The sequence below is a fragment of the Salmo salar genome, chromosome 01 (genome assembly GCF_965601325.2).
Source record: "Salmo salar chromosome 01, fSalSal1, whole genome shotgun sequence".
NCBI classification, from domain to species: Eukaryota; Metazoa; Chordata; class Actinopteri; order Salmoniformes; family Salmonidae; genus Salmo; species Salmo salar.
Genome location: NC_138291.1, coordinates 156035955 through 156157850, shown reverse-complemented (window position 1 = coordinate 156157850; position 121896 = coordinate 156035955). Strand labels below are relative to the sequence as shown.

The 121896-nt window shown below is 42.7% G+C and overlaps 5 protein-coding genes and 1 long non-coding RNA gene across 8 annotated transcripts in view; 5 read left to right on the top strand and 1 right to left on the bottom strand.

Annotated features, from left to right (window-relative positions):
- Nucleotides 1–445: 445 nt before the first annotated feature.
- On the bottom strand, nucleotides 446–67706 carry LOC106566303 (sarcoplasmic/endoplasmic reticulum calcium ATPase 2a). Of its 2 annotated transcripts, none has more exons than XR_014378567.1 (22): nucleotides 66859–67706; nucleotides 66442–66459; nucleotides 66271–66353; nucleotides 64126–64230; nucleotides 49871–50009; nucleotides 25292–25372; nucleotides 21492–21577; nucleotides 20874–21171; nucleotides 20585–20751; nucleotides 9105–9193; nucleotides 8862–8964; nucleotides 8544–8675; nucleotides 8141–8260; nucleotides 6574–6792; nucleotides 6031–6366; nucleotides 5613–5833; nucleotides 5198–5400; nucleotides 4971–5056; nucleotides 4744–4877; nucleotides 4434–4551; nucleotides 2334–4284; nucleotides 446–1500 (listed from the first exon to the last, which is right to left on the bottom strand). XR_014378567.1 is itself a non-coding variant. In XM_082955406.1 (22 exons), exons 1-22 carry the CDS (start codon nucleotides 66974–66976, stop codon nucleotides 1490–1492), a joined length of 2994 nt encoding a protein of 997 aa, XP_082811532.1. In that variant the 5' UTR covers nucleotides 66977–67706; the 3' UTR covers nucleotides 446–1489. The 2 variants fall into 2 exon arrangements, 1 of the variants encoding a protein (XP_082811532.1); XM_082955406.1 differs by having other exon boundaries at nucleotides 4158–4284.
- Nucleotides 67707–99268: 31562 nt separating this feature from the next.
- pus1 (pseudouridine synthase 1) lies at nucleotides 99269–102896 on the top strand. Its single transcript, NM_001140749.1, is given in 6 exon segments — nucleotides 99269–99336; nucleotides 99981–100213; nucleotides 101074–101211; nucleotides 101404–101506; nucleotides 101815–102512; nucleotides 102716–102896. Coding segments are annotated over 5 exon segments (1179 nt in total). The 5' UTR covers nucleotides 99269–99336; nucleotides 99981–100012; the 3' UTR covers nucleotides 102755–102896.
- Nucleotides 102897–103176: 280 nt separating this feature from the next.
- On the top strand, nucleotides 103177–109952 carry noc4l (nucleolar complex associated 4 homolog). Its single transcript, XM_014134223.3, has 15 exons — nucleotides 103177–103376; nucleotides 103548–103668; nucleotides 104692–104798; nucleotides 105713–105820; nucleotides 106136–106285; nucleotides 106514–106616; nucleotides 107646–107680; nucleotides 107786–107836; nucleotides 107924–108035; nucleotides 108283–108343; nucleotides 108598–108708; nucleotides 108835–108998; nucleotides 109171–109253; nucleotides 109356–109469; nucleotides 109687–109952. Exons 1-15 carry the CDS (start codon nucleotides 103224–103226, stop codon nucleotides 109804–109806), a joined length of 1593 nt encoding a protein of 530 aa, XP_013989698.1. The 5' UTR covers nucleotides 103177–103223; the 3' UTR covers nucleotides 109807–109952.
- Nucleotides 109953–110304: 352 nt separating this feature from the next.
- On the top strand, nucleotides 110305–113035 carry vps29 (VPS29 retromer complex component). 2 transcript variants are annotated; one of them, NM_001140672.1, is made up of 4 exons: nucleotides 110305–110348; nucleotides 111923–112114; nucleotides 112239–112474; nucleotides 112627–113007. In NM_001140672.1, exons 1-4 carry the CDS (start codon nucleotides 110346–110348, stop codon nucleotides 112742–112744), a joined length of 549 nt encoding a protein of 182 aa, NP_001134144.1. In that variant the 5' UTR covers nucleotides 110305–110345; the 3' UTR covers nucleotides 112745–113007. The 2 variants fall into 2 exon arrangements, with proteins under 2 accessions (NP_001134144.1, XP_045579230.1); XM_045723274.2 differs by having other exon boundaries at nucleotides 110331–110363; nucleotides 112627–113035.
- Nucleotides 110618–111851, top strand: LOC145857651 (uncharacterized). The gene is made up of 3 exons (XR_014378556.1): nucleotides 110618–110700; nucleotides 111139–111150; nucleotides 111783–111851. It is a non-coding gene; the product is annotated as an uncharacterized LOC145857651 (long non-coding RNA).
- A 6747-nt stretch (nucleotides 113036–119782) lies between the features above and the next one.
- LOC106566318 (GPN-loop GTPase 3) overlaps nucleotides 119783–121896 on the top strand; it is a 2453-nt gene continuing 339 nt past the window's right edge. Inside the window, exons 1-7 of the mRNA XM_014134232.3 lie at nucleotides 119783–120015; nucleotides 120442–120550; nucleotides 120635–120802; nucleotides 120973–121097; nucleotides 121216–121331; nucleotides 121493–121589; nucleotides 121710–121838. Coding sequence (XP_013989707.1) covers nucleotides 119968–120015; nucleotides 120442–120550; nucleotides 120635–120802; nucleotides 120973–121097; nucleotides 121216–121331; nucleotides 121493–121589; nucleotides 121710–121838 — 792 coding nt within the window. The 5' untranslated portion in view covers nucleotides 119783–119967. The remainder of the gene's footprint in view (nucleotides 120016–120441; nucleotides 120551–120634; nucleotides 120803–120972; nucleotides 121098–121215; nucleotides 121332–121492; nucleotides 121590–121709; nucleotides 121839–121896) is intronic.

The window sequence follows — 121896 nt, the reverse complement described above, 5'->3', positions numbered from 1 at the left end:
TGGACTGCATACTCACCAGACATGTCACCCATTGAGCACTTTTGTGATCCTCTGGATCAACAGCGTGTTCCAGTTCCCACCAATATCCAGAAACTTCACACAGCCATTGAAGAGGAGTAGGACAACATTCTACAGGCCACAATCAACTCTATGCAAAGATGTGCTGCATGCATCACACCTACACCCCTATTATTATTATTTTTTTAAGGTATGTGACCACAGATGCATATCTGTGTGAAATCCATAGATTAGGGCCTAATGGATTTTTTTCAATTGACATTTCCTTATATGAACTGTAAATCAGTAAAATCTTTGAAATTGTTGCATTTATATTTTTGTTTAGTGTATTTGCACACTTGCCAAGCCTAACACTTATGGCAAACAATGAGTTGGTATGAGCACAAAGACTGGCACTCTGACTACAAGACAATGATACAGACCCAAATAAAGTTTCAATAGTTTATTAAACTGAAACCAATCTCAGTGATGCATGTTACAATCATTGAGCACAGGTAATGATCAATCAAATGTACAGATGTTCCCGTTAACGCCCCACCATGTTAACACATCAGTTTAACTGCAGCTTCAATAAGTTACATGATATTGCATGATAAGACATGGGACAATTTTATTCAACAGGTATAGAACACAGCTATATTGCAAGTCACTAATAAATCAAAGCCAGTCTTCTGTCCTAGTTTCTCACAACTAATAGTAGTTTAGTGGTAATATTGTTAAAGTTCAGACTCCGTCTTCTGGCCCAGTACTGTGCAAATTCCCAAACAATAGGAAATATTTCTGATCAGTGATAAACACTTAATAGTATTAGTGATACTGTAGTATTTATCTGTAAAATCTATTGTGTCAAGCAGTTTTGTACAATATTTTACTATAGAAATATAGATAAATTGCATGGCTACTCACAGCTGGAGGGCATGCACTACTGTGTATTGTACATGGATATAAAACTATAGTCAACCTGGTATGAAATACTGAAGGTAGGAAGACGCAGGGAGGAATGTCAGGGACATGGAAGGCTTCCCCTGCATATAAGAATCCAAAACGGCACCATCTCTCCCAAGTCTAACCACGATATAAGAAGTCAGTTAAACCCCCACCCACCAATCCCACACTATCTCATGCCACTTACTATTTGGTCATTTTTTCCCATAACATTTGAATATACTGTAAATGCATTGTACCCATGTCTGCAAAGGTCACATATACAGAGGAGGCTGGTGGGAAGAGCTATAGGAGGACGGGCCCATTGTAATGGCTGGAATGGAATTCATGGAACAGTCAAACGTGTAGTTTCCATGTTTGATACCATTCCATTTCAGCCATTACAATGGGCCCGTCCTCCTATAGCCTCCACTAATATACAGTACGGGTCAAGACATCCGAGGTGTAATGCTGCCCAGAACACACATGCTGAACAGGACAGTTAGCTGTAGAGACTATCATATCAGACTACATGGAATGGCAGGTTTTAGTCATCACCTGTAGAGAAAGGGAAAATATGATGAGTACAAAATATCAGAACAGAAAAACATGTCTAAAATATATTTTTACTGCATTGCCAACAGACTACATCCAGTATATTTACATGCAAGCAAAACACTAGATTTGACACCCACACTGATATCTGAGATTGTGTGGGAGCTTAAGCTGCAAGTGTAGGTGTGTGAGAAAATAGACACTCAGATAAAGTGCATTAGAAGAATGGTGACAAAGAAAAACAGGAATATAACGTAGACATGGCTTGAAATATCAATCCAATATCAACCACAACATAGCCAACTAACTCGGACTTCTATGGCTGCGTTCAGACAGGCAGCCCCATTCTGATATTTTTTCGCTCTGAAAAAGATCTGATGTGAAAAGATCTGATATGATTGGTCAAAAGACCAATAAGTGGAAAAGAGATCAGAATTGGCTGCCTGTCAAAACATTTTACAGAGTCCTTGTTTTAGTGTGCACTGAATACATTTAAAAAAAAGCCTCTCATCAGTCAAAAGCCTATCCTGAATCGATATAGCCTGTCAGAGACAAGTGAATTAAATCTTTTGCACAGCAGCCATGGCCGTCATCAAGTTGCAGCAACAGCAGAAAGCTGCCTGAGCACCAGATGGACAACTAGCCCAAACTGACAAGAACAGCAGAAATGTATTGATCTAATGGTCTCAGCTGGTCAAAGGCAATCATGTAATGCAAAAATATGCTGATGTCTGTAGTTGATCAAAATGTTATAGCTATGGGTCATCTCTCCATTATACATTTTTGATGTGAAGTGATGTGTGTTAAGGAGTGTGGTGGTGAAAGGGAATACTCACTAGTGAAAAGGGAAGCCAGTGGAAGGCATTGAAGGAGAAAGCACACAGTTGTTAAAGAACACAGACACAGTGAAATCAAACCAAGGCATCTACCAAAAGACATGCTTCACAGAGGTATGTTTCCATGTTGGATTGCTGAAAAACAGACCTATTAAGTAGACAATAATACTAGTGTGATGGTATGGACTCCTTGGGACTACTATTCTAAAAAGGTATACAGCACCTTTCACAGACACTAGATCAGAGTTCTGTATAAACACACCCTGCCAGACACGTTGCACCCAATTAGGATGAAGCATTCAAAGACACTCTACATTATCTATATTCAAGTATGTGCCCATACAAAAACCACACTGTATAGAAATGATCTGGACACCATGTTCGCTCAATCCTGGTAAAGAAAGACAAAAACACTTTGATTCAAAGGGTTCATGAGTGTATTTTTCTTGAAATATAAAAAATAAAACCTTGGGGGACTTTTGTGTCGCAAGTTCATGGTTGGAGTAGTCAATTGGAAAACCTGTATTTTTTAAGTAAAAAATGATGTAGCCTTTTCTCTCCTTTGAATCAAAATCATGACCCACAAAGACGGCAACATTTACATCCTAAACCCAATCCTGCCAACAAAACAACAATAAATGTAATAAAAGTCAAGTAAAAAAAAAAAAAAATACAAAGACAAAATACCCTTAAAAAAATGACCGAGGGAAGGCCAATTAGATTTTTGTTTTCTGCACAAGGAAATAGGGGCACACATCAAGTGTCATAACTATATGGACTAAATGTTAAATAAAGACTAAAGCCATGTAGGGGAAAGAATCTAGAAATGAGCAAAATGGATTGTATTGAGGTAGCTGTGCTCTGCCTACAGCAGAAAAACTGGCTTTTCAAATCAAAAAGTTTTTTTTTTTTAAATCCATAAATGTCATTTTTACATTGATGTGGGGAAATGACTAAATCATAAATGAAAAACCCAGTACAGTTCATGCTAGGTTAAAGAACATGCAGCTTCCATTTTCAGAATACTTCTGTTTCGTTTTCAGCTATGCATACACAATCCCTCCACAAACCCTTATCTTACCCACCTCCTGCCATCTAGTGCTTGTCCATTGGCTCTGAAAGAGTTCTAAGTTTATACTGAAGACAACAGTAAACATTAAAAAGGTAACCCTACCCGTTCTCTTAGCCACTCCTCCTGCAATCCGTTCCAACAATTTACAAAGTGATGAACAAAGAAAAGTTGCATAAAATAGTGTTACAATCTCTGTACAGGTCAATGGACTGCTTTTAAATATCTAATTTGTATACTAATATGAAAAGGGCAGCGCAAAAATATGATTTGTACTGTAGTGAAAGAGAAGGTGATAATCCCAAATCATTAAAAAAAATTCAAATTTAAAAAGGAAATAGACAACAAAAACATACATTATTTTCTGTTTGAACCAGCAAAAAGTCCACAGCTACAGGAGTGACGGTCAAACTGACACTCACACAAAAGCCTCACCCACTCACAATTTCAAAAAGACTTTTCAATATTATTTTTTAAGTTTGTGTTAAACTAGGTCCTTCTCATGCACGCTCGGCAGGCACACTCCAAGTCTACACAAACACACACACTAACTATGCACACACAGGAGGAGAGAGATGGGGGGGGGGGGGGTTGTGCTCAAGTCAGTCAGGACCAGAACATGTCTGCCATGTTAGTGTCGGTGCTGTAAATCCACAGCACCAGGGGGAGGGTGAGGGCCACAAAGGGCCAGGAGATGCCTTCCATGCATGCAGACAGAGAGCAGCCTTTGCTGCTGGGCTTCTCCAGCTCTTTACCAGGGTAGTTCTCCATGTAGTTCCTGGCTGCTAACTTTAGGACCTCGTCCAGCAGGAGGACGGGCAGGGAGAGCTTCAGCACCATCAGCCACTGGGTCAGGTTCAGAGGGGTGATCTGGAAGATGATCTGTAGAGAAAGTAGCAACATGGGTGAGGAGGATAACCTCTCCTGCTTTTTCAGTTTCTCCACCTATCCCACCCGTTACACTAGCATGTAATTGTTCTAGAAATCATTTCTGGTAGCCTCAGGTTTATTATTATTGCAGGTAGTCTCACCGGCAGGGGCTCCACGTAGAGGATAAGGAAATGCAGGGACATGGAGAGGCAGATGGCTCCCAGCAGCCACACGTTCTCCCAGGGGGGCATACGCAGCAGGGACTGGTTCTCTGACACACTGAGGGAAACAGAGAGAACAACTGGGCTAAGTCACTGATTAAAAACCCATTTGGGAGCCATTTGCCCATCATTTGACCATGTGTACCAGATTAATCTCACAACATTATGCTACTAGTGTCAAGCCTAAAGCAACAGTGGAGAAGTTCAAAAAGAGAGAGGCAACGTGAAAGATGTAGTGGCATAGTCTGACCTGTTGAGGGCGTTGCACATCTCAATGGTGACAAGCACAGACAGGGCCATGGTCATGGGGTAGGGGGATTCAAACAGCTCACACTCCAAACCCTCAAACTCTGGGTTGTCAGGACCACACTGCAGGAAGTGGCTCTGTGGGCAGAGGAGAAAAGCCGCTCAGTAAGTCTATGCGTGAGTGCGCCTGCGTTTGAGTGCGTGTGCGTTGTATTGGCATTGTTCTCCTACCAGTTGGTAAAAGGTGATCCTGGGTCCGTCCTCAGCAGCGACGAACCACCAGGTAGCAGCACCGACTGTAGCCGCACCTACATAGCCTGAAGAGGCAGAGCACAGGAGTCACACATGGCTATCTGGATACACACAACAGCCTAAACACTTGTTCAACTAAGCCATAGTTTTAAGCCATATTTCACTTTTGTGAAGTTTTTTTCTCCACAGAAGGCAAGTGAACTCACATCCGATGGCGAGGTATCTGAAGAAGAGCCATCCAGAGATGAGGGGCTCGCGGGCGTTGCGGGGGACCTTGTTCATGATGTCCAGGTCAGGGGGGTTGAAGCCCAGTGCAGTGGCAGGGAGGCCGTCAGTCACCAGGTTAACCCACAGCAGCTGGACAGGGATCAGAGCCTCAGGGAAGCCTAGAGCAGCCGTCAGGAAGATGCTGTAGGAATGGTAGAATAACATTATTTACGTGAGGATGAAGGCTTGTTAACCCTGGCACTGACAACCTTTTGATTTTCTTACTGAGCGATGTGGGGTTGTGATAAATGACGCCCAGTCCCTATATAGTGCACAACTATTGACCAACGCCCTATCGGGTCAAAAGTAGTGAACTTTAACTGGAGCCATTTGGGACAAAGCCGTGATCCTTACCAGACGACCTCTCCCACGTTGGAGGAGATGAGATAACGGATGAACTGCTTCATGTTGTTGTAGATGGCCCTGCCCTCCTCCACAGCCGCCACGATGGTAGAGAAGTTGTCATCAGCCAGGACCATCTCAGAGGCCGACTTAGCTACAGCCGTGCCTGAACCCATGGCGATGCCAATCTCTGCCTTCTTCAGAGCAGGGGCGTCGTTCACGCCATCACCAGTCTGGTCATGGGGAAAGGACAGGGCGTGGTTAGCCATCTACTTTTCTACAGGATAGCTTTAGACTAATCACATATGGATTAGAGGTTACATGACATGCTGAGGGCTCATCATGAAAACCAAACCACAAAGTGTAGTTTCAGTTCAACGCTGCACAGAAACTGATGAGGCAGGTCTCAGGAGGACCTCGTCTCACTCACCATGGCCGTGATCTCGTCCATGGACTGCAGAAACTCCACAATCTTGGACTTGTGGGATGGCTCCACGCGGGCAAAGCAGCGTGCATTGACCACCGCGTCTCGCTGGGCAGCCGGCGACAAGTCGTCAAACTCGCGGCCGGTGAAGGCCATGGAGGAGACATCGTCTTTGTCACTGAAGATGCCGATGCGGCGGCAGATGGCAATGGCTGTGCCTTTGTTGTCGCCGGTGATCATGATGACGCGGATGCCGGCCAGGCGGCACAGCTTGATGGAGGCGGCCACCTCCGCCCTGGGAGGGTCCAGCATGCCCACGCAGCCCACGAACGTCAGGTCCGTCTGGGGAGAGAGACAGTCAGACCAGAGTCCTGGATTTGGCTCACTCACAAGGCCTCATCCGTATGATCGAAATCTTTTGTTTTTGCAATATACATTTATTTTTGCAGCCTCATGTTACTTCTATACAGTAAGCCCAAGTAAGTTCTCTGAATAAATGCTCTGCTATTTCTGTCACTGTCACTGCATTATGACCCCCCACTTCCTCACCTCGTATTCAATGAAGCGGTTTGAGTCTTCCAACACCATGTCCTCTTTGGCAATGGGGTTGTCCTTTGTGGCCAGGGCCAGGCAGCGCAGTGTGTCACGCCCCGTCCCGTACTCCCTGATCACTGACAATACCTTGTCCTTGATACCCGGGGTCAGGGGCACCTTGTTCCCGCCCACACGGATGTGAGTGCACCTGTCCAGCACTCCTTCTGGGGCTCCCTGGAGAGTGAGGGACAGAGACAGGAACTCAAACCAGAGGAAATAAAGCATTATCCTCTGCTCATTTCCTACACACTCTACATTACAACTACAAAATGACACCGGTTCTTAATCTCACTATGGCAGGGGGCACTATTTTCACCTCCGGATGAAAAGCGTGCCCAAAGTAAACTGCCTGCTACTCAGGCCCAGAAGCTAGGATATGCATATAATTAGTAGATTTGGATAGAAAACACTCCAAAGTTTCTAAAACTGTTAAAATAATGTCTGTGTGTATAACAGAACTGAAATGACAGGTGAAAAGCTGAGGAAAATCCATCCAGGGAGTGCCATTACTTTGAAATGGCTGTTTTTCCAATGAAAGCCTATCCACCATTTAAAGGGATAGGACCTAGATTCCATTCCCTATGGCTTCCACTAGTTGTGAACAGTCTTTAGACATTGTTTCAGGCTTTTATTCTGAAAAATGAGGGAGAATGACAACTGAGTGAGTGGATAGTGGGATGTCCCCAGAGCTGTTTGCTGTGAGCGACCGAGAGCGCGCCTTTCTCTTTTTTTTATTTTTATATTGACGACGCTATTGTTCGGTTGAAATATTATCGATTATTTAGGCTAAAAACAACCTGAGGATTGATTAAACATCGTTTGACATGTTTCTATAAACTTTTCCGGTACTATTTGGAATTTGTCTGCCTGTTGTGACCGCATTTGAGCCATTGGATTACTGAACAAAACACACCAACAAAATTGAGGTTTTTGGATATAAAGAGGGACTTTATCAAACAAAACGAACAATTGTGTAACTGGGAGCCTTGTGAGTGCAACCATACGAAGATCAAAGGTAAGTAATTCATTTTATTGCTATTTCTGACTTTCGTGACTAATCTACTTGGCTGGTAGTAATGTAATGTTTTGTGTGCTGAGCGCTGTCCTCAGATAATCACATGGTTTGCTTTCGCCGTAAAGCCTTTTTGAAATCTGACACGGCGGCTGCATTAACAACAAGTTAAGCTTTATTTTGATCTATTACACTTGTGATTTCATGAAAGTTAAATATTTATAGTAAATGAATTTGGCGCTCTGCAATTTCACTGGATGTTGGCCAGGTGGGATGGTAGCGTCCCACATACCCTAGAGCGGTTAAAGTACACAAACACATGTATCAAAATCCTATCATTTATCATAGTTACTATGAAGCGGCATCTAGAACTGTGTCCAAAATGACACCCTATTCCTTATATAGTGACCTACTGGGCCCTAGTCAAAAGTAGGCACTATATAAGGAATTTCTCCTGTGTCCATATGGTCTACAATCCGAGAAATACTGTAGATGGATGCTAATAATTACCTTAACAAACATCTTGCCAATGGAGGAGTGGGCCTTGTTGGGTGTGCAGTACACAGACATCGACTTCCTGTCTCTGGAGAACTCCAGGGTGAACTCCTTCTTCATCAGCTGCTTGATGACCTGTACCACACAGTGAAGAAACACACACCAACACATCTTTAACAAGGAGTGGAACAACAACCTGGGGATGTCTGATGGAATTGGACCACACTCAGGCATAAGTCCTAAATGGCACCTTATTCCCTTTATAGTGCATTACTTTGACCACCAGGGCCCATAGAGCTCAGGTCAAAAGTAGTGCACTATAAAGGTAATAGGTTGACATTTGGGACCAACACACAGTTTTATAATACTTTCACAGGAGAATCATGTTGGGATTAAGAGAGAGCTGACGGTGGCTTACAGAGTTGCAGGCATTGGCTCTCTCGATCTTGGACAGGCCCTTGACGTCGGTGTCAAACACATTCATCTTCTCCACCAGGCAAGTGAGGGCAGTCTCTGTAGCCTCGCCAACCTTCTCATACACACCTTTGATCTGAGGAGAAAACACACACCAGATAGTAGCAATGAACAACTAAAAAACAGTTAACTTGTATATCCACAACATAATGGAGAAGACTTCTGATATTCAAAACCATAAATGAACCACGGATAAAGGCTTATGTGACAGGCCTTTTCAACCAGCAGGAACATAACAGTGAAGGTTATAAAGGACATAAACCTCATTGTAATCCAGGGAGGAGTCGTTACATAAGGCACAGATGGAGGCCATCTCAACTAAGCCATCATACTGGGAGGACTTCACTGGTTTACCATCATGGTACCTGGAATAAAAGACAACAGCCATGAAAAAGAGTGAACAGTGAGCTCAGGTATGTTGTGGTGTATTGATAACAAGACTACACGTGTGTGTGTTTCATTGTGTGCGCACGCGTGTGTTCGTTCTGTATGTGTCACTACTCACACTTGTCCCTCAGGGGCGTATGTGGAGCCAGTGATCGTGAACTCCTTCAGGGAGCAGCTATCGCCCGCCACCTGGTCAATAACGAACATCTACAACACAAACGGGTAGAAAATGTGTCAGGTCACACACACACAAATCTGTTTCCTTATGGATGCAAGGCACTCGCATACTAGGTTCATTCAGTCGTCTGTGCCTCACACACTTCCCTAAAACGCCTTCGCTTAAAAAAAAAAAAGAGGAAAAAGCTGCAATATTACTGTTGTCCCTCTTAAAACACCATAGAAACATATCCAGGATACTGTACACTTCCTCAAAATAATTCAAATTCATCTAAGATACATTAAGAAATCAAATTCATGTTTTTTCTGAGGAGGTCCAAGTTAAGCAATTTTACATTAACTAAGATGTTTGGTGCAGTATTTCTCAAGTGAAAAAAATTGCATGAATACTAGTCATCTCTCATTGTATTACATTTCATTAAAGAATCCCGTCCAGTAGCCACTTGTGATAGAAAAATGACATACTTACCTGATTTATTTTATATTAATAGTGAACGATTATATATTTAACTAAAAGTAAGACTGGTCTGCTAACGCTGAGTTTTTATGGTGTCCAGTCTAGCTTCCTGCAGCTAGTCTGGGCGTCGAGGAAATGGGTTTTACTAGAGGGTGACAACTTTACAGCCACATACCATTCTATGATCAGTGGTGCACTGAGGGAGATGTATTCCATGGACAGGTTGTGGGGTGGTTGTAACTGGGATAGAGATGGACTGGACAAAGGGTTCCTAGACATCCTGGCATCAGGGAAATTAAGCCAGGGTTGGGGGGTTATAACACCATGTGTTGTTAACGACATGATGAACCCAAAGTGGCTTATGATGCTCTTTGAGCTGCCTGAGAGAGTTGGAACTAAGCATTCTTAGTGTCCGATATAAGATGTCTGTTTCTCGTTGTTTGGGAGGCTCTCAGCCTAACAGTCAAGGCTGTTGAGGTGAAGGTTTCATTATTGCAATAATGAATCGATATTAAATGAAGATGATTGTTTGAAGAAATGACCAAGTCTCTCTCAGTGCTGAATTTCCACAACACACTGCTATCAGGAGTTGACCAACCACAGCCCCAAAAAAATCTGCCGAACACCAAAATGGACAAAAACATCACAATTTGCACAAATTGTTTCGACTGGGAAGCATGCGACAGGCTTTACACAACCACCAGTTCTCTAGATCCCCTAAATCACCCTAACACTGTATGCCGCTGATTCGGAAAGCGGACATTTTACAGGCTCCAGACCAATTGTATTTTTGGCAGCCAATCGTAACTTTCTTTTGTAAATAATGTTTCCACCATCATTTCCTATGATTGACAAGAGCTTTTGGACATCAGAACAGCAATCACCAACCTTGAATTGGACGAGGACTTTACTTCAATGAGTTGGAGGCGAAAGACATTGATTATCCCGTACCCGACCCAAATTCCAGACACTCATAGAAGGTTAAGACCGTGATATAGAGGCACCTTCATTAGACAACGGCGGTGAGAATAAAATCGTCTCTACCCTTTATTGGTGAATATACAGTCGCTGGAGAAAAAAACTGGACGAGCTCTGATCAAGACTATCCTATCAATGGGACATTCAGAACTGGGTGAGACTCAACAGCTGGTGCGCGATCTCTAATATTAAGGAAGTCTCAAGGTCCTGCTCACTTCAGTTAGAATAGCTCATAATAGAGGTCGGCCGATTAATCGGAACGGCCGATTAATTAGGACCGATTTCAAGTTTTATAACAAATCAACAATGTTTTTTTTTAATACACCTTTATTTAACTAGGCAAGTCAGATTAAAAACACATTCTTATTTTCAATGACAGCCTAGGAACGGGGGTTAACTGCCTTGTTCGGGGGTAGAACAACAGATTTTTACCTTGTCACCTCGGGGATTCGTTTTTGCAACCTTCCGGTTACTAGTCCAACGCTCTAACCACCTGCCTTACATTGCACTCCACGAGGAGCCTGCGTGGCAGGCTGACTGACTACCTGTTATGCGAGGGCAGCAAGAAGCCAAGGTAAGTTACTAGCTAGCATTAAACTTATCTTATAAAAACTATCAATCTTAACATGATCACTAGTTAAACTAGTAATATCATCAATCATGTGTAGTTATCTAACGTGTCCTGCGTTGCATATAATCGATGCGGTGCCTGTTAATTTCTCATCGAATCACAGCCTACTTCGACAAACGGGTATGATTTAACAAGCGCATTTGTGAAAAAAGCACTGTCGTTGCACCAATGTACCTAACCATAAACATCAATGCCTTTCTTTAAAATTAATACACAAGTATATATTTTTAAACCTGCATATTTAGTTAATATTGCCTGCTAACATGAATTTCTTATAACTAGGGAAGTGACGTGTCACTTCTCTTGCGTTCCGTGCAAGCAGTCACGGTATATACAGCAGTTTGGGCCGCCTGGCTCATTGCGAACTGTGTGATGTCCATTTATTCCTAACAAAGGCCGTAATTAATTTGCCAGAATTGTACATAATTATGACATACCATTGAAGGTTGTGCAATGTAACAGGAATATTTAGACTTAGGGATGCCACCCGTTAGATAAAATATGGAACGGTTCCGTATTTCACTGAAATAATAAACGTTTAGTTTTCAAAATGATCGTTTCCGGATTCGACCATATTAATGACCAAAGGCTCGTATTTCTGTGTGTTATGTTATAATTAAGTCTGATTTGATAGAGCAGTCTGACTGAGCGATGGTAGGCAGCAGCAGGCTCGTAAACATTCATTCAAACAGCACCTTCGTGCGTTTGCCAGCAGCTCTTAGCGATTCTTCAAGCATTGCGCTGTTTATGACTTCAACCCCCGAGATTAGGCTAGTGTAACCGATATGAAATGGCTAGCTAGTTAGCGGGGTGCGCCCTAATAGCGTTTCAAACGTCACTCGCTGTGAGACTCGGAAGTGGTTATTCCCCTTGCTCTACATGGGTAAGGCTGCTTCGAGGGTGGCTGTTGTTGATGTGTTCCTGGTTCGAGCCCAGGTAGGGGCGAGGAGAGGGACGGAAGCTATACTGTTACACTGGCAATACTAAAGTGCCTATAAGAACATCCAATAGTCAAAGGTATATGAAATACAAATGGTAGAGAGAGAAATAGTCCTATAATAACTACAACCTAAAACTTCTTACCTGGGAATATTGAAGACTCATGTTAAAAGGAACCACCAGTTTTCATATGTTCTCATGTTCTGAGCAAGGAACTTAAACGTTAGCTTTTTTACAGGGCACATATTGCACTTTTACTTTCTTCTCCAACACTGTTTTTGCATTATTTAAACCAAATTGAACATGTTTCATTATTTATTTGAGGCTAAATTGATTTTATTGATGTATTATATTAAGTTAAAATAAGTGTTCATTCAGTATTGTTGTAATTGTCATTATTACAAATATTAAATAATAAAAAAATAATTTGGCCGATTAATCGGTATCGGCTTTTTTGGTCATCCAATAAATCGGTATCGGTGTTGAAAAATCATAATCGGTCGACCTCATAAGCTGTAAAACATACCATACAAACCAATACAACATTTTTGTATTTTTCACAACTGTCCATTTACCACCACAAACTGAAAACTGATGCTGGCTCTAAGACCGCACTCAACGAGCTGTATAGGAGCCATAAGCAAACAAGAAAATGCTTATCCAGAGGCTGCGCTCCTAGTGGCCAGTGATTTTAATGTAGGAAAACTGAAATCTGTTTAACCTAATTTCTACCAGCATGTCACCTAGAGACGTATACAAAGCTCACCCTCCATTTGGCAAATTAAACCATAACTCTAGCCTTCCAATTCCTGCTTACAAAAATAAAAAAAAACAGGAAGTAGGAATGACCCGTGGTCCCTTGTGGCTCAGTTGGTAAAGCATGGTGTTTGCAACGCCAGGGTTGTGGGTTCGATTCCCACGGGGGACCAGTACGGAGAAAAAAAATTATGAAATGTATGCATTCACTACTGTAAGTCGCTCTGGATAAGAGCGTCTGCTAAATGACTAAAATGTAAATGTAATGACGTGTTCGATACGGAAGTGGTCAGATAAAGCAGATGCTACGCTACAGGACTGTTTTGCACAAACTGGAATATGTTCCAGGATTCAACCGATGGCATTGAGGAGTTTACCACATCAGTCACCGGCTTCATTTATAAGTGCATCGACGACATCGTCCCACAGTAACCGTACGTACATATCCCAAATTGAAGCCATGGATTACAGGCAGCATCCACATTGAACTAAAAGCTAGAGCTGCCGCTTGAGACAGCCTACAGGGAGGTCTGAGACCTGGCAGTGTGATGCCAGGACAACAACTTCTCCCTCAAAGTGAGCAAGAGGGACACTAATTCAGACGCATATAAGAAATCATCAAACAGGCAAAGTGTCAACACATGACTAAAACCGAATCCTACTACACCGGCTCTGATGCTCATCGGATGTGGCAAGGCTCGCAAACTATCACAGATTAAAAAAGGGAAACCCGGCCATGAGCTGCCCAGTGACGAGAGCCTAGCAAATGTTTTTAATGCCTTTAACATTGAACCATGCGTGAGTGCACCAGCTGTTCTGGACGACTGTATGATCACGCTCTCCGTGGCCGACGTGAGTATGACCTTTAACCTGTTTAGGATAGGGGGCAGTATTTTCACGGCCGGATAAAAAAAACGTACCCGATTTAATCTGGTTATTACTCCTGCCCAGAAACTAGAATATGCATATAATTATTTTATTTGGATAGAAAACACCCTAAAGTTTCTAAAACTGTTTGAATGGTGTCTGTGTATAACAGAACTCATATGGCAGGCCAAAACCTGAGAAGATTCCATACAGGAAGTGCCCTCTGACCATTTCTTGTCCTTCTATAGCCTCTTTATGGAAAATAGAGGATCTCTGCTGTAAAGTGACATTTTCTAAGGCTCCCATAGGCTCTCAGAAGGCGCCAGAATGGGGAATGATGACTCTGCAGTCCCTGGGCGAAAAACAGTAGGGGTTTTGGAAAGTGGTCGTTCTGAGAACAATGACACGGGCGTGCGCGTGCATGTGAAGACTGCATTTTCTATTTTCAGTGTTTGAACGAAAACAAGGTCTCCCGGTCGGAATATTCTCGCTATTTTACGAGAAAAATCGCATAAAAATGTATTTTAAACAGCGTTTGACATGCTTCGAAGTACGGTAATGGAATATTTTGAAAAAAATTTGTCACGATACGCGCCGGCGCGTCACCCTTCGGATAGTGTCTTGAACGCAAGAACAAAATGCAGCTATTTGGATATAACTATGGATTATTTGGAACCAAAAGAACATTGGGTGTTGAAGTAGAAGTCCTGGGAGTGCATTCTGACGAATAACAGCAAAGGTAATCCAATTTTTCTTATAGTAAATCTGAGTTTGGTGAGGGCCAAACTTGGTGGGTGTCAAAATAGCTAGCCATGATGGCCGAGCTATCTACTCAGAATATTGCAAAATGTGCTTTCACCAAAAAGCTATTTTAAAAATCGGACACCGCGATTGCATAAAGGAGTTCTGTATCTATAATTCTTAAAATAATTGTGTTTTTTTTGTGAACGTTTATCGTGAGTAATTTAGTAAATTCACCGGAAGTGTTCGGTGGGTATGCTAGTTCTGAACGTCACATGCTAATGTAAAAAGCTGTTTTTTGATATAAATATGAACTTAATTGAACAAAACATGCATGTATTGTATAACATAATGTCCTAGGAGTGTCAGCTGATGAAGATCAAAGGTTAGTGCTGCATTTAGCTGTGGTTTTGGTTTTTGTGACATTATATGCTAGCTTGAAAAATGGGTGTGTGATTATTTCTGGCTGGGTACTCTCCTGACATAATCTAATGTTTTGCGTTCGTTGTAAAGCCTTTTTGAAATCGGACAATGTGGTTAGATAAAGGAGAGTCTGGTCTTTAAAATGGTGTAAAATAGTCATGTTTGAAAAATTGAAGTATTGGGATTTCTGAGGTGTTTGTAATTCGCGCCACGCTCTATCATTGGATATTGGCGAGGCGTTCCGCTAGCGGCACATCTAGATGTAAGAGGTTAAACAGGCTAACATTCACAAGGCCAGACGGATTACCAGGACAGGTACTCAGAGCATGTGCTGATCAGCTGACCAGTGTCTTCATTGACATTTTTCAACCTCTTCCTGACCTATTCTGTAATACCTACAAGTTTCAAGCAAACCACCATAGTACCTGTACCCAAGAACACCAAGTGAACCTGTATAAATTACTACCGCCGCGCTGTAGTCACATCTGTAGCCATGAAATGCTTTGAAAGGCTGCTCATGTCTCAAACACCATCATCCCTGAAACCCTGGACCAACTCCAATTCACATACCGCTTTAACAGATCGACAGATGACGCAATCTCTATTGCCCACTACACTGTCATTTCCCACCTACACAACAGGAACATCTACAGGCCTGATCACCGTCGACAATGAGACAGCCTATAGGGAAGAGGTCAGAGACCTGGCAGTGTGATGCCAGGACAACCGCTCCCTCAACGTGGGCAAGACAAAGGAGCTTATCGTAGGAATGGGGGCCGAACACACCCCCCCCCCATTCACATCGACAAGGCTGTAGTGGAGCAAGAGCTTCAAGTTCCTCGGTGTCCACGTCACTAAGGACCTATCATGGTCCAAACATATCACAGTCGTGAAGAGGGTAGGAAAACGCCTCTTCTCCCTCAGGAGGCTGAAAAGATTTGGCATGGGCCCGCAGATCCTCAAAAGGTTCTACAACTGCACCATTGAGAGCATTTTGACTAGCTGCATGATAGCTTGGTATGGCAACTCAAGTGATACTGGAGCACCAAGTCTGGGACCAAAAGGCTCCTGAACAACTTCTACCCCCATGCCATAATGATGCTGAACAGTTAGTAAAGTAGCTACCCCGGACTATTTACACTGACCTCCTTTATTATTTATTTATCGTAATGCACTGGCTCTATGCACATTCACTTAACTAACCACACTCACAAAATACACTTCACATAACCAGAGTAGCAGCAGGGTATTATACATCCTGAATGCCTAGTTACTTTTACCCCTAACTACACGCACAGTACCAGTCAAAAAGACACTTACTCCTTCAAGGTTTTTCAATATATGTACTATTTTCTACATTGTAGAATAGTGAAGACATCAAAACTATGAATTAACACATGAAATCAATTGGTAACCAAAAAATTGATAATCAAATGTATTTATAAAGCCCTTTTTACATTAGCCGATGTCACAAAGTGCAACACAGAAACCCAGCCTAAAACCCCAAACAATACAGATGTAGAAGCACGGTGGCTAGGACAAACTCCCTAGAATATATTTGATATGAGATTCTTCAAAGTAACCACCCTTTGCCTTGACAGCTTTGCACACTCTTGGCATTCTCTCAATCAGCCTAATGATGTAGTCAAAAAGAGGTTGAGGTTGTTAAAAAGTTCATTTGTGGAATTTCTTTCCTTCTTAATGCATTTGAACCAATCAGTTGTGACAAGGTAGGGGTGGTATACAGAAAATAGCCCTATTTGGTAAAAGACCAGGTCCATATTATGGCAAGAACAGCTCAAATAAACAAAGAGAAATGGCAGTCCATCATTACTTGAAGGTCAGTCAATACAGAACATTTCAAGAACTTTGAGTTTCTTCAAGTGCAATCGCAAAAACCATCAAGCGCTATGATGAAACTGGCTCTCACGAGGACCGCCACAGGAAAGGAAGACCCAGAGTTACCTCTGCTGCAGAGGATAAGTTAATTAGAGTTAACTGCACCTCAGATTGCAGTCTAAATAAATGCTTCAGAGTTCAAATAACAGACATCTCAACATCAACTGTTCAGAGGAGACTGTGTGAATTAAGCCTTCATGGTTGAATTTCTGCACAGAAACCACTACTAAAGGACACCAATAAGAGGACTTGCTTGGGCCAAGAAACACGAGCAATTGACATTAGACCGGTGGAAATATGTTTTTTGATCTGATGAGTCCAAATTTGAAATGTTTGGTTCCAACCGCCGTGTCTTTGTGAGACGCAGAGTAGGTGAACGGATGATGTCCGCACGTGTGGTTCCCACTGTGAAGCATGGAGGAGGTGTGATGGTGCTTTGCTGGTGATACTGTCTGCAATTTATTTAGAATTCAAGGCACACTTAACCAGCAGGGCTACCACAGCATTCTGCAGCGATACGCCAACCCATCTGGATTGCACTTAGTGGGACCATCATTTGTTTTTCCAAAAGGACAATGACCCAACACACCTCCAGGCTGTGTAAGGACTATTTGACCAAGGAGCGTGATGGTGCAGCGTCAGATGACCTGGCCTCAACAATCACCAGACCTCAACCCAATTGAAATGGTTTGGGATGAGTTGGACTGCAGAGTGAAGGAAAAGCAGCCAACAAGTGCTCAGCATATCTGGGAACTCCTTAAAGACTGTTGGAAAAGCAATCCAGGTGAAGCTGGTTGAGAGAATGCCAAGAGTGCACAAAGCTGTCATCAAGTATATCTAAAATATATTTTGATTTGTTTAGCACTTTTTTGGTTACTACATGATTCCTCGTGTTATTTCATAGTTGATGTCTTCACCATTGTTCTATCATGTAGAAAATAGTAAATATAAAGAAAAACCCTTTTGATTGGTACTGTACAACCTCAATTAACACTACTGTGTACTCCTGCACATCGACTCAGTACTGGTACTAAGTAAGTCAGTTAAGAACTAATTCTTATTTACAATGACAGCCTAGAACTGCCTTGTTCAGGGGCAAAATTACAGATTTTTTACCTTGTCAGCTCGAGGATTCGATCTAGCAACCTTTCGGTTACTGGCCCAACGCTCTAACTACTAGGCTACCTGCCGCCCAAAATGTATGGTTTTTAATTGTGTTCTCCTTTTCTATTTAGCAAATCTTTCTTAGTTATTTACTGCATTTTTGTGAACGGGCTCATAAGCAAGCATTTCACTGTAAAGTCTATACCGGTTGTATTTGTCACATGTGACCAATAACATTTGATTGGAGCCCACTGATCTACATGCAGTAGAAGCACAGCCTACCAAGTAGGGTGCAGCACATCAGACAACTACAATACCAATAGAGCACTGATAAACCATAGCAGCTTTACTTAGGCAAATTAATGAAATAATTGCTACTGTACCTGGGAACAAAAACACTAAGGATTAAGCACACTTTACTACTGGTGGCTGTGGGTCTCCTGGAGATGTATTCTAGACAAAGGTACTAATGCATATCCATGCTGGGATGAATGTGTGGATGTAATCTGTCTAAATTAATGGGAGTCAACACAATGTGACGGAAGAGCGGGAGAATATTAGTTCTCCATAATGAACAAAACACACAAACCAGCAAGGCGGCAGGACAGGGGAGGGAAAGAGGAGACAGGAGAAAAAAGGCAGACAGGGACAGGGTTAGAGGAGACAGGAGAGAAAAAGCAGACAGGGATAGGGTTAGAGGAGAGAAAGAGAAAAAAACTAAAAAACAAAGGGAGATGGAGAGCGTGAGATAAAGTGGGAGCATGTGAGAGAAACAGAGAGCGTGAATAAGAGGGCAAGCATGCCTCCTCCACAGACACACAGTGAGACTAATCTCCTGGAGCCGGCTCTGCAGAGAAGCAAGGCAAGATGGAGAGAAATATTAAAATAAAAGTATGAACCGGTGTCATCTTTCCCTTCTCCCCTCCTGCGGCACAGTAGACTTCAAAGAGCTGTGACGTCAGGGATGCTTTACCAAAAACAATGAATTAAGAAAAACATTCCTCTACTCAAGCAGGCTGGAGAGCTACGCTTCTTACACAGCAGCCGAATTTCAGATTCTGACATTGCAGTATTGGTACAGGAATAGTTCAGAAGTATATACGCCAGCAAGTTTTGCAATGGAAAACTATTTCTTTGATATCTTTAAACAAGATACTGCTTCCAATCTCTCCGCTCTATTGCAAGAACTGAACCATGCTGCCATGTTATGCTGTGCTGTTTTGATTATGCTGGGCAGTGTTGCGTGGAGATGCATTGTGTAATGCTGTGCATGCTGTGCCTTGTGCTGTGTTTGCGTGCAGAGACACTCTCAGCAGAGGCCACTCAAAAAAACACGAGAGAAAGAGAGTTGAGAGGGAGAGGTAGAAGAATGAAGAGAATGAGGGAATGAAATGTGAGAATAGTAGGAGAAGGCAGGAAGAAAGGAAGATAGAAATGATACTGGAGTGATACAGTGGAAGAGAATAGCAGCAGAGGAGACCATGGGGGAAAGAGGCTTGGGAGTGGTAATGCATAATGGTCCATATTCAGGGGGTCAGTAACAGGCAGACCCCCTGTTGCCCATTCCCCTAAATATGGATGACCGTGTGTGTCACTCATCACAAATCTGAGGGCAGTGAAGAGGGGGAGGGGAGATTAAAATCACCAGGAACTCCTCTAAACATTTGTTCAGTTTTGGAAGTCTGTTTCAACGAGAAAAAAAATAAGTGATCATGTCTCAATGAAATAAAGGTATGAAATTGTTATTTTCAAATTTGCAGTGCACAAATGATTAGAATTACGTTCCTGTCTCCGACCATCCGCTCCGACAAACATTGGCCCACGGCTTAATCTAATCTCCTACCCCTGGCATAAAGTGTTCGGCGGATGCATATAATCAATCTAATATGATGCAATTCAATAAATATAGGAACAACAATTTCATATCCTCCACTTTCTAATCTAATTTAAACCATGATAGAAAATAAATGAATCATTCCTTATGCTGCTTTGCCTTTCAACCTCTACAATACCCTGTGGATAATCCACACTGTCAGTAGACGCTGTCAAGACTGCTTTATTGCCAGGTGGGTTCAGATGCCAAATCAGTGGCAAAGTACTCACTGGAATGGATTGTTCATGGTTGGCAAGAACATAGCCTTCTCCTTAAGCAGGTATACAGCTACATAAACTAGCAGAGGCTAATAAAGTTGAGCTCAGATAGCCCTAAAACTCCACCTGGTTAAATATGCTAATGTGGAACAGGCTGCTGTAGGCTCTGTTTGGCTCAGCTGGACCCCGCCCTGCCAGTGCAGAGTGCTGAAAGCTCGTCCTAGGAGGCAAGGTGTGAGGTGTTTTTTGCTTGGCTTTTGCATTGAGCAGCTGGAGATTTGCTTTTGAGATGCTCAGTGGCTGGGTCTCATATCTTGACTTGCCTCTTTCCCAGGATCCTCCATGGTAAGTGTTTCCAAGCAGTAGCACACAAAGCTAGAATCATTGATTTAGGTAAGAATATTTTTCACTGCGAAGGTCATGTTAGTTTTAATACCCTGAGCGTTGGACGTAGCCATAATACTAAACATCAGCCATTCCTAAACATCAGCCATTCCTACTAAATCCCCATGGTGCTCTGGGGATGGGGACTCACCCTGCAGACAGACATCTGGTTGGTGGTGAGGGTGCCAGTCTTGTCTGAGCAGATGACGGAGGTGCAGCCCAGGGTCTCCACAGAGGGCAGGCTGCGGACGATGGCGTTCTTCTTGGCCATGCGACGGGTTCCTAGAGCCAGACAGGTGGTGATGACAGCAGGCAGACCTAGTAAAGAGAGATGGAGATAAGAGAGGGTTAGACATACTAACTATGCTGGAGCCCAATGTATTGCTTTCTGTATATTATAGACTGCTTCCCCTCACTCCCACTCTCCTAGTGACTCTTACCCTCTGGGATGGCGGCCACGGCCAGGGCCACAGCAATCTTGAAGTAGTACACGGCGCCGCGGATCCAGGAGCCTCCGTGGACGGGGTCACTGAAGTGGCCAATGTTGATGAGCCACACAGCAATGCAGATCAGGGAGATGACCTTGGACAGCTGCTCCCCGAACTCATCCAGCTTCTGCTGCAGAGGCGTACGCTCCTGCTCCGTGGACGCCATCTCGTCCCGGATCTTGCCAATCTCCGTGTTGACGCCTGTGGCCACCACAACACCCACCGCCTTACCCGCTGCTATGTTGGTGCCCTGTGGAGGAGAGAGGAGAGGTGGTGAGACACTAGGTGTACACTGCTGAGGGCTGTAATAACACTGGGGAAACCTGAAACACACTGGGCACCTGAACAAGTGGGGGAGGAACAGCTAAAAAACTGGAGAAGAGGATGAGGGGTTAAGGAGAAGTCTGACATCAAAATCCCAGAGAGGAACATGTAACGGAGATAAGTGGAGAAAAGGAGATTATAATTCTTGGGTTGGCTAAACAGGGAAGAGTATGATGTACTGAAGAGACAATAGAAGATGAACGGGGAAGGGGGAGAGAGGTATTTAATGGTTTTCTAGTTACTCACACAGAAGAGCATGTTCTTCTTGTCCTGGTTGACAGCCCGGGGGTCAGGCACCGGGTCAGTGTGCTTGATCACAGAGACAGACTCCCCTGCAGGAGGAGAGAAAGAGACGGATGAGGATGATCAAACAACGCAGCCCTTACACAGAGCAATGTGGTGATGGGTTGACATTTTGGGGAAGATGGGTGTGGATCGACTTCACAGCTGACTGAGCAGGGCTGCCAATTACAAAATGCGGCATCCAAGGGGACTTTCACAGTCATGAGTCTGCACTGCAGGGGGAAGCAAGGCCTAGTGGGTAATCAGCTGAGCAAGCTCTGCACTGTTCTGATAGGCTGAGAGACTGTTTTTGACAGATTAGAGCCATGAATGGCAGGAGGGAAAAGCAGCTGAAATACCAAACTCTGCTACCAATTAAGGCAGTGGAGCAAGACAGGGGTTTCGGGACTAGCTTCTTCTCGTAACGCTCTCCGCTCTCATCCATATCGCTCTCTCCCTGTCAGTCTCTGCCTCCCTCTTTCAGTCTATCGTTGTTCTCCCTCTATACTGTGTTGATTAAGAACTGCTGACTTCTTCTTGAATAAAGGTTCACGGAGTCATTCAGAAATTCTTGTTCTCACACTGACTGTTTCAGGGTCATTCCCAAGTGGTGACTAAACCCATTCATCAGCCCATATAACCCAACTCAAACACTGGCGACTACATACAAATTATACACAAAGATAAAGCATAGCTAAATAAGATTCATATTGTAAATTCCTGTAACATTGTGTTCTTGCGGTGCTTTTACGGATGCAGGAGCAATGACAAGTAGCATTTAAAACTACACTATACATACTTTTTGTATGTGGAACCCCCTTCAAATGAGTGGATTCAGGTATTTCAGCCACACCATTGTTGACAGGTGTATAAAATTGAGCACAGAGCAATCTCCATAGACAAACATTGGCAGTAGAATGGCCTTACTGAAGAGTTGTGACATTCAATGTCGTACCGTCACAACAAAGTGCTGTTATTGTGAAGTGAAAATGCCTAGGAGCAACAACGGCTCAGCCGCGAAGTGGTATGCATAGTGCCAACTAAAGTTTGGTGGAGGAAGAATAATGGTCTGGGGCTGTTTTTCATGGTTTGGGCTAGGCACTTAGTTCCAGTGAAGGGAAATCTTAACGCTACAGCATACAATGACATTCTAGACAATTCTGTGTTTCCAACTTTGTGGCAACAGTTTGGGAAGACCTTTCCTGTTTCAGAATGACAATGCCCCCGTGCACAAAGCGAGGTCCATAAAGAACTGGTTTGTTGAAATCAGTATGGAAGAACTTGATTGGCCTGCACAGAGCCCTGACCACAACCCCATCGCACACCTTTGGGATGAATTGGAACGCCAACTGCGGGCCTAAACGCCCAATATCAGTGCCCGACTTCACTAACACTCTTGCAGCTGAATGATTTTTTTTAAATTTCACCTTTATTTAACCAGGTAGGCAAGTTGGGAACAAGTTCTCATTTACAATTGTGACTTGGCCAAGATAAAGCAAGCAGTTTGACACATACAACATATGGAGTAAAACAAACATACAGTCAATAATATAGTAGAAAAATAAGTCTATATACAAAGTGAGCAAATGAGGTGAGATAAGGGAGGTAAAGGCAAAAAAGGCCATGGTGGCAAAGTAAGTACAATATAGCAAGTAAAACATTGGAATGGTAGATTTGTAGTGGAAGAAAGTGCAAAGTAGAAATATAAATAATGGGGTGCAAAGGAGAAAAATAAATAAATACAGTAGTGAAGAGGTAGTTGTTTGGGCTAAATTATAGATGGGCTATGTACAGGTGCAGTAATCTGTGAGCTGCTCTGACCGCTGGTGCTTAAAGCTAGTGAGGAAGATAAGTGTTTCCAGTTTTAGAGATTTTTGTAGTTTGTTCCAATCATTGGCAGCAGAGAACTGGAAGGAGAGGTGGCCGAAGGAGGAATTGGCTTTGAGGGTGACCAGAGAGATATACCTGCTGGAGCGTGTGCTACAGGTAGGTGCTGCTATGGTGACCAGCGAGCTGAGATAAGAGGGAACTTTACCTAGCAGGGTCTTGTAGATGACCTGGAGCCAGTGGGTTTGGCGACGAGTACTACCCACCACTGCGTACAGGTCGCAGTGGTGGGTAGTATATGGAGCTTTGGTGACAGAACGGATGGCACTGTGATAGACTGCATCCAGTTTATTGAGTAGGGTATTGGAGGCTATTTTGTAAATGACATCGCCGAAGTCGAGGATCGGTAGGATGGTCAGTTTTACGAGGGTATGGTTGGCAGCATGAGTGAAAGATGCTTTGTTGCGAAATAGGAAGCCAATTCTAGATTTAACTTTGGATTGGAGATGTTTGATGTGAGTCTGGAAGGAAAGTTTACAGTCTAACTACACACCTGGGTATTTGTAGTTGTCCACATATTCTAAGTCAGAACCGTCCAGAGCAGTGATGCTGGACGGGCGGGCAGGTGCAGGCAGCGATCGGTTGAAGAGCATGCATTTAGTTTTACTTGTATTTAAGAGCAGTTGGAGAGTTGTATGGCATTGAAGCTCATCTGGAGCGTAGTTAACACAGTGTCCAAAGAAGGGCCAGAATTATACAGAATTGTGTCGTCTGCGAAGAGGTGGATCAAAGACTCACCAGCAGCAAGAGCGACATCATTGATGCATACAGAGAAAAGAGTCGGCCCAAGAATTGAACCCTGTGGCACCCCCATAGAGACTGCCAGAGACCCGGACAACAGGCCCTCCGATTTGACACACTGAACTCTATCGGAAAAGTAGTTGGTGAACCAGGCGAGGCAATCATTTGAGAAACCAAGGCTATTGAGTCTGCCGATGAGGATGTGGTGATTGACAGAGTCGAAAGCCTTGGCCAGGTCAATAAATACGGCAGCACAGTATTGTTTCTTATCGATGGCGGTTACGATATCGTTTAGGACCTTGAGCGTGGCTGAGGTGCACCCATGACCAGCTCTGAAACCAGATTGCATAGCGGAGAAGGTGCGGTGGGATTCGAAATGGTCGGTAATCTGTTTGTTGACTTGGCTTTCGAAGACTTTAGAAAGGCAGGGTAGGATAGATATAAGTCTGTAGCAGTTTGGGTCCAAAGTGTCCCCCCTTTGAAGAGGGGGATGACCACAGCTGCTTTCCAATCTTTTGGAATCTCAGATGACACAAAAGAGAGGTTGAACAGGCTAGTAATAGGGGTTGCAACAATTTCGGCAGATAATTTTAGAAAGAAAGGGTCCAGATTGTCTAGCCCGTCTAATTTGTAGGGGTCCAGATTTTGCAGCCCTTTCAGAACATCAGCTGACTGGATTTGGGAGAAGAAGAAATGGGGAAGGCTTGAGCGAGTTGCTGTGGGGGGTGCAGTGCTGTTGACCGGAATAGGGGTAGCCAGGTGGAAAGCATGGCCAGCCGTAGAAAAATGCTTATTGAAATTCTCAATTATAGTGGATTTATCGGTGGTGACAGAGTTTCCTATCCTCAGTGCAGTGGGCAGCTGGGAGGAGGTGCTCTTATTCTCCAAGGACTTTACAGTGTCCCAGAACTGTAAGCAAGTAACTGCAGCAATGTTCAAGCATCTAGTGGAAAGCATTCCCAGAAGAGTGGAGGCTGTTATAGCAGCAAAAGGAGACCAACTCCATATTAATTCCCATCATTCTGGAATGAGATGTTCGACAAACAGGTGTCCACATACTGTCATGTAGTGTATCATGCATAACATAAGAAATACATAAAGACTGATAAGAAACAAGGCCAAAGCCTAGATCTCACCTGTCAGAATGGACTGGTCCACCCTCAGGGTTGTGGATTTGATGGAGGTGAGTCGAATATCTGCAGGAACTTTGTCGCCAACTGTGGAGAAAAACAAACAAAATGGAGGGAGACCATTAAAGGAAAAATCCACCAAAAAAACACACATTTCTATTGTTAAATAACACTAATATGTGAAAACGATAACTTCTGTGAACAAATGTTTCATTTTAGCGTTATAATAAAGTTGGTAGCAACATGGAAAATGGTTGTGACATCTGTTGCAACTACAAAATACACAAAGCAATGCTCTCTCTATGGGCTAGCAAGCAAACGAAGCAACACACAATAATATCAAAGACAATATCAGAAAAGTAAAGTAAATAGATATAAAATCACCAAACAAACGGCACTATCAATTTAGGAGTCTACAATCTCACCATGTTCAACCTGCAGATCGATGTGCCTCAAAGAGTGGAGTCTGACATTCGCAACAGCAGATATAGTTGAGGAGATGGGAAACGTTGCCCATGCTAGTCAAAAAAATGGGCCGTACAGTGCATTTTGAGCGTCAACAAGTAGTACAACATTGCAACTCTTTTTCAAGGTGTAAGAAAATGTACTTGCCATCTGGATTATCGTATAGCTTTGGAATCCTGACATTACGCACTTTCTAGGAAAACAGGCACGTTTCTCGACATTTACACTGACTTTGAGAAGGGATTGCGTGACGATAGCTTAGCAACCGCATGACGCAGAATGACAACGTTAACACGATTGGTCGACAGTCTGCTGGGTGGGGAGTTGTACGTTTCTTCATTTATTGGATTCTTATCTCCTTTCTATAATATCTCTGGCAACTGCAATGCATTCAGGACCAACGAGGCAGACAAATAGGAAAAATGTGCTTGACCCTCCGAGAAATTTGTAATTTAACTTAACGAGGTTAGGAATATCGCAAAAATATGATCAATGGCTCATTCGAGAGAAGACACCTTTCCAAGTTATGACATCCTGCCTATATTGAAATCTGAGATGTATGACAGACGTTTTTGCCATGTAAAAGTCGTATTCCTATTAAACTTTGTGTAGTGACAGCGACTTTCACGGTGCTACGTCATACTGGCCGGATTTCTTCCTGCTTGAACGCCAATAACTCAAGATACACATTAAACCATGAAATGACCCAGGGAATTGCTAGATCACACAGACGCACAAAAACAATACAACATTCAAAATGGGTTAACATTTCCTTTAAGTACAACTAGAGCAGGTCTGAGTTGAGTGGATTATACTGAAGGAGGATAACTTCAGTAAATGGATTACATTCTAACCTGTAGTTCACAGATTAAGCACAAAACATCTAAACACATTAGGCATACGGTACATGAGGATGGGGCAATTTGACATTTTGAAGGCATAATTGGGTCATGAGATGTTCAAAATGTTGGTGAAATATGCTGTCCAAACCTCTGAAGACAGAACGGCTTTATCAAACTCAATTAGTTCCTTCATGAGCAAGAGGGTCAAAACTAATGATGTTCACAGGGCATGTCCATCTCTCCAGACACACACACATGAAACCACTGGCTCACTCAAATGTGCAGAATGTAGGCTAGTGAGAAATAAAACATTTGCTGGATAACAGTGGAGAGAAAACGATATGTAAAACAATAATGTTCCACTGAACTACTGCATGGGACAAAAATAAAAGGTAGGTCATTCTTTCCATTCACAGGGCTTTAGTAATTGCCAGTAAAACAAAAGTAAAACTTAAATTCCAAAATACTCTTCACGCCACTGAATGGGACAGTCACAAAGAGCTCATTAAAGGCTCTTCACATTTATTAGCTATGGCTGAGAGGAGGGTATCAGCGTATCCTACTGTCGGCCTGAAAGAACAACGCACAGGAATTCCAAATTATATTGATAATTGCTTCAGGCAGGGTGGTTGATTAAGAAAGCAGAATTTAAAAAGGGCTTGTTCTTTTGATGTAATTTTACAGTATATAAACTAATTTATATAGACAGACAACAAAAAAAGAAAGCCTACTGTACGAACAAGAGCCCCTGATTAATTCCTTCTCCAGAGGACAGAGTTTTGACAGACATGTAAACAGACCCTTGGCCCTCCTCAGTGCTAGGAGGAGGGTGGGGGGAGGAGAGACAGGCGAATTGCATGAGACCTGCAAAAGGCATATCCAAAAATGGGAAAACTATTTTGATCAGTTCTACAGTGCAGTAGTGGGGGTTTAGATGTGAACACTGCTGGGCAAGAGTCTCTGCTATGGCCCTCATGGAACAGGGGAGACCACCTAGCCAGCACTGTCTCTATACAAGAAACTCACTATGCTCTGCAATAATCATCCTAGCGCCACCATAGGGACAAGAGGCTAGGGACTACATAAAACACTGGAAGAGCAGCTACCTATTTCTAGTTTTATCCCTATGAACATTCTGCAAAAACCCCAGCCTTAAATGTGCCAACTTCAGCTGTAAAGTTTTGAATGGAGCGCTATCATCTTCATCCTAGGTGGCTGTCAAAACTTCATTACCACCCGCCAGGCTTCAAACTATACTGAACAAAAATAATGCACAACATGCAGCAACTTCAAAGATTTTACTAAGTTACGGTTCTTAAGGAAATCAGTCAATTGAAAAAGTCATTAGGCCCTAATCTAGATTTGACATGACTGGGAATACAGATATGCATCTGTTGATCAAAGATCCCTTAAAAGAAGGTATGGGTGTGGATCAGACAACCAGTCAGTATCTGGTGTGACCACCATTTGCCTCATGCAGTGCGATATCACCTTCACGGAGTTGACCAGGCTGTTGATTGTAGCCTGTGGAATACCCTTATTTGAAACAGCTGTGTAGTGCTAGCACAAAAAACAAAACGTGCACTCCTTGGGGTCCCCAGGAGCAAGTTTGGGAAACGCTGCTCTAAAACAACATTGGAGGTCACTAATTGGTAGCGAAATTAACATTAAATCCTCTAGCAACAGCTCTGGTGGACATTCCTGCAGTCAGCATGCCAATTGCACAAGCAACTTGAGACATCTGTGGCATTGTGTTGTGTGACAACTGCACAATTTAGTGGCCTTTTGTCCCCAGCACAAAGTGCACCTGTGTAATGATCATGCATTTAATCAGCTTCTTGATATGCCACACCTGTCAGGTGGATGAATTGTCTTGGCAAGGGGGAAATGCTGACTAACAGGGATATAAACAAATATGTGCACAAAATTTGAGAGAAATAACTTGTGCGTACGGAACATTTCTGGGACCTTTTATTTCAGCTCATGAAACATCAACACTTTACATGTTGCATTTATATTTTTGTTCAGTGCAAATAAAACTCGACGGGAGATTGAAGGGTGAATTGGTAGGAGAGAAAGGAGGGAGCGAGATGAGGGTAGATCAAAAGAAGAAATACAATGACAAAAGATTTCCCAAGCCCCCTGTGGACTAATTTATGAAAAGTCAGTCAAAGTGCCCCTAAACCAAACTAGCTAATAGTGAACCACGTTCCCAATACACAAGAGGGTCATGGAGTAGGGTAACCTACCGTAATTTCCAGACTATTAAGCGCACCTGAATATAAGCCGCACCCACTGAATTAAAAAATAGATATATATTTTGAACATAAATAAGCCGCACATGTCTATAAGCCGCAGGTGCCTACCGGTACATTGAAACAAATGAACTTTACACAGGCTTCAACGAAACACGGCTTGTAACAAAATATTAACAGTAAACAGTAGACTACCAACAAAGTCATTGGTCACCATCTTCCTCCTGTGCACTGAAACCATCTCCTTCGGTGTCGGAGTTGAATAGCGGCAGAATTGCTTCATCCGATATTGGATCGTTTTCATTGTCGCTCTCGTCACTGTCATCCGGAGGCAAATCCCCCGCTGAGCCCTCTTCAACACGCAGCAGTCCAGCCTTTCGAAACCCGTTGATGATAGTGGATTTTTTGACAATGCTCCACGCTGTCAGGACCCACTGGCAGACTTGACCATAAGTTGCTCTTCGCATGTGGCCCGTTTTAGTGACGGATTTCTCCCACTTGTCATCCAAGCCTTCCGCTGAACACGGAGCGCCACCTTAAATGCACGATTTACACTGATTTCGAGTGGCTGCAAATACTTAGTTTTGCCCCCAGGAATCAGGGTGACAAAATGACTACCGTAATCAGAATGATGGGAAGTTTGAGAGCACTCGATTTATTCTAAACAGTTAACAAAAAAGTTGTTTGGCTGTAACCCGTTCGGAAATTTCATTGGTCTAATGAAAGCTTCATGCCGGCAAAAAACTGAGCATGTCACAGAATGTGTTTTTTTGGAGGAAAAAAAATTGAAAGCGGGAAAAATTCATATTAGCCGCGTCATTGTTTAAGCCGCGAGGTTCAAAGCATGGGAAAAAAGTTGCGGCTTAAAGTCCGGAAATTACGGTACTTTTGAAGACAATGAGAGCAGAGCACTTGTAAGAATAGGTCTTCATTCGACAAGTTGATCATCAAGTAGCCTAACAGCATGTCTTTGACAGGATCGTTGCAATCAATGGTGAATCCAAAAACCAAAGCTTAATGAAAGAAATTAAGGGCATTTATGAATAACTCCATAGATAAACAGTTCTTGAGGAAAGACAGCCCTACTCGTGCCACTAGTCTAGGGCTGACCCCAATTAGTCATTGTTTGGTTGTTGGTCGACAGATTGTTTTAGTCGAGCAGTAACAGTCAAAAGCTGGGACACCAACTCATTCAATGGTTTTTTTTTTTTACATTGTAGAGTAGTGAAGACATCAAAACTACAAAATAACATGGAATCTAGTAACCAAAAGTGTTAAAATAAATATTTTAAATTTGAGATTCTTCAAAGTAGCCACACTGCCTTGATGACAGCTCTGCACACTATTGGCATTCTCTCAACTAGCTTCATGAGGTAGTCACCTGGAATGCATTTCAATTAACAGGTGTGCTTTGTTAAAAGTTATTTTGTGGAATTTCATTCCTTCTTAATGCCTTTGAGCCAATTAGTTGTGACAAAAATGTACCCAAATTAAACGGCCTACTACTCGGGCCCAGGAACTAGAATATGCATATTATTAGTAGATTTGGATAGAAAACACTGAAGTTTCTAAAAAACAGTTTGAATGATGTCTGTGAGTATAACAGAACTCATATGGCAGGCAAAAACCTGAGAAAAATGTAACCAGGAAGTGGGAAATCTGGTGCTTGTAGTCCTTTCAAGTCATTGCCTATCGAACACACAGTGACTTAGGGTTCATTTTGCACTTCCTACGGCTTCCACTAGATGTCAACAGTCTTTAGAAAGTTGTTTGAGGCGTCTATGATGAACAGAGAGCGAACAGAGGAAGTTGGAAGTTGTTGACTCAGGAAAGCACATGAGTTCATTGGCGCGCATTCACGAGAGGAGGTAGCTGTGTTCCAAAACGTTTTTCAAGACATCGGAATCGTCCGGTTGGAATATTATTGAAGTTCTAAGTTAAAAAGGCCCTAAAGATTGATGCTATACAACGTTTGACATGTTTGAACGAACGTAAATATAACTTTTTTTGACTTTTCGTTGTGACATTTTGGCCGCGCTTCCTACACTTGGAGTAGCTTACTGAACGCGCAAACAACAAGGAGCTATTTGGACATAAATGATGGACTTTATCGAACAAAACAACATTTGTGGACCTGGGATTCCTGGAAGTGCCTTCTGATGAAGATCAAAGGTAAGTGAATATTTCTAATGCCATTTATGATTTTAGATGACTCCAAAATGGTGGGTATCTGTATTGCCTTCTGTTGTTTTTATGATGAGTATTTTTGTAAATTGTTGTGCTTACTCACCGGCAGTATTGGAGGCAAAATATTTTCTGAACATCACGCGCCAATGTAAAATGCAGTTTTTGGATATAAATATCAACTTGATCGAACAAAAAATGCATGTATTGTGTAACATGATGTCTTAGGAGTGTCATCTGATGAAGATCGTCAAAGGTTAGTACATAATGTTAGCTGAATTTCTGGTATTTGTGACGCCTGTCCTTGCTAGGAAAATGGCTGTGTGGTTTTTCTTGTGTTGGAACTGTCCTAACATAATCTAACTTAATGCTTTCGCCGTAAAGCCTTTTTGAAATCGGACAATGTGGTTACATTAAGGAGACGTGTATCTTTAAAATGGTGTAAAATAGTCGTATGTTTGAGAACTTTGAATTATGACATTTTGTGGTTTTGAATTTGGCGCTCTGATTTTTCACTGGCTGTTGAATAGTGTGAACCGTGGGTACCTGCCCAAGAGAGGTTAAGAACTTTGAACATGTCTTCAAGTGCAGTGGCAAAAACTATAAGCGCTTTGGCTCTCATGAGGACAGCCACAAGAAAGGAAGACCCAGAGTTACCTCTGCTGCAGAGGATAAGTAAATTGGCAGCCCAAAAAAAGGCTTCAGAGTTCAAGTAACAAACACCTCAACAGTTCAGAGCAGACTGCATGAAATCAGGCTTTCATTATCGAATTGCTGCAAAGAAACCACTACTAAAGGACACCAATAATAAAGAGACTTGCTTGGGCCAAGAAACACGAGCAATGAACATTAGACTGGTGGAAATCTGTCCTTTGGTCTGGAGTCCAAATTTGAGATTTTTGGTTCCAACCTCCGTGTCTTTGTGACACAGAGGGTTGTGGGGGTGCCACACATGCTATGACATCTTCTGGTTTCAATGATGTTTCTAGAGACAATATCTCTCATCACTCAATGCCTAGGTTTACCTCCACCGTATTCACATCCTACCATACCTTTGTCTATACATTATACCTTGAAGCTATTTTACCGCCCCCAGAAACCTGCTCCTTTTACTCTCTATTCTGGACGTCATAGATTACCAATTCTCATAGCTTTTAGCCGTACCCTTATCCTACTCCTCCTCTGTTCCTCTGGTGATGTAGAGGTGAATCCAGGTCCTACAGTGCCTAGCTCCACTCCTATTCCCCAGGTGCGCTCTTTTGATGAGTCTTGGTTTCATGCATGTTAACATTAGAAGCCTTTTCCCTAAGTTTGTTCTATTCACTGCTTTAGCACACTCCGCCAACCCGGATATCCTAGCCGTGTCTGAATCCTGGCTTAGGAAGTCCACCAAAAACTCTGAAACCTCATCCCTAACGACAACATTTTCAGACAAGATAGAAAGGCCAAAGGGGGCGGTGTTGCAATCTACTGCAGAGATAGCCTGCAGAGTTCTGTCCTACTATCCAGGTCTGTACCCAAACAATTAGAACTTTTACTTTTAAAAATCCATCTCTAAAAACAAGTCTCTCACCGTTGCCGCCTGCTTTAGACCACCCTCTGCCCTGGACACCATATGTGAACTGATTGCCCCCCATCCATCTTCAGAGCTCGTGCTGCTAGGTGACCTAAACTGGGACATGCTTAACCTGTTTAGGATAGGGTGCAGTATTTTCACGGCCGGATAAAAAAAACGTACCCGATTTAATCTGGTTATTACTCCTGCCCAGAAACTAGAATATGCATATAATTATTTTATTTGGATAGAAAACACCCTAAAGTTTCTAAAACTGTTTGAATGGTGTCTGTGTATAACAGAACTCATATGGCAGGCCAAAACCTGAGAAGATTCTATACAGGAAGTGGCCTGTGAGAATTTGTAGTTCTTTTGATTCTCAAACTTGGTGGGTGTCAAAATAGCTAGTCATGATGGCCGGGCTATCTACTCAGAATACTGCAAAATGTGCTTTCACCGAAAAGCTATTTTAAAATCGGACACAAGTTTTCGGTATGTTTGCTAGTTCTGAACCACACATGATAATGTAAAAAGCCGTTTTTTTTATATAAATATGAACTTCAACAAAACATGCATGTATTGTATAACATAATGTCCTACGAGTGTCATCTGATGAAGATCATCAAAGGTTAGTGCTGCATTTAGCTGTGGTTTTTGTGACATTATATGCTAGCTTGAAAAATGGGTGTGTGATTATTTCTGGCTGGGTACTCTGGCATAATCTAATGTTTTGCTTTCGTTGTAAAGCCTTTTTGAAAATCGGACAATGTGGTTAGATAAAGGAGAGTCTGGTCTTTAAAATGGTGTAAAATAGTCGTATGTTTGAAAAATGGACGTTTTTGGATTTCTGAGGTGTTTGTAATTCGCGCCACGTTCTATCATTGGATATTGGCGAGGCGTTCCGCTAGCGGCACATCTAGATGTAAGAGGTTAACCTGTCTGGGCGAGGGGGCAGTATTTTCACGGCCGGATAAAAAAATGTGCCCAATTTAAACTGGTTACTACTCTTGCCCAGAAACGAGAATATGCATATTATTAGTAGATTTGGATAGAAAACACCCTAAAGTTTCTAAAACTGTTTGAATGGTGTCTGAGTATAACAGAACTCATATGGCAGTCAAAAACCTGAGAAAATTCCAAACAGGAAGTGGCCTGTGAGAATTTGTAGTTCTTTTGATTCTCTATCGAAACTACAGTATCCGTGGGGTTACGCAGCACTTTCTAAGGCTTCCATTGGCTCTCTAAAGCCTTCAGAAAGCGGATTGAGGCGTCTCTGGGCAGAGTATAGTAGCTCAGTTTCTCAGTGGTCTGCCTGGTGACAAAGAGATTGGATATGCGGGTTCATGCGACCACGCTGTTTTATCTTTTCCTCTTTGAATGAATACACTATTATCCGGTTGGAATATTATCGCTATTTTACGAGAAAAAAAACATAATTTGATTTAAAGAGTGTTTGACATGCTTCTAAGTACGGTAATGGAACATTTAGAATTTTTGTCGTCTCAAAATGCGCTCGCGCGTTACCCTTTGGATAGTGACCTGAACGCACGAACAAAACGGGGATATTTGGACATAACTATGGATTATTTGGAACAAAAACAACATTTATTGTGGAAGTAGCAGTCCTGGGAGTGCATTCTGACAAAGAACAGCAAAGGTAATACAATTTTTCTAATACTAATTCTGAGTTTAGTGTGCCCCGAACTTGGCGGGTGTCAAAATAGATAGCCGTGATGGCTGAGCTATGTACTCAGAATATTGAAAAATGTGCTTTCGCCAAAAAGCTATTTTAAAATCTGACATGGCGATTGCATAAAGGAGTTCTGTATCTATAATTCTTATGTATTTTGTCAATGTTTATGATGAGTAATTTAGTAAATTCACCGGAAGTTTTCGGTGGGAATACATTTTCTGAACATCACACGCCAATGTAAAAACCAGGTTTTTGACATAAATATTAACTTGATTGAACAAAACATGGATGTATGGTATAACAATGTCCTAGGAGTGTCATCTGATGAAGATCAAAAGGTTAGTGCTTCATTTAGCTGTTTTTGTGACATATATGCGTGCTTGGAAAATGGCTGTGTGATTATTTTTGGCTATGTACTCTAACAAAATCTAATGTTTTGTTTTCGCTGTAAAGCCTTTTTGAAATCAGACAATGGTTAGATTAACGAGAGTCATCTTTAAAATGGTGTAAAATAGTCGTATGTTTGAAAAATTGAAATTATTGCATTTGAGGTTTTTGTATTTCACGCCACACTGTTCCACTGGCTGTTGAATAGAGTGGGACGGTCACGTCCCACCTAGCCCAGAGAGGATATTAACACCCCAGCCATCCTACAATCTAAGCTTGTTGCCCTCAATCTCACAAAAATGATCAATGAACCTACCAGGTACCACCCCAAAGCCGTAAACACGGGCACCATCATAGATATCATCCTAACCAACTTGCCCTCTAAATACACCTCTGCTGTTTTCAACCAAGATCTCAGCTATCACTGCCTCATTGCCTGCATCCGTAATGGATCAGCGGTCAAACGACCTCCACTCATCACTGTCAAACGCTCCCTGAAACATTTCAGCGAGCAAGCCTTTCTAATCGACCTGGCCCGGGTATCTTGGAAGGATATTGACCTCATCCCGTCAGTAGAGGATGCCTGGTTATTTTTTTGAAATGCCTTCCTCACCATCTTAAATAAGGATTCCCCATTCAAGAAATTTAGAACCAGGAACAGATATAGCCCTTGGTTCTCTCCAGACCTGACTGCCCTTAACCCACACAAAAACATCCTGTGGCGTTCTGCATTAGCATTGAACAGCCCCAGTGATATGCAACTTTTCAGGGAAGTTAGAAATCAATATACACAGGCAGTTAGAAAAGCTAAGGCTAGCTTTTTCAAGCAGAAATTTCCTTCCTGCAACACAAACTCAAAAAGGTTCTGGGACACTGTAAAGTCCATGGAGAATAAGAACACCTCCTCCCAGCTGCCCACTGCACTGAGGATAGGAAACTCTGTCACCTCCGATAAATCCACTATAATTGAGAATTTCAATAAGCATTTTTCTACGGCTGGCCATGCTTTCCATCTGGCTACCCCTACCACGGTCAACAGCAATGCACCCCCCACAGCTACTCACCCAAGCCTTCCCCATTTCTCCTTCTCCCAAATCCAGTCAGCTGATGTTCTGAAAGAGCTGCAAAATCTGGACCCCTAAAAATTAGCCGGGCTAGACAATCTGGACCCTTTCTTTCTAAAATGATCTGCCGAAATTGTTGCCATCCCTAGTACTAGCATGTTCAAATTCTCTTTCGTGTTGTCTGAGATTCCAAAAGAATGGAAAGCAGCTGCTGTCATCCCCCTCTTCAGAGGGGACACTCTTGACCCAAACTGCTACAGACCTATATCTATCCTACCCTGCCTTTCTAAGGTCTTCGAAAGCCAAGTCAACAAACAGATTACCGACCATTTCAAATCACACCGCACCTTCTCCGCTATGCAATCTGGTTTCAGAGCTGGTCATGGGTGCACCTCAGCCACGCTCAAGGTCCTAAACAATATCGTAACCGCCATCGATAAGAAACAATACTGTGCTGCCGTATTCATTGACCTGGCCAAGGCTTTCGACTCTGTCAATCACCACATCCTCATCGGCAGACTCAATAGCCTTGGTTTCTCAAATGATTGCCTCGCCTGGTTCACCAACTACTTTTCCGATAGAGTTCAGTGTGTCAAATCGGAGGGCCTGTTGTCCGGGTCTCTGGCAGTCTCTATGGGGGTGCCACAGGGTTCAATTCTTGGGCCGACTCTTTTCTCTGTATACATCAATGATGTCGCTCTTGCTGCTGGTGAGTCTTTGATCCACCTCTTCGCAGACGACACAATTCTGTATAATTCTGGCCCTTCTTTGGACACTGTGTTAACTACGCTCCAGATGAGCTTCAATGCCATACAACTCTCCAACTGCTCTTAAATACAAGTAAAACTAAATGCATGCTCTTCAACCGATCGCTGCCTGCACCTGCCCGCCCGTCCAGCATCACTGCTCTGGACGGTTCTGACTTAGAATATGTGGACAACTACAAATACCCAGGTGTGTAGTTAGACTGTAAACTTTCCTTCCAGACTCACATCAAACATCTCCAATCCAAAGTTAAATCTAGAATTGGCTTCCTATTTCGCAACAAAGCATCTTTCACTCATGCTGCCAACCATACCCTCGTAAAACTGACCATCCTACCGATCCTCGACTTCGGCGATGTCATTTACAAAATAGCCTCCAATACCCTACTCAATAAACTGGATGCAGTCTATCACAGTGCCATCCGTTCTGTCACCAAAGCTCCATATACTACCCACCACTGCGACCTGTACGCTCTCGTTGGCTGGCCCTCGCTTCATACTCGTCGCAAAACCCACTGGCTCCAGGTCATCTACAAGAACAGTGGGTTAACTGCCTTGTTCAGGGGCAGAACGACAGATTTGTACCTTGTCAGCTCGGGGATTTGAACTTGCAACCTTTCGGTTACTAGCCCAATGATCTAACCACTAGGCTATCCTGCCGCCCCATATCACTGTAAATGCTGCATGGCCATTGCAGAAGTTGGATTGACCATGCGCCCAGATGCAAATTGTACTTCTCTGTAGAATATGCGCTCTCACCCAACAATTTGAGCACATTCCTTGTTTCATAAGTTTGTGTGAATTGTTTGCGTTTGATTTTTAGTGTATATCAATTCCTCATTACATATATCACCAGTAGTACATTTACCATTAATTCCTATAATTTCTCATCTACGTTTGTTACTTTGCTCCTATTAATACTGAGTAAGGACCCACAAATGTAGGCATATAAAAATGTGCCTACATATGACAGAATTTCTGATTGGCTTAACTCACCACCACTAATGACCTGTGGAGCTTCTCAAAGTAATTTTTTCTTCACCTCGAACAGCAAGCAAACAAAGTCTGTTTTCAGATCCATTGAGAATTACAATAGTTCATCAATGTATTTGAAAAATATCTTTCCAGCCCTCTCCCTTTCGATAACCACTCATCGTGAAAAGGAAAAAATGTCATGCTCTGACCCAGTGGAAACGTCATAAAATAGGCCTACCTGATTACTTCTTATCAAGGCTTGACTTGGACTGAAATAGGTAACGGTACTCATTTTGGGTGCTGGTACTATTTGTATTTAGGTGCAGGAGCTTCACAATACTTTTGAACTAACATTCTATAAGAGGAACAGGAGCTCAAGCAGTAGAACATTTGAAGTGCCAGTAATAAGCTCCAGTGAGCTTCTGCCCAAGCTTCTTATCCCGTGCGCAAATAGCCTACAGCTGTGTCTGTCCTGAGCTCACTGGTGAGGGAAAGTGAGGGCCCAGAATATTTTATACAATGCTGCAAGTTCACTAGTGCAAGCTTCAGGCCTGACCCAAGTTAATAGTTGATACAATGTTTCAAGTTCGATGCAGACAGGCCATGTGTAGCCAATGTGATTTATAGGATATTTTCTACCTGCAGGCTGCAATGTTTTTATTTGTTGGCTTTATGTAGGCCATTTTTAAATACTTGGCAATAGAAGATAAACCTAAAAAGTATAACAAAAATGTGCATATGAAAACCATAACTGGCATGCAGATCGGTAGAAATTGTAAGATAAATTGCCATTTCACGAGACAGGTTGCCGACTCCTCGTGTAGCCTATTACCGCCTACTTAAGGAGAATAGTGGCACTACCGCTCGCACTCCTCAGTGGCCAGGGAGGTTTGATTTAGCACCTACAGCTCCTTGGCGAGGTTGCACGTAGGCCTGAAGTGTCCAGGTCGTTTCAAGCAGTCAAAGTCCCCAGGGAACCACCTGCTGTTCTCATGAATGGAAAGAGAAAGGAGCCATCATCAAACCCAAGGTACATAAAACAAAGAGCTGGAGATACACAGCATGCTGTGTTAACTTACATCCATGACCTAATAAAAGCAGACAGAATCTTAGTGTCGGTTGTGTAATGAAGAAAGAAAAAAAGATAAAAAGGGAGGATGAAGAGAGATGAGAATGAGAAGAGGGAAAGACGGATGGGGTAGAGTTAAACGGATCGCTTGAGGACAAAAGCCTAAACACATGAAAGGAAATTGCAAGGAAAGTTCGCTAATGATTAATCTGATCAAATCGTGCCCTTTGTAAACTTTATATCCTGTCTATGCCCCTTGGACCACCTTCCCAGCACCGCCATGGTGGTGGGATGTTGTAGAAGGCAACAAGACCACAAAGCCAGAGCCTGCTGTGGTCCAACTCTCACACACAACACAACTGGGTCACACATGCAGACCAAAGTGTGCCAGCCACACAGAGACCGAGAGAAAGGCCATGCTTGTTTGATTCCTATATACAGGATGTTGTTGCTCCAAGGGGTCAGGGTTATTGCCATGGCAAGGTGGGAGGTGATGGTGGTCAGCTCAGCTGGAAGAAAAAAACATTATTGGAAGGAGAAGTGGTGAAAGATGAATTACTGCTGCTGTTACAACATTTTACAACACAGAATCCCTGTTACTCATAGCCAACTGTGGGTGAATAGAAAAACAAGGGAGAAGGAGGGAATATATCTAGAAAGCAACCTTTTGCAGAGTGCCTGAGAATGCCACTGTAAGCAGCAACACTAAGCTAAACCTAGTCTTGACAGCTGCTTAGCCCAGGCTCCCGCTCTCGTTCCTCCTCACGTCTGTCCCGGGTGAATGCATGGTTGCACTCTCCCACTCAGAGGGGGGATGAAGGCAGGCGGTTAAAGTGAAAGCCACAGCTGAGGAGGTGGTGAAGGCAGTCTAAAGGTTTCTGGCACGCGCCACAGCTCCTGTTCAGGTCATTCTCTCCACCCACGTTAACAACATCACTATGTGTTTATAGTCCCTGAGGGGTTGGTAGCATGCTGTCGCCAACCCATCTCCCCCCCCCCCCACACAATCTCAGAGGAAGAGAAAGACCTCTGACCCCCATGGTTGCAGTCTGGTATGACCCCAAAAGAAAACCAGGAGGCAGCCAATACCATTGCTGACAGATATTTTTGGGGGACAAAAACTTGGGGACAGACTATTTTGAGCAACTTCCATAAAAACCACTTAGTTATGGAAAACTTGTTTATTATGGTCTAACAGTGGGGAGATACTGGATCATTGATGCAGTCTAAAGGAAGGCAGGTGTAGCGTTTGGGATTTGACATGACAGCACTGATTGGCTTGACTGTTTCCAGATGAGCAGCAAATCAGTGTGTAAGAGATGGACTAAACATTTCGGTGTATGCTGCAAACAAAATTGTGGTCTTTGACAAGTAAACTAATTCATTCAAATGTACAGTATGTAAGCAAGTGGAAGGTAGGTAGATGGGTATTATCTTGCCAGTAGACTTCCAATGTCACTGGGCTCCAGACAGTGGAGACAGCAGCTCCAGCCCAGCCTGTCAGCTCTGACTCACTCTTCGGGAAGGGGGGGGGGGGGGGGGGGGGGTTTAGGCGGAAGGACTGTACATGGCACGTTGTGTGCTCTGCTTACATAAAGCCAAAAAGGTGGGATATTCAAGAGATATGTACACACACTGCAGAACTCTGTTTAAACCCTTACTCTTGACAAGACTTAAGATTCCTCTTTGGCAGCTCTAAGGACTCTGGGCCAGGATATAACACAGATGCAACTTAGCGACATAGCATTCAAGACATGCATCAACTCCTTTCCTTATTCACCGCACAAACATCCACATATTCTGCCTTACTGTTATGTAGTTAACTCTTGTTACTCTGGAATTGGAGTGTTAGGGGTTAACTAAAGCCCTTCATTCGACTTCCTGAGTGCAGTGGCAGGAGTGGGAAAAGGCAACAACAGTCTTAAGTAATAGGCAACCCCCCCCCCCCCCCCCAACCTTTCCTTTGAGGCAGAGGGAAAGAAAAGTAATTTTCTCAGAAGCTGGGTGACAGAGAGAACAAGACAAGGAGAGTAAAAGGGGACAGGGCCATGAATTGGTTGAAACTGAAGGAGAAAAGCCAATCTGAGGAGGCCAGGTCCGGATGACAAGAGGAAGTAAGTCGTGGGAAAGGGTTGCAGATGCCAAGAGCCTGAGGGGACATGGGGTTTTTGAGGCCACATTATTCTGGTTTCACTGTAACCCTATTCTAATCCAATATCCAATCCCATGTCCTAGAAATCCCCCCCCTCCCCCAGATACTAATTTCATATGACCCTTAATTCGTTTACAGCTCTCATGGTCTTATGTAACAGGCAACTCCACTCACCTGGTGCCGCGATTGTATTGGAGAACGGATGTATGAGTTGGGGGAGAGACTCATCTACATCCCAAACACTTGATGAGAGCCTGCTATGGCAAATTACTTGCCTTTTTAGCAGAGCCTAACCAATCAATTATCTCAAGTACCTGTCCCACTGCAGCCAGGTAGATTTTACAACAGCATGGTTGGAGTTCACATTCAAACAACCTCCTCCAGTGCCATTCCATATGAGAGAGAGGGGCAGACAGAGCAGGCTGAACAGTTGCCAGTTTTACATTGAGAAGATTCGTTGTTGGGGGAGTGTCCACTGAGTCTGACAAGTGTAGAGCACTGCGAGTGATGATGCAAACAAAAAAAGGGTTCAACTCAGGACTGACATTTCAACTTAATTCCAATGAACAATGGATGGTCCAACTCTATAAAGTTATGGCTCATCTAAGTTGTCTAAACCATACTTTGAAACAACATTCACCAGCCAAGATCAAATAGTGTGGGGGTGAATCAATGGCAGTGAAAGTTCCTGTAAATCAATTAGCAGAGCAAATGCCAGTCGGTGTTCTCTCTCTCCTGGTTTAGCGTGACAGGGAGACGACTGGGGAGAGCAGAGATGAGGAGCAACAAAGCGTTGATCGCTTTTCTTACATGAAGGAACATGCATGCGCACAACAAAAAAAGGAACACATGCATATGAAATACTAAAAACACACCTATAAAAACAGTAGGACTGTAACAATTCACTGATATGCATCGGTACCAGATTCAAATGTGCATCGTTCCGCAGGTCATGCACCGGTCCACATTTTTTTTCTGCTTATATTATTAAATTCTTTCTTCCTTCTGAAAACACCTCTAATCTTTTTTTAACTGATGCGTCCTCTCCGTCAGTGTCGAACTGCATGTAACTGGGTTGACAGTCATTGATCTACAAGTAATTTTGTATGCCGAACAACCCCAGGCAATAGCTTAGTCAAACTGCGTACTGTGCCCAGCTTTGCGCGCTGACCAACGCGAGGTAGGTGGCTTGTTCCTGATCTTGCACAACTGCGCAGCTCCTTCAGCATTCAAATTCTACAACGGCTTGCGTGATATTAGGCTTTATTCGTAGAGTGAACAGGCACCTAAAAGACCATGAGAAACAAGATTCTTTGGTCGAATTAAACCAATATTGAACTCCTGGCCTGAATGACAAGCGTTACATCTGGAGGAAACCTGACACCATCCCTACGGTGATGCATGGTGGTCGCAGCATCATGCTGTGGGGATGTTTTTCAGCGGCAGGGACTTTCACTAAAAACGACTAACTTCTTGTAGAAGGCATTCTAGAAAAGTAACAGGTCTCATAAGCATTGGGATTGATGCAAAACTGAAAGCGTGAACCTCCGCATTTAACCATGGAAAGATGACCGGGAAAATGGCCGAATACAAACAGTGTAGTTATTCCCTCCACAAGGCAATCAAACAAGCGTAATGTCAGTATAGGGACAAAGTGGAGTCGCAATTCAACAGCTCAGACTCGAGATGTGTGGCAGGGTCTTCAGACAATCACGGACTACAAAAAGAAAACCAGACACTACACGGACACCGAAATCTTGCATCCAGACAAACTAAACACCTTCTTTGCCAGCTTTGAGGATAACACAGTGCCACCGACGTGGCCCGCTACCAAGGACTGTGGGCTCCCCTTCTCCGTGGCCGACGTGAGTAAGACATTTAAACATGTTAACCATCGCAAGGTTGCCAGCCGCGCCCTCAGAGCATGCGCAGACCAGCTGGCTGGTGTGCTTACAGACAAATTCAATCTCTCCCTTTCCCAGTCTGCTGTCCCCACATGCTTCAAGTTGGCCACCATTGTTCTTGTACCCAAGAAGGCAAAGGTAACTCAACTAAATGACAACCGCCCCGTAGCGCTCGCTTCTGTCATCATGAAGTGCTTTTGAGAGACTAGTCAAGAATCATATCACCTCCACCTTACCTGTCACCTTGACACACTGCAATTCGCATAACGCCCCAATAGGTCCACAGACAATGCAATCGCCATCACACTGCCCGATCCCATCTGGACAAGAGGAATACCTATGCAAGAATGCTGTTCATCGACTACAGCTCAGCATTCAACACCATAGTACCCTCCAAGCTCATCATTAAGCGTGAGGCCCTGGGTCTCAACCCAGCCCTGTGCGAATGGGTCCTGGACTTCCTGACGGGCCGCCCCCAGGTGGTGAAGGTAGGTAACATCTCCACCCCGCTGATCCTCAACACTTGGGCCCCACAAGGGTGCGTGCTCAGCCCCCTCCTGTACTCCCTGTTCACCCATGACTGCGTGGCCATGCACGCCTCTAACTCGATCATCAAGTTTGCAGATGACACAACAGTAGTAGGCTTGATCACCAACGAAGATGAGACAGCCTATAGGGAGGAGGTGAGGGCACTCGGAGTGCGGTGTCAGGAAAACAACCTCTCACTCAACGTCAACAAAACAAAGGAGATGATAGTGGATTCAGGAATCTGTGTACAATCTGAAATGGTCCACCCACACAGACAGTGTGGTGAAGGCGCAACAGCGCCTCTTCAACTTCAGGAGGCTGAAGAAATTTGGCCCGTCACCTAAAACTTTTACAGATGCACAATTGAGAGCATCCTGTCGGGTTGTATCACCGCCTGGGATGGCAACTGCAATGCCCACAACCGCAGGGCTGTCCAGATAGTGGTGCGGTCTGCACAACGCATCACCGGGGGAAAACTACCTGCCCTCCAGGACACCTACAACAACTGATGTGACAGGAAGGCCGAAAAGATCAAGGACGACAACCACCCAAGCCACTGCCTGTTCACCCCGCTACCATCCAGAAGGCAAGGTCAGTACAGGTGCGTCAAAGCTGGGACAGAGACTGAAAAACAGCTTCGACGTCAAGGTCATCAGACTTAAACAGCCATCACTAACACAGAGAGGCTGCTGCCTACATACAGACTTGACATCATTGGCCACTAACAAATGGATCACTAGTCACGTTATTAATGCCACTTTAATGTTTACATATCTTGCATTACTCATCCCCTATGTATATACTGTATTTTATGCCATCTATTGCATCTTGCCTATGCCGCTGGGTCATTGCTCATCCTTATATATATTCCATCCCATTACTTAGATTTGTGTGTATTAGTTGTGGAATTGTTAGATTACTTGTTGATATTGTTGCACTGTCAGAACTAGAAGCACAAGCATTTAGCTACACTAGCAATAACATCTGCTAACTGTGTGTATGCAACCAATACAATTTGATTTGAAAATGCCGAAGACACATTTTGGTTGAATGCATTCAGTTGTGTAAATGACTAGGTATCCACTTTCCCCTAGTAAAACAGTAAATGCTGCTAGAGGTACATGGTCACCGCAATGGAGTGCGCGACTAACTGAGCATTCATTTTCAAGAATCATTGATACTCCTGTTTTAGTAGTGTCTGCTCTGAGCGCAATTTGAGAGTTAAGACATCGAAACAGACATTATTTTACTCTAATAGAAGTAAGTTAGAAATGTTCACTTCTCTATTTGAGTAAAATAATGTCTCGGTGCCCATGTGACTAATTATGGAAAAATGTGCTTAATGGAAAAACATAAAAAATTTGCGGTCTTCCGTTAAAACGATAAGAACAATTTCACGTGCATTCACAACGCAGATGGTCTACATGCCACTTCCCGCGGAGAGATAACATTGTATAAGTTATGTTGCTCGTGCTCGTTTTTCACAGGAGTGGCGGGTGTAGCTTGTTGTCGTCGTCATCCAATCACAAGTCTTCAAACCGGCACTAGGGTACAGTCAGAGCCTCTGTGTGGCAAGATAGGGGATATCTAGGCTAATCGATGGAATTAAAATGACAGAAACAAAAATTAAATGAGGAGAGAGGCTACAACACCAAGAGCTTCATTAGGTACACCCATCTAGTTCCAGGTCAGACCACCCTTTGCCTCCAGAACAGCCTGAATTCTTTGTGGCAGGGATTCTACAAGGGGTTGGAAACGTTCATACGTTGCTCAATTTTCTATCAAGGGACCTAACGTGTGCCAGGATAACATTCCTCACACCACCAGCCTGTATCATTGACACCAGGCAGGATAGGGCCATGGACTCATGCTGCTTACGCCAAATCCTGACTCTGCCATCAGCATGATGTAACAGGAACCGGAATCCTTCGGACCATGCAATGTTTTTCCACTCCTCAATTGTCCAGTGTTGGTGAACGTGTGCTCACTGGAGTTGCTTCTTTTTGATTTTTAGCCGATAGGAGTGGAACCCGGTGTGGTCGTCTGCTGCAATAGCCAATCCGTGACAAGGATCGACAAGTTGTGCATGTTCTGAGATGCTGTTTTGCACAGCACTGTGGTACTGCGCCGTTATTTGCCTGTATGATTCTTGACAATGTCCTTCGATCTCTCGTCAACAAGCTGTTTTAGCCCACAGGACTGCCGCTGACTGGATGTTTGTCGCACCGTTCTTGGTAAACCCTAGACGTCGCTCGTGAAAGCTGAGGAAACTGGACATTTCTGAGATACAGGATCCAGCCCGCCTGGCACAGACGATCATACCAAACTCGTTTTGCCCATTCTAGCATTCATTCAAACAGTAACTGAACGCCTATGCCCGTCTGTCTGCTTTATATAGCAAGTCACGGCTACCTGACTCGCTTTCTGTAGGAGTGAAACCAATAAAAACTGGCCAGAGTGTAACTAGCAATAACTTAAATCTACCAGCACGAGTCAACTTGTTCGCTATATCTCCCCCTCCCTACTCCCAGTGTCACTCACATGAGCTGCTGCTCTGCTTCGAGCCTCGTGCACTACAGCTCTGGTTAATAAAATTAAAATGTTCCCCTCCTAGAAATGTTACAGCATTGTTGCGTTAGGTATTCATTTCTTTTCCCTGTAAGATGGAGACTTGTTAGTGGTAGTTTTGTGATAACTGCACTGTGATTTTCATTTTGTGGAGAAAAAAAAAAGTCAAACAAAAAACTCATCTTTGTTGTTCTGAGTGGCTGGGGGAGGGGCTTGGTGTGTGGGTAAATGGGAAGGAGCGAAGGTAACAAGACCAAAATCATGAGCACAAGCTGAATTATATATATATTTTTTTTTAAACACTATTTTTGGAATACCACGCTAAAACATACATTTTAATTAATCAAATTAATATCACCCAGCCCTATGACATACACCATAGACATACATAATTTACACACACAGGTCTCAGAGTAGGCCTGGGCGGTACACCGTATTTTATGATATACCAGTATTGATGCAGGGACCGGTTTGGGTTTTTACTTTACCGGTATTTGAAAGTTTGGTTTGTTAAATGTGATACGCCATGTGTAATGTCATTCTTTATAGTTTACTTCGCTACTTTGAGTCATCTCTCTCCATGCCACTTTACACACAGACAGACCTAGCCACGTCCCCTGTCACTCAAAGAGCGCATTTGATGTTCCCTCAACCACGAGACACTTGCCTTCAGTCTTAATGGTCAATGCAGCACATGCAACAATGTTGATGACAACAATGCTGTTTTCACTTTGCTTCTTAATATAAATCCACTAGCATTCTATAATGACACTATAGGTTTGTGTTTCTTACATCAGCAAACAGCTAGTTTCTTTTCTTAGAAAGTTGCTAAAATCTTGAGACTCTAATTGTTAGCCGCTAATGCTAATAGCTAGCTAGCTAATAAATGTACTGCGTAAGAGCAAACGTAGCTAGCTAATACAGCCTGATCATACCAGTGATGGTGTGGACCTAAATCAGCATCCTGTTTGTGCAACAGTATCTTCTAAATCAAAAGAGGAATGTGCAAAGCAAGTTGTTAGCTACAAGAAGTAGTTAAGAGAAAACATGCAACGTAGCCAAAGCTTTTAGGGTCCCCTAGGAAACACGTATCAAAACTTTAGTTCCTACCCTGTCACAATAACTCCTCCCTGACATTTTAATTCGTTGTCATCTCAAACACTGTATTCAAAGTGCCCGCTATTATATTCTAACTATGGAATTATAATAGTCATTGTATTTCCATGAATCCAACAGTTTTACTCTAAATTCGCAATTGCAACATTTAGTTAAAAATAAGTCATAGGTTATTTGCGTATATCGTGCAGATTTCCATGGCAGTGTGGAAATTCTCTCAATTGAGCAGTGGTGTAAAGTACTTAACTAAAAATACTTTCAAGTACTACTTAAGTCATTTTGGCATCTGTACTTCATTTTTGTTTGACAACATTTACTTCACTACATTCCTAAAGAAAACACTGTACTTTTTACGCCATACATTTTCCTGACACCCAAAAGTACTCATTACATTGTGAATGCTTAACAGGACAGGAAAATGGTCCAATTCACACACTTATCAGGAGAACATCCCAGGTCATCTACTGCCTCTGATCTGGAGGACTCAAACACAAATGCTTTGTTTGTAAATTATGTCTCAGTGTTGGAGATGCCGCTGGCTATCAGTAAATAAATAAAACATTTAAATGGTGCCATCTGGCTTGCTTAATAAAAGGAATATTAAATGATTTATACTTTTACTTTTGATACTTAAGTATATTTTAAACCAAATACTTTTAAACTTACTCAATTTGTATTTTACTGGGTGACTTTTACTTGAGTAATTTTTTATTAAGGTATCTTTACTTGACTCAAGTATGACAGTTGGGTACTTTTTCCACCACTGCAATTGAGTGCAGGAAATGCAGAAATGATAAGTGCTGAAATTTGTTTTGGTTGAAGTTGAATTGAACAGTATAAAACAACCAGAATGGAGAAAGACTCATTGATATCACTTAGAATATATACGTGTTACCACCCTTGGAAAACTCACTACCCATAAAGCAAATGTAGAACTTTAATTAGATTTTTTTTTTATTTTTTAAATACCATCATTTTAAAAAAAATACCATGATATAATATTTTGGCCATATCGCCCAGCCCTAGCTCAGAGGCCACCCAGTTCATGAGCTTAACCTCTTGGTTAGGGGCAGTATTTTCACGTCCGGATAAAAAAACGTACCCGATTTAATCTGGTTATTACTCCTGCCCAGAAACTAGAATATGCATATAATTGTTTGATTTGGATAGAAAACACCCTAAAGTTTCTAAAACTGTTTGAATGGTGTCTGAGTATAACAGAACTCATATGGCAGGCCAAAACCTGAGAAGATTATATACAGGAAGTGCCCTCTCTGACCATTTCTTGGCCTGCTGTAACGTGACATTTTCTAAGGCTCCCATAGGCTCTCAGAAGGCACCAGAACGGGGAATGATGACTCTGCAGTCCCTGGGCGAAAAACAGTAGGGGTTTTGGAGAGTGGTCGATCTGAGAACAATGACACGGGCGTGCGCATGCACGTGAAGAGTCCATTTTCTTCTTTCAGTCTTTGAACGAAAACAACGTCTCCCGGTCGGAATATTCTCGCTATTTTACGAGACAAACCGCATAAAAATTGATTTTAAACAGCGTTTGCCATGCTTCGAAGTACGGTAATGGAATATTTTGACATTTTTTGTCACGACATGCGTCCGCGCGTCACCCTTCGGATAGGGACCTGAACGCACGGACAAAACAGAGGATATTTGAACATAACTATGGATTATTTTGAACCAAAACAACATTTGTGGTTGAAGTAGAAGTCCTGGGAGTGCATTCTGACGAAGAACAGCAAAGGTAATCCAATTTTTCTTATAGTAATTCTGAGTTTAGTGAACGCCAAACTTGGTGGGTGTCAAATTAGCTAGCCCGTGATGGCGAGCTATCTACTCAGAATATTGCAAAATGTGCTTTTGCCGAAAAGCTATTTTAAAATCTGACACCGCGATTGCATAAAGGAGTTCTGTATCTATAATTCTTAAAATAATTGTTGTGTTTTTTTTGTGAACGTTTATCGTGAGTAATTTAGTAAATTCATCGGAAGTTTTCGGTGGGTATGCTAGTTCTGAACGTCACATGATAATGTAAAAAGCTGGTTTTTGATATAAATATGAACTTGATTGAACAAAACATGCATGTATTGTATAACATAATGTCCTAGGAGTGTCATCTGATGAAGATCAAAGGTTAGTGCTGCATTTAGCTGTGGTTTTGGTTTTTGTGACATTATATGCTAGCTTGAAAAATGGGTGTGTGATTATTTCTGGCTGGGTACTCTCCTGACATAATCTAATGTTTTGCTTTCGTTGTAAAGCCTTTTTGAAATCGGACAATGTGGTTAGATTAACGAGAGTCTTGTCTTTAAAATTGTGTAAAATAGTCATATGTTTGAGAAATTGAAGTTATAGCATTTAAGGTTTTTGAATTTCACGCCACTCGATTCCACTGGCTGTTGACTAGGTGGGACGACATACGAGAGAGGTTAACAGCAGTAGATCTGAATTTAGAATGGAAAATGAATGTTTATAATATGCATATCCTACCTTCTGAGCCTGAGTAGCAGGCAGTTTAATTTGGGCACAACTTTCATCTGGACGTCAAAATACTGCCCCCTACCCTAGAGAAGTTAAAGGGAAAGATACACATCCCTAATAAACTGACACCTGCACTCTGAAACAATATTCTGTGATCACACAACACTAGGTCATCAAAGTTAAGCAGACATGCTGGGATGGAGCAGGGGAGGGCAAAGGTTTTGGCTCGAGTTGTTGTTCAAGTCTCGCCTGGAGTGTTTATTTAACCCTAACAATACTACAACACCACCCCACCTAAATCGGCTGGTGGGCCTGATGCTCAGTGTATTGGAAAGGGGGATACCTAATCAGTTGTACAACTGAATGCCTTCAACTGAAATGTGTCTTCGATTTAACCCAACCCCTCTGAATCAGAGAGGTGCGGGAGGCTGCCTTAATTCGACATCCAAGTCTTCGGCGCCCGGGGAACACTGCCTTGCTCAGGGGCAGAACGACAGATTTTTACCTTGTCAGCTCGGGGATTCGAGCCAGCAACCTTCTGGTTACTGACCAAACGCTCTAAGCATCTTACCGGCCACCTCCACGATGTCCCCTGGTACAAGGTCCTTGGACTTGATCCTCTGCACACTCTTCCTGTCCTGCCGGTACACCTTTCCCATCTCCGGCTCGTACTCTTTGAGCGCTTCAATGGCATTCTCTGCATTTCGCTCCTGTAAGACAAAATCAACCAGATTAAATCAGTATTATTCAGAGATAAATGTAAGCTTCACGTGTGGGTTGATGACCAGATCCCACACAAAGAGCATTTAGAGATGGTTAAAGAATGAGAACAATCACTTGACCAGTGACACTTAAGCTGGAAAAGGAAGCAAACCCAACAACAAATCATTGGACATTGTAATAGCCTGTAATAGCCAGAAATACCACTGTTTTTACAACGGTGATCTGTTGATCTCTCATCACATACCAAAGAAAAAAACAACAATAGGATCAAATGAAAATAAGGCAATTACACTTAAAAAGGGCTCAATTTCAGATTTAAGGAAACAATACATTCCTGGCTCAGTCAACCCTGGGAATTCAATGGACTTGTATTTTTAACATCTTGTATGTTTAACGTCACAGTCAGTGTGCCATCAGATATAGCTGAGGACTGGAGCACAGTGTACCACAATTAAACCCTCCGTCCCTCCAACCCCCCGTCCTTTCCTCCCAAATCAACTACCAGCGATCTGCTGACCTTTCCCTCCCTGTGGGATTACTCCCAGAGGTACCGTCACAAGCAGCCAGCCTGGCAGCACTCTGGACAGGGCACACCCGCTGGCCTCTCATTGGATGGGAACACAGACAACATCTCCATTAAAAATGCAGGCTGCAGGGAAAGTGTTGTAGGTTGTTAACAGTTGCCGTGATAACCGTAGTGGGCATTGATTGGTCCAAGGCGCCTCTATTGAAGTAGAGTTTGGTCAAAGACTGAGAAGAATTCAAAGGTATTCTGAACATGTTAGTCAACATAACCTCCAACGTCCCCAGATAAGCTTTGTTTGCTTATACAATGGCAAACAACCTGACAGATAACCGCTCCTCTTACAAACTTCAACAGAGCATAATATAATTTATGTCCCAACTACCATAAGTGCCGGCCTCCACAACTGCCATCGCTAGCCTAATTTAACTGAATATGGCATGCTAGAGTAAATAAACGTTAGACATTGCATTTGCTTAGTAGCAGCAGCATCATGATGGAATTCTTTTAAATGCATTTTCAATACTACACCTAATCAAAAGTCCCCCCCCCCGTAGAGGTAACCTCCCTGCGTGCGTGTTGTAGATCAACAAGGGTGACTATGAGGTGAGGTGTAAATCTTCGGGAGCAGTGAGGTGCAGCAGAAGGCCCGAGAGATGATCGAGGAGTTAATGGCCAAAGACAACAGCCCCAGGGGATTCCGCAGAGATAAAACACTTAAACCACAGTGAACGGGAGACATCGCTGAGTGAGGTACTGTATGTAGGGGCGCAACGGACCCACGGTTCAATACATATTGCGGTTTTAGGGTTGCGATTCAGTTTTGGAACAGCGGGAAAATTAAATAGTTAATTATTGTTTATTTAAGAAAATACAAAGTGGTGGTATTGCTGATTCCACATACGATCATAATGCCTGATGAGAACAGGAATATCAACACTTTGTATTCTCTAAAATGAAAACACGATTACTCAACACTAAAATAAAGTGCAATATGCGTGTAAAATCAATGTAAACATTGCATAGGCCTATGCTACAATGATTTCTTACAAAGAGAAAAAAAAAATGGCATTTGTGTGACTTTCATAAAGGGGCCATCAGTAGCATAATACTTCTCATGTCCCATTCCAGGGTAATGTGATGGGCTATCACTAAGTAGCTCTCGGTAGCACTGGAAATCCATCCATCTGTAGTAAGCGCAACACACGGTGCATTGGCCAATTCATTGGCAACTTCAGACTTAGCTTGCTTATATAGAGCAGGTACTACTCTTTTGCTGAAATGGGTGCAAGAGGACGAAGTTTGTAATTTTGCTCGAGCACTTTCGAGGTGCCGAAACACCCCATTCTCAACCACCAAGAACGGGCGCATATCCGCGGCTATAAACATACCCATCACTCTAGTAATTATTTTTGGCCTGGTCATAGTCGGAGAACACAACACACACCAACTGATTAAGGGACTGCTGAATGTATATTTTTTCCCTCTTGCTTTGTTTGCTCTTTTCAGTATTATGTCTCTCTCCAATAAGCTACCCAGGAAAGGGCTGAAAATAGCCCATATTAATATATGTAGCCTTAGAAATATGGTTAATCAAATCAATAACTTACTAACATCAGATAACATTCATATATTAGCCATTTCTGAGACTCAGATAATTAATTTGATGATACAGCAGTAGTGATATAACAAGTACAGTGCATTCGGAAAGAATTCAGAAAACTTGACTTTACACATTGGTACGTTACAGCCTTACTCTAAAATGTATTAAATTGTTTCCTCCCCCACCCATCAACCTACACACAATACCCCATAATGACACAAAGCCAAAACAGGTTTAGAAATGTTTGCAAACGTATTTAAAAGTCACATTTACAGTTGAAGTTGGAAGTTTACATAAACCTTAGCCAAATAAACTGAGTTGAAATGTTTCACAATTCCTGACATTTAATCCCAGTAATAATTCCCTGTTTTAGGTCAGTTAGGATCACCACTTTATTTTAAGAATGTGAAATGTTGAATAATAGTAAAGAGAATGACTTATTTCAGCTTTTATTTCTTTCATCACATTCCCAGTTAGTATTTGGTAGCATTGCCTTTAAATTGTTTAACTTGGGTCAAATGTTTCGGGTAGCCTTCCACAAGCTTCTCACAATAAATTGGGTAAATTTTGGCCCATTCCTCCTGACAGAGCTGGTGTAACTGAGTCAGGTTTGTAGGCCTCCTTGCGCGCACACACACCTTTTCAGGTCTGCCCACAAATTTTCTATAGGGTTGAGGTCAGGGCGTTATGATGGCTTAAGGACAACAAAGTCAAGGTACTGGAGTAGACATTTTGCCACAACTTTGGAAGTATGCTTGGGGTCATTGTCCATTTGGAAGACCCATTTGCGACCAAGCTTTAACTTCCTGACTGATGTCCTGAGATGTTGCTTCAATATATCCACGTAATTTTCCTCCCTTATGATGCCATCTATTTTGTGAAGTGCACCAGTCCCTCCGGCAGCAAAGCACCCCCACAACATGATGCTGCCACCCCCCGTGCTTCGCGGTTGGGATGGTGTTCTTCAGCTTGCAAGCCTCCCCCTTTTGCCTCCAAATATAAAAGTGGTCATTATGGTCAAACAGTTCCATATTTGTTTCATCAGACCAGACGACATTTCTCCAAAAAGTAAGATCTTTGTCCCCATGTGCAGTTGAAAACCGTAGTCTGGCTTTTTTTAATGGTGGTTTTGGAGCAGTGGCTTCTTCCTTGCTGAGCGGCCTTTCAGGTTATGTCGATATAGGACTCGTTTTACTGTGGATGAAGATACTTTTGTACCTGTTACCTCCATCTTCACAAGGTCCTTTGCTGTTGTTCTGGGATTGATTTGCACTTTTCGCACCAAAGTATCTCAAAGACAGAATGCATCTCCTTCCTCAGCAGTATGACGGCTGCGTGGTCCCATGGTGTTTATACTTGCATACTATTGTTTGTACAGATGAATGTGGTACCTTCAGGCATTTGGAAATTGCTCCCAAGGATGAACCAGACTTGGTCTACTATTTTTTTTTCGGAGGTCTTGACTGATTTCTTTTGATTTTTCCATGATGTCAAGCAAAGAGGCACTGAGTTTGAAGGTAGGCCTTGAAATACATCCACAGGTACACCTCCAATTGATTCAAATGATGTCAATTAGCCTATCAGAGGCTTCTAAAGCCATGACATTTTTCAGGAATTTTCCAAGCAGTTTAAAGGCACAGTCAACTTAGTGTATGCAAACTTCTGACCCACTGGAATTGTGATACAGTGAATTATAAATGAAATAATCTGTCTGTAAACAATTGTTGGAAAACTTACTTGTGTCATGCACAAAGTAAATGTCCTATAGTTTTATCAAGAAATTTGTGGAGTGGTTGAACAAGAAGTTTTAAATGACTCCAACCTAAGTGTATGTAAACTTCCGACTTACACTGTACATACAGCGGCAAGAAAAAGTTTGAGAACCCTTTGGAATAACCTGGATTTCTACAGGTTACAACAATAGACAAAGTGTGCTTAAACTAATAACACACAGAATTGTATTTCTCATCTATATTGAATACATAATTTAAACATTCACATTGTAGGTTAGAAAAAGTATGTGAACCCCTAGGCCAATGACTTCTCCAAAAGCTAATTGGAGTCAGCTAACCTGGAGTCCAATCAATGAGACTGGAGATGTTTAGAAGTGCCCTATTAAAAACACTCACAAAATTTGAGTTTGCTATTCACAAGAAGCAATGCCTGATATGAACCATGCCTCGAACAAAAGAGATCTCAGAAGACATAAGAAATGTTGACTTGCATAAAGCTGGAAAGGGTTACAAAATTCTCTCTAAAAGTCAGTTCACGGTAAGACAAATTGTCTGTAAATTGAGACATTCCAGCACTGTTGCTACTCTCCCTAGGAGTGGCCGTCTTGCAAAGATGACTGCAATAACACAGCGCAGAATACTCATTGAGACTAAGAGGAATCCTGGAGTGTCAGCTAAAAAGACTAGCATCTCTGGAAGATGATAACATCTCTGTTGACGAGTCTACAATACGTAAATCACTAAACAAGAATGGTGTTCATGGGAGGACACCATGGAAGAATCCACTGCTGTCCAAATAAAACATTGCTGCACATCAGAAGTTTACAAAAGTGCACCTGGATGTTCCACAGCGCTACTGGCAAAATATTATGTGGACAGATGAAACTAAAGTTGTGGTGGTTGGAAGGAACACACAACACTATGTGTGGAGAAAAAAGGCACATTAAAACCTCATCCCAACTGTAAAGTATGGTGGAGGGGCATCATGGTTTGGGGCTGCTTTGCTGCCTCAGGGCCTTGACAGCTTGCTATCATTGACGGAAAAATGAATTCCCATGTTATCAAGACATTTTGCAGGAGAATTTGAGGCTTTCTGCCAATTGAAGCTCAACACAAATTGGGTGATGCAACAGGACAACAACCCAAAACAACAGTAAATCAACAGAATGGCTTGAACAGAAGAAAATACACCTTCTCGAGTGGCCCAGTCAGTCCAGACCTCAACCCGATTGAGATGCTGTGGCATGACCTCAAGAGAGCAGTTCACACCAGATATCCCAAGAATATTGCTTAACTGAAACTGTTTTGTAAAGAGGAATGGTCCAAAATTCCTCCTGACCATTGTGCAGGTCTGATCCGCAACTACAGAAAAAAATAGGTTAAGGTTATTGCTGCCAGAGGGCCAACCTGTTATTAAATCCAAGGGTTCACATACTTTTCCCACCCTGCACTGTGAATGTTTACACTGTGTTCAATAAAGACATGAAAACAAGAGTTGGTTGTTTTTAGTTTAAGCAGACAGTCTATTGTTGTGACCTATTCAGACCCTTAACTCAGTACTTTGTTGAAGCACCATTGGCAGTTACTACAGCATCGACTCTTCTTGGGTATGACACCACAAGCTTGGCACACCTGTATTTGGGGAGTTTCTCCCATTCTTCTGTATAGATCCTCTCAAGCTCTGTCAGGATGGATGGGGAGAGTTGCTGCACAGCTATTTTCAGGTCTCTCCAGAGATGTTCGATCGGGTTCAAGTCCGGGCTCTGGCTGGGCCATTCAAGGAATATTCAGAGACTTGTCTCGAAGCCACACCAGCATTGTCTTGGCTGTGTGCTTAGGGTTGTTGTCCTGTTGGAAGGTGAACCGTCACCCCAATCTGAGGTCCTGAGTGCTCTGGAGCAGGTTTTCATCAAGAATCTCTCTGTACTTTGCTCCATTTATCTTTGCCTCGATCCTGACTAGTCTCCCAGTCCCTGCCTCTGAAAAACATGCCCACAGTATGATGCTGCCACCACCGTGCTTCACCGTAGGGATGGTGCCAGGTTTCCTCCAGAAGTGACACTTGAGATTTAGGCCAAAGAGTTTAGTATTGTTTCATCAGACGAGAATACTATTTCTCACGGTCAGAGTCCTGCGGGCTGTCATGTGCCTTTTACTGAGGAGTGGCTTCAGTCTGGCCACTACCATAAAGGGCTGATTGATGGCGTGCTGCAGAGATGGTTGTCCTTCTGGAAGGTTCTCCCATCTCCATAGAGGAACTCTAAAGCTCTATCAGAGTGACTATCGGGTTCTTGGCCACCTCCCTGAGCAAGGCCCTTCTCCCCCGATTGCTCAGTTTGGCTTGGTGGTTTCAAACTTCTTCCATTTAAGAATGATGGAGGCCATGGTGTTTTTAGGGACCTTCAGTGCTGCAGAAATGTTTTGGTACCCTTCCACAAATCTAACGACACAATCCTGTCTTGGAACTACGGATAATTCCTTTGACCTCATGGCTTGGTTTTTGCTCTGACATGCACTGTCAACTGTGGGACCTTATACCTGCTAAAAATGACTTAAATGTAAATGTTATATAGACAGGTATGTGCCTTTCAAAATCACATCCAATCAATTGAATTTACCACAAGTTGATTCCAATCAAGTTGTAGATGCATCAAGGATGATCAATGGAAACAGGATACACCTGAGCTCAATTTTGAGTCTCCTAGCAAAGGGTCTGAATACTTACGTAAATAAGGTATTTCTTCCCCCCCCCCAATACATTTGCAAAAAATTCTAAACCCGTTTTCACATTGTCATTATGGGGTATTGTGTGTAGATTGGATTGAAAGATTTTAGAAAAGTCTGCATTTTACAGTCAGGCTATAATGTAAAAATGTGGAAAAAGCCAAGGGGTCTGAATACTTTCTGAATGCACCAATCCTAATTTAAAGCCCTAGTCATTCAGTTCATAGGTTAGTCAGTTGGTTGAATCATGGCTGTGTAATGGTGTTGCCAGCTAAGTACATTAACTTTTGCTCAAGGGAAACTATACAATGTGATTAGCCTATACATCTCTTATACAGTTTGATTGATCAACTTAATTAAAGATTAGTGATCCACAATAACCATTCTTGCCTACTCACTGCTGACTGCATAAAGTGGAAAAGTAATTCACTGCATAGTCCTCCCCTGGAGCACAGTGTGTGCAGTTCTACAGAACATGGTTTTGCTAGATTGAGTCAAGAAAGCTTGACTTCACTCTAGTTCTCTCTACTGCTCATGGGGCTAGCACAATGGTAGTGTGAGGCGAGTCACCCACACACTACGCAGTAGTACAGCGGCATCCTCACATGAAAAGGTGTGACATAAACCCAATGAATTCAGCCTTGTCATTCCATCCCTTTTTTGTTATGGGACATTCAGAATAGTTCCTTTACTCTAGCAGGACTATTCGTCATTAATATGTGCAACGCTGGAGTACTCTGACACACCTGTGCTGCCTGTCTCGAAGGGATGAATCAGGTCTAATGAGCTGACGCTTTATAACTTGCTAACCAAGGTTTTTTAGCCCCAGCTTTTCAAACAAGCTTGTCACTTAAAACCAAGTTAGAAAAAAAACACTGGAAACCGACAGATGTTTAAGGTAATACAAGAATTGTGGAAGATGTATGATTCCAGTTAATCTAGTTGAGATTGAAGAGAAATTTTACTTTAGCTCCCAGTGTCAAGAAATCCCTAGATGCAGTGGGGAATGGAGTTGGATAGTGAAACTTTGGTTATGAGAAAGGAGCAGCCTATATTGAGTTGTCATTGGAAAACTCCAGATCTAACTAGATAACTCCCCATTCAGGCTAAAGATAGCACAAACATCCCACTGGAGTCCCCAGGCCAGGAGCAGAGAGAAAAGAGGTCCTATTTTCCCTCCCTGCCTTCATTCGTTTCTTACTAATGTCCCACTTTCTCCTCCTTGGTTTTATTTTAGTCTCCATTCATTACCTTGACTGGCCTGAAACATCCTGCCCCCCTTTTCCACCCACATGCCAAGTTTTCCCTCCTCACTCTTGGGTCCTTTTAGGGGTAAAATAAAAGTTTCAATGACACAACCTGTATCGTTGTACAGGTATGTCTCTCTGCTTTGTTGTTTCCCCTAGACTTCTGGCTTAGCCCAAGGCAGTCAAGTGGCCAGTCATGGACAGGATGGATTATTGATTTGGCTGTGTGCACCTTGGAGGCACAAAGCCTAATTACCTATCTGCTTTCGTTTTCAATCTGAGTCGGAGCAGAGGCAGGAGTGGATCGCTGCTCGATGGGCACAGGGACTCCTAGCACCCACCGTGCGCATGGCAACAAGATTTAGAGGTGATAAGATGACTAGAAAGAGTGTCCTGTTGAGCAAATGTCCACCCACAGCTAGAAGGAATCCCATTAAAGCAGGTCCATACAGTCTGTCTGTTTAGCTAGTTATATCTTTTTGGTCAATGGTGTCATTGACTATTGGAGTTTAGTACAGAAGTCTTTCTTGCCATACGGCTTTTGCATCCTGCCAAACTGTGGATTTCTAATATATTCCTCAACCAAGAGAAGGAAATCTGTCTCTAGCCATAGAACCCTGTGGTGAGTCGTTCTATTCAGAATACACCCTGGATACCGTGGCTAGGACAAACCTCTAATCGAGAGCCAAGTAATTTTCTTAATGTGCAGGATGTAAATGAGATTACCCACATTTCAAAAAGACTCATTGTAATTCACACCAAGCCCCTTCTCGGCTCTCATTTGAGAACAATCGGCTGCACAGTTCACACTGAACACACCTCTGCCGCTGAGTACAGTGGGTGGCTCGTGAAATGCTCTCCAACACTCTGTCCCTTCAGTTAAACTGTGTGGTCTAGAACATTCACCTTACGCTAGCTAGGTGAGACAATCACATCAATCATAAGTTCAAAGTCAGTGCTAGTGGGGGTGGGGGAGGGGGGGGTGTTCAAAGGTCATTTACAGAAATAAATATATATATATATACACACACACAGCAAAGAAAGAAACATCCTTTTGTCAGGAACCTGTCTTTCAAAGAATTTTTAAAAATCCAAATAACTTCACAGATGTTCATTGTAAAGGGTTTTTAAAAAAAACTGTTTCCCATGCTTGTTCAATGAACCATAAACAATTAATGAACATGCACCTGTGGGACGATCGTTAAGACACTAACAGCTTACAGACGGTAGACAATTAAGGTCACAGTTATGAAAACGTAGGACACTAAAGAGGCCTTTCTACTGACTCTGAAAAACACCAAAATAAAGATGCCCAGGGTCCCTGCTCAATGTGCCTTAGGCATGAGGACTGCAGATGTGGCCAGGGAAATAAATTGCAATGTCCGCACTAGAGGTCGACTGATTAATCGGAATGGCCAATTAATTAGGGCCGATTTCAATTTTTCATAACACTGTATTTTTGGCCACCGATTTGCCGATTTTTTAAATTATTTTTTTACACCTTTATTTAACTAGGCAAGTCAGATTAAAAACACATTCTTATTTTTAATGACGGCCTAGGAACGGGGGTTAACTGCCTTGTTCAGGGGGGGGGGGGGGGTTCGTTTTGGAACCTTCCGGTTACTAGTTCAACGCTCTAACCACCTGCCTTACATTGCACTGACTACCTGTTACGCGAGGGCAGCAAGAAGCCAAGGTAAGTTGCTAGCTAGCATTAAACTTATCTTATAAAAAAACAATCAAATCTTAACATAATCACTAGTTAACTACACATGGTTGATGATATTACTAGTTTATCTAGCGTGTCCTGCATTGCATATAAATCGATGCGGTGCCTGTTAATTTCTCATCGAATCACAGCCTACATCGACAAACGGATGATGATTTAACAAGCGCATTTGTGAAAAAAGCACTGTCGTTGCACCAATGTACCTAACCATAAACATCAATGCCTTTCTTTAAAATCAATACACAAGTATATATTTATAAACCTGCATATTTAGTTAATATTACCTGCTAACATGAAATTGTGTCACTGCTCTTGCGTTCATTGCCTGGCTTGTTGTGAACTAATTTGCCAGAATTTTACGTAATTATGACATACCATTGAAGGTTGTGCAATGTAACAGGAATATTTAGACTTAGGAATGCCACCCGTTAGATAAAATACGGAACGGTTCCGTATTTCACTGAAAGAAAAAAACGTTTTGTTTTCGAGATGATAGTTTCCGGATTCGCCAATATTAGTGACTAAAGGCTCGTATTTCTGTGTGCTTATTATACTATAATTAGGTCTATGATTTGATAGAGCTGTCTGACTGAGCGGTGGTAGGCACCAGCAGGCTCGTAAGCATTCATTCAAACAGCACTTTCGTGCGTTTTGCCAGCAGCTCTTCGCAATGCATTGCGCTGTTTATGATTTCAAGCCTGTCAACTCCCAAGATTAGGCTGGTGTAACCGATGTGAAATGGCTAGCTAGTTAGCGGGGTGCGCCCTAATAGCGTTTCAAACATCACTCGCTCTGAGACTTGGAGTAGCTGTTCCCCTTGCTCTGCATGGGTAACGCTGCTTCGAGGGTGGCTGTTGTCGATGTGTTCCTGGTTCGAACCCAGGTAGGAGCGAGGAGAGGGACGGAAGCTATACTGTTACACTGGCAATATTAAAGTGCCTATAAGAACATCCAATAGTCAAAAGATATGAAATACAATACCTGGGAATATTGAAGACTCATGTTAAAAGGAACCACCAGCTTTCATATGTTCCCATGTTCGTTAGCTTTCTTACATGGCACATATTGCACTTTTACTTTCTTCTCCAAAACTTTGTTTTTGCATTATTTAAACGAAATTGAACATGTTTCATTATTTATTTGAGGCTAAATTCATTTTATTTATATATTATATTAACTTAATAAGTGTTCATTCAGTATTGTTGTAATTTTCATTATTACAAATAAACAAAACTATTAAATCGGCCGATTAATCGGTATCGGCGGGTTTTTGGGGTCCTCCAATAATCGGTATTGAAAATCATAAATCGGTCGACCTCTAGTCCGTACTGTGAGACGCCTAAGACAGTGCTACAGGGAGACAGGACGGACAACTGATCATCCTCGCTGTGGCAGACCACGTGTAACACCTGCACAGGATCGGTACATCACACCTGCGGGACAGGATGGCAACAACAACTGCCCGAGTTACAACAGGAACGCATAATCCCGCCATCAGTGCTCAGACTGTCCACAGTTGGCCGAGAAAGGCTGGAGTGAGGGCCTGTAGGCCTGTTGTAAGGCAGGTCCTCACCAGACATCACCGGCAACAACGTCACCTATGGGCACAAACCCACCGTTGCTGGACCAGACAGGACTGGCAAAAAGTGCTCTTCACTGACGAGTCGCGGTTTTGTTCACCAGGGGTGATTGTCAGATTTGTGTTTATCGTCAAAGGAATGAGCGTTACACCGAGGCCTGTACTCTGGAGCGGGATCGATTTGGAGGTTGAGGGTCCGTCATGGTCTGGGGCGGTGTGTCACAGCATCATCAGACTGAGCTTGTTGTCATTGCAGGCAATCACAACGCTGTGCGTTACAGGGAAGACCTCCTCCTCCCTCATGTGGTACCCTTCCTGCAGGCTCATCCTGACATGACTCTCCAGCATGACAATGCCACCAGCCATACTGATCGTTCTGTGCGTGATTTCCTGCAAGACAGGAATGTCAGTGTTCTGCCATGGCCAGCAAAGAGCCCGGATCTCAATCCCATTGAGCACGTCTGGGACCTGTTGGATCGGAGGGTGAAGGCTAGGGCCATTGCCCCCAGAAATGTCCGTGAACTTGCAGGTGCCTTGGTGGAAGAGTGGGGTAACATCTCACAGCAGAAACTGGCAAATCTGGTGCAGTCCATGAGGAGGAAATGCACTGCAGTACTTAATGCAGCTGGTAGCCACACAAGATACTGACTTACTTTTGACCCACTCTTTGTTCAGGGACACATTATTCCGTTTCTGTTAGTCACATGTCTGTGGAACTTGTTCAGTTTATCTCTCAGTTGTTGAATCTTATGTTCATATAAATATTTACACATGTTAAGTTTGCTGAAAATAAACGCAGTTGACAGTTAGAGGACGTTTCGTTTCTCTCTGAGTTTGATCATAAATATATTTCTTTTTTTACCACCGATCATAGAAACGTGCTGTATTCACATACTTTTGGTCATGTAGTGTATGTGGACGCTGCTCGAACGTCTCATTCAAAAATTATGGGCATTAATATGGAATTAGACTCCAATCAAGTTAAAGAAACATCTCAAGGATGATCAATGGAAACAGGATACACCTGAGCTCAATTTCTAGTCTCATACAGTAGCAACGGGTCTGAAAACATATGTAAATAAGGCGTCTTTATTTTAATACATTTGCTAAAATGTCTAAATCTATTTTTCCCTTTGTCATCATGGGGTATTGTGTAGATTGATGCATACAGTGCATTCATAAATTTTTCAGACCCCTTCCCTTTTTCCACACTTTGATACTTAACAGCCTTATTCTAAAATGAAGTAAATGCAAAAAAAATCCTTAGCAATCGACACAAAATACCTGATTTGGAAAGGCACACACCTGTCTATATAAAGGGCCCACAGTTGACAGTGCATGTCAGGGCAAAAACCATGCCATGAGGTCGAAGGAATTGTCGTTAGAGCTCCGAGACAGGATTGTGTAGAGGCACAGATCTGGGGAAGGGTACCAAAAAAATGTCTGCAGCATTGAAGGTGCCCAAGAACACAGTGGCCTCTATCATTCTTAAATGGAATAAGTTTGGATCAACCAAGACTAACTAGAGTTGGCCGCCCGGCCAAACTGAGCAATTGGGGGAGAAGTGCCTTGGTCAAGGAGGTGACCAAGAACCCAATGGTCACTCTGACAATGTTCCAGAGTTCCTCTGTGGAGATGGAAGAACCTTCCAGAAGGACAACCATCTCTGCAGCACTCCACCAATCAGGCCTTTATGGTAGAGTGACCAGATGGAAGCCAGCACAGCTCGCTTGTAGCTTGCCAAAAGGTACCTAAAGGACTCAAACCATGAGAAACAAGATTCCCTGGTCTGATAAAACCAAGGTTGAACTCTTTGGCAGGACTGGGAGACTAGTCAGGATCAAGGGAAAGATGAACGGAGAAAAGTACAGAGAGATCCTTGACGAAAACCTGCTCCAGAGCGCTCAGGACCTCTAACAGGGGTGAAGGTTCACCTTCCAACAACCCTAAGCACACAGCCAAGACAAGGCAGAAGTGGCTTCGGGACAAGTCTCTGAATATTCCTTGAGTGGCCCAACCAGAGCCCGGACTTCAACCTGATCGAACATCTCTGGAGACCTGAAAATAGCTGTGCAGCAACTCTACCAATCCAACATGACAGAGCTAGTGAGGATCTGCAGAGATGAACAGGAGAAACTCTCCAAATACAGGTGTGCCAAGCTTGTAGCGTCATAGCCAAGAAGACTCGATGCTGTAATCGCTGCCAACGGTGCTTCAACAAAGTACTGAGTAAAGGGTCTGAATACTCATGTAAAATGTACATCTGTTAAAATTAAAAATCCTGTTGCCTTGTCATTATGGGGTAGTGTGTAGATTGATGATAAAAAAAATGTAATGCATTTTTGAATAAGGCTGTAACGTAACAAAATGTGGAAAATGTCAAGGGGTCTGAAGACTTTCTGAAGGCACTGTATAAGCCTAGCTATATGCCCAGTGTATATGTTCATTCTCCTGTGTCATAAAGGACTGAGAAGAATAGCCTCTGGTTCCACTCTAAGCTTGGTTCTATTTTTAACTGTCTTTTTGTTCATGCCATTTTCTCTCTCCGTTGTGCGGCGGATCGGTTTGGGCAGGCAGGCGTTTAACTGGCAAGAGGACGTCCACAGGGATCCCTCCAAACCCTCTTCCTGGGATCCAATCCCTGCCATCAGGGGATCCAGCTCAGTGACCAATCACAGGCAACTAATGGTTGTCACTAACTGGAGTAACCAAGAAACTGTCATTAAACCAGCCAGAGGCAAAAACAGCTTTGCTACAATTTGTACATAATTTCAGCTTCTCCCTCATACAATCAATTCCCTCAATTTATAGTGAGTGAGGCAATCAGTTATCTGTAGATATGGCCTGATCCTATCATAAGCTAGGCCTACTACTATTAATTATATTCCTCTTAGGGTGGGACAGTCTATCAAACCAAAAAAAGAACTATGTTAAAAGAAAAAGGTTGTAAAAAAGATCTGCTTACCTGCCAGACACCCACAATGGCATTTGCTATCAGAATCAGCAAAATTACAAAAGGCTCCACGAAGGCTGTGATGGTCTCCTCGCCCTCCTCGAACCAGGCCAGCACCTAAAACGGGAGAAACAGGCAGACAAGTCAGACAGCAATACAAAGAAATACATTCATATTATGCCCTGCAGTTGCAGATATCAATGTCTCAGTCATATCAGCTTTAGGGTGTAGAGGAGATGAGGCGAGCCAGAGGCAAGGGTCAAGATAACAGAGCCTGGAGCACTATTGCAAAACCAGGGCAAAGGCAATCACTTGGTAACAGTAAGTAAGTAATTCAATTTGGGTGAAAAGTAGCCGTTGGAGAGTGACAATGCTCGTCAGGGCTGAAAGTTTGATTGTCAAGCCCATCAAACACCTAATTGTTACGTCAGCTGCAGGACTTTCAGCGACATCAATCAAATCTAATGTTGAACATGCCATTTCTAATACCTGTAGTTCACATTCAAAGCACCACACAACTCTACCCTGTTCAGGCATCCAGTCTCTAGCAAAGCATTTTGTCCTCTCAACAGCAAGTGACTGCTCTTTAAAGTGGTGTTCATTTCCATTAAGTTCTTCTCAGCCACTGAAATAGGATGCATGGGTTGAAACCAGTGGTTTGAATAACCACATTACATAACAGAAAATCAGCAATTTCATCTGCTGAGGTCAAACAATTTTACAACATAGAAATGACTTGGAGATAGAGGGAACAATGGTAGAAATGACTGAAAATGTTCCTATAAATCTCAAACTATGCTACAATTTAAAGGGCTGGAGCGGTAGCTTCCCACACAACAGTGCTCATAAAGGCCAAGCTTGAACTTGTATGCTATGGAATGATCACTTCTTTGAATGAAGAGGTTAAAAAAAAGCAGCATCCTCTTATTTTATTTTGATTTCTCCGACAGTCAATCATGAACGGGGAGATACTGCCTGAGAGCAGAGCCTGAGAGCAGAGCCTGGAGTACACTACAGAGGCCTCAGCATCATTAACTCAGAACCCACCTAATTATCCTTGTCAAGCTCTCTGGCGCCAACAGTCAATAATGACTCATTTGCGCAATGAATAGAGGGTTGAAAGCCTCTCACTACCAAGTATTTGTAAATGTGTTCAGCATAATGACAGCATCAGTCCCATATCATCAAATCTTATCCAGTGAATGGGTCTATTGTTTCTCAAAGACTATTTCAGAACAGGTACAGAAGTAACTTGTCTCCTCAATCAGAATCTAGGCCAGAACTAGAAATGTGTCATATACTAGGATTCTCCTCCTCACCCAGTTAGAGGTACAGCCTATCGCAACAAATGCCAATGAAAAATATGAACATCTTGACAGCTCAAGCACGCTTATGACTTTTGTGTGTGTGTGTGTGTGTGTGTGTGTGTGTGTGTGTGTGTGTGTGTGAGACCAGGCCACTGCTGGATGTGATTTACAGACTAGATTCCAGAACATCACTGTGTGACTGTCCCTGCTGCTGGTGATATTTACAGTGATGTGGCATTGAATACCAGCCAACAGGAAGATAAATGGGGTCACAGAGAGGTGAACTTGGCACTCACCAGGATCACCACTAGTGAGGCCACTTGTGACATAACAAACATTTTTTATGTCCAGATCAACTGCTTCCCCTGAAGGACTTCAATAGAAGGGATATGATGGGGCCTAAAAGGAGTAAATTCGGCATAATTGGGCAACAGCAGGAAAAGGAGGCTCCAAACAGGTGCAAGAAAATGGCTGACGACCAGTGACTCACTAACAACTAGAAACTCCATCAATGATGTTCTCAACATAGCAGACTAGGATGTAATGACATTACAAGTAGGTGCAACAACCAATTATCCCTAAATTATTGGATGAATGCCAGTTTAACATCACATTTTCACCGGAATAGACAGTCAGATACCATACAAAACCGACATGAGGCTGGAGCTGTGGGTACAAGGCCTAATGGAGACCCAGGGGCTTGCAATTTCTTAAGAAACCCCTCTTCAGTGCCATCTGCCCTAGAGGGGATTTGTGTGTTCCCCAACAATTACGCATATACATTTATTCTGGACATATGAAGCATACCATCATCCTCATTTCAATAAATGGAGAGTAATTATATACTTACAAAGGATATGCAGGCCGCAAGAAGAAGAATCCTCACAAGTAGATCTCCAAACTGTTCAGCTACCAGTTCCCATAAAGACTTCCCTAAGAAAATAAAAGAGGGTTTGATTGCATCCAAATAATTGAATACCTAGAAAAAGTAAATTAACAAAGAAATTAACGATTTACTTACCCTCCTCAGCAGGCAATTCTGCGATTCATCCAAAGGATACCACCCAGGAAAGAGGACAACAGTGAGAGGAAGGTTACAACCGAAAATTAAGTTTTCCGATTACGAATAAGAGTTTCAAAGGGGAAAATACATCTAAATTGACGTGGACAGGAGGACAAACATAAGACATACTGAACATCATTTAAAACAGGCTGACTATTTTAAAAGTACAGCATTTTGCTTTAACTCTAGCTCGTTTACTTAAATTGTTTCAACACACGAGACTGTACATGTTCGTGACGTCACCAATTCGTTCAAACAAGCCGGTTGCTGAAGAATGCCAGCGGCGTAGCGATAGTTCAGCAGGCTAACTAGCTAACAGGCCGTACACCGTGTGGCCAGGGAAGGGATATCACATTTCAGCAACATGTTACTCACCGTTAGGTCCCCATGTTTCCCGCTGCCTCTTCACCTGGTCTAAACCTAGACCTGTGCTTTCGTTCACGTTGAAATGGCTGTAAACTTCCTCCACCGTCTTTGTGTGAGCGTTCTCCATGGTGAGTATCTGCGCGAGGTCACACACCAGCTCGCTAACGTTAGCTGAAACCTCGACAACCCCACTGAATACTCACTTATTTTGTGTCTTCCCCAAACTCACGCTGCCATAAATTCATACGAATATCTTAAAATGTATTTGTTTCCCCAAACACTAAATAACCTAACGTGCAATGAAAATTGTGGCTAATGTTAGTCCTCACACTTGTTAGGAGACCGATGCCTTCACCCGTCAAATTCTCCGGTTAGCTACAATGTTCCAGACAACCATGAAATACGGATAATTCATACCACCATCAAAACTATTTCATTTTTTGAAGGTGCAATAACTAAATGAGTCCCTGTAGTTGGATAATGCAAGTGGCTACGCGGTAGGTCTGACAAGTACAGCCTTCGTGGATGTCCGCTGTCTATTTGTTCTTGTGTGCTGCTGCGGATTCACTACTATCCCCATCAGCACCAATCGCATTTGTTCACTACCCCTTTCGCATGCTCTGAATGCTGTGCTCGGTGTCCGCATGTGGAATGCGCTTATTGGTTGGAGAGACTCCGGAAATCCATTTTTCCTCCCGATCTTTCAGTCCTCACTAGTTACCACAGCCTATTTCAAAAATGGATTTGAACCCTAACCACCCTGCTAACATTATGCCTAACCTTAATTAAGACACGTTTTACGATAGCCAATTTCGACTTTGTGGTTGTAGTAACTTCTGACAAACCGATATTCTTCGGTGGGGTTTATCAGCGGTTGGCATCCAAAGTCATTGTGTTTTACCACCACCTACTGTACTGGAGTGTGGGCCAGGGGCCAGAGACCAAGAGAAAGTAAATCCTAATTGCCAGCCCCGTTGCTCTTAAAAAAAAGATTACATATTTGAGACTATAGAGTATATTGAGTAGAACGTCATTAGATATAAACTACTTTTCTGTATCCCCCTCTCCCTCATACTGGATCTCAGCCTCTCTCTTTCCTTCTGATACTTGAAATAAATGCCTGCTCTTAGTATCTCTACTTCACTGCTCCTGCCATCTCTGCACCATCACTGTCCATATCAGTCTTTTGCCTCTGCCTTGCTCATTGAAACTACAACATCCCCACTACTAAGTGCTTGTTTAGCGGGTACATCAACTGCCTAGTTCCCCTCCACCCCCACATGGGCTGGGACCACAGAAGGTTGGTGGTACCTTAATTGAGGAGGACAGGCTTATGGTAAATCCTCCATTTGCTCCGTTCCAGCCATTATTATGAGCAGTCTTCACCTCAGCAGCCTGCACTGGCTGGGAACCAAGTAAACCTTATCTGTATACCCATCTGTTTAATCCTGCCATGGGTTTGTAGTACATCATAAAGCAGGTCTTGTCTGCTACGTGAGCTAAAGGACTGCAGACTCATCAACACTGCACATGAATCAGAGCAAATAACTACTCTGTCTGGCTTGACTTACTCCACACACTGCAAGGCCAACAGTATGGCCATCAGCTCTGCCATATATACAACCAGATGATCTGAAATACACTTCCTGACTGCCACCCCACATTCCTGCACTTCAAATGCTGACCCAGTACGTCCTGTCCTTGGATCTTTTGAACGATCTGTGTAAATGGCCACAAAATCCTGGTACACAGTATGCATCTATCTATTAAACAAATAAGATGGATCAACACCCACCCTATCTTTCCGTAGTCTCTCCAACACTTCTAGATCAACTACTGGAGGTGGGAGTAGCCATGGTGGATTTACAGGAATAGGTACCGTTGGACTAAACTCTTTTGCATATACAGTCCCACCTCCCTCGCCTGGGTATTACCCACCCAAAGCTCGTGTTCTGTGCTCGCTCATGTTTTCCATCATGCATGTAAAATCCTTTTTGCATTATGAAACAACCCATGTCCCTGTAGGTTGACCCAATAATTCATTGCCAGCTGCTGTCTCCTAATCTGCAATGGCAAATCCCCCATCGCCACCTGTAGTGCAGCCACTGGGGAGGTCTGAAACACCCCACTACATATTCTGAGTCCTTGCCCCAGCATGACATCTAGCCTTTCCAATAAGGTCCGGGCTGCCGAACCATACGCTATGCTACCATAGTCTATTACAGATAGGATCGATGCAACATACATGGTCCTCAAAAAGGAACACTCACCCCCCCACTCCTTCCCCATCAGACAGCGCATCACATTTAGCACCTTCTTACACTTACCTGCCACTCTCTCAAAGTGTTCTGCCCAGGTCAGCCTAGTGCCAAAGTATACCCCAAGGAACCTGAAGGCCCTCACCAAGTTTCTCCCATATAACCTCAACCATACCTCATCTCCCACCTTCCTCCTGGTAAAGAACACTGTCTAAGTTCTCTCAGAGAACAGAGAACCTGAATCCCCACATTAATGCTCACCACTCTACCTCTTCAATTTGCTCCCTGTAATGGCACATTACTTACCCTCTCCCATAAGGCCCCATCATCTACAAATAAAGACCTCCCAATATCCAGCCGTACCTGAGAGTAAACATCATTGATCGTGATTGAGAACAGAGGACTAATCACGCTCCTCTGCGGTGTACCGTTATCCACCATGTAGCTGTCTGATGGAGACGTCCCCACCTTCACTTGGATAAACCTTCCAAACAGGAAATCATTTCTACGTTCTTCCTCCTGCCCCCATAATATCAAGCTTTATTAACAACCCCTCCTTCCACATAAAAAAAGACAGCTACAACAGTCTCCTTGTTCACCTGAGCCTTACTGACCTCTGCTTCTAAGCAGAGCACTGGGTCCATAGTTCCCCTCCCCTTCCTGAACCCACTCTGATGTGGCGATACTAGCTCCCTGCTCTCCAGGAAGTTAGCCTCTCCGTAATCATACGTTCCATAATCTTACATACATGTGATGTTAAAGCTATTGGCCGATAGCTTGTTGGCCTTGCTGGGTCCTTCCCTGGCTTCCGGATTGGTACCACTACTGCCTCCTTCCAGCTGCCTGGTAGTTTCCCCTCCTCCCACACTCTGTTGTACAACACTAATACCTTATCACTAAGATGGGCCAACATAATATAGCACACCTCATCTTTCCCAGGTGAAGTTAACCCAGCCTTACCTGTTTCCCTTTTCATCTCTGCCATGGTAAATGGTGCATTCAACGCATCATTTACATCCTCCGTCCTATCCAACACTCCAGGATGCTCTTCTCTCATTCTCTCTCTCCCCCTCCTCTGACAAATTTGCAGAGTTACGCACTTGGACAAACGCTTTGTCCATCATCTCTGCCTTCATCTGTTACTTCCACATCCTTCCCACTCGTCAACACTGTATAATCCCACTCCCTTCACTCATCCTCTTAATCATCCCTCACGCTTTTCCCACAGGTGTCGCCCTTCCAATGGTGTCACAGAACCGACGCCAACATGACCTCAATGCCTGACGGATAGTTCTCCTCACCAGGGCCTGCTGATACTGAATCAGATGTTGGACGTTTTCAGTACTCTAAATGCCCTCTTCCTATTCCTCACCATTGCCCCACACTCATCCATGGGACTGCTTTCCCCCTCCTCCTCCCTGAACTCTAAGGTATAGCCTCAGTAGCTGCCCCCACTAAAGCTATTCATACTATCCACATCCCCTCTTATATCCACCCGAGCCATCACCTGCTCACTCAGCTCCTGAAACTGATCCCGCTTTGTCTTTCCAAACACCCACCTGCCTACTTCATCCACTGTCACCTCCTCCTCCCTCCAGCCTACTGTGCATACTATGGGGCAATGATCACTCCCCACTGTCGACTCCTCTCATACCTCCCACTCACAGATTCCTGCCATCGCACTAGATACCAGAGTGAGGTCCAAGGCAGTCTCTTCCCCTGTGGAAGTGAATGTCACCTGCTATAAATGTCACCAGCTTTCTGTTATCTATGTATACCATATCGCCACCCACCTACCCCCTAATCCCCGGTCTAGATGCTCCCTGGACCACCCTCACTGCCTCAGCATGACACCCTTCACTCCACTCTCACTTGTTGCACCTCCACTGCCTGCTACATTGCCTCACACCCACCATATGCCACATTATGAGCACCCACACAGCTGCAGCACTTTGGTTGTACACCATCCCCACACTTGCCATACTCATGTCCCCCCACACACACCTGGCACACCTCTTTTTTTTCTTTACAGGCTGTTGCCTAATGCCCAAACCTCTGGCAGTTCTAACATCTTAAAGGCTTCGATATATAAGCCCTCACATAATTAGGCAACAAGGCCAGAGGGGGTGTGGTATATGGCTAATATACCAAGGCTAAGGGCTGTTCTTAGTCACGACCCAACGCGGAGTGTCTGGACACAGCCCTTAGCCGTGGTATATTGGTCATATATCACAAATCCCAGAGGTGCCTTATTGCTATTATAAACTGGTTACCAATTTAATTAGAGCAGTTAGAGCAGTTAAAAGAAAGGTGTTGTTGTACCCGTGGTGTACAGTCTGATATACAACGGCTGTCAGCCAATCAACAATCAGGGCTCAAACCACCCAGTTTATAATAACTCATATATCCTATGGTTACTTTATTTGGCAGTACCTGGTCCTTGAAGTGTAACAGAATAGACAGCCTATCTACCCTAACTCCATCCCTTGTTGCTTGCCATCTTTGAACATTCACTAGAACGCCTCATCTCAAGTTGTCACTTGCTAACACTCACAGGCACTCCTGATATCACCCCTTTAATCCACTGCTTCCCTGCTCGACACCACCCTATTTGCTTCACTCAGAGCTTTTTCCCTCTGCGCCATGTCCTTACAGAACACCAACAAGCTCCTATCTCTTAACACTTTAGCATTGACAACTTCCCCAATCAACTATTTTATAACAGCCGTCAACCTAACCCCCCAACTTTCCCTTACTCCCTAAACTTCAGAATCACTTTATACTCCCCTCAAGAGAGACGTATCTTGCCCTTCCTCGGCACTCTACCTCCGAACTGCCGTTGGTGTTAGCAACTATGTTGCTCTCGTCAAACTTCCTTTTCTTCTTCATATCTGCCTCCATTGACCTCTCGCTCCCCTTCAAACCACCACACTCCCTTTCTCTCCAGTTTTCTTTGTATTTTTATCTTTCCTACTCCCCCCCCCTTTATTTGTACTACTATGCTCCATACTTGCTTCACTTTCTTCTCCATCACTATCTCCTACCATCTCTGACCCAGTCACAACACAGCCGTGCCGAGTAAAGTTTGTTTATCAACGATTGATACCGGAGCTCGGATCAACCCACGTTACGTCTCTACTGTTCCCAGCTCACTTTCCTCAAAGAACTATGCCGCGTTCACGTGCTAGTCGGAACTAGGAAACTTGGAAATGTGCGAGTTCCGTCTAGCACATTAAGCAGCGTTACATATATTTTCTTTAATATTACAGTCCATTAATATCATTTATCTGGTAATATTTAGAGCATTTTTATTATAATATTTATATAAAACCAGCTAGTGTAAAAAACCTGCTACATTAACTGTAAAATAATCTTGGCTTATCACTTGAGGGTCAAAACATACAAACATTAGCTAGGATTCCATCCAATTGGGCACATATTTTCATGTAAATATTCAAAATTCGCATAAAAACAATAACGCCTTTAACCGCTAGAGATGTGTTTCCATAAAATTGGCATGTTGCAGATATAGCCCCACAGTGGAGGTATCATAATACCCTCCCAAAACCTAGCAGTCAAACAGGGAAATAGCTCCTCAGCATCCCCAGTGTGAGACACAATGTGCTGCCTGGCTCCAACATGTTCAATCGGGCCACCACTAATAAATGGCTTGCATGAAACCCCTACTCCACTGGAAGATGATAGTCAGTGAGTGGAGGACATGCTGTAACAGCTATCTTGCACAAAGTAACTCACATTCAACACAAAGTAAGAGATGGATAATATTTTTGGTTAGTATAGTGCATGTGTATTGGCAGTGTGTGTGCGTGTATGTGGTTATTTTGGAATTTTATTAGGATCCCAGCATTAGCTGTTGCAAAAGCAGCAGCTACTCTTCCTGGGGTCCACACAAAACATGAAACGTGACATAATACAAAACATTAATAAACAAGAACAGCTCAAGGACAGAACTACATAAATAATGTTTTAAAGGCACACGTAGCCTACATATCAATACATACACCCAAACTATCTAGGTCAAATAGGGGAGAGACGTTGTGCCGTGAGGTGTTGCTTTATCTGTTTGTTGAATCCAGATGTATTATTTATTTCAGCAATGTGAGATGGAACAGAGTTCAATGTAGTAATGGCTCTATATAATACTGTATGCTTTCTTGAATTTGTTCTGGACTTGGGAACTGTGAAAAGACCCCTGGTGGCATGTCTGGTGGGGTAAGTGTGTGTGCCAGAACTGTGTGTAAGTTGACTATGAAAACAATTGGGGATTTTCAACACATTAATGTTTCTTATAAAAAGAAGTGATGCAGTCAGTCTCCCCTCAACTCTTAGCCAAGAGAGACTGGCATGCATAGTATTGATATCAGCCCTCTAATTACAATGAAGAGCAAGATGTGCAGCTCAGTTCTGGGCCAGCTGCAGCTTAATCTGGTCTTTCCTTGCAACACTCGACCACATGACTGGACAATAATCAAGATAAGACAAAACTAGAGCCTGCAGAACTTGCTTTGTGGAGTGTGGTGTCAAAAAAGCAGATCATCTCTTTATTATGGACAGACCTCGCCAATCTTTACAACCATTGAATCTATATGTTTTGACCATGACAGTTTACAATCTAAGGTAACGTAACGCCATGTAATTTAGTTTCCTCAACTTGTTCAACAGCCACACCATTTCTTACCAGATTCAGCTGAGGTCTAGAACTTAGGGAATGATTTGTGCCAAATACAATGCTCTTAGTTTTAGAGATGTTCAGGACCTGTTTATTACTGGCCACCCATTCCAAAATAGACTGCAACTCCTTGTTAAGGGTTTCAGTGACTTCATTAGCTGTGGTTCCTGATGCGGAAATGGTTGAATCATCAGCATACATGGTCCCACATGCTTTGTGTTTAATGCCAGTGGCAGTTCATTGGTAAAAATAGAAAAGAGTAGAGGGCCTAGAGAGCTGCCCTGCGGTATACCACACTTTACATGTTTGACACTAGAGAAGCTTCCACTAAAGAAAACCCTTTGAGTTCCATTAGAGTGATAGCTCTGAAACCACAATATGGCAGAGGTTGAAAAGCAACAACACATGTTTTTTCAACAGCAGGTTATGGTCAATAATATCAAAGGGTGCACTGAAATCTAACAGTACAGCTCCCACAATCTTCTTATTATCAATTTATTTCAACCAATTATCAGTCATTTGTGTCAGTGAGTTGAGTGCCCTTCATGTTGAGTGCCCTCTTGTAGTCATAGCAGATAATATTCTAATTTTTGGTGACTTTAACGTTCACGTGGAAAAGTCCACAGACCCACTCCAAAAGGCTTTCGGAGCCATCATCGACTCAGTGGGTTTTGTCCAACATGTCTCTGGACCTACTCACTGCCACAGTCATACTCTGGACCTAGTTTTGTCCCATGGAATAAATGTTGTGGATCTTAATGTTTTTCCTCATAATCCTGGACTATCGGACCACCATTTTATTACGTTTGCAATCGCAACAAATAATCTGCTCAGACCCCAACCAAGGAGCATTAAAAGTCGTGCTATAAATTCTCAGACAACCCAAAGATTCCTTGATGCCCTTCCAGACTCCCTCTGCCTACCCAAGGACGTCAGAGGACAAAAATCAGTTAACCACCTAACCGAGGAACTCAATTTAACCTTGCGCAATACCCTAGATGCAGTTGCACCCCTAAAAACTAAAAACATCTGTCATAAGAAACTAGCTCCCTGGTATAAAGAAAATACACGAGCTCTGAAGCAAGCTTCCAGAAAATTGGAACGGAAATGGCGCCACACCAAACTGGAAGTCTTCCGACTAGCTTGGAAAGACAGTACCGTGCAGTATCGAAGAGCCCTCACTGCTGCTCGATCATCCTATTTTTCCAACTTAATTGAGGAAAATAAGAACAATCCGAAATTTCTTTTTGATACTGTCGCAAAGCTAACTAAAAAGCAGCCTTCGCAAATGGAGGATGGCTTTCACTTCAGCAGTAATACATTTACGAACTTCTTTGAGGAAAAGATCATGATCATTAGAAAGCAAATTACAGACTCCTCTTTAAATCTGGGTATTCCTCCAAAGCTCCATTGTCCTGAGTCTACACAACTCTGCCAGGACCTAGGATCAAGGGAGATACTAAAGTGTTTTAGTACTATATCTCTTGACACAATGATGAAAATAATCATGGCCTCCAAACCCTCAAGCTGCATACTGGACCCTATTCCAACTAAACTACTGAAAGAGCTGCTTCCTGTGCTTGGCCCTCCTATGTTGAACATAATAAACGGCTCGCTATCCACTAAAAGTGGCAGTAATAAAGCCTCTCTTGAAAAAGCCGAATCTTGATCCAGAAATTATAAAAAACTATGGGCCTATATCGAATCTTCCATTCCTCTCAAAAATTTTAGAAAAAGCTGTTGCACAGCAACTCACTGCCTTCCTGAAGACAAACAATGTATACGAAACGCTTCAGTCTGGTTTTAGACCCCATCATAGCACTGAGACTGCACTTGTGAAGGTGGTAAATTACCTTTTAATGACGTCAGACTGAGGCTCTGCATCTGTCCTCGTGCTCCTAGATCTTAGTGCCGCTTTTGATACCATCGATCACCACATTCTTTTGGAGAGATTGGAAACCCAAATTGGTCTACATGGACAAGTTCTGGCCTGGTTTAGATCTTATCTGTCAGAAAGATATCATTTTGTCTCTGTGAATGGTTTGTCCTCTGACAAATCAATTGTAAATTTCGGTGTTCCTCAAGGTTCCGTTTTAGGACCACTATTGTTTTCACTATATATTTTACCTCTTGGGGATGTCATTCGAAAACATAATGTTTAAATTTCACTGCTATGCGGACGACACACAGCTGTACATTTCAATGAAACATGGTTAAGCCCCAAAATTGCCCTCGCTAGAAGCCTGTGTTTCAGACATAAAGAAGTGGATGGCTGCAAACTTTCTACTTTTAAACTCGGACAAAACAGAGATGCTTGTTCTAGGTCCCAAGAAACAAAGAGATCTTCTGTTGAATCTGACAATTAATCTGGATGGTTGTACAGTCGTCTCAAATAAAACTGTGAAGGACCTCGGCGTTACTCTGGACCCTGATCTCTCTTTTGAAGAACATATCAAGACTGTTTCAAGGACAGCTTTTTTCCATCTACGTAACATTGCAAAAATCAGAAACTTTCTGTCCAAAAATTACGCAGAAAAATTAATCCATGCTTTTGTTACTTCTAGGCTGGACTACTGCAATGCTCTACTTTCCGGCTACCCGGATAAAGCACTAAATAAACTTCAGTTAGTGCTAAATACGGCTGCTAGAATCCTGACTAGAACCAAAAAATGTGATCATATTACTCCAGTGCTAGCCTCCCTACACTGGCTTCCTGTTAAGGCAAGGGCTGATTTCAAGGTTTTACTGCTAACCTACAAAGCATTACATGGGCTTGCTCCTACCTATCTTTCCGATTTGGTCCTGCCGTACATACCTACACGTACGCTACGGTCACAAGACGCAGGCCTCCTAATTGTCCCTAGAATTTCTAAGCAAACGGCTGGAGGTAGGGCTTTCTCCTATAGAGCTCCATTTTTATGGAATGGTCTGCCTACCAATGTGAGAGACGCAGACTCAGTCTCAACCTTTAAGTCTTTACTGAAGACTTATCTCTTCAGTAGGTCCTATGATTAAGTATAGTCTGGCCCAGGAGTGTGAAGGTGAACGGAAAGGCTGGAGCAACGAACCGCCCTTGCTGTCTCTGCCTTGCCGGTTCCCCTCTTTCCACTGGGATTCTCTGCCTCTAACCCTTTTACAGGGGCTGAGTCACTGGCTTACTGGTGTTCTTCCATGCCGTCCATGGGAGGGGTGCGTCACTTGAGTGGGTTGAGTCACTGACGTGGTCTTCCTGTCTGGGTTGGCGCCCCCCCTTGGGTTGTGCCATGGCGGAGATCGTTGTGGGCTATACTCGGCCTTATCTTAGGACGGTAAGTTGGTGGTTGGAGACATCCCTCTAGTGGTGTGGGGGCTGTGCTTTGGCAAAGTGGGTGGGGTTATATCCTGCCTGTTTGGCCCTGTCCGGGGGTATCATCGGATGGGGCCACAGTGTCTTCTGATCCCTCCTGTCTCAGCCTCCAGTATTTATGCTGCAGTAGTTTATGTGTCGGGGGGCTAGGGTCAGTCTGTTACATCTGGAGTATTTCTCTTGTCTTATCCGGTGTCCCGTGTGAATTTAAATATGCTCTCTCTAATTCTCTCTTTCTCTCTTTCTGTCTTTCTCTCGGAGGACCTGAGCCCTAGGACCATGCCTCAGGACTACCTGGTATGATGACTCCTTGCTGTCCCCAGTCCACCTGGCCGTGCTGCTGCGGCTATGGAACCCTGACCTGTTCACCGGACGTGCTTGTTGCACCCTCGACAACTACTATGATTATTATTATTTGACCATGCTGGTCATTTATGAACATTTTAACATCTTGACCATGTTCTGTTATAATATCCACCCTGCACAGCCAGAAGAGGACTGGCCACCCCTCATAGCCTGGTTCCTCTCTAGGTTTCTTCCTAGGTTTTTGGCCTTTCTAGGGAGTTTTTCCTAGGGAGTTTTTCCTAGCCACCGTGCTTCTTTCACATGCATTGCTTGCTGTTTGGGGTTTTAGGATGGGTTTCTGTACAGCACATTGAGATATCAGCTGATGTACGAAGGGCTATATAAATAAATTTGATTTGATTTCTCTATAAGAATGCTGAAAGTCTGTTGTTAATTTGTTTACAGAGATATAGCATTGTATTTAGTCAAACACAATTTTTTCCCAACAGTATGCTAAGAGCTGGCAGCAAGGGCATAGGTCTGCTGTTAGAACCAGTAAAGGCCACTCTTGGGTAGTGGAAGTACTTTGGCTTCTGTCCAGGCCTGAGGACAAAGACTTTCCTCTAGGCTCAGATTAAAGATATGACCGATGGGAGTGGCTATACAGCCAGTTACCATCCTCAGTAACTTTCCATCTAAGTTTACAGTGCCAAGAACGTTTGTCAATAGTGATCGATAACAATAATTTTTCCGCCTCTCCCACACTTACAAAATTCAAACTTGCAATGCTTTTCTTTCATTATTTGTTTTTTTATGCTTGAATGTGGTGGCTCACTGTTCGTTGTTGGCATTTCCTGCCTAAGTTTGCCCACTTTGCCAATACAGTAATCATTAAAATAATTGGCAACATCAAATGGTTTTGTGATGAATAAGCCATCTGATTTGATGAAAGATGGAGTTGAATGTGTCTTTTTGCCAATAATTTAATTTAGTACTTCAAAGTTTTTTCGATCATTCTTTATATCATTGATCTTGGCTTCATAATACAGTTTCTTCTTCTTTTTGTTGAGTTTATTCACATAATTTCTCAATTTGCAGTAAGTAAGCCAGCTAGATGTTCAGCCAGACATATTAGCCACTCCTTTTTCCCCATCTCTTTCAACCATACCATTTTTGAATTCCTCCTCAATCCATCTAACAGTCAGTTTCTTAACAGGTGTATGTTTATCAATAATTATTAATCACATCAGACCAACAAATATTGTTAACATCATCCACATAAGAGTCACAGCAAAATATTTTGTTAAATCTCTTAAACAGTATTTTAGGCCCAGCTTTTGGAACTTTGGCATTCCTGGATATAGCCACTATATTGTGATCACTGCATCCAATGGGTACGGATACAGCTTTAGGTGTTTAGAAGCCTCAATATCATCACTATCTGTATGCAGAGGATTCTCCCCAGATACTGGTATTATTAGGTCTGTGAGAGATGAGCCCCATGCTCTGATAGATATGGATGTGGATTCAACACAGGTCACCCCATTACCCATTAGGCTATCTATGGCCATATCAGGGTCTATTAGCATGTGCTATGGCAGCTAAAAATAATACATTCAATGTTGTTGCAGAGTTCTATAAAGTTCTACTTTATTATCTTTAGGCCTATGTGAGTGTATTATGATTCACATTTCCTGATATCATACCAACCTGTGTCATTGACACAGGGGTGCAGATTCCTGGACACAGTTAAGCCTAGGGGTGGCAGGTAGCCTAGTGGTTAGCGCATTTGGCCTATAACTGAAAGGTTCTTGGATCAAATCCCCGAACTGACAAAGTAAAGATCTGTCTTTCTGCCCCTAAACAAGGCAATTAACCCACTGTTCCCCTGTAGGCTGTCATTATAAATAAGAATTTGTTCTTAACTGACTTGCCTAGGTTAAATATAGGTTAAATAAAAAGATTGTCCTGGAATAAAATGCACACTCAATCCAGAATTGAACATGCTTTTTGGTCCAGGATAAGGTGTAATCTATGTCCAGGAAACTGCCCCAAGAAGTCGAATCTGTACAAAATCTTTTGAATGTGAATATCACCTTTGAAAAATGGTCCTGGGTTGTGAGTTATACAGGGAGGTGGATTATAGTAGGAGATGGTTACTGTCTCTTACAGCTGGCCTGTTGTCTGCCTAAGATTGTGGTTATTTATAGATACTGTGATTAGTGTGTCCTGTCATACATCAACCCAATGATGAAAATAGATAGAGTTTCGTGTAGACCTCTGATGGAAACAATAAAACAAGGGTCTGCAACTTTTCTGCCACACCAGATAAGATGTAGGAGGGCTGACATTGTTCAGCTGATGTGGGGTTGTTATGGAGATCTGCCCATCAACTAGTCCCAGAGCTTTTTAAATGGGCAGTAGATGTTTAATGCACATTACTCCCATACAATGTAAAGGTTCATGTAAAAGGTAAATGGTGTCTTATTGATGTTCAGATGGACTGAAATCCATCATGAACAGTGGGTCCCCAGTATTACCATTGAGAGACATAGAGATACAGACAGGCTGACTGTTGCAGACTTAACATCACGGTAAAATATCATGTCATGTCCATTATCTCAGATTTGAAACGAACAATTGCAATATATTATCCCCCCAGGCTCCCACCACCAACACACACACACACCGTTTCCTACTTATTTTACCAAATGGTTTTACTTGTGTGGAATGTGAATGTGGCTGCTTGTGTTCTTTTCCCATATTAAGTCTGTTTGACAACTTCCTCTGGGCAGTTTGCCAGATGATCACCTTATAAGGTGCTGTGAAAAATTGGGAGAAAGAATCTGGTTTGACATAGAAATAGGGAAAATTCACTCTATAGATTAAGGATGATAATGCTGATTGATGTGTCTGTCATTCATGGCGTCTCTACGTGTAGTAGACTTGTGACCAGTATACCACCATTAGACATAGGAGATGGTTGGGGGGGAATTGGGGGAAATGGTAAAAAGATAACATTTGTTATTATAGCACACTGTCATGACAGGATTGAATCAAAAAGGTTATTTGCTATTATTCAGTGTCTTTGCTTACAAATTACGGGTGTGTCTTATTGTGAGATCTGGTGAGAGCTGTGAGGTGAGTATACTTCGCATTATAACATTAATTGAAAACGTTTCTGTGATTGTATTTGACCGAGGGTAGAAATGCACATGTGTCTGTAAATTTGATGGAATTGAGCCCTCAACTCTGACCCTTGCTTTTCATGGGCATACAGTACATCTGTGATGATCTACTGCACTCTAGTGGGCACAGATAGTGCATGAAAATAGGGAATAATAGGCATCCAAAAAGTGTGTATTTTCAAAAAACATTTAAGGGGCTTATGTTTAAACTGATCATTTGTTTGGCCACAAATGTTGAGGTGATCATACCGGTAGAAAGGGCTTAAAGGTAAGTATAAAAAATAAAAAATCTTCTTCATTAACATTTTACATCCCTTCTACAGAGATAGGAGAAACAATTAAAAACAACAAGTATTCACAGTTCACACAGAGACGTTTTCCACCTTTACAGAAATCTAATGGTGGCTCAGCCTTGAACGTATAAAAGTATGGATAGATCTTCCAAATAAATAGGTAAAGGCTCAGTATTATAGGTTTTAACGTATGGAAGTGCTGTTGGTGTGGAAGATCATAGAACGATACCTTCTCTTTGTCCAAGTCCAGACAAACCCTGATCCTCTCAGGTTTCTGCTTTATTCATGCCCCCCTTGGGAATTCTGACCATCCAACTCATCTCTTCTTACAGACAGAAATTAAAAACCGCAAGGCCTGTCAAAAAATACAGTGAGGAAAGGGAGCAGTGAGGCCAGAGGGGAGTTAAATGACTGCCCCCCCCCAGCTCTGACTACTGAAAAATGTGCTTTCTATGCCTGTGATATGTGGTTGTCCCACCTAGCTATCTTAATATGAATGCACTAACTGTAAGTAGCTCTGGTAAAGAGCGTCTCTAAAAATGACTAACATGTAACTGTGGGTTGTCCTAGTGCAGCAAGACCCCCCCCCCCCCCCCCCCCCAAGTGAGGCCAGTTTGGATTTGGTTTCACACCAATCAAATCACATCCTAAGCTAAACGTAATTTTAAGAAAAACGTGTCTGTTTCTGGTCTGCTTAAGTTAATGTCCTGCATTAGCTAGCTTGCTAAATCGTCCCTTTCCTAAGCCATGGATGGAGATGGGGATTTGGACTTGTGGTTTTGACTTAATTCTCTGTACAGGCCAAATAATTATGATGGCTATTCTGATCTAACCATAAATTAATATGTTGTGCTACTGGCCTGAGACGATGAAGTTCAATGTAGCCTAGAAGGCTCATGTTAACTAGCCAGCTAACTTAGCTGGTTCATTGTTGTCCATGCATGGAAATTAGGCAAGCAAGCGTTTTAGCTAGGTAGCCTATGACAACAAAAACTAAAAGCATACTGTATGACAGAGCCATAGACTGTTTTTTTCAACATGAAAGAGAGGAGGATGGCATTGGCGTTCAACTAGTCTACAAGTAAGGTGAGTCAAAAAATGTTTTACTTGCACACACACACACACACACACACACACACACACACACACACACACACACACACACACACACACACACACACACACACACACACACACACACACACACACACACACACACACACACACACACACACACACACACACCTTGGGGCAGCATGTAGCCTAGTGGTTAGAGCGTAGGGCCTGTAACCGAAAGGTTGCTAGATCGAATCCCTGAGCTGACAAGGTAAAGATCTGTCTGTCATTGTAAATAAGAATGTGTTCTTAACTGACTTGCTTAGTTAAATAAAACATAAATCAGTATCTTGGACAGACATTTGATATTTAGCAACATTGATTGGACTAAATTGTTTTTGGTATCTTTAAGTTTGTTTTCAGTGTATTAAAATAAGCATATTGTTGATTTGATGATATGTAGATGTTTAAGTTGAAATGGCTGGAATAGCAGAGGCAGTGCTACTGTTGTCTTTGTGATGACTCTGTGGTTCTCTGTGTTTCTAAATCAGAATTTGTTTAGTAAACTGTCAAAACATTATTAACTTGCTTGACCATGCTGCAAGTCATATAGCTGTTTGTTTCATGCAGTATACAGTACCAGTCAAAAGTTCTTACACACCTACTCATTCAAGGGTTTTTCTTTATTTTTACTATTTTCAACATTGTAGAATAATAGTGAAGACATCTAAACTATGAAATAACACAAATGGAATCATGTGGTAACCAAAAAAGTGTTAAACAAATCCAAATCTATTTTATATTTGAGATTGATCAAAGTAGCCACCCTTTGCCTTGATGACAGCATTGCACACTCTTGACATTCTCTCAACCAGCTTCATGAGGTAGTCACCTGGAATGCATTTCAATTAACAGGTGTGCCCTTTTCAAAAACAGTCCCAGTTGTTTTTACATTTATGTTTTGAGATTGGACTTTAGCACGTATAGCACTTTAGCACGTTGGGTGCACCAATTGGTGTCACCTTGTTAGTCAGTATTTGTTCCACCTGTGCTGGTTTGCCATCTCGTTAGTGGGAAGGTATTTCACCTGTGCTGGCCCAGTGCTCCAGTATGTTTTGAGAGAGGTGGAGGGTCAACACCTTCAGTTGGCTCTCTCTTTTAGATTTCTAAAAAAACATTCCCTGTTTTCATTTACTCCACTTTTTGGTTTGCTTCCTGTCTTTAAGTTTGGTGTGTTTTTTTGTAATGGGTGCCCATGGTGGGTGTATTTTAGGTCCCAGTTGTTGTTGCTAGTGTCTTTTAGAACTGCTTCCAAAACCTCACCTGTTTCGTTTTGGTTGTTGTCTGTGACTGTGTTAGTTCCCCCTTCTGTTTGAGCACCATTTTTGTTTTTCTTGCTGGGGAATTTAACAAAACGGTGGCTCATCCGGGATATTGTTTCCCATGAGTATGGTCGTCGCTCTAGTCCCCTACTCTGAAGCTATACTGTGCCTAGATATGAGTGTTCAAAATACACTTTTGTGGCAATTTGTCACTGACATCAATCTTGAAGGGTTATAAGTGTTGTGTCTTTGGCTATGCCGGATTAAGTGATATGACATGCTATTCTATAAAATCATTTCTCTGTAATTAATATTACCTGATATTACCTGATCATGTAAATGTAATTAACCAGAAAGTCGGGGCACCACGAAAGAATGTTTATAGAGCTGTTATCTTCCGAATAAACTCTTAAAGACCTGGTAATCTTTTACATCAATAGCAGTCAATATTTAACCGTCACCTTGTTTCAGTCTCATCTGAAAGTGGTAAATTCTTGGTTATCTTCACAAACCCTGGCTAAATTGAATCAGCAATACAAAATTTGGCTTAATTATTTATTTACTAAATACCTAAATAATCACACAGAATGGATCATACATTGATTACAAATTATGTCCTACAAGAAAACGTCCCTGGGGGACGGAACCTGTATGACGGCTGGTTACACAAAGAGAGGAGGTTGGGCTTGAATCAAAGCGCGGGAGGACTGAAGAACAAAGGGAGAAGCTATGCTATCATAAATACAGAATCTTTTGCATTCTAAATAACCGCCCATTTGGAAAAGGAAAATGCACTAAATATTTACTCTGAGCTGTGCTTCAATAGGTTGGTTGTAGATGGAAGGCCGTGTTGCCCAACAGAGATCTTCCTTGTAAACTGGATACGTTGCAGTATCGTCGTTGTGTGGTAGACTGGATTCGTCGTCCGTCCTTTCCTAACCCACGTTTACAGCAGCCGCTGCTAACTCAACGGCTAGGAGGTATCACTTCTGGAGTGAATAAGAGTTCAAAGTTCATACCAAGTTGCCATACTTTTAGCTCATGATATATTCTGGCTGGTATAGTCGAAATTCATCCTTTCGGCGTGTTGATCGTCATCTTCATGTTGAAATTCGATGCTAATTTCGTTAGGTTATTACCTGAGCCCTTTCAACGTGGAGACCGTCTTCCTCTCGTCCTCGGAACACAAAGTTACATTTTAGTCAAGGGCTTTATATAGGAGGGGAGAGAAGGGCGTGTTTCATAGTTTATAACCAATGTCTGTTCACATGGGCAGGGCCACTGAGTTGAGCATAGTTCACTCATGAAACCCCAATTCTCTCATTTGGAAGCTAAAATTACATTTAATCTTTTCACAAATAGTTTCATATTTAAACATTTAAATTGCACAACAATTCCATGTGAATCTGATAACTAGAATGTGTAGACGTTCCAAGATACAGTTTATGTCATCCTATCATTAGTAAGAATGTCTCAGACGCCAACTGATCTGGCATCATATTCATTAAGTACCAACGCATATTTTCAACTGGTTGGATTACTGAAATATGGTTCCTTTCCCCCCACCTTTTGATGTTCCCAGACTCTATATGTTTAACAAAGGCTTTTCAAGAGTCCTTCTGTAGAGTCAAGAGAGAGGAAAGGGAGAAAGGTATTTATGGCGGAGGGGGGGGGTCATAAACCTCACCCACAGGCCAACGTCATGACAAAGATTGGTAGAATCATTTTGAAAGTTACATAAACACATGCTAATAAAACATTTAAAAAAGGCCATGGACTTTAAATTGGAAGCGTTTGTGGAAAACCCTGCACGGGAGCTGCTAGATAAATGTACAAAGGCGAATCTGCTAATTTCAAAGCATTATGATATCAAGGTGGCATCTACCGACCCAAAAGCAGTAGTCAGAGTTGATCGGTACTGCTTTCGTCGAGGAGGAAATATTTCCGGAGAGGGAGGTTGATGAAAAGGGTCCTAAGGGTAGTAGGGTGAGTCCTGTAGATGTGCAACTGCGTGAGTTTGAGCTAAAGGCAAATTTGGAGCAACAGACAGAGCTTGAGCACAAGGAAAGAGAATGTGAGGTGAGATTGGAGCAACAAATGAAAGCTTGAGCACAAGGAAAGGGAACAGGAATGTGAGCATGCCATTCGATTAAGAAGGATAGATCTAGAAGCAATCCGAATCCAGTCAGGCCATCGTGCACCCTCAACAGAGTTTGGTCTTGGTTGGAACAGCCGGCTTGTACCGCCATTCAATGAAAAAGAGGTGGATGTATATTTTACTCTGAGCCGATTGCCACATTCCTAAAATGGCCGCAAGACATTTGGTCACTGCTCCTCCAAAGTGTTCTTGTGGGAAAAGCTCAGAAAGTGTATGGCACTTTATCTCTTGACCAGAGCTCAAATTATGACACTGTTAAAGCTGCTATCCTTCGGGCTTACGAGTTGGTCCCAGAGGCATACAGACAACAGTTCCGTAAATTATGAAAGACAGAATCACAAAACTATGTTGAGTTCGCAAGGAAACAAGCATGTCTTTTTGATCGGTGGTGTGGTTCTCAGGAGGTCAAGGACCTTGAGGATTTAAAGACACTCATACTTTTTGAGCAGTTCAATAATTGCCTTCACGAAAGGGTTGTGACCTACATTTATGAGCACAAGGATCTCACTCTTGAAAAAGCTACAGTTCTTGCAGATGAGTTTATGTTGACACAAAACTACCTTCGCAAAACAAAGCACCCAGTAGTTATCTCTACGCAAAAAGCGATCCAGAGAAGTCACCTACTGCAAGGTTTCAGTCTATTTCTACAGTGCCCAAAGATAAAGATAGGCAGAAAACTGTTTTTTCGAACCCACCAGTTTGTCATTACTGCTGTGGGAAAGGACACGTTGTCTCTCAGTGTCCTGAGTTGAAACAAAAAATGAAAGAGAGAAAAAGCTGTTTCTTCTTGAGGGAGCACTCCAGCCCATTAAGTCTCTGGTTGGGACTGGTGTATCTCCTAAACAAGATTTTGGATCAGATGTGTATGAACCCTTTGCTTCAGACCGGTTAGTGTCTCTGCAGAGTGGCAATAGCATCTAGTGAACATACTGCGAGACACTGGCGAAGCCCAGTCCTTCATTTTGGAGGGGGTTTTGCCTTTGTCTGACACTTCAGCAACTGGTTTCAGTGTGTTAGTACAAGATGGGTTGAATGGAAGTTTCTTTGTATGATGTGGAACCAGAGTCTGATTTCATTTCTGGTTCTGTCATTGTTGGAGTTAGTCCTAGCCTAACGGTGAAGGATGTCTCATCTATTTTGGGAAACGACTTGGCTGGAGGCAAGGTTGTGCCAAATCCTATCCTTTCTGGGTTATCAGAAAAGTACCTTACAGTGTTCCCAGTGTGTGCTGTTACACGTGCTATATCTAAGAAATTCACCAAGTGTTGAGGAGGATGTCAGCGATCCCACCATGGTCGATCTGTCTGAGAAGTTTATGGGTGATCCTGATTTTTGCAAACTTCCTGAGTTCACCTTTCCTTCGAGAACCCCAAAGGTGAGTGAGTTTGTAGGACCACTGAAGGAAGAGAGGGTCCCTACACTTGTCACTTGGATGTCTAGGAAGCAGCTGATTTGTGAACAGAGTAATGAGGTATCCCTCTCCCCTAATTTTGCTGAGACATGTCCAGTTCATGTGGGTTACTTTGACAGAGATGGTGTTCTAATGAGGAAATAGCGTTCTCGCGCCACTTCTGGGCAAGACGATTGGCCCATTGTATCTCAAATTGTTGTTCCAGTTACACTTCGACAAGAGATACTGAGATTGGCTCACAATGGTAGTATGGCAGGCCATCTTGGGCTCAACAAGACGTATGACCGTATATTGTGTAACTTCTTCTGGCCTGGTCTGAAAAAGGATGACATGTCTTACTGTAAATCCTGTTATGTTTGCCAGCAGACGGGTAAACCGAACCAAGCTTTTGTTACGGGCTCCTAACCAACTGTGCTATTTGTTTGTTTTTTCGCATTGTTTGTAACTTATTTTGTACATAATGTTGTTGCTACTGTCTCTTATGACCGAAAAGAGCTTCTAGACATCAGAACAACAATTGCTCACCTCGAACTGGAGAAAGATTTTTTTTCTTTAACGATTCCGACGCGATTTATATACTGCTTTCTCGAGACCAGGCCCAAATCACTGTCATTCGCGTGAAGAAAAGATGGAGAAAAAGGGGGCGGAGGTCAGGGTGCCTTGTGAGAAATTGGTAGGCGAGTGAGTAAACCATCCGTACTATTGACCAACGTGCAATCATTGTAAAATAAACTGGAGAATCTATGATTAAGACTATCCTACCAACAGGACATTAAAAACTGCAATATCTTATGTTTCACCGAGTCATGGCTGAACGACGACACGGATAATATAGAGCTGGCTGGGTTTTCCGTGCATTGGCAGGACAGAGCAGCTATGTCTGGTAAGACAAGGGGCGAGGGTGTTTATTTGCCAATAATAGCTGGTGCATGATGTCTAATATTAATAAAGTCTAGGTATTGCTCACCTGAGGTAGAGTACCTCATGATAAGCTGTAGACCACACTATCTACCAAAAGTTTGGATATGCCTACTCATTCAAGGTATTTTTTTAAAACTATTTTCTACATTGTAGAATAATGGTGAAGACATCAAAACTATGAAATAACATATGGAATCATGTAATAACCAAAAAAGTGTTAAACAAATATATTTGAGATTCTTCAAAGTAGCCACCTTCTGCCTTGATGACAGCTTTGCACATTCTTGGCATTCTCTCAACCAACTTCATGAGGTAGTCACCTGGAATGCATTTCAATTAACAGGTGTGCTTTGTTAAACGTTAATTTGTGGAATGTCTTTCCTTCTTAATTAATGCGTTTGAGCCAGTCAGTTGTGTTGTGACAAGGTACGGGTGGTGTACAGAAGATAGCCCTGTTTGGTAAAAGACCAAGTCCATATTATGGCAAAAACAGCTCAAATAAGCAAAGAGAAATGACAGTCGATCATTACTTTAAGACATAAAGGTCAGTCAATCTGGAAAATTTCAAGAACTTTGAAAGTTTCTTCAAGTGCAGTCACAAAAACCATCAAGCGCTATGATGGAACTGTCTCTCATGAGGACCGCCACAGGGGAGGAAGACCCAAAGTTACCAGCCTCATAAATTGCAGCCCAAATAAATACTTCACAGAGTTCAAGTAACAGACATATCTCAACATCAACTGTTCAGAGGAGACTGCGTGAATCAGGCCTTCATGGTTGAATTGCTGCACAGAAACCACTACTAAAGGACACCAATAATAAGAGACTTGCTTGGGCCAAGAAACACATGCAATGGACATTAGTGGAAAACTGTCCTTTGGTCTGATGAGTACAAATTTGAGATTTTTGGTTCCAACCGACGTGTCTTTGTGAGACGCAGAGTAGGTGAATGGATGATCTCTGCATGTGTGGTTCCCACGGTGAAGCATGGAGGAGGAGGTGGGATGGTGTTGGGGTGCTTTGCTGGTGACACTATCTGTGATTTATTTAGAATTCAAGGCACACCTAACCAGCATGGCTACCACAGCATTCTACACCGATATGCCATCCCATCTGGTTTGCGCTTAGTGGGACTATAGTTTGTTTATCAACAGGACATTAACCCAAAACACACCTCCAGGCAGTGTAAGGGCTATTTGACCAAGGAGAGTGATGGAGTGCTGAATCAGATGACCTGGCCTCCACAATCACCCAACCTCAACCCAATTGAGATTTGGGATGAGTTGGACCACAGAGTGAAGGAAAAGCAGCCAACAAGTGCTCAGCATATGTGGGAACTCCTTCAAGACTGTTGGAAAAGCATTCCTCGTGAAGCTGGTTGAGAGAATGCCAAGAGCTTGCAAAGCTATGATCAAGGCAAAGGGTGGCTATATTGAAGAATCTAAAATCTGAAACATATTTGGATTTGTTTATCACTTTTTTGGTTACTACATGATTCCTTATGTGTTATTTAATAGTTTTTGATGTCTTCACTATTATTCTACAATGTAGAAAATAGTACAAATAAAGAGAACTTTTGACTGGTAATGTATATTATTCGTTGCCATCTATTTACCACCACAAACCGATGCTTGCACTAAGACTTCACTCAGCAAGCTATATGAGGCCATTAGCAAACAAGAAAATGCTCATCCAGAAGCGGCGCTCCTATTGGCCGGGGACTTTAATGCAGGCAAACTTAAATCCGTTTTACCTAATTTCTATCAGCATGTCACATGTGCAACCTGAGGGAAAAAAACTCTAGACCACCTTTACTCCACACATAGAGACGCATACAAAGCTCTCCCTCGCCCTCCATTTGGCAAATCTGACCATACAGGACTGTTTTGCTAGCACAGACTGGAATATCTATCAAATGTATTTATAAAGCCCTTCTTACATCAGCTGATGTCAAAAAGTGCTGTACAGAAACCCAGCCTAAAACCTAAACAGCAAGCAATGCAGGTGTAGAAGCACGGTGGCTAGGAAAAACTCCCTAGAAAGGCCGGAACCCAGGAAGAAACCTAGAGAGGAACCAGGCTATGAGGGGTGGCCAGTCCTCTTCTGGCTTTGCCGGGTGGAGATTATGACAGAACATGGCCAAGATGTTCAAATGTTCATAGATGACCAGCAGGGTCAAATAATAATAATCACAGTGGTTGTAGAGGGTGCAACAGGTCAGTACCTCAGGAGTAAATGTCAGTTGGCTTTTCATAGCCAATCATTCGGAGTATCTCTACCACTCCTGCTGTCTCTAGAGAGTTGAAAACAGCAGGTCTGGGACAAGGTAGCAAGTCCGGTGAACAGGTCAGGGTTCCATAGCCGCAGGCAGAACAGTTGAAACTGGAGCAGCAGCACAACCAGGTGGATTGGAGACAGCAAGGAGTCTTCATGCCAGGTTGTCCTGAGGCATGGTCCTAGGGCTTTGAAAGAAAGAAAGAAAGAAAGAAAGAAAGAAAGAAAGAAAGAAAGAAAGAAAGAAACAGAAAGGAAGAGAGAAAAAGAGAGAGAGAATTAGAGAGAGCATACTTAAATTCATACAGGATACCAGATAAGACAGGAGAAATACTCCAGATATAACAGACTGACCCTAGCACCCCGACACAAACTATTGCAGCATAAATATTGGAGGCTGAGACAGCAGGGCTCGGGAGACACTGTGGCCCCGTCCGACGATACCCCCGGACAGGGCCAAACAGGCAGGATATAACCCCACCCACTTTGCTAAAGCACAGCCCCCACACCACTAGAGCGATATCTTCAACCACCAACTTACCATCCTGAGATAAGGCCGAGTATAGCCCACGCAGATCTCCCCCATGGCACGAACCCAAGGGGGGCTCCAACCCGGACATGAAGATCACGTCAGTGACTCAACCCACTCAAGTGACGCACCCTTCCTAGGGATGGCATGGAAGAGCACCAGTAAGCCAGTGACTCAGCCCCTGTAATATGGTTTGAGGCAGAGAATCCCAGTGGAGAAAGGGGAACCGACCAGGCAGAGACAGTAAGGGCGGTTCGTTGCTCCAGTGCCTTTCCGTTCACCTTCACACTCCTGGGCCAGACCACTCAATCGTAGGACCTACTGAAGAGATGAGTCTTCAATAAAGATTAAAGGTCGAGACCGAGTCTGCGTCTCTCACATAGATAGGCAGAACATTCCATAAAAATGGAGCTCTATAAGAGAAAGCCCTGCCTCCAGCTGTTTGCTTAGAAATTCTAGGGACAGTAAGGAGGCCTGCGTCTTGTGACCGTAGCGTACGTGTAGGTATGTACGGCAGGACCAAATCGGAAAGATAGGTAGGAGCAAGCCCATGTAATGCTTTGTAGGTTAGCAGTAAAACCTTGAAATCATCCCAAGCATTAACAGGAAGCCCATGTAGAAAGGCTAGCACTGGAGTAATATGATCAATTATTTTGGTTCTAGTCAAGATTCTAGCAGCTGTGTTTAGCACTAACTAAAGTTTATTTACTGCTTTATCCGGGTAGCCGGAAGGTAGAGCATTGCAGTAGTCTAACCTAGAAGTGACAAAAGCATGGATACATTTTTCTGCATCATTTTTGGACAGGAAGTTTCTGGTTTTTGCAATGTTACAAAGATGGAAACAAGCTGTCCTTGAAACAGTCTTGATATGTTCGTCAAAAGAGAGATCAGGATCCAGAGAAACGCCGAGGTCCTTCACAGTTTTATTTGAGACGACTGTACAGCCATCAAGATTAATTGTCAGATTCAACAGAAGATCTCTTTGTTTCTTGGGACCTAGATCTAGCATCTCTGTGTTGTCCGAGTTTAAAAGTAGAACATTTGACACCATCCACTTCCTTATGTCTGAAACACAGGCTTCCAGGGAGGGCAATTATGGGGCTTCATCATGTTTCATTGAAATGTAAAGCTGTGTGTCATCCACATAGAAGTGAAAGTTAACATTATGTTTCCGAATGACATCACCAAGAGGTAAAATATTTAGTGAAAATAATAGCGGTCCTAAAACGGAGCCTTGAGGAACACCGAAATGTACAGTTGATTTGTCAGAGGACAAACCATCTACAGAGACAGCCTGATATCTTTCCGACAGATAAGATCTAAACCAGGCCAGAATTTGTCCGTGTAGACCAATTTGAGTTTCCAATCTCTCCAAAAGAATGCGGTGATTGATGGTATCAAAAGCAGCACTAAGGTCTAGGAGCACGAGGACAGATGCAGAGCCTCGGTCTGACGCCATTAAAAGGTCATTTACCAGTGCAGTCTCAATGCTATGATGGGGTCTAAAACCAGACTGAAGTGTTTTGTATACATTGTTTTTCTTCAGGAAGGCAGTGAGTTGCTGTGCAACAGCTTTTTCATACATTTTTGAGAGGAATGGGAGATTCGATATAGGCCAATAGTTTTTTATATTTTCTGGGTCAAGGTTTGGCTTTTTCAAGAGAGGCTTTACTACTGCCACTTTTAGTGAGTTTGGTACACATCTGGTGGATAGAGAGCCGTTTATTATGTTCAACATAGGAGAGCCAAGCACAGGAAGCAGCTCTTTCAGTAGTTTAGTTGGAATAGGGTCCAGTATGCAGCTTGAACGTTTGGAGGCCATGATTATTTTCATCAATGTGTCAAGAGATATAGTATTAAAAAACTTCAGTGTTTCCCTTGATCCTAGGTCCTGGTAGTCTTGTGCAGACTCAGGACAACTGAGCTTTGGAGGAATACGCAGATTTAAAGAGGAGTCCGTAATTTGCTTTCTAATGATCCTGATATTTTTGTCAAAGAAGTTCATGAATTTATCACTGCTGAAGTGAAAGTCATCCTCTCTTGGGGAATGCTGCTTTTTAGTTAGCTTTGCAACAGTATCAAAAATACATTTTGGATTGTTCTTATTTTCCTCAATTAAGTTGGAAAAATAGGATGATCGAGCAGCAGTGAGGGCTCTTCGATACTGCACGGTACTGTCTTTCCAAGCTAGTCGGAAGACTTCCAGTTTGGTGTAGCGCCGTTTCCGTTCCAATTTTCTGGAAGCTTGCTTCAGTGCTCGTGTATTTTCTTATGACAATTGTTTTTTGTTTTTAGGGGTGCGATTGTATCTAGGGTATTACGCAATGTTAAATTGAGTTCCTCAGTTAGGTGGTTAACTGTTTTTTTGTAGTCTGATGTCCTTGCGTAGGTGGAGGGAGTCTGGAAGGGCATCTAGGAATATTTGGGTTGTCTGAGAATTTATAGCACGGCTTGGTTGGGGTCTGAGCAGATTATTTGTTGCGATTGCAAACGTAATAAAATGGTGGTCCGATAGTCCAGGATTATGAGGAAAAACATTAAGATCCACAACATTTATTCCACAGGACAAAACTAGGTCCAGAGTATGACTGTGGCAGTGAGTAGGTCCGGAGACATGCTGGACAAAACCCACTGAGTCAATGATGGCTCCGAAAGCCTTTTGGAGTGGGTCTGTGGACTTTTCCATGTGAATATTAAAGTCACAAAAAATGTGAATATAGTCTGCCATGACTACAAGGTGGGATAGGAATTCAGGGAACTCAGTGAGGAACGCTGTATATGGCCCAGGAGGCCTGTAAAAAGTAGCTATAAAAAGTGATTGAGTAGGCTGCATAGATTTCATGACTAGAAGCTAAAAAGACGAAAACACAGTTGTTTATTTTTGTAAATTGAAATTTGATATCGTAAATGTTAGCAACACCTCCGCCTTTGCGCGATGCGCGGGGGATATGGTCACTAGTGTAACCAGGAGGTGAGGCCTCATTTAACACACTAAATTCATTAGGATTAAGCCATGTTTCAGTCAGGCCAATCAGATCAAGATTATGATCAGTGATTAGTTGATTGACTATAACTGCCTTGGAAGTGAGGGATCTAACATTAAGCAGCCCTATTTTGAGATGTGAGATATCACAATCTCTTTCAATAATGACAGGACTGGAGGAGGTCTTTATTCCAGAGCTCAGGCAAACACATCCATGTTTAGTTTTGCCCAACCTAGATTGAGGCACAGACACGGTCTCAATGGGTATAGCTGAGCTGACTACACTGACTGTGCTAGTGGCAGACTCCACTAAGCTGGCAGGCTGGCTCACAGCCTGCTACCTGGCCTGCACCCTATCTCAAATACCCGAGCTCTGAATATGTTCCGGGATTCATCCAATGGCATTGAGGAGTATACCACCTTAGTCACTGGCTTCATCAATAAGTACATTGATGACGTCGTCCCCACAGTGACCGTACATACATTTCCCAACCAGAAGCCATGGATTACAGGCAACATTTGCACCTAACTAAAGGCTAGAGTTGCTGCTGTCAAGGAGCGGGACACTAATCCTGGTGCTTATAAGAAATCCCGCTACGCCCTCAGATGAACCATCAAACAGGCAAAGCATCAATACAGGACTAAGATTGAATCCTACTACACCTGTTCTGACGCTCGTCGGATGTGGCAGGGCTTGCAAACTATTATGGACTACAAAGGGAAACCCAGCTGTAAGCTGCCCAGTGATGTGAGCCTCTTAGATGAGCTAAATGCCTTTTATGCTTGCTTCGAGGCAAACAACACTGAAGCAAGCAAGCTGTTCCAACTGTGTGATCACGCTTTCCGTAGACGATGTGAGCAAGAACTTTAAACAGGTCAACATTCACAAAGCCACCAGGGCAGACGGATTACAAGGACGTGTACTCATGCACGTACCAACTGGCAAGTGTCTTCACTGACATTTTCAACCTCTCCCTGACTGAGTCTGTAATACCTACATGTTTCAAGCAGACCATCGTAGTCACTGTGTCCAAGAAACTCAAGGCAACCTGTCTAAATGATAGCGCTCACATTTGTAGCCATGGCTCACATCAACACCATCATCCCAGAAACGCTAGACTCACTCCAATTCCCATACCACCTAAACAGATCCACATGACGCAATGTCAATCGCACTCCACACTGCCCTTTACCACCTGGACAAAAGGAACACCTATGTGAGAATGCTGTTCATTGACAGCTCATCACTATGCTAAGGACCCTGGGACTAAACACCTCCCTCGTTAACTGGATCCTGGACTTCCTGATGGGCTGCCCCAGGTGGTAACGGTAGGCGACAACATTTACATTACATTTTAGTCATTTAGCAGACACTCGTATCCAGAGTGACTTACAGTAGTGAATGCATACATTTTATACATTTTTTTCTCCATACTGGTCCCCCGTGGGAATCAAACCCACAACCCTGGTGTTGCAAACACCATGCTCTACCAACTGAGCCACACTAGACAACAACACGTCTGCCACGCTGATCCTCAACACTGGAGCCCCTCAGGGGTGCGTGCTTAGTCCCCTCCTGTACTCCCTGTTCACCCACGACTGTGTGGCCAAACATGACTCCAACACCATCATTAAGTTTGCTGACAACACAACAGTGGTAAGCCTGATCACCGACAATGACGAGACAGCCTATAAGGAAGTCAGAGACCTGGCAGTGTGGTGCCAGGACAACAACCTCTCCCTTAATGTGAGCAAGACAAAGGAGGTGATCGTGGACTACAGGAAAAGGCGGTCCAATCCTGTTGTTCTAACCATGGTAGAGAAAGAAAAGATTGGTTAGTGACATAGGGAAACTGGTTGACAATACATTGGTCAAAGTTTTTATGGATTTTCACAGACAGATCCAAGGACCCAGATAGTGGGCGCAGAGGAGCAGGTGTTTACATTCCTGAATTTGATGTGCAGATATGTAGACGACTAACATGAACTGTCAGTATACTCAGTTTAACTGTTGGCAGTAGTAGTTGCCCTCCAGTAAGTCTAGGACGCTCAACCTGTCAGAATTATAGTTTGCTCAGATTCCCTGTCTGTGTTGAATAGTTTTTCATCTGGCAAATTTAATAGGAGGCATTAATGTTATTATTGAGAATCGAGAGACTGTGTAGTAGTGATATTCTGCTGGTTCCCATCCCAATGAAATTGTAGACCAGATAGCCAATATGGCTTTAAAACAAGATATTATTGACATTCATGTTCCACTCTGTAGAGGTGAGGCCAAGGGTAAGATCAGAGCCATTTTGATACGTGTGGCAGAAGACATGGGACTCTGAGCCCAAGGGCCGGCATTTACAGTGCATTCTTAAAGTATTCAGGCCCCTTGACTTTATCAACAATTTGTTACGTTACAGCCTTATTTTAAAATTGATTAAATTATTTATTCCCCTCATCAAACTACACACAATACCCCATAATGACAAAGCGAAAACAGATTTTTAGAATTTTTGCAAATGTATTAAAAATTAAAACAGAAAACCCTTATTTACATAAATATTCAGACCCTTTGCTATGAGACTCAAAATTGTGCTCAGGTTCATCCTGTTTCCATTGATCATCCTTGAGATGTTTCTACAACTTGATTGGAGTTGACCGGTGGTAAATTCAATTGATTGGACATGATTTGGAAAGGCACACACCTGTCTAGATAAGGTCCCACAGTTGACAGTGCATGTCAGAGCAAAAAGCAAGCCATGAGTTTGAAGGAATTGTCTGTAGACCTCCGAGACTGGATTGTGTTGAGGGACAGATCTGGGGAAAAGTACCAACAAATTTCTGCAGCATTAAAGGTCCCCAAGAACTCAGTGGCCTCCATCATTCTTAAATAGAAGAAGTTTGGAACCACCAAGACTCTTCCTAGAGTTGGCCGCCGTGCCAAACTGAGCAATCGTTGGAGAAGGGCCTTGGTCAGGGAGGTGACCAAGAATCCAATGGTCACTCTGACAGAGCTCCAGAGTTCCTCTTTGGAGATTGGAGAACCTTCCGGAAGGGCAAACATCTCTGCAGCACTCCACCAATCAGGCCTTTATGGTACAGTGGCCAGACAGAAGCCATTCCTAAGTAAAAGGCACATGACAGCCCACTTGGAGTTTGCCAAAAGGCATCTAAAGGACTCTCAGACCATGAGAAACAACATTCTCTGGTCTGATGAAACCAAGATTCAACTCTTTGGCATGAATGCCAAGCGTCACGTCTGGAGGAAACCTGGCACCATCCCTACAGTGAAGCATGGTGGTGGCAGCATCATGCTGTGGGGATGTTCTTCAGCAGTAGGGACTGGGAGACTAATCAGGATCGAGGGAAAGATACAGAGAGTACAGAGAGATCCTTGATGAAAACCTGCTCCAGTGCGCCCAGGACCTCAGACTGGGGCGAAGGTTCACCTTCCAACAGGACAACGACCCTAAGCACACAGCCAAGACAATGCAGGAGTGGCTTCGGGACAAGTCTCTGAATGTTCTTGAGTGGCCCAACCAGAGCCCGGACTTGAACCCGATCGAATATCTTGGGAGAGACCTGAAAATAGCTGTGCAGCGACGCTTCCCATCCAACCTGACATAGCTTGAGAGGATCTGCATAGAAGAAACTCCCCAAATACATCTGTGCCAAGCTTGTAGCGTCATACCCAAGAAGACTCGAGGGTGTAATCACTGCCAAAGGTACTTCAACAAAGTACTGAGTAAAGTGTCTCAGTACTTATGTAAATGTGATATTTCAGTATTTCTTTTAAATATTTTTGCTAACATTTCTAAAAACCTGTTTTTGCTTTGTCATTATGGGTATTGTGTGTAAATTTATGTGGGAAAAAATAACAATTTAATCAATTTTAGAATAAGGGTGTAAGAAAATGTGGAAAAAGTCAAGGGGTCTGTATACTTTCCGAATGCACTGTGTATGCCCTCCAAAGAAAGGTTGGTGGCAGTGGCATGTATTCATGGAGGCCAAGGAATTGTATCCTTGGCATCCATGAATATTGTATCTCACAGGAGAAAGCATCCGAGTGAGCGAAACAGCACCCCTCTCTCTCTATGTGTAGGCTATGTATCTGATGTTGTCTGGGACCAAACAAGTATTGTTGCAGCCCATAGCATTGAAGGGAAGGGAAGCCAGCGAGCATCTGGCCTCCATTGACAAAAAAACTATAAATAAATAGCCAATCAGCATTGAGCTAAACTGAGCGATCTCAACTGTGAATGGTCCTGTTGCACCAAAGAAAAGTGTCAAGGGAAGCCAACTTGGATTTGGCGTCAGTCCTATCAAATCCCATTGAGATCATTCGTCATTGACAGAAAAACTTGTTGTTCTATGTCGTTGTGTTGTTGTCCTCCGGTGGTTAGCTAGCCAGCTAGCTAAAATTGGCCCTTTCCTAAATTAGCCATGGATGGAGAAAGGGATTTGGACTTGTGCTTTTACTTTATCCTCTGTACTGGCCAATGATTATAATGCCAATTCTGATCCAACCATTATGTCATACATTGTTGTGCCCCTGGCCTGAGAGGATGGAAGTTCACTTTGTAGCTAGATGTAGAAGGCTAATGTTAACTAGCTAATGTTGCCCATGAATGGAAGTTAGGCTAGCGAGCAAGCATTTTAGCCAGGTAGCCTAGGACAATAAAAAATAAATACTTTACTGTATGACAGAGTGATAGACCGTTTCGTCAACTTGAAAGAGAGGAGGATGGCATTGGTGTTTCTCTACAAGTATGGTGAGTCAACATGTTTTACTACTTGTACAAACGCATGTGCAGCCACATCATATTTAGCTTATGTTGATTGGACTAAATTGTTTTTGGTATCTTTTAGTTGTGACTGTATTAGACTAAGCAGAGGTGATTTGTGGATGTTGAAATGTTGAAGTTGAAATGGTCCTAGAATAGTGGAGGCAGCTCCTGTTTTCGTTGCGACTTGCGTTAACTGTCTGTTGTTCTAAATTAATAGTTGTTTAGTGGTCTGCACATGTCGGATACATTCACTTGCTTGACCATGATGTAGGTCATGTAACGGTCTGTTACTGTACATGCAATATTCTTCGTGTACTTCACTGAACAGAGGTTACTATCTGGTTTTGTGATAAAACAAAGGTGTGGTTGAATTTATTCTGCCACTGTGTCTTCTTATTGTCTTGGCCTTTAGGCCTATATATCATGGTCGCAGGGCATAGGAATTAACAGGTTATAGAGCAAACAACACAATTATCACAAAACAGGTTGTATTATGGCTTGAAATCATCATCACATCTGGTTGGCAAGCATGTGAATGGTTTGTGTATGGTAGATGAAATGGTGGAACATGTTATATTGTTTTATGTTGAAGAGAGGCGAAAGGCTATAGTTATTGAGGTTGGATGGAGTTTGGAAAGGGATTGTAGAAGTTAGTAGGGCTCTTTTTTTCTCAGAAGTACTGAGTCAGGTAGAATGATTTAGAAATGTGGAGCTTATGTTGTAAACCGTGATTGACCACACACTCCAGCACAGTAAGTGGCGGCATGCACCTTTAACGTTTGTTTGCAGAACCGCCATTATATCATAGAAGAAGAAGGGTAAGGTCAAAGTTGATTTTGCCCATGTGTGTCGCTGTTGCTGCCTGCAGTGATTGCTATCTAGCTTGTAAAGGGTTTCTTGCATTTTTGTTTCAGATTGTACAGCTGTCGTAAATGGATTAACTGCCAAAGTGGTGCTATAAGCAAGACGTGTATTTAACGATTTTTTGTGGATCACACGTGAGTCTCCTGCAAAGGATTTTTCCTATTTATTGCTGGTCATGGTAGCTAGTTAGCTGGCAAGGTAGAAAACCATAGGCAATTTGTATTTGTTGTGTGATGAAGCTAGTTTGCCTAGCTGAATCGGTAACGATAGCTAGCTGGCTCCTATTTAGATCTTCAGAACTTAAAACATGATCAAATGTCATTAAATGAAGACTTAAGAAATGATGAAAATGTGTCCACCAGTGTTGCGTATCAGAAGCGACAGTAAACCTAATTTAACGAAATTAGCTGACTACTTTGGAAGAAAGTCAAATTAAGAGAATGCATATTGTTGTGGTGTTCTAGTGTTAGTAAACGTTCATGTAATGATGAGCATTAGCTCCTCCTCCAGGCAGGTAGTCATGTAGATCTGAAATGATTGGATGTGTTACCTGTAGTGATTCTAGAGTACCTAGGGGAAAGGGGCTAGGTATCGATTTCAGCCTTAAGCCCACTGCTGGATTTCATTCCAGAAGGTTGTTCCCTCCGTTCTGGTCTCCTTCACTCCCCTTCTCAGATAGGATTTTTTAGATATGAAGTGATTTATTAGGAGAAAGGAACAGGGTGGAAACTTAACTCACTCACAATACTATCCCTTTAACTTGCTGTGTTTTCACCAGGTTGGCTTTACAAGTGTGCAGGGATCCGGTGGATGATGAGTGAAGAAGAGTCAGGAAATATGCTGATCAAGCCACTGAAACGAGTGGAGGAAGGAAATGGAGAGTCGGGTGAGAATGGACACATCAGAAAGAAGCTGAAGTCTGTAGAACCGACTGGCAATGAGAGGAAACACCCCAAAAGAAAAGTGGTCCTGCTTTTGGCATATTCAGGCAAAGGTTACTACGGTATGCAGGTTGGTATTAATCTTAATCTTTTCATGAATGGATGTTTTAATATAAATAGCTAGTCCTCCATTTAGGTGCAGCTTTCTAAATATACTGAACAAAAATATAAACTCAACATGTAAAATGTTGGTCCCATGTTTCATGAGCTGAAATAAAAGGTCCCAGAAATGTTCCATACGGACAGAAAACATATTTCCCTCAAATTTTGTGAACAAATTTGTTTACAACCCTATAATCCATCCATCTCCTGTAACAAGATAATCCATCCACCTGACAGGAGTGGCATATCAATAAGCTGATTAAACAGCATGATCATTACACAGGTGCACCTTGTGCTAGCGACAATAAAAGGCCACTCTAAACTGTGCATTTTTGTCACACAACACAATGCCACAGATGTCTCAGGTTTTGAGGGATCGTGCAATTAGCATACTGACTGCAGCTGTTGCCAGAGAATTTTAATGTTCATTTCGCTACCATTGGCAATGCGTCCAACCGTCCTCACAACCGCAGACCATGTGTAACCACTCTAGCCCAGGACCTCCACATCTGGCATCTTCACTTGTGGGATGGTCTGAGACCAGCCACCCAGACAGCTGATGAAACAGGAGTATTTCTGTCTCTAATAAAGCCCTTCTGTGGGGAAAAACATATTCTGATTGGCTGGGCCTGGCTCCCCAGTGGGTGGTCCTATGCCCACCCTTGGCTACGCCCCTGCCGAGTCATGTGAAATCTATAGATTAGGCCCTTATTTCAATTGACTGATTTCCTTATATGAACTGTAACTCAGTAAAATCGTTGAAATTGTTGCATGTTGCGTTTTAGATTTTTGTTCGGTATGCTTAATCTGCTGGGTTTTGTGTTTCAGAGAAATGCTGGATCCTCCCAGTTCAAAACCATTGAGGATGAGCTGGTCACAGCACTGATTAAGTCTGGGTGCATCCCAGACAACCATGGAGATGACATGAAAAAAATGTCGTTCCAAAGATGTGCGAGAACAGACAAGGTATGGGAGGCAAGCATGGAAAAGGCTTGGTTGCTGTCTGCACAAATGCATCCCTTGAGCAAGTATCCTTACAAATGTTTTATACCTGAAGATATTAAATGCACAGGAAAAGACATACACTTTGTGTGGCCTCAAACACAAATTCATTGTTATTACCTTGCTTTGTGATCAGCTTCATTTGTTTTCTGTCAGGGTGTTTCTGCAGCAGGTCAAGTGGTCTCTCTAAAACTGTGGATGATTGAAGACGTAATGGAAAAGATCAACTCCAATCTTCCACCACAGATCAGAGTGCTGGGTGAGATCGCACTGCTTCCTGTCAAATGTGTTGGAGACAAGCCTAAAACCGTCACAAAGCAGCCTATGGTTCTTGTATAAAGACAAGTCTTGGTGGTCCCTTTTGGGAAGTAATTGATTCAAGGTGTTATGTGAAAATGTGTTGGACATGCGCTGGCAATGCAATGTTGTTTGTCCAATGCTGTTTATTCTGCCTATTGGCTTGAACATATAATAAAAACAATTGATATCAAAAATAAAACTTTAAAGACGAGAACAGTTTAGTTACCAATGTTGTTCTGCATCGTTTGTGATCTTTTGTCCCTATAGGTCTGAAACGAGTGACTGGGGGCTTCAATTCTAAAAACAGCTGTGATGCCCGCACATATTCCTACATGCTCCCCACTGTGGCCTTCTCCCCAAAGGACTATTACACCAAGAATTACGCTGCGTTCCGCCTTGAGCCAGAGACACTGCAGAGAGTAAACCAGCTGTTTGGCAGCTACAAGGGCACCCATAACTTTCACAACTTCACCTCCCAGAAGGCCGCATGGGACCCCAGCGCCCGCCGCTACATCACAGAGATGTCCTGTGGCGAGCCCTTTGTTCGTGGCGGCGCCGAGTTTGCAGAGATTACTGTGCGTGGCCAGAGCTTCATGATGCATCAGATCCGGAAGATGATCGGCCTGGTGATAGCTGTGGTGAAGGGCTATTCGGGGGACGAAGTGTTAAAGCGAAGCTGGGGTGAGGAGAAAGTGGACGTGCCCAAAGCCCCCGGGCTGGGCCTGGTGCTGGAGAAGGTGCACTTTGACAGGTACAACAAGCGGTTTGGTGGGGACGGCCTCCATGAGTGCCTGGAGTGGACTGAAGAGGAGCAGGCCATCTTGGCTTTCAAGGAGGAGCACATCTACCCCAGCATTGTGGAGACAGAGTGCCAGGAAGGGTCCATGGCTAGCTGGATGGCCACACTGCCCATACATGACTTTGAGGCAACTGCAACAGGAGCTCAGGATAAGGATAGGGAGCAGGTGGGTGAATACAACACAATTATATATTTGCCAGTTCAATTATCAGTGGTTCTTTGTTAAAGTCCTACAAAATATTGAACATTATTAGATGAATCATCAACTATAAGCACTTCACACCCAGACCTCATAAAACCTGCTGTGTTTTTGGGAGGTGCCATCACCTTCACTTTTTTGAAACTCATAAAACTATTTTCCATTTTCAGGATGATGAGGAGGGTAATAGATCAGATTCTGCACTTTGAAGTCTCTGGCAAGTGGAAAGACACCTTTTGCTTTGCTGTATCTCAAGAATGAGCTTTTGTTTTGCTATGGAAATGCATCGTCAGTAATGCCACTGATTTACTCAATAATGAAGACATTTTAATAAACATTTTTGTTATTTTTAAATCATTGTGTGAATCCTTTCTAGTAAAATCTTTCAACACATTTTATTTGTAAGGATTTGTTAGTTGGATGTGTTTCATGAAACAAACACAGCTTGATAAGACATGTAGGTCTAAGACAGGATGCAATGATAGGAATGATGGTATTTTTATAAAGCTTTCAATTTGTTTTGCGATGTCACATGTAAATTATGGTAGTACATTTGTTACAGTACTGCTAGAATATTTATTTGAGATATTTGGCCAGGCCCTGCACCGTACACGCCGACCGCAAGGGGGCGAAATTAGAACGTAAAGGACGTCAACACTACCCTCATCTGGGGGGAAAATGGCGACTTCGAAGAGGTGCAACGTGAGTTCGGAAAACTTAACCGTAAATGATGTGAAAACACCTAAAATAGACATCAACAGTAAAGTAGATCTGATTATTCAGAGCAAAAAACATGCCAACGATGTGTTCGACGTTCTTGAGTATCTTCAGGTATGTAACTTAACGGAAACGTTCTAATGTGTGTGTGTTCAATGTTAGCTTTGCCTCTTGGTTTTGGAAAGCTAGCTAGCTAGCCCCCCCACATTTTGTCCCCATGGTTCTCTTGGTGATTGACGATCTATATTACATATCAATGCACATTCTCCCCACTTTCATCCTCAGTCAGAGAAAGAGAAGAACGTTGTTTGTGCGATTAATGGATGTACTAAACTGTTCAGCACGTTGTTGGAGAGGGGAGACCTGTATGTTGGGCAACTGCCCAAAGAAGAGTTGTTGATTGGTGGTGAGTATCAGTTTTGCTCTGCAACTCCAGATCTGGCAACCAGAAAAAAGGTATACTAAAAATATATAAACGCAACGACCAACAATTTCAACGATTTTACTGAGTTACAGTTCATATAAGGAAATTGGTCAATTTAAATAAATTCATTAGGCCCTAATCTATGGATTTCACATGACTCGGCAGGGGCGCAGCCATGGGTGGGAGCCAGGCTCATCCACTGTGAAGCCAGGCCCAGCCAATCAGAATGGCTTTTTCCTCACAAAAAGGCTTTATTACAGAAAAATACTCCTCGGTTTCATCAGCTGTCTGGGTAGTTGGTTTCAGACTATCCCGTAGGTGAAGAAGCCGGATGTGGAGGTCCTGGGCTGGCGTGGTTACACGTGGTCTGTGGTTGAGGGCGGTTGGACGAACTGCCAAATTCTCTAAAACAACATTTGAGGCGGCTTATGGTAGAGAAATGAACATTCAATTCTCTGGCTACAGCTCTGGTGGACATTCCTGCAGTCAGCATGCCAATTGCATGCTCCCTCAACTTGAGACAGCTGTGGCGTTGTGACTAAACTGCCCATTTCAGAGTGGCCTTTTATTGTCCCCAGCACAAGGTGCACCTGTATAATGATCATGCTGTTTAATCAGCTTCTTGATATGCCATACCTGTCAGGTGGATGGATTATCTTGATACAGGGGAAACGCTCACTAACAGGGATGTAAACAAATTTGTTCACCCAATTTGGGAGATTTGTTTTTGGTGTGTGTGTATGGAACATATCTGGGATCTTTTATTTCAGCTCATGAAACATGGGACCAACACTTTACATGTTGAGTTTTATATTTTTCTTCAGTATTATTGTGGCATTTCCTCACCAAGGACAACAAATGTAGTCTGATTGGGAAAAGTCTTTAGTTCAGTAACATCTATAGAGTTAGACTTCACAAATGAATGATATACCTTTAGGTGTCTTGTATCTCTATGTTGCTTGGGCCTCAGGCTATGCCGGCCACTGACTTTTTGTGTCCTGGCAGGTGATCGCAGTGCGGATGAGAAGTACTGCATGTTCATCCGCCACCGATACAACGGTTGTTTGGAGCTGCTGCTGGAGCACATTAGCCATGAATCATACCAGATTAAGGCGAGTTACTTTTTTGCCAACACCAAAAGGTCATTGTTAGGGCCAGGAGGGAAGACTCTGGCCTGGTCCCAGATCAGTTTGAACTCTTGCCTACTCCTTATCACTCAATTTCATAAGGAGTTTGTGAGAGAGCAGAAACACTGGCAACCAGGCTAAGAAAACTCTGGGCCCTAGTTAGTCCCAATTGTGGCACATAGAAGAAAAAAAACGAAATGTCCCTTGTCGGTCACAAACGTTATATAAAATTATATTTGAACATACTCTGCCGATTGGCCGTCGGGGTTGTCCTTCAGTGGGTTGAAATTTGAAACAAAATATCCACAGGAAAGTATTATTAAAACTACTTCTAAACGCAAGTCTCGGGCTGTGGCAATCAAGAGTTGTGCACGTGCTTTAGGTCAAGAGCAAACAAGATGGAAGTACATGCACTTAATGCATTCATACTAACTGAAGTCTTGCAGGTGTTTACATTTGCACATATGCTAGGGGTAGACATTTCAACAGCAGTACTGGCACTCTAAAAATTCTGATAAGTAATACTTTCCTGTGGATATTTTGTCAAAAATGTTGACCCACTGAAGGACCAAACTCACAGACAACCGGTCAAGTAAGTTAAAATTGTATTTAACATTCTGGCTTGTAATTAAACTGTTTGCAGTGCTTTGTTTCAGACTGTATACCAGTAATTGGTATCTCAGTCTGATTTAGGTTCTAGAATAAAGGGTCAGCTGCTTCATAAGTTCTGCTTTATTAGGGCCTGGTGTTTTTATGGTGTCTGGTCACACGGTAAAGAAAAAACATTGGTCCTAATCATTAGTAACGTATGGTGTGTGTGAAATGTACTTTTTTTAAATGAAGGATTTAGTAAAATGTTGAGTGTGTTTGGGCTGACGATGCTATTTATTCCGATGCAGGAGAGTGCCCTGTGTGCACTGATGGAGTTTGCCTCCATGGAAGGGAAGTTCCCCCTCCAAGACTTGGATTGGAGCGAACACTACAGCTTCCCAAGAGAACTCATCCAGGTAGGGGTTTCAGTTAAATACTGTACTACATGTTAGTTGCCTGGCGCAAATGTTACACAATTTAAACTGTCATAAGGGTGCATTTGCGCACCAAGATGCAAGTTTGAAGCTGGACCACATCTATTTATGTTTTATTCAAATCAAATATATTTTATTCAAAGCGACTTAGTCAAGTGTGCAGACATTGTTGGTATGGGTGGCACCAGTGGCAATCGATCCCAGAATCCTTGGCGTTACAAGCGCCATGCTCCACCAACTGACCCACACCTGTTACATTGAGATTTTGTCTGTAACGATCCATTGCTCTGTGACCAGGCAGTGGTGGAGCGGCTGCTCTCTCAGGAGGAGGATATGGCAGTTCTTATCTCCAGATTTCAGGAGTACCTGGATATGGAGGATGTGCGTTACTACGTCATGAGCTCCGTCCGGGAGAACGTGGGCAGGGTGATGGACAAAACCAAAGGGGTAAGCCCAACCAGGACTTGTGTCTGCGTTTGGAGGTTCTAAATGAGATGGTTTATTGTAACTTGTTTAGGTGTTTGTTTTTTATAGCAGTTATGTATTTTTAACATTCTTCACTATTTTGTCTTCAATCACCTCAGTTGACTTGTGCTCCATGCCTTAGCTCAAGTGTTGGGCTGTCATATCTGGCTGATATTGTTTGTTTAGAATGGTCTTGTCTTGTCGCTTCAGGCAGTGATGCCCATTTACCAGAACAACGTATTCACTCTGCTGTCCAATATCAACATGCCTAGCCAGGAGTCAGAACTCACCAACTACCTGGTCAAACAGGAAGGTCGGCCTGCTGTTTTGCTCTTATGCTATATATTAAAATGAAAACAATGCATTTTTAGTAACTTGTATGCAACATGTTCTTAAAATTGTCCATATTATTCAATGGGAAGGTGCATAAAGATGGAGGCCCCCCATGTACTTAGCACAAATGCTTAGTTCGCCGTATTGTACATTGCTCCGTTTTTTTTTACAGCATTAGCACAGTATACATGATCCAAATTCTAGCTCCAAGACGGTGGCAATTGGGAAAAAAACAAAGTAAATTGTGCTGGTTTACTGGTACATTGAACCATGTCGTGCGCCGTAGTTTACGAACTCTATGGGTAGTGCTAAAAACAATGATGTCATATCTGAATTCCTCTATCTTTATGCACCTTCACCATTGTTATGCAAAGGTACCGTTAATTTATCCGAGTGGCTGTGTTGCCAAATTCTCTGGATGTCTCTTCCTATAGCTAAACACCTGAAGCTTCTGTGTGTGCGTGGGATTCTCTACGCACAGATTTTTTTTTAGCTGCTGCTCCTTCCACTGCCGCTTCCCCCTTCCTCTCCGCAGCGATGATCGGACGTCTTTGTCTGGTGTAGCCGACAACCTTTGACATGTTGTAGAAAAGATGATTTAACAAACTTTGTCTGTTGTAACAGTAGGCTATTATAAAACATAAGCACAACAGACGGGCAGTCTAAATAGCGATTTCATGTTCTTTTTACATGAGCTATGTAGGCAGCAAATCAAACACAAGCAGAACACAGGCAGTCTAAATAGAGATTTAATGTTATGTTTTCATCGTCATTCAAACATTGTCGAGGCAGACAGTCAAAGTTGTAGTGTTTTTTTTTGGGGGGGGGGTAAGTAAGAAATGTGAAGGGAGGGTGAGCAGCAGCTACGTAGAAAAAAGGTGTGCGTAAAATAACACATAAGCAGAATGTGATTCGGTTCTTTAGCTCTGGGGAAGATGCTTCCAGACTTCCTTCTGTTGCTCAGCCTTAACTTACTGTGTGATCGATTGCCCCTTGGTTCATTTTACAGCTAAACATGAAGACTGGAAAGCAGCCAAACTAAAAGTAAGCAAAGCCTCCTATCAACTGGAGAAAACATGCTTTTTGTGTCTCATGATTAGAAGTATTGCTATAAGTGTGAATGTAATGATTATCTCTCCTTCCCATCAGGAACACAAGCGTGCCTTTGAGCGGTTGTGGCTCGGGTTTCTGAAGTATAAGGTATAAGATCCACTTTAACATATAGACCACCTTTGTTCCAGCCTAGAGTCCCAGAATTTTCAGTCTCATGTCTTTCATACCCTGTAGTTGCCCAGCAGCATGTACAAGAAGGTGCTGGTGATCCTCCATGACTCAATCCTGCCCCACATAAGCAATCCCACAGTGATGATCGACTTCCTGACTGCAGCCTATGATGTTGGTGAGTTGAGTTTCCATAGTTTGTCACCTATAGAACAATCTGACTAGATGCCACACTGTACTGAAAGAGAAGAGTACTGCGAGAAATATCTTATTTGTGGTGTACTCTAACCATGAGTGGGCATGAGTATGTTAGAACTTCTGTAATACAGCCATACTGATCACCCACAGTGGCATCCTGTGTAGCTTTTTTTTGTACGACTGGGAAAGTTAATTTCTGGTATATTGTTTTTTCTGTGTCTGTACAGGAGGGGCAATCAGTCTGCTGGCTCTCAATGGCCTGTTTGTGCTCATCCATCAGCACAACCTGTGAGTATTCCACACTCTTAGTGCAGAAAGTACTGAACCAGGGAACGTTGTCTTCATTAAGCTTCTGAAGGTTTAGGTTTTTGCATTGGATGCAAACTATTTAAACAGAGGTAGACATTACCCACTATCATAGGAACAAAAAAACCTGGTCCTAGCTATTGAATATGTTTCAGTTGGAGTTACTTTCCCTCAACACTAGAGTCAAGTGACTATTCTAGTAATAACCGTCTAAGTGTGTGCCTGTGTGTTTGCAGAGATTATCCCGATTTCTACAAGAAGTTGTACAGCCTGCTGGAGCCCTCTGTTTTCCATGTGAAGTACAGAGCACGCTTCTTCCACTTAGCTAACCTCTTCCTCTCCTCCACGTAAGACCTCTCTGTCATGATCACTCCATTAACTATCGATGACTGGCATTTTATCCTCACACTTGCTGTAAATCAGTAAACAGTTATCAACTATTTGTCCATGGTGTCTTTTCTTTCTCTCTCCAGTCACCTGCCAGTCTACTTGGTGGCAGCGTTTGCCAAGCGTCTGTCCCGCCTGGCCCTCACGGCGCCACCTGCTGCTCTGCTCATGGTACTGCCCTTCATCTGCAACCTGATCCGCCGCCACCCTGCCTGCCGAGTCCTCATTCACCGGCCTAGTGCAGCAGACGGTAAGTGTCCCCATTTCACCCCATACATTCACCTGTCTGGAGATGGGAATGAATTAATTTGATTATGATGATAATATTGTGGTGGTTTGACATATATAGGCTAGGTCTTAAAAGGGCTTTCCAATAGATAGATTTTTTGACATGGCTTGTCATTTTCTGTGTGTTTGGACAGAAGCCTGTGATGACCCCTACCTGATGGAGGAGGAGGACCCCTCCCAGTGCCACGCCCTGGAGAGCAGCCTATGGGAGCTTCAGGTGTTTAGGGGCATCCAGAGAAACAAACACATTATCCATAGAGATGAACACAGCCAAACTCACTGTGCTCTTCACTTTCCCCTCCTGCTCTCCTGAGTGTAGACCCTGCAGAAGCATTACCACCCTGATGTGGCCAAGGCTGCCATGGCGATCAACAAGCCACTGTCACAGCAGGAGGATGACATCAGTGAGCTGCTGGAGCTATCCACCTATGAGGTGAGGTGACATGACCAAATTCTGATTGTCCTTTCGTCCACTTTTTGGTCCTCCTGGTGGTTCACAATCCCAAGTGTTTTTACTTTGTTGGTGAGGATATTAATCATTTGTTAGCATGTTATGTTTGTCAGTGTATTGGTGTCTGTCACTAAATGATAAAAGCCATGCATGTACACCATGTTGTTGATGGAATGTGGCTCTGTGTCTGTGCACACAGCTGATGGAGCGGGACCTAAAGCATAAGCAGAGCAAGACTGTGCCGCTGGAGTTTGACCCTGCCACCCAGCTGCTGCAGGGCTCTGGGGGGGTGCTGGGCCTGAACTTCTCTCTAGAGTAGAGACAAACAACCCCAGGACACTCGCATACCTAGCTCTCTGAACCTCGCTGTCTCTCTCCCATATCCCCTTTTCATTCCACATCCACGATTACATCTTTCTGTTTGGAATTAATTGTACCCCAATAAACCTTTCTAGAAAACTGTGAGCTGTGTTTATAATTTAGTCTTATTGTCAGATAAGATTTACAATGTGTTGTAGATGTTGACTCATTGGTATGAATGTCAGCAATCTCTGTGAGACTGATATAATTTTATACAGAAGTTAAATAAGGTTTGACAGGGAGGGAGTAGCACTTGAAAGATACATTCACAACTCTATGCATTATGTTTATAATGCATTCGAATGGGGGCATTGAGATAGAAAGTAAAGCAATGAAGTTCAGAAAATGGAAAGAATCCACCTTGCTCACATTCGAGTATGTTCTACATTGGCCTCCGTAAAATTGCTCGGCATTCATTGGCTGATTGAATGACTTAGTGTAAACGTCATTACGTTTTCTTGCGTAGCTGCTTCCTGAAGCCCAACAGCAAAATAGACGATGGTAAGTGAAAATAAAGTAAATATTAGATTTTTTTTTAACCTTATTTATTTTTCGTTAACAGTGCTTGTATGTTGATGTATGGACTAATTGCCTTGTGACCGTAAACTCTCTAGATCCCAGCATATAAAGCATGTTGGTCTGCTAGGTAGCCCGAGATGGATGAACGATGATCACATGACAAAAAGTGGTCTGAATAACCAAACGCAGCACTGCTCAAATCAATCACCCTTTCAATCTGCATTGGGTTCTACTTTAAATTTGTCATTGTCTGTGAATCTGTGTGATGAGATTGAGTTTGCTCGAGTAGCTAGCTAACGTTAGCTAATTTCCTTCTCCATGTCTTAGCTAGCAGGTGATTTCTTCATTTTCTCTGGTTGTTTAGCTACCACACCATGTCATTTCTCATTCGTACTCATCGCAGCAAGTTACGTATTTAAATTCAGTAATATTCGTTTTTGTATTTTAGTTTGATTTCAACTTTATGGACCTTTTTACTTTGTGTCAGTGCACAAACCTAACGTTAGTGTTTGGTAGGGGCACTACTATAATCACTCACGCTTTAGTTTTGATCTAACTTGCAACCCACTAACAATTAAGCCTATCATCTATTGTCACCTTACTAACATTTATTTGTTTGTAGTTTCCTTAATTTTTTAAGTTTTCACTTTTGTCCCACCTTGTTTTATTTTTTTCCTTTCCAATCTTCGATCTTGCTTCATGTCAATCTCTCCACACACATCCTGTTACCCACCCTACCCCTGTCTCCAATCGTCTTCTGCTCTGTATTCAGGCTGGTCACCGGGTAAGTGCACGCTCTCTGTGTTGGACCCTGTCCTCTGCCTGTTCTACCTCTTCTGGAGGCTTGTGTTGCAGACTAATGGAGCGATGCCTGTCATAGTAACACCCCGTACCTTGCTAAACTCTAATTGTTAGCCCAATAATGATGTCCTGGTAATAAAGACATTTTACATACATACATACATACATAAACACCAAGAATGTTGCCATGTATTCAGGTGAGGTTATTGAGCAATCTGTTTGATACATTTAGAGGCAACTCTAAAAACAAGCTGTCTTATTTTGGGTACACTGACCCTTTGCTGGATGGTTGGTGATGTAGTATGACCTTTCTAATGTGTGATGTGGAAAAATAAATACACTTTAATTATTTGTTAGATCAGTTTGTCTGAACAGCGACTATCTGTGGGGATAGAGTATTCTGCGGAATTGGACCAGAAGCTTTAGTCCTTGATCAAATTGGCAAAACACAATCTTCTTCTAATTACCATGGAGTACTGATATACCCTACTCGAGAACTTATAGTTATCTTCCAAATCAAGGACCAAAGTTGTGGCATTTTTAAGATGAATTGAAATTCAATACGACAGACTAGTTGAGCATTTGCAAGTCACATGTTGAATTTCATTTCCTGAGTTGGCTGAGCTGAAATGGTATCGACTCCAAACTTGATGTCATCCTCCTAATGGACAGCCTACATTTTGTAAGTATGACAGAGCTCCCTCCTGTAACTGTTGCCAACATATCTCATCTCTCCATCCACTGTTTGATGCCAGTTGGTCCTGGTGTTAGGTGACCTGCACATCCCCCACCGATGCAACACCCTACCAGCCAAGTTTAAGAAGCTGTTGGTGCCTGGCAAGATCCAGCACATCCTCTGTACAGGAAACCTCTGCACCAAGGAGAGCTATGACTACCTGAAGACACTGGCCGGGGACGTACACATTGTCAGGGGAGACTTTGATGAGGTTTTTATATCCGCTTCCCTTATGCTTTATTACATGATCCATTATATCAAAATGTATGTGTAATCTTTTAATAGGTAAGGAAAGTGGATGACCTGTGGTGTTTTCTGCCTTCTCTGCCCTACAGAACCTGAACTACCCGGAGCAGAAGGTGGTGACAGTAGGTCAGTTTAAGATCGGCCTGATCCATGGGCACCAGGTGATCCCCTGGGGGGACATGGCAAGCCTGGCCCTGCTGCAGAGGCAGCTCGACGTCGACATCCTCATCTCTGGACACACGCACAAGTTCGAGGCCTTCGAAAACGAGAACAAGTTCTACATCAACCCCGGCTCAGCAACTGGAGCCTACAACGCACTGGAAAGGTAATGGTGGAATTTCTACAAATTAAGCCGTTGGCATATTTATTGGGTCATTTAGCAGATGTTCTTAAAGTGACTTAGTAAATTGCTAACTGCTAGCATTACACTGGTGTGTAAACATAAGCATTCCTCTCCCCTGTTTGGTTTCTCCTCAGCAACATCATCCCGTCCTTTGTATTGATGGACATCCAAGCATCCACAGTGGTGACGTACGTATACCAGCTCATAGGAGATGACGTCAAAGTGGAGAGGATTGAGTACAAGAAATCCTAAACCCAGGGCTGAAAAGGGAGGGGTGAGGCAAGGGGTGCTGTCGTTCAGTGTATCGTTTCATTCCTTTCTACCTGCAGCTCCAACTACATAACCACAAAAATGCTCTACCATAACTGTTTGCTAACTTAACTCTATAAAGAAATGTATAATATCTTTTATGTCATCCCCATTGGCATGTGTTCCACCCACCATGTGGTGTCTGTAAAATTTTTAAAATAAAAAAATGCAATTGTCACATGAGTTTGCATAATGTCATTCAAATAAATATTTGGTGCCACTTTTTGAATTGTATGTATTGTCATGTAAAATGTCTTGTAAGTACATGTAGCTCCATGGCCTTTTATTTTCCTGTAGCGAGTCTTCTCTTACTAATTTCACCCACAATAAGAATCCCATTTCATTCTCAGCCACCTGTTCATATTAAATTGTAAGACACTTAAAGAAAACACTTTTAGGGATACTTCAGGATTTTGGCAATGAAGTATGCTAGCAGATACATGTGGACTTCCAGTCATTGCGCTAATGCTAGTTAGCATTGGCTCGCAAAACTACCTCTAACTTCCTTCATACTGGACACAGAGACATAAAATGATATCCACAAGATCATCTGACTCTGGGGAAGTAGATAACAGGCCTCATTGCCAACATCCCGAAGTATCCCTTTAACACTAAAAGAAAATTACACCACATGTAAAAACACTGAAAACAAATGAGCGATGCCGTCATATGATTGAGGATAAGTCGTCTTGCTCCCCCATAGACAATGAGCTCATGCATTCACTCAGAGTCATCAGCCATCTAACTCCAGGAAGTATTTTTATGAACACTGATAAAGGCACAGATGTAAGCATGGAGTAATTTGGATAACAAAATGTGTGCAATACTAAAGCAAAAACTGCCCTGAGCACTTTAGTCCTGCTTTTTGGACTTCCTGTCTTTTGACACAGAATAACCTGGTGATGTCCTGTAGGGTTAACCACAGGCAAAAAAAAAGTTTTTGACATCAGATTCTAAAAAGTAAACTCCATACACCTCATTTGTTGATTGGGGATATTTGGTAGAATGGTTTATCCATATGTCCTTGGGTCCACGATGCGGTTGAGGCGTGGTCTTGCTGCGAATTTTGGAATGATGTTAATTCGTCTCATGACTTAACATGGGTGTTCATCCAACCTCTGGATACACATCTAGGACTAGGTCCTTCTCCCTTACAGAACCTACAAACAAAAATGTGAATCCTATGAGCACTTTTCTTATGCCTCAAACAGGTATGACCACCAATCTTAAACATCATCATTGTAGTACTTCACTGTCCCCCAACCTCCTTGTAGGATGTGTCCACCATGGGTATAGAGTAACCCCTATGTCCTACCTGTCCTGATGCATCTGTGCAGCACATTTTAGGTAATGTTTCTGGATGAGTTTATGTGCATGCTCTGTAAGCATCAGCAATCGTGTATGGGTAACGCTTCTGTCCTGGTGTCAGCTCCGAGTGCTGCAGTAGGAGAGGGACAGAGTATAGTGTTTCATGTCTCACCCTAAAGATCTAGAATCTGAAGAAACATTTGATATTTACCAGATTTGTCTTTCAAGGTAGTGTCTGATTTGACTAAAATGTGATGGTTTGCGGATGTGTTATTTGCCCCAAATACCAGCCAAAATGGGGCTTCAGCCATAGTCATAAGACTCTGTATGGTTTATAGTATATGCTGAATTTTTGGTGTCTGCCTTGCAGCTGGTGTTCTTTCCTGGATCTTTGGTGTAAACCCTGCAGCTGGTGTTCTTTCCTGGATCTTTGGTGTAAACCCTGCAGCTGGTGTTCTTTCCTGGATCTTTGGTGTAAACCCTGCAGCGGGTGTTCTTTCCTGGATCTTTGGTGTAAACCCTGCAGCTGGTGTTCTTTCCTGGATCTTTGGTGTCAACCCTGCAGCTGGTGTTCTTTCCTGGATCTTTGGTGTAAACCCTGCAGCTGGTGTTCTTTCCTGGATCTTTGGTGTAAACCCTGCAGCTGGTGTTCTCTGGATTCTCAAGGCTTGATCAAGGTTAACACTGACCAACGCTGCACCAAGAAAAAATGAAAACACATTTTAATTTGACTAATAGCCAAATACAGTTTAGCCGAATTATATTCCCCATGTCTTTTTTTCAACTTTCCTCTCATCGTGTGTGTATATGTTATTATGGATCAATGGGTCTATATAGAGACAGGTTGTTTTACAGTGGAGAATTAAGGAGAGTGGATCAGCAAAATAATAGCACATTTGGTAGCTAACAAAAACAACACCTTTACTTCTACTCCTGAAATAGTCTTATAACTGGTGTGTACTGTAGAAGAAATAAAAAAAAATGAAATAGAAAGGTTGACGGGGCTCCCAGACACTGCGCCAGCCATGACTTAATCAGTGTTACAATGCTGACAACCTCTGAGTCAAGAAGCAATTTTTCCCACATTTCTAACATTACATTTGAAGGACATTTAAGCATCTTTGCGCATAACTTGATACTTGGCAGATAATGGATATGGAGTCCTCCATTCGGTCCTGTCATACTTTGTTCTAAACTCACCATAGAGATGATACTTGCGTACAGTGAATGGAGAAATGATCAACCATCAACTTGACCACATAGTAGTAATGTCATAAATGAGACTGGACATGTCTTGTTAGCAGCCTTCGGTGATATAAGTGACTGTATGGCACTACCATGGCAACTTAATTCCAACAATCCAATCAAACATTCTGAACACCATAACTCATCTTTCTTTCTAGAGAGTGGTTCATTTTCTCTGAGTTTAGTTATTGTATTTGCGATGGTTTTGTAGTGTACTATTGTTGTTTTGTTGGTGTCTCTTTACATGGTTGCTTTACACCCTGGAATCCTTGATGGACTCCCAAATGGCGAAGTGCTTCAGGACACCTTGTTCCCCCCCATGATCCCTAAGGAGTGGGCTGCCACCTCTAAGCTTCAGACCGATACTTACACTGTTCTGAATATTCTCTACGAACGACACCTGAAAACTGAACATACCACGACCACCACCAACACTGAACAAACCTCACACCAGACAACCCAAGATGATGCTACGCCCACCTTTGAATCACTACGGACCCATTTAAGCTGAGCTCCGGACTGGGGAGAACGCTAGAGTGTGTGAGATTATCTGGAGGGGGCTTGTTTAATGAGACTGAAGATAGAAAACTGGAGGCAACAGGTTCTGTAGTTTTAGGTCAGTCCTGTGTGTTGGGTGGACTGGGCCTGCTACTGAAAATCAGTTTCAAAGGCCTTCTACAGGTAAAGTATTTGTATTTATTATGGATCCCCATAAACTTCTCTTAAGGAAGTTATACAATTTTAAAAACATTACAATACATTTCACAACAGATTTCACACCACATGAAGTGTGTGCCCTTGGGCCACTACTGTACTACCACATGTCTACAACACAAAATCCATGTGTACATGTGTGTATAAATCAAATCCAAATCAAACTTAATTTGTCACATGCGCCGAATACAACAAGTGTAGACCTTACTGTGAAATGCTTACTTACAAGCCCTTAACCAACAGTGCAGTTCAAAAAGAGTTAAGGAAATATTTACCAAATGAACTAAAGTAAAAATAAAATAAATACAAAAGTAACACAATAACATAACAATAACGAGGCTATATACAGGGGGTACTGGTACAGAGTCAGTGTGTGAGGGTTGAGGTTAGTTGAGGTAATTTGAACGTGTAGGTAGGGGTGAAGTGACTATGCTGTCCAGTACTTTAAAAATATCTTCTCATGTTGTCCTGGTTTCCAGTGGTTTCCAGAAGAGGATGTCTTCCATAATTGACCCCCCATAAACGTAACAGACATATACCAGGAGCTGTGCCAGGCCCGCCACGTCTGTTGACTCAATCCATCTGTAATGCATAGAATTGACTGGCTTGTATGCGAAGCAGTAATTGTTTCAAAACATCTCCTGCCATGTCACTGATGCGTCGTGAAACAGTGTTGTTTGATAAAGATATTGTCTGTATAGTTTTTTTGGCCTTTCCCCCCAGCATTCTCCCAGCCATTTCCGTGGCAGCAGGAAGAATGAAGTCCTCCACAATAGCACGGGGCTTGCCTGTCCTAGCCACTCGGTAGCTCACCATATAAGACGCTTCTAGCCCTTATTAATGGTATTTGTTGCTTTTATACATGTCTTACATCTGAAAAGTCGTCTTAATTCTCGCTCCAAAAACTCCTGTGGCTTATTTTTTATCAAATTGGCATGTTTTATTTCTAAATGTCTGCGCAAGAGTGAAGGTTTCATCGAGTTGTGAGATAGTACTTTTGCACATATAACACACTGTGGCTGAGGAAAGGCACTACTCCCAATATAAGTCAACCCCAAATCGTAGTTTTTGCAACTCTTCGATGGTCCAACGTCCCTGTCCGTTGTTCGGTGCTTTCCTTCAGCTGCATCAGATTCACAACTGTCAGTGTCCATGCTAGCTGGGCTAACAACAAATGTTGAATTACTGGTGCTAGCATTGGATGTCCTCGTGGATGCAGATCAAATTGTGTCGTCGACAGGTGCAGGTGTAGTACTGCTGGTAGTAGCAGTACTACCAGTAGAGCTGGAATGTGTCCATTTAACCGAATGAGCAGCAGCTACGTTTGGCTACATACGGACCATTAGTGGAATTCCCGCGAGAGAGTAACGGTTAATGTGATTGGATGTTAATTATTTGACTAGGCTACCTGCATTTGACATTGTGTTGTTATTTCGCTGAACACTAGGTGGTTTAATTTTATTTTGAGCAGTGAAACGAGGCTACTCAGGTTAGAAAAAAACACACCCAAATGTATAGCTCCTTTGGAAAATAGAAATTAATCACATTTTTATTTGGCGTACCCCCGACGGCATTGCGCGTAGCCCAGTTTGGGAATACCTGCTGTAGAGCATCTTCTGTTTCCAAAAGGTGTCAAAGTTACCTATGAAAGTTATGCCAACATAGCTACAGTAGTCTTTTAGCCAAGTGTGACATGCCAGTAGCCTGTTGAATCTTTCACAGACATGTACCAGTGATGGTGTCTGACCCCACATGGACTATGACAGCTTGAGCCCCCAGTGATGTGATGCTTCCTAAGGCTTTAGGAAAACACTACAACGTTATCCATTAATATCAATATAGTTTTGCTTTCCTACTGAGACGAAGGGTCTGGTTGCCTTGGAGCTTGATGTTGACCAAGAGGAGTGGCCCTAGCAAGAAGAGCGGCTGTTACTTATGTTTCCACCACTGAACACACTGCCTGCCAATATGCAACATTCTTCATTTTGATATTTGAAATATTTTGATAAAGATGTTCCTCACTAATATACTTGCTGTTTCCACATAATTCTTGTGCTTATTGGTTACTTTGTAATCTCAGTTTTCCCGCAAATTAACGCGCTGCCACTCAGTCCCCGTTAGAAAAACTCGTCTCAGATTGCAATCTACACATATCATGATATTGAAAACATGTTGTTTTTCCTAAAGTTACCTCTCTTTGAATGATGAAATTCTACAATAGAAAATAGGTATTTTAATTGTCTGGTTAAAGTCCTTGAATTGACCAATTGAATGGATTTATTGACGAAGTGAATTGACCTATTCCATTACTTTATGCCAATGTTACATTTAATTGAATGCTATAAACGAATGTAATCTATAACATTTTTTATGTATTTTTTTTATTTCACCTTTATTTAACCAGGTAGGCAAGTTGGGAACAAGTTCTCATTTACAATTGCGACCTAGCCAAGATAAAGCAAAGCAGTTCGACACATACAACAACACAGAGTTACACATGGAGTAAAACAAACTTACAGTCAATAATACAGTAGAAAAATAAGTCTATATACAATGTGAGCAAATGAGGTGAGATAAGGGAGGTAAAGGCAAAAAAGGCCATGGTGGCAAAGTAAATACAATATAGCAAGTAAAACACTGGAATGGTAGATTTGTAGTGGAAGAATGTGCAAAGTAGAAATATAAATAATGGGGTGCAAAGGAGCAAAATAAATAAATACAGTAGGGGAAGGGGTTGTTGTTTGGGGTAAATTATAGATGGGCTATGTACAGGTGCAGTGATCTGTGAGCTGCTCTGACAGCTGGTGCTTAAGGTTTGTGAGGGAGATATAACATTTAAAATAATTAATTGTACTATTTCAATAAGGGACATAGACACATGATTAGAAACGTGCAATGTAATTTGTCCTATATGGGTTTCAAAGCAGATAATATTTAAGAATGACATCAAGACCATTGCGCTGAGCCAGCCATACCTTTTTGTCAACATTACATATTACATTACATTTAAGTCATTTAGCAGACGCTCTTATCCAGAGCGACTTACAAAATGGTGCATTCACCTTATGATATCCAGTGGAACAACCACTTTACAATAGTGCATCTAAATCTTTTAAGGGGGTTAGAAGGATTACTTTATCCTATCCTAGGTATTCCTTGAAGAGGTGGGGTTTCAGGTGTCTCCGGAAGGTGGTGATTGACTCCGCTGTCCTGGCGTCGTGAGGGAGCTTGTTCCACCATTGGGGTGCCAGAGCAGCGAACAGTTTTGACTGGGCTGAGCGGGAACTGTGCTTCCTCAGAGGTAGGGGGGCCAGCAGGCCAGTGGTGGATGAACGCAGTGCCCTTGTTTGGGTGTAGGGCCTGATCAGAGCCTGAAGGTATGGAGGTGCCGTTCCCTTCACAGCTCCGTAGGCAATCACCATGGTCTTGTAGCGGATGCGAGCTTCAACTGGAAGCCAGTGGAGAGAGCGGAGGAGCGGGGTGACGTGAGATAAAGCAGGATAAATAAATAAATAAATAAATCAAGATACCATCATCGTGTTTCATCCGATGCACTCTGACATAGTCTTGGCATTTTCAGCAAATATCACCAGTTTTTTCATTCAAAATCAGAAGTAGCAATAATATTAATGACTGACAAAATCCAAGTTGCTGTCGATTCTTGACATTGGCGTGTAGGTAAGATTATTTGTACGCATGCGTGAAAATCTACAGCTCACCCTGGTTCGAACGGTAACTTTTGGTCTTCACACAATACCCGTAGTTAGCGAATGTCTTCTGCCTGCATGCATGTTAGCTGTGAATGTAGCCGCCGACATGGTTTAGCAACATTACTCTTTAATAATTAAGCGACTCAAATTGTTTTGTGTAGTTTCAGTCCTTGGGATAGGATAGTATAAATGCCTCGTTATGCTCAACTCGTGATGGGCCCCGCGGGAAGTGGAAAGGTAAGTTGACTAGCTAGCTAGCTAGCTAATGTTGTTAGCGACCCACAACACTTTGAAACGTTACTGTTAGCTTCAGTGGGTAGCTAGTAGCTAGCTAACGTTAAGTGTTTGCTGTTTGTTCCATGTCATTCCAAAATGTAGCTAAATGAGCAGGGCTAGGCTATGTTTTACAATTAAAGCCAATTCACATATTAAAATAGTTATAGTTAGCGCTTGCAGGTTTAGCTGCAACATCCAAGGTCTGAGCTACATGCACTGCCATTGACCATGACTTGTCAGTGTCAGAAATGCAGTTCCAGCACTTCTAATGTGCTTGTACTGTAGATGTTGCTTGATTTATCCTATTAAAAGTTATATCATCACGTATGTTTTTGCCACTAGTATTTCAGTCAGCTGTGGTTTATATATCTCCCCTCCTCTCTGTAGAGTACCTACTGCTCTACACTGATCCAGCATGCAGAAGCCATAAACCGCTCTGTACAGGTGGTCAACCTAGACCCAGCCGCTGAACACTTTGATTACCCGGTCATGGCAGGTAAAACACGTCTCTGAGGAGTTCTGTGATAGTCCTGTTTCTATGACAGTGAGTGGCGCTGACTGGCTGTTTTTCTACCCTCAGATATCCGGGAGCTGATTATGGTGGATGACGTGATGGAGGATGAGTCACTGAGGTTCGGCCCAAATGGAGGGCTGGTGTTCTGCATGGAGTACTTTGCCAACAACTTTGACTGGCTGGAGGAGAGCCTGGGCCACGTGGAGGACGACTACATACTGTTTGATTGTCCTGGTAAAGTGCTATTCATAGAGAGGGGCAAGGAACATGACTTTGATGTAAATGATGATGGATCTGATTTTGATGTTGAACATGATGATGATGATAGTTGTTGAGAAGTTTGTGCAGATGTTGTGGTGAGAGTGGGATTGACTAAAATTATGACGGGTTGGTGATGTCTGCAGGTCAAATAGAGCTCTACACACACCTCCCTGTGATGAGGCAGCTCGTAGAGCAGCTCCAGCAATGGGAATTCCGTGTTTGTGGCGTCTTCCTGGTAGACTCGCAGTTCATGGTGGAGACCTTCAAGGTAATATGGCCACTATTAACACACCTTATTCCTGATCATGCTGCCTTTTACTCTGTCAATAATATGCTCTGACAGTAGTATTTGAAGTTAATTGCTAAACAATTTTCTCTCATCCCAGTTCATCTCTGGTATCATGGCTGCTTTGAGTGCCATGGTGTCTCTGGAGATTCCAACAGTCAACATAATGACTAAAATGGACCTGCTGAGTCCCAAGGCCAAAAAGGAAATTGAAAAGTAGGTGCCAGAATGAAGGAATTCCTCCTTTTTAATGTGTTTATCTGTCACTGTGGTCTTTGTTTATCTGATTTTGTGTGTGTCTGGCTCTGAATGCATCCTATGCACATGCTTAGCGGACCTGTATTGGCTGACACTGACAGATCTCACTCTCCATGCAGATACCTGGACCCAGACATGTACTCAATGATGGAGGACAACTCTGTCACCATTAGGAGCAAGAAGTTCAAGAAACTGACCAAAGCCATCTGTGGCTTGGTAAGTTCCTGCTGTGTACACAGCCATGCTCAGAGAAAAGGCAGCAATGGTGTTAATGATTTGAATGATTTCTGAATTTGGAATTCATTAAAAAATATGTATGTTTGTTTGTTTTTCCAGATTGATGACTACAGCATGGTGAGATTCCTGCCATTTGACCGCACAGATGAGGAAGGCATCAACATAGTGCTTCAGCACATTGACTTTTCCATACAATATGGAGAAGACTTGGAGTTCAAGGAGCCAAAGGTAAATACATAAAAATCCACTATGTGGACTGAAATGTAAGTGTAGTGGTTAACTATAA

What these genes read in the sequence shown, in the direction of transcription:
- LOC106566303 (XM_082955406.1), bottom strand. Translation starts at nt 66,976, where the DNA reads ATGGAGAACGCTCACACAAAGACGGTGGAGGAAGTTTACAGCCATTTC. An exon ending in GGACCAGTCCATTCTGACAG is followed by an intron (nt 21,578 to 25,291) that starts GTGAGATCTAGG and finishes CTCCTCCTGCAG; the next exon opens with GGGAGTCTGTCTCTGTGATC. An exon ending in CAGATACCTCGCCATCGGAT is followed by an intron (nt 5,057 to 5,197) that starts GTGAGTTCACTT and finishes CTGCCTCTTCAG; the next exon opens with GCTATGTAGGTGCGGCTACA.
- noc4l (XM_014134223.3), top strand. Translation starts at nt 103,224, where the DNA reads ATGGCGACTTCGAAGAGGTGCAACGTGAGTTCGGAAAACTTAACCGTA. An exon ending in AGAAGAGTTGTTGATTGGTG is followed by an intron (nt 103,669 to 104,691) that starts GTGAGTATCAGT and finishes GTGTCCTGGCAG; the next exon opens with GTGATCGCAGTGCGGATGAG. An exon ending in TCCCAAGAGAACTCATCCAG is followed by an intron (nt 105,821 to 106,135) that starts GTAGGGGTTTCA and finishes CTCTGTGACCAG; the next exon opens with GCAGTGGTGGAGCGGCTGCT.
- vps29 (XM_045723274.2), top strand. An exon ending in TCAGGGGAGACTTTGATGAG is followed by an intron (nt 112,115 to 112,238) that starts GTTTTTATATCC and finishes TCTGCCCTACAG; the next exon opens with AACCTGAACTACCCGGAGCA. An exon ending in GCCTACAACGCACTGGAAAG is followed by an intron (nt 112,475 to 112,626) that starts GTAATGGTGGAA and finishes GTTTCTCCTCAG; the next exon opens with CAACATCATCCCGTCCTTTG.